Genomic DNA, 143151 nt, shown 5'->3' with positions numbered 1-143151 from the left:
TATTAGGTTTAATCACACATGATGTATTATTGTTAAAGTGAGGCTAAAGTGTGGCAAAAAAAAGATAAGAATGAAAGAAAAAGGAGGTTACTTTTAATTAATTGTCTATATTTTCCTTGTTGTTAATACTCAACAGTGTCTGTGTTTTACATTTACAATGGGATTTCGTAAGTTTTGTCCTCTTTTTCTTAATGTGTATGTATTTTGTATGTTTGTTCCCTATCAGCTCTTGCTGAGGCTCAGTAATTTATTTATTATTATAGCGCTAAAAATCCACGACACTAGAACGTTTTGAGCATTGCGCGCTCCCGCCCGGTTTCCATCAGCTGTCCGTTTATTCATCTCTCTCTCTCTCTTTCTCCCGCCCCCACACGTGCACACCTCTGTGTTCTGATTGGACGAGCGGAAAGGCGATGAACTCATATTGGTTAAAAATAGCTGCACGCGCTGGGGCTAAAAATAGGCGCATATATAAACCTCGACTCTTCAGTGAGCTTCGCCGCACTTACGCAGCAGCAGTAGCGAGTGAAGACTGAAGCGATCTCTGAGAGCTCGATAGATAGACGGGGAGGGGACAGAAAGGGCGGCGGCCGTTCACTCTCGGTCCCGCGTCACGGATCAGTCTTTCACAAGAAAGACAGAAAAATGGCAAGGCGTTAAGCTTTTCAGCCAGCCGGGTCTGGGTGTAGCCCGCTTGGGGGTGGGGGCTGCATGACCGTTTCCTTCCTTCCTCAGCAAGTCATGTTTTCTGCTTCAGTCAAATAAAAGCAGCCTGTGTTTCATCCAGAATGAGTGCATTGCATAATATCCGAGAATTGAAGATGGTTGGAGGAAATTAATCATAAGCGAATCCCGAACCCTGTATTTTGGAGTACCCACAGGCAAAGTTTTTTAAACTGTGGATTACTTCAGCAGAGTTTAGCTTTGAATCAATACATCATCTGTTATTTTAGTCTTAGGCACTGAGGACAAGTGGATAAGGTAACAAACTGTTCACTAACTAAAAATACCAACTTGGGCTCTTCACCTCTCTTACTCCTATTGTCCATTATTTTACTGTGTATTAATAGTCCAAACAATTACATTTATTCATTTTGGAGACGCTTATAGGGGTGGTTTCCCGGACAGGGATTAGTTTAAGCCAGGACTAGGTTTTACTATATAACTAGTTTTAACAAACATGCCTTATCAAAAACATTACTTTTGTGCATTTTGAGGCGAAACAAAGGGCACTGATGTATTTTATGTTTTGTCAGTGCAGGTGGTTTTCAGTTTGAACAGCTCTTACATTATTTTAGTTTAGGACTAGTCTAATCCCTATCCGGGAAACCCCCAATTAGTGACTTACAAATGAAATACTTCTTTATTATTTTGATGTAAGGAATAATTGACCTCAGGCCTTTGAATTTTTAGAAAATAATACACACCCAAGTTACACCACGGGTGTGCATTATTTTCAAATAATTCAACAGACCGGAGTCAATTATTCTGCTTATACCATGGTTACCACAGACATTGCTCTGATCAGTCGTGCACTTATCATAAAAATAATGCCTACCCTTAGGACATTTCCCCAACCAATCACAATAAAGCATTCAACAGCCCCATGGCATAAGAAAATTATATTTTTATCCATTATTCATATCAAAACAAGCTTGGAAACTTATGTCTTAAGTACATTAGTCCTCAAGCACTTTTGCGGAGTCTCCTTTACAAGTAAATGCCTTGAAATCTAATGTTACCAGTTTACTTGTGTAAGCTAGTTGTGAAATATGAAAAGGTACAACACCCACACTAGTAAAATCACTTTTTATAACTATGCTGTGAATGGCATTCTAGTATAGTGCTCATTGTAGTGCACACATTTGAATAAAAAGTGTTTCTTTACAATGCAGTTCTGAACATAGCCATATCAACCTTTACATCTATAACCAACAAGATTAAGATAATGCAGGAAGGACATGAGTTTATGTTGTGGTCAAAAAATGTCATCATTCTCTGCATCAGATAACCACACACAAACACAAAGAGTTGCTCTGTATAGAACATATTTTATTACACAAGTTAACCAAGTCTAGTTTACAAATACAATTTCCAGTCCTGATTGTGTGTACATATAAATACACACATTCATATGTACAGTTATGTTTACATGTCAACCCCCCACCCCGTGCCCTTTTTTTGCTTTAAAGCAACCATTTTGCACTTTTGTTCTGAATTCCCAATCTAAAGAAAACCTTAAAATGATTTATACATACAGAAACAACAAGTCAGCCCTGTTTCATGTTGCAAAAAAAGCCCAGCATATGAGGGACGGGCTCAGATATTGATTGGCAGCTCACAGGTCACTCCTTTCCAATCAGCCGCAGGGTCACATGACAGCATTTGGCAGATGGGCAAGCTTGAAGGATACCACATATTCAGGTAAAGCATTAAAAAAAGTCCCACGTCTCAATGTTTTTTTTAAATACTGATAAACATCTCTGTGGCTAAAAATATAAGAACAAAAGGAAAAACAGACAAGAACAAAGCTTTTTTTCCTGGGATGTCTTTCCCGAAGCATTTGGCGAATGTGAGGGGGATGTGTGACTGAGTAAACAGGAGTGCGCCCCTCACACACACTCATTTGGAGGCCCAGTACATATAAAGTCCAATGCAGAGTCTTCACAGCAGAAGACATTTGTTGCTCTTTTTGCCTTTGCGTGCTTGGAGCGCCGCTCTAGTGGCCATTTCAAACACTTCCCGGACTCCATCTTTTGTTTTGGCTGAGCACTCCATGTAGCCAAATGCTCCAATCCGATTGGCCATGTCTCTCCCTTCTTCTGCCTTAACAGGCTCCTGTTTGACAATTAAAACATGAAAAAATGAGTGGACCGGACATAGACACTTCAGTGTTTATTTCTGCCATTGTATGCTGGATCGCACTTCAAATGCAGGGTGAGTATAAATAACAAAAAAGGGGAAAGAAACAATGATCTCTATGTATGCATGTGCGATACTATTAAAAAAAACATTTTAAATAAAATACCCATGTGAATATTTATACTATGATTTGAAATATTTATGTCTATGCTAAAGGGAAATCATTAATTAAATATTATAGAAGTAAAAAAACAAACACCTGTAAACATCTATGCTAGCTTTGATTTTTTATTTCGAAACATCATTTTACAACATTTACACCAACCGCGGTAGAGGCGTGAATCGCGAGTGATTTCAATGTTAAGTCAATATGAAGACACGTTGACGTGCGTCTGGAGGTCCCGCGGCGCGGATGAGCCGTTTGGTGCGGCGTGGAAGATGCATTTCCACCTCGTTCACGCGAAAGGCGCGAATTGAGTGTTTTTTGTGCATTTTGCAGTTCACGCGAATTTGCGGCTGATGCCCGAGTTGAAAAGTTTGAACTTTGGCGGAATTTCGCGCCGCGGTAACCAATCAGGAGCCTGCTTGCTGCTGTGGTGGCAGCCCCGCCCGGAGTCACTAATTCAACCAACGCTTGATATTGTCTGTAAGCAGTCACCCAGAGCTATATAACACAAGTTCTTATTTCTATAGAGGAGACAGGAATAAAAAGGACCTCGCTTGGAAGAGTGTCAGTGAGGACATTGGGCAACCTGGTAAGTTGTAATACACATTTCACTTTGAGGCACGTGACGTTTATCGACCCGCGCCGTTTATTTTCCCCCTATAGTAAGGTTACCAAATACAAACCGGTAACTCTCTTGATAAATGCACAATCAACATCAGTCATCTTGCAAAGAGACAATTGCATAGCACTTGCCCCTCCCACAAGAAGCGGATTTGCATATGACGCGCGTCAAATCCTTGCTTTTTCCGCACATCTACTTCGCTCTACACACGCGAATGCATTCAAACGGTTCAAGTGGCAAACTAGGCACGGTAGACACGATTTTGACGCCTGAAATGCGGTTGGTGTAAACGCAGCATTATACAACGTTGTATACCTGCTTCATCTTCATCAGCTCCCTGCGTGTGTGTTCATCATTCCGCAGGTCCTTTTTGTTGCCCACAAGTATGATGGGAACATTCGGGCAAAAGTGTTTAACCTCCGGTGTCCACTTCTCTGGAATATTCTCTATACAAAGATTAGAGATTAGAGAAAGTTTTAACACAATGAAAAATGTAAAGAAAAAATACTAAAGACAAAAAAAAATGTCTTACCTAAACTGTCAGGACTGTCAATAGAGAAGCACATAAGGATTACGTCAGTGTCTGGGTACGAAAGTGGACGGAGCCTATCATAGTCCTCCTGTCCTGCAGTATCCCACAGAGCAAGTTCCACCTATCACATAAACACTGAGCTTAAAAGCACATTCACAATGACACAAACCCAAATTCTACCACAGGTCAATACCAAACCCCTTAATTGCGTTAAACCTGTGACCTGGAGGCCGGGGTATAAATACAGAAAGTGAACCAGGTCAATACATTAAGTCATATCAATGACCTCTAGGGGTGGCACGGTCCATGAAAAAAATCCGAACCGTTCGGTTCGCTTGTCTCGGTTCGGAGCGCGTGTGTACCGCACGGTTCAACGGTTCATGGCATGCGCAATGTAGTCTCATGCCCTGTATGTGACCTCAGATTGCGTGTTTCCCTTTCGCGCGAAAGAAGAGGTGACTGGTTTCGAGTATAAGTACTGCAGGTTATGTTACGTGTAGAAATGGCAAGTGGGAGAGAAAAGGAAGTCTGCCCGCAGTTGGAGGATGCGCCAGCGTCGTATAAGTTTGGTGTGTGGAAACATATTTTTATTTCATGTTACTTATGATGACAGCGGAAATAAAACAATAGATTGAACTGCAGTCTATGGGTTGAATGTGCTCGAACCGCCACAGGAGATCGCCTTCTCTCCGACCATTTAACTAATCTGAGGTACTGACAACAATGTTTTACGTCTTTTCGTATTCAGCGCTATTTTTAGCCTTTCATTGATAAAATTAAAGCGGCTGATTTCCGCGTAGTTTCATTTTGCTAGCGTGTGAAAGTTGCGCGATCTTATTTCAGAAATTGCCCCTCAAAGTAATCAGGACAGAAGTGGTCAAAAGTGGACAAAAGAGACTTAAAGAGATTTAAATATTACAGGTGCAAAGGTTATGTTTCTCTCTAGTCCACATAAACTCTCAGTATTAAAGCAGCCTCTCAGTGATAAATCTAAGAGCTACACTGAAGTTGGCATTTTAATAAATGCAAGTTATCTTTGTGTGCTAAAAATGCACATAAAGTTTATGTAGATGGCAATACACATTCTCTTTTACCAAATAAATGAAAATCATCAATGTCTTCCCTCTTGCTCTATCAAAATCTCATCTGGCTTTCCTCAGAGATGGTCCCAATAATGTGCTTAAAGTCAAATTCAGTTTGTGCATGATTACATGATATAACTTTTTTTAATACTGTATCCTACATTATGGATAATTAATACATTAATAAGATAATACATTTCTGGAGTGTTAAAAATGTAAAGAAAAAATAACAACAAGAACCGTACTGAACCGTGAACCGTGACCATAGAACCGTGATACGAACCGAACCGAGGGTTTTGTGAACCGTGCCACCCCTAATGACCTCCCAGTGACATCAAAAGACATTATCAACCATCAAATTAGGGTTCAAATATGCACATACTGTGGTCTCATACGGCTCAAACTTTAATACAGCTTAATTTTCCATCTTTATGCATCAACTTAAAATTATTTAAGAAATTATATCTCACAAAAAGGCCTTGCTGAAAAAAGGAACAAAGATATTTCACCATGTATTGTTTAGTGGGCAGCTGTGAGTGCTTTACTGTGGTTTGCGTACCGTTTTGCTGTCAACCTCGATGTCTGCAACATAGTTCTCAAACACGGTGGGAACGTAGACTTCTGGAAACTGGTCTTTACTGAACACGATAAGCAAACAGGTTTTACCACAAGCTCCATCTCCTACAATCACCAGCTTCTTGCGAATTGCTGCCATTCCTACAAAGAAACACACAAATATACATGTTTAAACACTTTTTTACACTCCTGTTCATCTCACTATCAGTAACTAGGTTAGTCAGACATAGTGATAAAGCATATTCTATTTTCAATGTCTTCTGATGCAAGTCATGACCTCTGACATGAAAAGTGACTCGTCCACAACTACAATCCAAGCAAGTGATTCCTATCTGGCAGTCCTCTACCATAACACCATCATCTGAACACACACCCTAACCCACCCTTCAGGCCCAGTACTCAAAGGCACCCACAGTTTAGAGTCTTTAGTTGACTCATCACAACCAAGAGTGACATCCGGCAAACCTTTATCAACAAAATGTGTCGATTTTTTCAATTCAAAACAGCCGTTTGAATTAACGTAGAAGTACCTGCAAACTGGGCCAGATGTCTTTTGAAGTGGAAGCTGCACCCCAGTGGCTAAATAAAAATGGCAACTACGGACTGCACATTATTGATGAAGAGGCCCGTGGCGATAAGAGCTATTCGGATGGACAGTGGATTAAACACTGACACACACACCGCCGCAAAAGTGAAGATCAAAGTGCAAAAAAGAAGAAAAGCCTCCTCAGCTATTGATTCAAATACCCCACTACTAGCCATTGAAACGAACATCTGTGGGGGATTTATTGCCACAACTGCAACACATTTGAACTTTAATTTAAACAGATATGGGTGTGATGCTTGTGCATGCTTTTGGAGGGAATGACAGGCAATGAAGAGATGCTTTTGATGTTTATCATAACCTTTGCAAACTAACTCAATCCTATGCATGTCTAACCACATTGCAGCACTACTGGGTTATCTGCAGCCTCATGACCTTACACCTTAATGTAATATGAAGGGGTTGCAAAAATCACTCTATTGGTCTTGAAGGCATAAACAATAGCTCATCTCCTGGTTACTGTATTCTGCAAGGTAATACTAATGTTCGTAATGTACATTAAGTGATACAGATTAGTTACCCATGTTTTATAACACTACGGGATTATAAACTTGTATTCAATAGAATAGCTTGTATATAATAAAACAGTCAACTCTAATGTTGATCGAGACTCGTGGGAAAATGTCATGCATGTAAAGTGTTGGAATTCTGTCTGACCACCCTATACTTTAGTGCCACGTTAAAAACTGTTCATAGCCAACAACATGTAGGCTATATATTACGTATATAGGAAGCAAATCGCTTTAATACACCTGAATTATCACTCTAGATTACACAATATGAACACACAACCGTTTTCAAAACTAAACTAAAGCACTTCATGTGAAACATCTCGAATCAAGAGATTTAGCTCTTTAAAAAAAATTAAACACGCTTAGAGATTACCAAGACCAAAAGATTACAACATAATATGGTCAACTCAATTGCCGGGATCATTTCATGTTATAAGACATAATACGGTTAACGTGAACGTTAAAGAATATATAAGACATACACAATTCAGATTATTAATCACCATTTGCATTACTCACTGTTTACACATCTTAAATGTGTAGATGTAAAACTATAATTATACAACATATCATGGTCACGTGGAAATATTACGACAGATTACAGCAAATAAATCATTAATCTCACAGTTATGTCTGAATCTGAGATTATGCGCGTGTCTGGGTCGAGCTTTAGCTCTCCGCTTCAAATCAACACAAAGACAAATCGCTTCTGTCACATATACGACTACCGGCAAACCCGATTAAATTCACAACTAAACACTTTCGCGTAAAGTTTGTCGCTTTCTTCACACATTTACATGTGTCTTCCACGTCTGAACGCCCGGTTAAACGTTTAAACGGGTTAAATAATCTATAGGCAGAGGTTGAGGAGCAGCTCCCGGCCGGCGGCTGCTTGCGGAAGCGGAGAATGGTCAATCGGTGAGCTCTTCACTACACCGCCATAACAAAAAGTAGTTTAAAAACAACCACTTCCCGATAAATTCGTCTCATAAAGTTTATGGTAGATCTATAAACAAGGTTACGTATAAATAAAGTAGACTTACTTGGTGTTTGGGTGGCAAGCCGTAGTTTTTTGTTTTCCAACGGAGCTCCGTCGCCTCTTCTATCCGATACAATAAACCGTTGTCGGGTGCGCGCGGCGCGCGGGCATTCAGTAGGGGGAAGGGACGGCGGGAACGAGCTTGAGCCACGCCTGCGCGATCACGTTGAACAGAGCTTCTTTGGCGGCGGATGAATGAATCATTATGAGACAGACAAGGCAGTTTGTGTGAAGTATAAAACATATGCAAATATATAATGTGTGCTAGTCATGGAGTAAAAGTGCCCGAGTTATGCAAAGAAAAGTTCACAGCACTAAGTTACAACATTTTGGGGGGAGGAAATTGTGAGAGTCAAAACTTATTCTGTGTAATTAGCACCAAACGTTAAGTTTTGAATTTGTGTTTAAGGGAACGAATCACAGACAAACATGAAAGGAAGTTGCTACTACTGGATTTTTTGGAGGTGCCAGTTCATGTGGACCACAATAATGTTGCGTGTTTGTTGCGCCATCTATTGGCGACAGGGTCGCATTACACTTCCATCCACATAGGCATGAATAAAACAACGTGAACACCAAAGAAATAATAGCAGGATCCTTATTTTAATATTAACTTGTTCTGGCACTTTTTTTTTTTGCCATGCAACCTAGACGAGTTATAGTTACAAAAGATAACCACAATGTTTTTCACAGTAGCCTACACAAATTATATTAAGAATGGGAGTTCATATGCCTGTGCCCCCCATAAATCCTTTTGTTAATAAACTATTTAACTGCAGACCTATTAAAGTTATGTGCCCTGACATTTGTTGTTAGTTTACTTTAAAGACTTTTCGTATGTAGTTCAGCAGCAGATTAAAATAATTTTATATAGAAGTTTATTCAACTATCACTTTTTTCAGCTTCCATTGCACAGATGCCAATTGGACATTAAAGCTTAAAAATATTAAATATATTTTTAAATACTATTTCTTCTACTGCACAAACCATCAAAACTATTCGCCACACAGTAACATTATCACTCCTGACTACTCCCCCCTCACTCAAACCTCTGTTAATATTACTGTGCCCAAGGTCGAAGTGCTGCAAACTAAGTGCTCTTCTGCCATACAATATAGTTCTCTGTTTTATACACTTAAAAAAATCGTCACATTTTATTTTGTGCCACCATACTAACTTGTGTAACTACTCATGTAACAGTCTTTAAATAGAGAAAACATGGAAATGTTTGGTGGCTTCTACATTCATCCCTGTTTGGATCCTAAGGAATGAATGGGGCTAGGCTAAATGCTAACACATTCACAACGCACTGTACAAAGATTAAATGCATGCATTGAATAAAGATAAGTATCTATTATTCATCTAAGTTGAGGTAAGAACATAGTAAAATATTGAAAAACTATGGTGTTTTCCTTTAAAGTTGTACAAAACGTATATCCGCCTGTGCGCACCTCCTTTTAAAAAAATAAATGCTAATTAAAAATAATAACAAATAAAACACCAATCATTTGCTTAGAATCAATAAGGCCCTCAGGGACAGGTGTGCTCTTCATTCAGTTTTTATTACAGATGAAAAGACATCAGAAAGTTAGGCTGGAACCTGAATCAGAAAATCAGAGGGAGAGAGAAACATCAAGGCTGACACCTACAGTAGGAACCATAGGAAAACAGATAAACGATTGATAAAAACCCCAAAGAAGAAAAAGTATTAGTGAAAACTTCAGTAACCCTACTCCAAAGCCAAATCAAATCTGTCCAAAAGAAAAGCTGATCAGTATCTGCATTCAATGAAACTCAAAGCAACACAGTGAAGACAATACGTGTTTTATAAAAACAGGTCCATTATGCAAGCTCATAATTTAGAGTGCAATACTCTTATTAAAGCCAACACTTACAGACAAGTCATTAAAGTACATCTGAGGAAAAGAACAGGAAACAGAATCACATTCTGTATTGCTATTTTCATTTCAAACTATTCTGAACAAAAATATCTATGACATGAAATGACTGTATTCGACTCTCTCCTCTCTATGACCCCACATATAAATTCATATTTTACTAAAAACAGGAATCACTGGGCTATATTCTGATCGGTTACAAGACATTTGATTGAGTGTTCTTTAAAAGGTCCCAAATTTGCATAAACATTCTTCACCTTTGGCAATCCAACCCTTGATTTTCCAAATGTTCTTATAAAGCCATTATATCAGCAATCAGCAAAAGGGTGCTGTTAATTCCACCTTCAACATCCTGATGCAAGGCAAAAAAATAAAATAATAATACCAAAACAAAAATCAAGGAGGCAACAGTGTAGCCACAAACATTTTGTAGATTTTTAATCCCATCAACCACTTATTCAGAAAAGACACATCCCGGAAACCTTACACAAGAGGTCATAGGGAAATATGTTGTTTTACAAAGCAATTGTACTGGAGCTCTGCAGATGCTATTTATCAGCTGTAAAACTGTGGAGTGAAGGTCTTTGTAAAATATATTAAAGTTTATTACGGTGTTACTACTCCTCTTGTTTGTGTATGCAATACAACAACGGGACAATGTGCATCTCCAGTACCATTTGTGATTGTAAATTTAACTCTGCAGGACAAAGGTGCATCGTGTGTACGTGTTAGGAATGAGTCGGAGCATCTTCAAAACTTATAATGCTGGATTCCTGCTGTCCTGTTGGATTTTGAGTGGTGCTCGGTGCTGGTGGCAAAGTCTCGCGGCTTGAAAGGAGAGGAAAGGTGTCTGTCCGCACTTCCTCGTCTTCGTCATCCTCTTCGTCTTCCATGCTTGGCCAAGCCGACTGGTCTTCCACCCGCTTCAGACGCTCATTAAGCGCTTTCAATGCCAACTGCCTGTGGGCAAACAGGAGTAAATTTGTTGAAATTACCTACTTTAAAAGAATTTATAACTCTATTAACTTTACATCTTTACACTTACCTTCTCCTTTCTGCGTCTTGTGGGTCTGTACCAGGCAGGCTGATGGTAATAGAGGATGGAGCCCCAACATCATAACGCTTCACCATCTTCCGACAAACTTTTATCTTCACCAAAGCAGCATGGACCAGCCCAGCTACAAACCCTACAGCTGGCTGAAGAGCCTCGGGGAAGAAGGAAGCAAAGGCAAAGTGGTCGGACATGTCCCCGCGCCCCCTTGAATGCCTCTGGTAGAAGCGCAGGTAAACCCACCCAGACAGAGCGCCGTAGCCGCATGCTGCTAGGGGTGCTGTAGTGTCCAGCAGACCTGCCAGCCGCAGGATGGCTATTGCCAGCAGAGCTAGCGCTGGTGCAGCTTTTAAGCGTATCTGTGGCACTCTGAGCACTGTGGTATCACCTGCTGTCTGCTTTAGTGCTACAAGAACACCTCCGAGAAACGAACATGCACCGTGTACTCGCACGGCAAACAGGAAGTCCAGGTCAAAGGTTGCCGCATAAGTGAAAAGGTAAGAGAGTCCAGAAAGGAGACCGGCTGCTATGTTTACTACAGCGAAGAAGATAAGCAGCTCCAGGGCTCCCCACAGCGGCTCCAACAGACGTCCGGCAACCATAACAGTAGCAATGTTCACGGCCATGCCAAAAATGTTCTGCTCCACCACTGCATGGGTCAGAAGTGTCCAAATCCAGAAATTTGGTGGGAAAAGGTAGCCAGGTGTGATGCCAAGAACATAAGAGGTGTCAACAGCCCAGGAGAGTAGGTATAGGAGAATCACTGTGGCACAGATGGACTTCACCACCACGCTTGTGCTGGCAAGCGCACTCAGGAAGTGCTGCCGTGCCACGGGCAGGTACCGGTTCATTGTGATGGTTTTGCGAATGCTTTAGAAGTGGCGAGCCTAAGAAACTGTCAGGTCCACAACAATGGGATAAAATCCTGGCATGAATGAGCAACAGTTGAATAACTTCTTCAATGCAGTCTGTATGACATGATGAGCAAACTCAGCAAAATTGTATGGTATCTTTGATCAAGATTGTGAATTACACAACGTTACCTCAAGGCGATTTCAACACTTGTGAAATAACTAGACTTCTTTCAAAAAACAATGAATTTATAGTATTTTTCTAGTAAACAGATACCCCAGATGTATCAAATACATACAATTAGATCTTACATAGTCAATACTTTAAATTATTTTTATTAATGATTTTAACTGGTTGTTTAACAAGTAGTTGTCTTCTGAACGTTACTGACGAAACATTATTATGCTGAACTGCCTGGTCAAGTTGTCCTGTGTTGTTTAGTTTTGAAGATACAAATCATAACTTACGTGTTACTTTTAACTTGAACTGCTCTATTAACTGTTACCTGCTTATGAGCACCTACTGCCGACTGCTAATACTCCATAAACCTCATCCGCTCGATCTCTTTAAACACATTTTTCCATGTTTGTTTGACAGTCCCATATGTTGTAAAACTCTTTTGATTTTTGTTCAGGCACTTGCTGGTTGTTTGACGGGTAAAACAAGCGAAGAAAGGAGAAACATAAGCAGCTTTCTCTCCCGTGGCATGTCCTCTCACACCGGCCTGGAGTCACAGTTCAGTCCGGGGATTTCCTCTCAAAACAGGCCTTCAGAAAGCATGTTTGAAGCCAGTCAGCGTAAATCCAAAACACAACTTGTCCTTTTAATATCCTTACATCGACAATTCATCGGAATTTGCTTTATATTTTGTTGTTTTAGAGAATGACGCCCCCACCTAATAGCCACAAAGCACAAACATAAGATTTGCAAACGTCACCGTCCAACGCTACGACTGGGCGTGTCGTTTACGACAGCGCGGCGCTGAGAATGATGGGAAATGTAGTCCTAGGCAGACGGACTTCCTTTTACAATGAATGTCGTTAAATGCGTTATGTAACCAGATCCACTAGATGGCGTATCAATTTTATCTCACTCTGAAAAAGTGTGTTGTTGTCAAAGATTGTATTATTTCAAAATATTAAGGATGGTTATATAACAAAACGGTTATCTAGCCACTGCGTATGAACGGAAATATACTGATGTTTTTAAACAAATAAATAAATGAATATTATTGACAAGCATGAGTTTCCAGGGGCGTCCAGTTTTTTTTTTTTGAGAAATATAGACAAAATCGGTTGAGAAATATAGACAATAGTGTGCCTTTAATCTTAAGCCTATATATATATATATATATATATATATATATATATATATATATATATATATATATATATATATATATATATTGTCCAGACTCCAGTCCTCCAGTCATGCCGCATTGTACCTTGGGTGTGCATTATTTTCTTATAATTCAATGGCCCGTCGTCAATTATTCCTTATATATATATAAAGTGTTGTGTCTCAAGATGCACACCAGTAATGTTTATTTATAAATTATGATTTTAAAAATGACTTAAATATCCTATTTTAACTAAGGCCTAGTCCTGGGTTAAGCTAATCCCTGTCCAGGAAACCACCCCTATACGTTTATATCTATAGTGCGGTTTCACTTTTGGCAAACTTTCTGTATTGCAACTTTTTGCTGTACTCCATAGGAAGTTGGCATGCTTTGTTTTTACCAGCAGCCAGAGCAAACAGTGATGTTTACTCCAGTGGCGCCAATTAAAACACAGGCTAGAAAACATAAAAATAGATATTCTTGAATCTTTACTTTTCTGGATATTTCAGTTTATGCACATGGTGGGCTGTCACAATGGTACAATGTTTAGCACATATATAGAGGATCATTAGGAGGCCAGGAAAGGTACAAGCTGACATTTACTGTATAGAGTCTACACTACATCAATATACTGGGGCTATAAGAACCCAAACAGACCACAGGTCAAGTAGCCCCTGCTGACCTAACTAACACCTCTTCCACCAGCTTCCGTATTTTCTGCAAGAGGTTGTCAATCTAGGTACTGACCAGACTCACCCATGCTTAAATTCAGCAGGAATCCAATTGAACATTGTAGGGTGCATTGGTTAGAGGATGCTAAAAGAGAGAAAGAATGGAGGGCAGTAAGATCAATGTCACTATAAATTGTTTTCAGAATTTACACCTTCATGCACACTCAAGCACATTAACAGTCATTATCTATTATTTCTGTTCCAATTCTCTCACTTTATAATTCTGCTTCCCACTAAAAAATTTTATCTTTCATTCTTTGTTCATCACATTATTAATCTGTTCTGTTGTTATCACACTTGCTGTCAGTCTGGCCCTCTTTGCTAATTCCTCCCACATTTTATACAAAAATCACTGATGCCTTTGTTGGTTTCATTTTAGTTTGTAATTAAATCAGTGTCACTGACCAGTTTTTATTCATGTTTGTTTAGGCTAATTTTATTGCATACGCATTCTAGATGGAAATACAAAATTCAAGTAAAGCAGTCTAGGGCACACTCATATATACCTAACCCAACCGAACCGTGCTTGAGTGCGATTGTCCCTCCTTTCTACTCCCCTTCATGCACTCACACTGTACTTTGAGCAATCTGGGCCTGGGCATGCTTTAGTCATTAGGATGCAATTGTTTGGAAGTAAGTGCTCTCTTAACACTGGAGCCCTTTGTAATGTTAAGGTTGTGTTTTTATTCTGAGTGGTTTAGGGCACAATGACACACAGCCCTCTCACATGCCAAATTGCTTAGTTGATCTGTTGCTTGTGCAGCTTAGACATTCACGTAACCCTACTGCGCACATCAGAAGGTTTTTACGAAGGCAGATGAAGGTAAGGGATCGCGTAATTAACCACTTTTGCCACGATTTGCGATCACACTGCACGTTCCGCACCTGAGCCCAAGAGAACCGCAGCCGGGCCCAGCTCTGCAAGCCGGCTAGGGCGTGATTAACCCATAGACTGTAAAAAAGATGGACATAGTGTCCGTGACGTCACCCATTTGTTTCTGAAGATCGTTTTTGAAGCTTAAAGTAGGCATTGCCTGCCGTCACCATCTTGGCCATGCATCATCGCGCATCACTCGCGGATATCCGAAAATGGGTAAAGAGGCCGGACGTGGGTGAAGCTTAGGTGTCTGTCAGAGCCATGGTTGCTGAAACCACACCCGCCTAGCTCAATTCTAGTTACCGCAGTGGCAGTTCACCCCTCACTCAAGTGGCCACGCCGTTAATTATGCAAAACTTTAAAGCTTAATATAATTTAAATGGAGGAGTTACAAAAAAATTCACCCCCTCACAGTTGTCATGAAGGGCAAACTTAGTTTTACAGACCAAAAACTATTTTTGTACCAGGCTGTAAACATATTATTTTCTACTGTAAAGTTGGCCATTTTAACATGGGGGTATATGGGAATTGACTCCCTTTTGGAGCCTGCCTCTAGCAGCCAGTCGATGAATTGCAGTTTAAGGTCTCGTACACACTGCAAACTTTCGGGAGTGACAACCGCATTAAAATGCGGGAGTGAATCCCCTAAATGTTCGTTTCATGTCTGTACGGAACAAGACTCACTCCCGAAAATGTGATGATTGACACAGAGATAACCATAGCAACGTTCTGCCGTCTCGTGTGCTTATCACAGATTTGACCAAAATAATAACAGCATTGTGTTTTGCAATAAACCTCCATCTTGGCGTTGTGTATTTTATTCCTTTGTAAGGCTGCTTCTAGCACGGAGCGCGCGGTCTTGCAGTGTTGCCAGGTCCTCGTCTTTTTTGTACGTAAACACCGTTTTGGTGTTTAACCGTTAATAGCTTTTGGCTCATGAAGCGATCAAGTTTTTGGTGTTAATAAAGCGTGAAGGGGACGGTCCCAATATTTTGATCTTTGAGGTAAAGCATTTAGATTTATTTCGGTTTATTATTGGATTCTTCTTGTTTGCTGTTTTTTAAGTGCAAGATCTGGCAACACTAGTCAGCAAACGCTTGTGCCTCTGTCATTTTCTGAACCGCGCATACAGAAGACTTTTTCCCCTTCTAAGCATTTATTTTTTCAGAAGAGAGACCTGTCCTGTTTATGATGAACGTTTAAACACTTGATTAACTACTAGTTGTTCAGTTCGGTTATGTACACACTGTGCAGAGTTTCTGTAAATGCGGATGTCACTACCTGCATTTTGCGGGAGTTAATTCGGTTGTGGAATTCGGTTGTCAGTACCGTAAATTACTGAACTGTGTGTGTACAGAACAGGATTAAGCATTAAAAGGTGAAGTGACAACCGAATTAATATGCAGTGTGTACGGGACCATTGTCACTTCCGTATTGGCTTCATTATACGTGCCCAAGGTTCCTACCACTCCCTTTCAAGATCAGGAAGTAGACTTCCAGGCCCTACCTAATGATGACCCAACTCTGTCTCTATTATGTTTGTTACATGTACTCTGTACTCAGGGCTTTAGATCTTCTTATCAACTCTTCGTCTGTTTTGGAGGTCAGCAAAAAGGGAAGGCTGTCTCCAAACAGGTGCTTGCCCATTGGATCATTGATGCCATTTCTCTGGCATATCGTTTTCAGAATTTGCCCTGTCTGCTGGGGGTACAGGCTCATTCTACCCGGGGCATAGCTTCCTCTTGGGCACTGGCTAAAGGACAGGGTATACCTTTTGTCCACGCAGCTTTCCAAGTATACTCCCCGCGGCTACACGCGCATGGCCGCATTCGGCACTATACGCAATACAAATGATTTCTTATTCAAATTATTACTCTACCAGGCCGTCAGGGCTGCATTGATTTGGAGACATTTACAGTACATTAAAACATTAGGATAGATGAAGAAAAGTAGCCGATCCACCATAGCAAACACAGTTTAGAACAAACAACAAGTCAACAAAAAACAGGAATCAAACATTATGGTAACGAACATGCTCAACAGCTTTCTGTTCTTTGAAGAAGTAAAAATGAAAGAAGAAAAATGATAGTATGTGTGCAAATGCTGTCTACGCGTACTGTGCGCGCGGTCTCAAATTTTGTGCTGCACGCAGACGTGCAATCTCAGGATGCAAATAGTATCTTTCCGGATGGTGGACCTGGATTGTGCACTTGCTCAGTTGCACAAAGCTCTTCCCCATGAATTCACTCTTTGCACTTTTTCCCCATTTGGTTTCCTTTTGTAAACCTTTCGTCCTCCCTGGGTGAGTCTACTATCAAAGCCATGGTAGCTCCATTGTGTGGAGCTCCGGCCTCGAGTCAAGTTTCCATTTTTTGGGAAATGTTTACACATGTACCTCCCAGAGGTAGGTTGATGTTCTCTACAAGTCTCTCAAAAACCTTACACAACAAACCGCGTCATCGGACAAAACCCATTAATCCAGAACACTGTCAGCTTCTTTATATTTGTTATTTTGGGACAGTGCTCGTGAAAACAGCAGGCAATCAAAGCCAGAAGATTGTTAAAAACAACTTTTCATTTAAACAACCTCAGACAGCACTACTTCCATTCAACAGAGAAAGTCTTGTCAATAAAAATCCTCTTTACACCTTTAGAACAAATATAAGGTCAGAGGCATAAAACATATATTACAAAATATTTGGTCAAAAGATTATTTAGATATTTTAGCTGTAAGAACATTGCACATGTTTCTGTAGCTGTTGCAATGAATGAATTAATGAACAATAAAATAAATGTATGCAATACAACGCACAGAGTTTCTATGGATTTGGCTGATAAACAGGCACGGAAGGAACCTCTGGTTTAGGCAGAAGGCTTGAAACAGTTCTCGAGAAATAACATTTCATCAACGTAACAAGCACTTTATATCTTTAATCTATAATAAATACAACCTTTATTATATAAGGTTGACCAATCTTACATTTTTATATTTTCTTGATATGTTTCTCAGACAGGGTTTAAATTAAACCAGGACTAGGCCTTAGTTATATTAGCATATTAAATAGTTTTTACAAACATACCTTACAAAAACACCTTACTGGTGTGCTTCTTGAGGCAAAACAATGGCACTTATATGATAAGATGTGCAGTACAAGATGTTTTTAAATTAAGGCACCTCAAACATCCATTAGGATAAGCCCTGTCTGGGAGACTGCTACTTTATGTTGAGTTTATGAACTTTGCAAATGACAGACGCTCATTCTGTGGTAAATTGGGTTTGTTTATCTTTTACCCAACCATGGACATCTCAGCATTTTTGATGGTACTTGTGATTCATGTGGTAAACATTTTTATTCGCTGCTTCTTAGCCTAATCGCAAAAGTTTTCTTAATCTGTGTGCACGTTTATAAACAATGATGTACATTATGCAACATTTCCCTCGACATGATCTTCTCATCTAAAGTAGTTTATCATAGGTGACTGTTTCATGCTGTAATCCCTCTTCGGATTTTAACATTCTATTAAAGATTCATGCGATACATGGATTGCTTTGAAGCATGTCTTGGATGTCAGATCAAAAGAATTCCAGAACACTTTTCAGATTGTCTTTTGATGAACAATGCTTTTTCAGGAAGCTAATCGCTTCATGCAAGACCTCTGCTTAGTGGTTTAAATGCTGTGTTAAATAGCCTACGATAAAATACATACTGAAAAAGCAGTTGAAATGGTTCACTCAGCAGGTTTTATTCTGATTCAAAAACCTGACAAGAAAAGTGATAAAAAATCTGTTTGCTTTTTTGTTTTGTGTCAATAGTATGGCATTATCATACACAAAAAAGCTTGGTTGGTTAAACCTGAAATATATATGTCCTTGCACCCTCCGCCCAGAATGTTTTAGATGTCTCCTTATACAAACCACCCGATTCCACTCATCAGCTTGTTAGTTTGTTAATAGAGAGACATTTCAACATTGGGCATTTTCCAAACAGAAGTTTTGATCCCTCTGCCCAACTCCCTTCAAATGCAGAGGCCTGGAAGTGAGCTCTTTGAAGGATGTAGGAGATTTATGGTCTCATGTATGCGTTTGGATCTCCACTGGCAGAGTGGCTGACAGACAAATGTTACCTTGACAACACTGTGAGTGTGCATGGAATCTAGGATTCAGTTGTTGCATAAATATTATTTCATACTCATTTGTTTTGCTCTGCTTGGTGTTATATAGCGTGTTAATAAAGTAAATGATACATTTTCTGGCTGCTTAGGCAAAAAAGAAAGCTTAGGCACTTGACGTTTGGCCTTGCTGCCTCATGAGGCAAACACTTCGGAGGCATGAAGGCAGCTCCGAGAAACACATTCGAAAAGCCTTCATAGTCAGCGTAATGTAATAATAATAAAAAACAGAGAGCACCTTTGTGATAACTAAAACTACAATATAATTTTTTGCTAGAAATGCACTCAAAAGGTGCAACAGGTGAAAATATAACTTATTTTAAAACTAAAGTTGTGTCCAGCTGCTTTCTTGGCCACCATTTTATTTGTTCAAACTCGACCAGTGTGAGACAGAATGTGAGACATCTAAAACATTTTGGAGGGGGGCCTGACTGGAGTTAAGAAACACTGGTTTAAATTAACATAGAAAATGTCCATATTTGACCCAACCATGGATTAAAACAACTTAATATTTTTTAACGTCTACAATACCATTTTATAGTAATTCATTAAAAACCTTTCCAGTATACCCCTCCTACAATGTTTTAGATGTCTCCTTATATGAAACACCCGATTCCACTTATCAACTTATTAGTTTGTTAAAAGAAAGACATTTCAACATTGGGTATTGTTTAAATTAACATAGAAAATGTCCATATTTGACCCAACCATGGGTATTTTAGCGTCTACAATACAATTTTATGTGGTAACTCATTTTTGAGTGATGTTGCATTTTACAATTCATTAAAAACCTTTCCAGTACATCTGAAACTAAATGTTTTCTTATTGAAAGATGCCTTAAACAGAGACAGAAAAAGTGCCTGGCTATAAAAAAATGTGGAAAGGAGAGGGGACAAAGACAAGTGAACAGGGACAGAAGAAATAGAGAGAGAATCAGAATAGAAAGGCTAACTAACTCTGCTAGGATTATGACACTTCTTCACATACAGGATAAATTCTGATGCTGCATTTGTGTTTATGTTAGTGTATGTTAATTCTCATTCCCTGAGCAATTTACTCTTAAAGTGGTCTGACAGCCACTTATTTCTCTATGCTGATGTGTGGGAGAGAGAGAGAGAGAGAGAGAGAGAGAGAGAGAGAGAGAGAGAGCAGCGAGCCGGAAAGACGTCTGCAGATTTTGTAGCAGCGAGCACTAAAGCTCAAACTCTCTCAATTTGAAGACACACCTCTGTTATGTATTTTATTCTCTCTATTATGGTCTTTCTCCTTTTAATGTGTGCGTTTTGCTGTTTTTGGGATTATACCAGGGCTTCATGAAGGTAATGGAGCACACTCTCCCCTGGAAGGTAAGTCAGACCTGGGGTGTGTTGTGACGATAAACAAGGGATGTAGATCACTAAAACTAGACATTAATGAACCTCAATATTTTTTACTTTGTGCAATTATCAAGGACTGATGTGGTATGGTGATGTCATCCTGGAACAACACTGTGAACTTTTTAATGTTCTTCTAATAACTACTTTTATAAGAAATCTTTGATCTTTCCTGATAAATGTGTTGACGGATGTGAATAACTTTGTTTTTGTAGTTGGTTAATGATGGCTATGCCGTTTTGTTGAATTATTCTGATTTGATTGCAGATTACATCAATGACAGAGACACACAAGCACGCCTACACTGTAAAAAAAATTGCTGTAATTATGCAGCTGGTTGCCAGTAACTTACTGTAGAAGATAAAGACTGAAAATGTTTCATGTTTAACTTAAAACAAACTGTTGCCAGTAAATAACATAAATGTCAAATCTACAGTAAGTTACTGCAGCTAGTTGCCAGTATTACCGAGTAATACTATAATTTCTACAGATATTTTTTACAGTGGCCATTTAAGCAAGTAATCTATATGCATATGCTACGACTGTCAAATTATCAAATATTTAATATTATTGTGATTCTCTTTTACTGCAGTAATGGGCAACTATTAAGTGCTTACAAAAATATGTGTTTTAACTTGGAGCATTATGTGCATGTTTTGTTCTTTTATAACCATAAAATAATTTACATGGGAGCTTTTAAGTCTATTTGTTTAGTTATGTTATCCTTATCCAAGACAAATACTGTTAAAATTGGTATCACTTTACAATAAGGTTGTATTAGTAAACATTAGTAAATACATGAACTACCACAAACAAACAATGAACAATATAGATTTTCAGCATTTATTAATTCTTGTTCATTTTAGTTGTCAATAAAGTTACTCATGTTAGTGCATTAACATGATGCTAATGGTATTCACTAATGTTACACTGCTTGATTTATAAATGTATTAGTGAATGCTGAAATTAAAATTAATTAGGATAAATAATCAATGCTGTAGAAGTACTGTTCGTTGATAGTTCATGCATTAACAACTACAACCTTATTTTAAAGTGTTACGAAAAAAGTTTATTGATTTAAAAACCAGACACATCTGATTTTAATTAACCAGAGTGGTACACTTTACAAATGCACAAGAGGACTCCAGCTTAAGAGCAATGCTCAAGGGCAGAATGGAGATTTTTATGTTTAGCATTTTTAACGTTTTATGCACATTGCTAAATTATACAATACACATTCATTTGTTTTATAGCTTGAGATGATACAGCACTGTTCAGCAGAATCCCATATTAAACTTAATGTAATTAAGTAACTCTTTTAAAACCCCTGTACAATCAAAACAAAGCACACTCTCTATTATATAAAAAACACTTTTCATTATCAAATAAATGCATTAAACAACAATACATTTGCATTGTTCTGCACTTTATTAGTTTTAAACTATTCTTCTTCTGAAATTGTGGCACTACTAATTTTGTCTCATTTGTAAGCAGTTCTGGATAAAACATCTGCTAAATGTATGAAAGCAATGTGAATATAGACCAACCAGCAAAAATCTTTTGATGGCAGATCATTTAAGAGAGGCAGGGTTGATGTTTTTCTATCAAGAGAGAAAACTTGTATTGCTGTTTGTGCTCCACTTCACTACACCGTCTTCTTTGTGGAGGAGCTCATCAAAGGCATTTTGTGTTGTTTGATGTAGTGTTTGTTGTAGTAAGGCAGCTTGTCAGTTTCACAAAGCTATAAGCTTTGAAAGTGAGAGGATAACTAGAAATGTTATTAAGAAAAGAATGGGGAGGGGGGTAAATTGATCAGGAAGCCTGGAGGAGAGAGACCCTGCAGAAGACTAGCTTAGAATTCATTTCCACATTGCTTTGTTTTATCAGGTTAGTGATGGTTTGGTATTAAACAAGCTAGTTCATAATCATGCTATTAAACATGGTCTTTCTAGTAATAGCTGACCAACATAGTATTGATGCCTAAAGCTGCTGTGTGTTGTTAATGTACCAAACTAAATAACTATTAAAAAAGGTTGAAATATTTGTGCTAATTATGGGCCAGCATCCAAGTAATGCAGCAGGAGATAAATAATATAATCAAACAGAAAGGAGGAGAGAAAAAGAGGCAAAGGATGGGTTTGAGTTAATAAATAACATGGCAACAGAAGAAAAAGTGATTTTTTTATAGAAAAGAATGAAGAACTGCGTTGAACCTCCTAAGACCCGAGCTTTGGTTTGTCTTTATTTCATATTTCTTCCAGCTATGTTGGGGTTAGGAAGAACCAATAAATACAATAACCAAATATTTTTCTTTGAACATGAAGAAGTGTAATTGTCCATGTTTGTGTAAAACAGGTTCCAGTTACACAGAATTAAGTATTATGGTGTAAACAACAAAAAAATTTGATGTCCACGTATGTGGACATTCAGGTCTTAGAAGGTTAAGGGTTTAAACGCAGCCTGCAGGTGAATTCAAAAAGATGTCAGCTTTGATGTATCAAGGATCCTCTCAATGATAAAAAGAAATTTAGCACTGTGAAAAAGAGAAACAAATAATGGATGAATGCAAAAGCCAGCTGGGCTTATATTCTTTTTTCTTTCTTCTGAAATGGACCCAAAACAGTTCATGATAAGAGACTATCACAGATAATGGGAAGGAAGATTGACTTTTTTTAATACAACACTGAAAGGCTTAAACTAAACCTTTCACTACACTCTTAAATATGAGGATGCCATAGAAGAACCATTTTCCATAAAGAATCTTTAGCATCCAAAGAACCTTTCTGTTTTCAAAAGGTTCTTCATGGTGGAAAAAAGGTTCTTCAGATTATAAAATGGTCCAAAAGAAATTGTTCTTTACACTTTCTTTGAATAAATGGCTCTTTATGGAACCAAAAAAGGTTCTAACCAGCTGTAAAGAACCTTAAGTACTTATAAAAATGTGTACTTGGTTTTCCTCTAAAAATGCCAAATCAACAAAGTTTGACCATAGCTCAACCAGAAGCAGTGACAATGAATTCTATGTGGTGAATAATGTTTCCAATGTCCTGGTACAAGGAATTTCTGCCAAATTAAAAAAAATCAAGTGTGAAAACACCACTGACAAACAAACACACTATCAGAAATTTAAAGAATCCATCAGGAAAAGAGAGAGAGAAAGAGATGAGACAGGAGGGTGAGAAAATATATATGAATTGCAACTATCTCATTAGAACATTAACCCATGTTTTGGTCTAGGTCCAGCATACTTAAAGATTAAACCCTTAAACCCAGCCAAAGTTCAAGATGAATGAAAATTAACATAAAAATGCATCAATGATATCATCTTACTTAAATTTAGATTTTTTTGCGTCCACCAGACTGAACAAAACAAATAACCACCAACATTTTTCTGTACATTTTTCTTGATCTTAAACAACAAATGCTTTATTTCCTACAAATACTACACACAAATGTTCTTTCTTCAAGGTTCTTGAGGCATCTGAGAGGTTTTTATTTTGTAACAGTCACTCTGCCAATTCTTCAAGAGGTTTATAAGTCTTGGTTTATGAGACCTATTCATAGCCGGATTAGACAAATGAAAACATTTTGCCTGGAGGTGTCAAAAGTTTAATTGTGTAATCTGTTTAAGCTCAGACAGCCTAATCAAACTCTTGCTCAGTCATACCCAAGTCATACTTATTCATCTGGATTTATGAGAAAGGAAATTTCCATAAAACACCTGCATGCACAAAACTGTTAAAATAAAATAGTGTGGGAAACACCAAGCATGTATTGAGCACACAACCCTAAGTCAAGAGCCTCTGAGAAAACCATTTCAAGATCTGTTTTTTAGCTTTATCTGACATATTGCTCTCTCTCTCTTTCCTGCAGATGGGCAATGTGTCAAAGACAGCCTTGTTTGTGTCCACTATCTCCCGACAGCACGATGTCTTTATGGGGTCACTTTATTCTGTGTTCTGTAAGTTGAAGTTTAGTTTAAGTTCAAAAGCTTTGGTATCCTTTGGCTTAATATATGATTCAATCGATGCAGCAAAACAGACGTTGCACCACTTCTTATTCTTATGATGAATAATTGAGAGGTGAAATAGTTCAACTGTTGTCAACCTTTACCTCTGTCCAATATGGCCAGACAATGGTCTGAATCTGTCAGACAATAATCAAATATGTATTATAAGATCAGTTTATATAGCTCTGGATATAAGTTTAAGATAGTATTGATGGATATTGTAGTAGATTAACTGAGACTGCTTAGCAATTCTAAGCTCAGAGGTCAAACGCTTTGTAAAAAGTATCCTGATGTGAAAGGTTGATCAGCAGTGAGGTAATTATGTTACGATGCTGGGGTACATTTTAAATATGGCTTTACAAATTAAATGCTTAGAATTTTTAAAGCATGAGATGGCAGATTTGATGCAAGTTGATGGAAAGATATTTCTGTATTTCACAGGTGTGCTGTCACTCGTGGGAAATGGGATGCTTTTGTTTGTTGCGTACCGTAAGAGATTGTGCCTGAAGCCAGCAGAGTTTTTTATTGTGAACCTGTCTGTGAGTGATCTGGGGATGACCCTGTCTCTGTTTCCTCTGGCTATTCCATCTGCTCTCGCACACAGGTAGGATCCTGTTCAAAATGCAAAAAAAAAATTACAAAGAGAGGAAATTTTCGAAGAGAAATTTCTAAAAATTCAAGTTATTATTGCATAATAGGGCAAATAAACAGAAATGAGTGATTCTCACGAAACCATTGAAACACCACGGCACTAATGATTTTAGCTATAAAATGTGTAATATAGTAATATTAAAAAGCATCAGAATTAACACAATACTGTGTTCTACCTTGCACAATGTGTGATTTCAACATAAGAATTTATAATTTGTCAATTTGATCTCATTTTCTGCTGAAATTCTCATTACAGCAATGTGTCCGGCTGTGTTTGAACATGCGTTATGTTGTAATTTAATCAAATTAACACAAAAATATTTAGAAAAAAAATTAATGGATATTTTGCTAGACTACTTTAGATGACAGAAAAAATATTTACTGAATATTCATTTATAATAATAATGAAGAAAAATTAGGAAAATGATTTGTCCATGCCTGATGTTCTCATCCTCCGCAACACTTTTTGAGAACAGTTTAAGCACACATACAGAATTTTAATAAAGTTTGATTTTGAGTGACCAAGCACATGGACCAGTTACTTCAAGATGGCTACCAGGTAAGATCATTTTTTTACAGTTAATTTGAAATATTGTCTTGTCAGAATGCTTACACAACATTTTGATTATCATTACCGCAACAGATGCTTATTAAATGTTAATTTAATTAATAGAAGCATAATACTTTGATTTTAAATGCAGGTGCAGAATCTCCAAATTATGTTCTTTCAGGTTTGTCATGTCATTTTGAAAATATGTCAGTGTTGAGGTTTTCTGATTGTTGCGGTAATGAGATTTTTTAGAACTAATTTTTTAAATTATGTTACAAAAAGTGTTAAATGATAAGTAAAAGTGTTTAAATTAATGTTCCCATTTACTCCAGACTTTGTTTTTCAATGTCTGGTGGGAAAAAAAGTAAATTTAAGCAATTTTTACATTTTCATGCTTGACATTTTTAAAACCAAGTTTTCGTGAGAATCACCCAAATAGACATGATAATTGATTCAAAATTATTTAATTAAATGAAAAGAGAGAAACTACAAGAAACATGAAACTACAGTGTAGGAAATTGGCAAAGTTAGATGGTCAAATTTTAGTTTAGTGATCATTATACAAAATGTGATTCCAATGCTGTCTAATATACCCATCAAAATGAAGATTTCCTAACATGTTCTTGATGCTGATTGGTCAACAGCAATTTTTAATTAGAGGAGCTGTATGTAACATTGACTTCCAGTGGTTGAATTTGTACCTCACTTTAAATAAAAAATATTAGAGAAGTTTTTTCACTACCCGGGTTGCTATAAACATACAAAGCGCAACAGATAATGAAAAGAATAAGTTTATTTGCTCATTTTTATGTGTGCAATGTCTGCAAATTACAAACACGCTTGTGTGGATTTATATAACTCAATCTGCGGCTCATTTCGGAGGTTGAGTCGATCCGAGGTCACATTTATGGGCAATTGTGGTCTCATTTAAGGAAACGTGATAACTGGAAAACGAGCTGTCGAAATACACTATTAGATAAATTGGTAGTGGGCAGGATCATTAAGATCAAAGCAAAAACAGAAATTCCTGACCGGAAGGCGCGTTTCAAAAAGAGAATAACATACAGCATAGTTTTTCAGAGAAACAGATGTGAAGCATGTTTCCTAAATATCTACGAATATATTATATATATTTTTCTATTTAGTGCACTTAAAAACCTTCATACAGCTCCTTTGAAAGTACTGCCTTGTTTTAAAAATTTTTTTTTGCAAATGCCTGCTGAAAGGTGTCAATGAAGTCTTGGTCTAATTTTTTTGAAAATTAACAATAATTGATCTCTTTCTCTTCTCTCTAGGTGGTTGTTTGGAGAGATAGTTTGCCTATGCTATGCTATGTGTGGGGTTTTATTTGGTTTGTGTAGTCTAACAAACCTGACTGTTTTGTCATCAGTATGCTGTCTCAAAGTCTGCTTCCCAAATTACGGTACAATGCTGTTTTGATTACTATATTAGTATTCACACACTGATATGCTGCATGATTTCTATTTTTTGCACTGTGTTTGTAAAATGCAATTATAGATTACATTATACATATAAACCATCAATCATAAAGTGCAGTTGTTTACCCAGACAATGTTTTAGTGGTTCTTCTGAGGTTAGAAATCAATCCTGAAGCTGAATCAAAAAAAGTGCTATCTGTCACATTCAGTTCGCCATGGGACCTTCTGGGCTCTGTTAAAACACAAGAAAAAGAATATAAATGTCAGAAATGAGACACAGAAACAATAAAAGACAGAAAAAGATAAGAAAGCACATGCGGAAGAAATCCAAATGTAATATTTTGTTATATTTAAGGAATGTGTTAGCTTTTAGCCTAAACACATTTTGTAATATACTGTACATCTGCATATACTTTACTCATTTGACACACAATTTACCTCAATGTTTATTTATCTTCTGTTGTACATGTGTATAGCATTTTACACTCACCTAAAGGATTATTAGGAACACCTGTTCAATTTCTCATTAATGCAATTATCTAATCAACCAATCACATGGCAGTTGCTTCAATGCATTTAGGGGTGTGGTCCTGGTCAAGACAATCTCCTGAACTCCAAACTGAATGTCAGAATAGGAAATAAAAGTGATTTAAGCAATTTTGAGCGTGGAACCATTGTTGGTGCAAGACGGGCCGGTCTGAGTATTTCACAATCTGCTCAGTTACTGGGATTTTCAGACACAACTATTTCTAGGGTTTACAAAAAATGGTGTGAAAAGGGAAAAACATCCAGTGTGCGGCAGTCCTGTGGGCGAAAATGCCTTGTTGATGCTAGAGGTCAGAGGACAATGGGCCGACTGATTCAAGCTGATGGAAGAGCAACTTTGACTGAAATAACCACTCGTTACAACCGATGTATGCAGCAAAGTATTTGTGAAGCCACAACACGCACAACCTTGAGGCGGATAGGCTACAACAGCAGAAGACCCCACCGGGTACCACTCATCTCCACTACAAATAGGAAAAAGAGGCTACAATTTGCATGAGCTCATCAAAATTAGACAGTTGAAGACTGGAAAAATTTTGCCTGGTCTGATGAGTCTCGATTTCTGTTGAGACATTCAGATAGTAAAGTCAGAATTTGGCGTAAACAGAATGAGAACCTGGATCTATCATGCCTTGTTACCACTGTGAAGGCTGCTGGTGGTGGTATAATGGTGTGGGGGATGTTTTCTTGGCAAACTTTAGACCCCTTTGTGCCAATTGGGCATTGTTTAAATGCCACGGCCTACCTGAGCATTGTTTCTGACCATGTCTATCCCTTTATGACCACCATGTACCCATCCTCTGAAGGCTACTTCCAGCAGGATAATGCACCATGTCACAAAGCTCGAATCATTTCAAATTGGTTTCTTGAACATGACAAAGAGTTCACATACTAAAATGGCCCACACAGTCACCAGATCTAAACCCAATAGAGCATATTTGGGATGTGGTGGAACGGGAGCTTCGTGCCCTGGATGTGCATCCCACAAATCTCCATCAACTGCAAGATGCTATCCTATCAACATGGGCCAACATTTCTAAAGAATGCATTCAGCACTTGTTAAATCAATGGCACATAGAATTAAGGCAGTTCTGAAGGGGAAAGGGGGTCAAATACAGTATTAGTATGGTGTTCCTAATAATCCTTTAGTTGAGTGTATAAACCTCTGTATATGCTCTACAACCGTGTGTATCTAAGATAAGTGGCAAAACAAGGCAGAATATTTTCACTGTACCTTTCCAAATGGCAATAAAGCATTTGACACAATAAGAACACAAAATAGCAGAAAGCAACAATAATAAAACTAGCAAACAAAAGAGATAAGGAAGAGCAAATAATGAGTATTTGTTTTCTTTTGAAAAATAATAATTCTAGTAGAAGTTACTTTATACAGTACAGTAATAAATCTCACTATTGTCAAACATTAAAAAACTCCCACTGTGTCAAGAGAACCAGCTTGACAAATCACAACACATACAGACGGTTGTGTTATTGCTACCAAAAATGTTTATTCATGCACTATTACTTTTCTCTTCAGGCAACAAATTCTCATCCAACCATGCTTGTGTGATGGTGGTTGGGGTGTGGTGTTATGCATCTGTGTTTGCTATCGGACCTCTAGCTCGGTGGGGAAGTTTTGGACCAGAACCGTACGGAACCGCCTGCTGCATAAACTGGTATGAGCCCAATAATTTTAGTGACAAAACTCTTGGTGCTCATTTAACACGTGAAACTGTTTCTGTATTAATGTTGTTCCCTTTTATCCTTAGGTACAATCTATCCTATGATCCCCTTGCCATGTCTTATATCATCAGTCTCTTTATCTTCTGTTATGTTCTCCCATGTACCATCATCATCCTCTCCTACACCTTCATCCTGATCACAGTGCGGGGGTCTCGCCAAGCCGTTCGACAACACGTTTCACCACAAACTAAAGTTACAAATGCGCATGCTTTGATAGTCAAGGTAAGAAGGACTTCATTGATTTTGTATTCTGAATATATAGAAACTAAAATAGAAATGGCCTTCAAATGATCTCATTTCGCCAATACACTGTGTTTTATTACTCAATGGTTCTGACAGCTAAAACGTGATTCTGTTGTTGAGTATGTACTTAATGTCTGTCAAAACCCTAAAGTTGATTACTTGTCCTCTGTGAACAAGGGCTGGCTGTGTCTTTGGCTGTCCTCTCCACATTTTTAAAACATCGTCATTTAGTTTCTTTGAATGCCAGACTTTTATAAGCTTTTGGTGCTGGGATTGAAGGCTGCACTGCTTTTTCATATGTTGGTACTACATGTTTTTTAAATGTATTTTTAAATATCCCCTTTTACTGAGTATATGACATAGTGGGTATGGCTGATGTGTTTTCTTTCAGCTCTCAGTGGCTGTATGTATTGGCTTCCTTACGGCCTGGAGTCCGTATGCTGTGGTAGCCATGTGGGCAGCGTTCAGTGCCAATGAGCAAGTCCCACCCGCAGCATTTGCCTTGGCAGCTATTCTGGCCAAATCTTCCACCATTTATAACCCTATGGTTTATCTGCTCTTCAAACCTAACTTTCGCAATTTACTGAGTCAGGACACTCAAACCATTCGCCACAGGATTTGTTTGAGCCACAGTAAGGCCAGTCCTGTACCTCGAATTAAAGGCCATCAACTGCAGAGCTCTCAACCATGTCATAGTAAGGATGCCAGCAACTCCACACCTTTTTCCAGCAGCCAACCAGAGAGTTACGGTGCGTGTGTTCAGTCCGCAGACGCACTTCCAGCAAATCAGCACCCAGAGAACTGCTTGTGTCATGGAGGGAACCATCAAAACTGAAATTACAGCGAGACAGCTGGCTAAAAGGATTCACAATGACCTCCTGTGAAAAGAAAGAAAAAAAAAATGGGTTATCATTGGTCCCACACAGTAATCATAGGTGCTGACCAAAATACACTTCTCTCTGAACATAAGTTTTAATGCATGCTGTAAGTTTTAGTTTTCATACAAGCTTATGTTAATATAATTTTGTTAATAAAGTTAAACGTGAAAAAACTTAAATAAGAACACACTGACATTGATTTCAAAAACAATTTAAGTTTACTTTACATACTGCACTGTTAATTTTATTAGCTTATTTAAATTTTTTATCACAGTTTAATATTTAATATATATATATTAACCGAATTCAACAGAAAAACCTTACACTGAGTGCATTCAAACAGTTACACAATTGCACGTTGGTTCACGTGGCAATAAACGTGTTAAATGTCGGACTGACTTTTCATCTAATCTTCTTTTAGAAAGTACAGATCCATCAGTTGGATGACTACTGTGTTTTTTCAAACAGCATACTTCACATAAAGGTAAACATTTTCTTATTACTTACTCGGCCTTATGCTGTCACGTCAAATCCCCAAATCGTTTAATTTTCGCCTACATGCGGCGCTGGGCAGACTGATCAGCTTATGACATCAAAGTACCGCGAGAGCGCACACCTCTACTTGCTCTCCATCAAAGAGTATAGAAGCCCAAGAGGCGAAGCTCAATAGAACGCTCCATAGCAACAGTTGCCCCCATGACGTGACGGCGCTGCCGCCATTATGGACTGAAAACTGAAGGAAAACGCCGAAAAATAATGAGAGTCAATGGCACTGAACCAACTTAACATAACAAAAACTTGGCATAACTTTTTTTTTCTGGTCGTCATATCTAAATACGAAAACAACGTGTTTATGCATGGCCCAATTATCCTTAGGAAAATAGTATTTTGGGACAAAATATTACTATAAAAGTATGATAAGACTACTATAGAAATAATATAGCGGCTCTAGGATATTGTAGAGGTATTACAGAACATAACATACTTCTGTGATGTTCTAATACCTCTATAATATTTTAAAGCTGCTATAGTATTTCTATAGTAGTCTTATCGTACTTCTATAGTATGTCCCAAATTACTATAGTATTCATATAAGATTACTATACTATTTTGTCCCAAAATACTATAAGATTCCTATAGTACTTTTTCGTAAGGGTATGTCCCCCACCGAATCGGCTTCATTAGCCCAGTGGTTTTCAAACTGGGGTCCGGGGCCCCCAGGGGGGCCGCGAGATGGTGCCAGGAGGGCCCCAGTTTTATGACATTTTATAAAATACATTCATTTATCATGAATTCTGTGTAATTAAACCTAAAAAAATAATAAGCCAACCAACCAACAGCACTACTAGGTATAATTTTATATGTTTTGTTTAAATAAAATATTACATTTTAAAACTGCACTGTACACAAGGGGGGCCGCACGCTGAAAAAGTTTGGGAACCACTGCATTAGCCTACCACTTAGGGTTTGCAAAGATACAATTATAAAATTACTGCAAACCTTTAATCTATCAATATTTATGTTCTATTATGCATTTTCCTTGTTATATGAATAACAGAAATTCATGAAATAATAGGCAGACACACAGTAATAAGATATTTATTCAAATGTTGATTTTGAAATGAGTGAACATCACCATATATATGATTTGGAAAAATAAATAAATACAATTATAAATGAACATTTCTTAAGAGTTAATCTTTTACATAGAATATCACAAAAATATTAACAAGTTTTTTCAACATCTTCAGTGAAAGTGCACACAGTGAACGTTTCAATGGCAAGAACAAAAACAATCTGTGAATGTCCTATTACAGGCGGAAAGGTACAAAAAAGATGTGCAATCTAGCAAGTGCACACATGAACTATAAACAGTACTAAAATGGAGCCATAAGATCTCAGTAATTAATCAGACACCACCATCTATTGTGTGAGCATTTGTGTATGAGAATTTTTGTTGTATTTTTTTCTTTTTGTGAGAGAAGAGGCACTGACATAGAATGGAAGAGTGTGGAACAGTTGTGAGGCGCGCTAACGATTTCAGCAGCTTACAGTCCATAATGGCGGCCGTGGCTCCGCAGCGCTATCTACAGACTGTTACCCATAACACAACAGAGTTTCGCCTCTTGGGCTTCTATACTCTTTGTCTCCATTACGACCATCGCATGAACAGACTGCCACCTGCTGATAAATAACAGCATTACAAATCTTTTCCTCTCAATTTTATAGCGTATGATATAGTATAGTGTATGATAAACATGGCTTTACACGGAAAACAACTGATACAAATCACACGTATATACAGGTAAATCTATTGGGTAAATCAATGTCACATCACAGACTAGCTGTTATTTGCATTTTATTTACCACCAACTGGTCATTTATAGAACTACACCAAATCTTGATGAATAGTTCATCTTCGATATATTAAATAATTAGTTAACTGTCAAATGTTGTACAAACGTGTTGAAAAACTGGCACGCAAACGGTCCAATAATACTGCCTTGATGTGAAGGTGTAATGACTATGTTTCACCTATAGGGAGCACTACATACAAAAGATATCTATAGAGAGATGCAGTACTATACTTGGATGAAAGAGGATCAGGAAACTACCCTCAAGGCACCCAGCATCATTCAAAGAAAGCTCTCAAAGATCAAAGTAGCAATACAGATACAAACACAGATCTGTTAGTGTGAATTACACAAGCACTCAAAATTTTGACAGAAAAAATAGGACCAGAACAAATCAACATTACATTGGTGCATTTATTTGTGTTAGTTAATGGTTGACAAAATATTTTTTTTTACATATTTGACAGACCCTTTTTTCCAAAAAGAACGGTGCAATCAAGGAATACATTTTTATTAATATATTGCTTTCTGGGTATTAGTTTCATGGCCTTCAGTGATGCTAACACAGTGCTCTGCCAACTGATCTACTGTTATAAAACAGTTTTTCAGGCCAACATAACGGTTTAAAATGCATTGTCATCAGATTAACCTTTGTAAAAGGTTTCATTTTTGTAAGGAGAAGTTTCATAAGAATCGCTCAGTCTCCAGAAACATGAATTAGGGTTAAATGACACTAACCTGGCACGTGTTAACGCTGGTGCTAAATTAGGACTCTCACCAGTCCTTTATCAAATCCAGTAGATCAAATTAGAGCTTTATAGAAGTGTATTGTGCTCATTGTGTCTGAAGGGATGTAAGAATCAGTTTCTGAAGTCAATGCTTTAAAGTAAGAAGTGAGGGCATTTCTCTCATTGTGTTAATGGCTTTAATACAATGGTGTTGTCTGCTTCAGTTAAGAGAATGCATTTTTTCTATCTATAATATTTTGAAATAACATGGTCTGCCATTTTGTTATTTACTGATAGATGGCTTGTGACATATTGTAACCAGGATGAGTGCAAGCAGATTTCTACAACAAAGCTTTTCACGAAACAAAAAGAGGAAAAGAAAGTACGTTGTTGAAACTGTCCAGAAAGGACATTTTCTCTTATTCTGGTTCCTTATATGTCTTTTTGGCCTTCTTCAACCCTTTACTGAAAGCTCTATGGTTTTAGGAAGTAAAACCCAAAATGAAATTCATCCTCGGTTTTTCAAAAATATGTTTACTCTTGCTTTCTGTGTTTACATCATTCTGAACAAATGCAGTCATGGTCCACCCAGCATCTGTCCTTGACTCTTCTTATAGCCAGTTTAGTGTTATTCAGTTTTGGTGATGTATTGATTCCAGATGTGGAAGAAGGTGGCCAAGACATGGCCAAGACAGTAAATTTTCCTTAACTTAGGCTATGCAGTATTGTTCCAACATCTGCAATTTCTCACAATCAAATAAACAAGAATGTGTGCTGAAGATGTCAAGATATAAAGATGCTTTCTTGCCACTTGCAATTAAAAGGTTAACCCTAGGTTTTTCCTTTGTTGATATTTTCTTTGTTGTTTGAACACTTTGAAACAGATGGATAAATATCACACCAGATCATATTGGGTCCGACAGACGCTTCTATTGTTCTTCTATTGTTTCGACAGTAAAGCTGCCCATTTACTCAGTTTTCAGGAAACAGTCAATAGCCTCACTGGGCTTATGTTCATTAATAATTCATTAAACAGCTGATCCTCATTGTACTGTACACTGTACCCGCAGATCTATCAATGACAGATTGGGAGAGACACTATTACCCTTTTTAGCAAAACTTTAAATGCTAAATAAATGCAAGCTGTTTTCTGACAAATTTATTATCCCATTCCGAATCTGAATTTCGAATTGCTCTTTGTGTAGGCGTGTCTGTATGTGTGCATTTTAACTCAGTGGTTCAGACAAAGACCTCACAGAGGAGACTATAAACTGGAGGCACTGATAATAATCATCAGTTTCAGCTTTATTCACCAAGTCCGCACGCACACGCACGCACACACACACACACACACACACACACACACACACACACACACACACACACACACAAAGAATAAATTGTGGTTTCAGGAGCTCAGAGGACATACAGTATAGACATAAACACAAGAAATTACCACTCTGTTTCAATTTCTGCATATTTTCGTGTTTCTATTCACATAGAAAAACAATAGACTGTCATGTGTTCCATTCAAATATCTGATTCAAGTAGATAGCATTACTAGTTTGATGGTCATACATATCTGAGGGCTGTGCAATCGGTCTTATACACACTAGACATACATACCCACATTCACACAATGCCTCAGCAGCTTGGGCAAGCTACAATGACTTGTCCTTCTGGGTCATCATCAGAAAATGATGCCACTTTTAAATACTGCAAGTCAACAAACCAGACAAAAAAAATGCCAGGACCTCAACCTACACTGTCAAAAAAGATTACTTAGCTGTCACCAGCACAGTACCCTTTAAAAAGGTCCTAAAATGTACCAATTCACCCGTTCGCCTGCGCATTCATTTACGTATTTGTTTACCATAACTTGCCTTGCTTTCCTCGAAGGGAGCTCTGAACGTAAGCCTTAAACCTTCAGAGAGAGCGAACCTAAGGCCAGGGAAGAAAGAGAGCAGTGAAGGAGGAGATGGGGAGGAAGAGGGATGCTGGAAGAATTGCAGCTGGACCCAGAGGCCTGGAGGCTGCCATTATGCCTCATAATGATACTGACAGGCCTGTTTAAGCTCCTCTCGAACCTACATTTAAAACTACATTTAGTTACAGACATATACCTTTGAGGTACCAATATGTGCCTTTGAGGTACTAATAATACCTTTTGAAAGGGTACTGCAGTATTGACAGCTTTTGTACTTTTATTTTAAAGTGTTGGACTTGCATTGTCAGAAATAAGAATAGGGATATAAATACTGACCTCATTTGATTAATTTGGCCAATGCAAAAGTTAAAGTGTATAATTGGGAATCCATTCTATGACCTTGACATTTTATGTCAAAAATCAGTAAATAAAAAAGATGAAAGAGAGAGAGAGAAAGACAGAAGGATATTCCTATTTGTTTGTGTTACTCTATTCAGTTTGCTTATTTTGTCTGACCCAGATATATTCAGCAAGTCAGAAAAAAACAACAATTACAATCCACATTTCCTTGAGGCAAAAGCGTTTCCCAGTGAAGAGAGCAGTAAAGAATCCCCAGTGAATTACTGGCTCTCATCACCGCATCTGAATCCTCTCTAAAAAAATGTGTCTGTTTTAAAGCAGACATCTGGAAACATAACCCCTGGTGCTTGTAATACAAGAGTCTCTTTAAAATGTTTGTTTGTTTATTCACTATCCATCCAACATACAAAGGCAAGATATTTTTCAGTAGTATTACATGGTAAATCACAGCTTCTGCCGTGGCGGATCTAGACCATTTCAACTGAGGGGGCCAATCTGGGGCCAGTTGTACTGTTAGAGGGGCCAGTTGCATGAAGACCTTATTCTTGTCATATTATTTTCTGCATTGCACTGCAAAAAATGATTTTCAAGAAAAAAAACTTAGTATTTTTGTCTTGTTTTCAGTAAGAATATCTAAAAATTAAGTCTAGTAATATGTCTAGTTTTTAGACTAAATGTATCAAATGTAAGTTATTTTGTGCATAAAACAAGCAAAAAATCTGCCAATGGGGTAAGAGAAAAATCTTAAAAATTTTTCTTAAACCCTAAAAACATGTTTTATGCATAAAATCATTTAAATTTGATATTTTTGGTCTAAAAACTAGACTTATTTTCTTGGGTCGTTTTGCTCATCAAGAAAAAGGTACTTATTTTAAGAATTTTTTGATATTTTTACTGAAAACAAGACAAAAATACTAAGATTTTTTTTCTTGAAAATCATTTTTTGCAGTGTGCACTAAAGACATTAACAGGCCAAATACCATGTTTATGCTACTGTCTACTTGTGGATGTTAAAAACAACGATCGCAAAAAATTTGTAAAAATAATTTCACACCCCACATTTAGGGGGGCCACAAGGGGGTCCAAGCTTGTTGTCACAGGGGCACTGGCCCCCGCTGGCCCCTCCCTAGAACTGCCACTGAGCTTCTGTGAGAGTGTGATGTATTAAACACTTCATTCTCTTGATGATGCAATTTCAATCTGTCTTTCTCCATAAAAGGAGAGAACGCAGGTAGTGAGTGCAGCCCCTCCTTTATGACAGGGTGATGTCTCACAGTGTCTCTGTGTGTAGCTTCCTATTTTATGAATCAAATTACTCAGCTGATCTAATATTGATATCTCACACCTACTAACAACTAGCAATCATGCATATACATAGGCTAAACTTCACACTTATTCTAGAATTAGTAGACAAAGTTGGCTCATCAAACGTTTGATGTCATGAAAAGTACAGCTAATAAATTACGTCATTTAACCAAATAGTAATAAACAACATACATTTAGTTTTAAACTATACATACATAGATTCTTGCTGTGATATGATTCTTTTGTATGTGTAATAATCAAAGACTAACATAACTAAGGTATTTAGAAAAATAGGCTTGTGTTGACCCTTTGGTGTCTCTTTAAAAGGCGTGGCTTAGCAAGCGATTGTGTGTGGGTATCTTCAATACGCACGAGCTTATTTATTTTACCGTTAGTGATCACGGAGGCGTCATCACGCGCACGAGCGTTGTCTGCTTGAATCACCGGGCTTATATACGCGTATCCACTCACGTAGCCTCATGATCTACGTTTTAACACACATTTAACCACATGCTCGCCTGAATCTGGATTTTACGCATTCAACCTTATATGGACTGTGGTTTTGCAGCAATCTGCGTGTTTTCCCTAACGTAATTGTTCAGTAGATAGTAGTTAGATTTTTGTTCTAGGAGGAAATGGCAACGGACGAGCTGTCATCGAAGCTGACCCGTCGGCTGCAGATCGAGGAAGGCGAGCAAGAACCGGTGGCCGTTCACGTGGATCACGAGAATGGAGCGCACGATAAATCGGCCACAGCCAGCGCGGACTCGGAGCTCGGGGCAAAATTGCAACGGCGCGGGGAGCTGAACGAGGGTGTCGGTGAACATCATCAGCCCAGCATGAAGGTGTTCAACCCTTACACCGAGTTTAAGGAGTTTTCGAGGAAACAGATCAAAGACATGGAGAAGATGTTCAAGGAGTAAGTAACCTGAACTGATGGGAGGTGCAGGTCAACCATACACCTCTCTCTTTCTGTCTATCTATTTTATGTCTATCTATCTTATCATTTACTATATATTATTTATTATCTCTCTTTTTATATCTTCTTAATATGCTTTGTCAGTGAGACTAAACTAAATGTTCAACTTTTGTAAAAACAAGCTGTTCATTATACAGAAGTCTCACTGTTTACTCTTTCACACTTCTAATATGAGCCACAGCCCCACCCAACCCCATATCTTCAATTCAACATGCATACACAAACACATGTGTTGTACTTTGAACCATTGGCCAAGACATCTTAACTGCCCATATGTACTAGTCTTAACTGCCCATATGAGACAGTTCTGTTGACACATTGGCTGCCTATACTACAACCCCACACCGAGGGAGACTCCCATCTTCTGATCAATGAAAGACAGTTTACGCATTTAGTCCACGTTCGTTTCCTTTGACATGCATCCAAAACCATCCTTTTGTAAACGTTGTTTAATGCACACAGGGTTGGCAGCACCTCTTTTTCAGGGTAATTTCCTTCACATAAACAAAAACTGTGCTTTGGGTTCCAGCCGAATGATGGGAACTGGGGGTGCACGACACAGAAACTACGGGGGGCTGAATATTCGTGAGAGCAATCACAGGAATGTGTCCCTCGTGTGGACGGGCCAGTGCTACGACCGGGTCGGTTTCAGTGTGGGAAAGTGGGCTGATTTAGAAACTTTTGTACTGAGGAAGTGATGGGTTCCACTCCCCATTTCTGCTATTAGCCAAACAAAGCTGCCATTGTTGTGAATTAACCAAATCGGCCCGGCCAAATCTGTGCGAAGAGATGTTTATACTAGATTTATGCTTTGATGTAGATAAGTTGGCAAGTGTATAATTTTTGAAAGTGCTTTCATTTGCAAGAATGTGATATTTTTATCCACCACTTCTAAAATTTAAATGCAGGAACATTGAAAATAGCCTGTGTTATCTTGGTGAGAACAGTTGGTTCATTATTTGCAAATGGCAGGTTTAATCTGGTTTGGCAGCAAAATAGTTGTGATACTAGTCTGACGCAATTGCATATTTTATATCTTCTTCTTTGGTAAAGTCAAGACTACTCTTTCATATGCAAACATGTTGTCAATTGTTTTGGAGGGTCACCGTTACCATATCTGTGTTGCAGCCATGAGTTGAGTTTTATCAAGGTGTGTGCCGTCAGTTTCAGTCGAGAAGCTCTTTGATGTTGTAGCCCTTGGCATGTGGGGTCAAGAAGAAAGTGTGAGGTGTGCACGGGTTTCTTTGTTGCAGAGGAACCGAAGATCTATTGCATTTGTTATATTGCTGGGGTTGCTTCACAAGTTAATAATTATCCAAAAAAGCAAAGTTGTTTTTGTGCTGACATTTTTTGTAATTGAAAATTTATGTTATGTTTACTTTGCTGTGTAGCTTCCACGTTCAACTCTGAAACAAAGGATTGCTATTTAGTTGATTTATTACTTTTCTGCATGATAATGGTTGCCTAAATGCCTAAAGCTTTGAATATAGATAAGGAAGACATGGGTGGCGAGGAGGTAGGTTGGGAAAGCTATCAATGCCGGTATGAAGTTGCATGATTGATTATCTCATAATTGTGACCCCGCCCACAATGAAGTGTGGGTGCATGCAGTGAGAAACAAACATACGTACTTGTAACACTATTGCAAACGCTCTCGTGCACAAAATGAAGCAGATAAACAGAAGTGAGTAACAGCCACAAGCTGGTCAGAGTCCATGATAAGAGAAATGCAGGTTTTGCTTAACCCTCAGGCCACTCCTTTAAAGACATAAAACCAGGAGAGTTTAAATACATGTTGCATGATTTATGTTCACAGTGTTAAACTGTAATGTGCCGTGCCTTTGCATAGGTTATTTGTCTTTTAAAGTACAGTAATAGTTGTGATTTGCATATTTTCTATCTTTGTAAGAATTAAAGCACTTAGCCTAGAAAGTTAACATATCTATTTAAATTCTTAAGTATTTATTTAATTTATGCTATTGTTCACGTTAGCTATTTGCAATTTAGCTGAAACTTTCCAAGGCAAAGTACAGTACGTTTATTCCAGGAACAGTTCCCCTGAGGCACCTGCTTTGTTTAATGGGACAATGGCTGAGGTAACAGGATTGGATATCTACAGTTTGACACCTTTATTTGGGCTTGAACCTGAAACCACTTTGCATTGGTGCTGTAGCTCAGTCAGTAACTTTTAGGCTATGCATAAAACCCATAAAGTTTGAAAATAACCACGCCTTAGCCTTCAGTTATAAACAGACTGAAAGTGTTTAAAGCACTCATTCATGTGAAGAATTTCTTCCTGTCAGAACTTGTTTTTTGGGGATTCCATGGAATTGTGCCTCAACAAGAATTTTTTTTCTTTTACATTAGATTACATACAGTGATGTGGCATAAAATTTTCATTGTCTTAGTCACCCACTGTCTTGCCTTTAAATGGCATTGCACAAGTGAGAGTACAGTGTGGTCCTTTTCTAATCATTTGGTTATGGTTTTGACAAAGTCTTTTTAAGGAAGTTGAGTTACTGCGCTGCCATATTTGCAACGCCTCCAGGTCTTGCTGAAGCAAGACTTGTTAGATATGCCAATGCGCAGTGTCCCTTTCCCAGAGTATGTCATTCTTTAACAGTTGACGATTGGCTCTTTTTACTTAAAGGAACAGTATGTAAGAAATTTATATCAATTAATCATAAAACGGCCCTGATATGTCACTAGACATTAAGAATTTATATTTTAATTTCAAATACTTATATCAATGGCAACAGTGGTCAAGCCAGGATATTGTCATTTAAGAAGTTGCATCCCTCAACTGATGTTTATGTTGTCATGTTGTGTATTGGCCACCAGTTGTTTGATTGCAGTACCAGTTTTGGCCACAATCCTACATACTGTTCCTTTAAAGATGGGACTAGAGCGGAAATCTTGACCGATACGATCTCACACATTCATATCATATCATTACCCGTGACGCATCTTGTTTAAGATGACATTTCATAAGACTTTTTTAAGATGCCAAATAAAACTTTGGTGTCCCCAGAGTAAGTATTTGAAGTTTTTGCTCAAAATATAAAATGGATAATTTATTATAGCATGTTAAAATTGCCACTTTGTAGGTGTGAGGAAAAATGTGCCGTTTTGGGTGTGTCCTTTAAATCCAAATGAGCTGATCTCTGCACTAAATGGCAGTGCTGTGGTTGGATAGTGCAAATTAAGGGCCGGTATTATCCCCTTCTGACATCACAAGAGGAGCCAAATTTCAATTACCTATTTTTTCACATGCTTGCAGAAAATGGATTACCAAAACTAAGTTACTGGGTTGTTCTTTTTCACATTTTCCAGGTTTATAGAAGCACTAAAGACCCAATTATTTAAACATGAAAACAAGTCAGATTTTCATGATATGTCCTCTTTAATGTTAAATATCTTTGTTTTTGATCAGTATGAAGTCGAAACACCCAAATTCAGTGCTTTAGACCCAAGTCAGACAATGTCAGATCTGTTAAGGAGGAGCTTAAATTAGGGCACATTTAGACTAAAATGGAAAAGATTGCCTTTGCTTTTCTGAAAAGTTTCTTGTTCATTACATTGCGTTTTTGTAGTTTACACAGACGATAATGGTATTGTTTTCAGAAACTTTTTTTATGTTGTATAAATAAACTGCTAGGATGCATAACACAAAATGTATTTTTGTTGTGTAAACATGCTCTTACCCTCTCCCTTCTTGCCAGCTGCTCATTATTGCTCTGATACTGTAATGTGAAAAGCAAGTCAACCTAATTGGCTATGTGCTTCTGCGAGTTGCCCCATACTGTGCCTACATATAAGCGAAGGGTTTTAAGTCCTGTAAGTAGCCTTCCTGCTGAGTCCAAGCCAGTAATGAAGGCAACAGAAGATAAACTATGCTCTTCCTCTTTTTGCTTCCTATGTATCCTAACACAACTTTTCTTCAGGCGATATTTCCAACCAAAGATAACATCAGAAAACATGTTTAGGAATGTTTAGACAAGGTGTAACATATCTGCAGGACACAGATGTTAAACATGCATGCTACCCTCTCACTGATGGCCATCATAAACTTGCAGATATTGTATAAAATGTGTTTTATTGCAGTATGTAATGAGCACTGCTTTCTCCAACTCTTGTATTTGCCGTGTCCTTAAATGGTTATGTCTTCACCCTGCACACAGATAGCAGAATGATGTGATTATTCTCTAAATCACCCGTTTCCTCATCTCTGAGTTTCCTGTGAGTTGAAAGAGCCCTCTGTGCGGTTTTATTAAGTTCATTTTGAATAACTGCACTTAGCTGTGCTTTTATTACGTGCTATTTGTTACAGCAGCTCTCCACCTCAAGGAATTCATCCACAGAAGCTCACAAGACTGCATGCTGCCAAATCCAACTGACATACTGACCCAGTACGATACTTCACAAAGGAGAAAAAACATAAAGCAAATTTTTACTATGTCAGACTATGATAAGAGATAATAGATATGTGTTCTCTTTTGTCCTAAAAGTCACTTAGACTTTGCATTATGTTAATAATAATAATATAAACTTAATCTCGATTTCATGGTAAAGCAATATACATATAGAAAAAAAATATTACTGACAAATTATTTAATTTGTCAGTATTTTGTCCCAGTCATCAATAAGATTAAAGGGACACTCCACTTTTTTATGAAAAAATGCTTTTCCAGCTCCCCTAGAGTTAAACATTTGATTCTTACCGTTTTGGAATCCATTCAGCCGATCTCCGGGTCTGGTGCTAGCACTTTTAGCAAAGCTTAGCACAATCCATTCAATCTGATTAGACCATTAGCATTGCACCATTGAAAGTAAACAAGGGGACTACTTTCGGGCAGTGCGTAATATCAGTGCGCTTGCTGCAGCCATGTTACATCACCAAAGTCTTTGATTATTACACCAGTTTGAGAGTATAGTTCCTAACCATATCTGCCTAGAAAATCACAACTTTACATTTTCCTTCGGTCTTAGTACACAATGTAACTACAGAAGAGTCGAGTTTTAAATAGGAAAAATATCAAAACTCTTTGTTTATTTTTTTGCGCAATGCTAATGGTCTATTCAGATTTAATGGATTATGCTAAGATATGCTAAAAGTGGTAGCGCCAGACCCAGAGATCGGCTGAATGGATTCCAAAACGGTAAGAATCAAATGTTTAACTCTAGGGGAGCTGGAAAATGAGCCTATTTTTAAAAAAAGTGGAATGTCCCTTTTAACTGAGCTGAAATTAAGACACTAGGTTTCCTCAAATTTTTCTTCTTTGAAACCGAGCCCAGTCATCTCATCTCACATGCGTCTCGCCTAGAGTATCAGGGTACTTTACATGACAATGATGTAGTAAAAAATAAAGACAACAAAGTTGTTGGAATTATTCCTGTGAAAATTACTAAAACATTTTATCCTGCATGCCAGGTCAGGCCAGTAGTTGTCTGACTATATCTTAAGATACATCAAATGCACAGGCAGTTTCTAAAACGGAAGGCTGCATCCTCCGGAGGTCGCATTTGCAGGCTGCATACTTTATCAAGCCTGTTTTTTTAGATAACTGAGCATTACATTCACAAATCATTCAAGCATATTCAACAATTTACACTTAACTACGAATAATAGTCAAATTCATAATTGTTAATATTCTGAAATGAGACTTTTTGATGTATGCAGCCTACAAATGCGACCTGTGGTGGATGCAACCTTCCGTTGAAAAACAGTAACAGTCACCGTTTTTGTAGTTTACATGGATTTATATTATACATTTGAGAACGGTAAAGAAAACTTGAGATTTGGGTATAAACTCAAAATAAATTCTTCCAAAAAATAATTATCTTTATTTATTTTATTGGTCTGTTCTCTTTCTGTATGTTACCTAAAAATTCTTATTAATTTCCTGAGTTATAAAAGAGCAACTTAAGAGTTATAAAACAGACAAAAGGCAGATGAGTTGTCTTGTGTTTAGTTTAGTTGGCTGCCAAACTTTGTGTAGGTGTTCAGTTCACTTGTAGTCACACAGTCATCGCATGCTCATAATGACTCATATAGGCAGTAGGATGCCCATACTGTAAGCTTGGGTGTTGGATCCAGAAATGCCATATGTAACCTCAACACTCTTTTAAGAGGTTCTCCTGTTTAACCAGCACCTCCTCCTGTTCCTTCTGTTACATTGTACAGTCACGTCGTGCTCTACGCTAACTAAAAATATCCCTAGTGGGATTCTGTGGCCGTTGGCTGATCCGTGAAGGATTCTGCTTAAGCGCTGATAGTCAGTCACCTGCTCCATAATCCTAGCAGGTCGCTTTAACTGTATTTAAAATGTATGATTCATAACTGCAGATAAGTTTTCTTTTTGTGATTTAGTAAATTCATGGATTCAAGAAAGTCTGTTTTCCCATAAATTATCAATTTACTCAATTAGAACAACTACTTGAAGTTATATGATGTTTCACATTTGTCAATACTGAAATTGAATCAAACTTTCACAGTGAAATGTTTTGCACAGGATGTTTTGCACCATAAAAACCGACTGACAGTCTCTCTTCATGTATTGCAAAATACAGTCTCACTGCAGAAGTTGTATTAAACATAACATACAGTATAATTTAATTTCGAGAATCAGGTTTCAGTAAAGAAGCTATAAGTGGTTTCGGGGTAAACGCTTCTTAAAGTGACGCTTAAAACAACCAGTAGTGCAGTAACCTTAAGTGTGTAAAGTATCACAGAGTATCAAATGCTTTTCATTGGAGCTTTGTTCATTTCTTTAAAAAAAAATAGGTTGTGGGTCATAGTGGCGATTGGAAATATATTTAATTGAAAATGCAGCCTTTACAAGTGTAGTATCTGTTGAAATGAACCATTTATCCTCTTAACAGTGATCTTTGTTTTTCCCAATATCATATTAGGTTAATTGTTGTGAATCAGGAAACGATTCCTGGCCTGGTTTCTACCATTCTTGGCAAAAGAGGTCTTGGCTAAGATTAAGAACTAGCTAACCACATAAAATGAAGTTTAATTTGACTGGATCTGGCCTCTCATGCGCCTATGAATCATGAAGCCTGGCGGTCTGAGAATAGCAGTTGCATCATATTTTGACCTTATTTTCCTTCTTATTCTCATATCTTACTAGCATGTACAAATATTTTGTTTGGTAAAGGCCATTGAAGATTTGGCTTAACATCTCATATTTTGTGATTGTTCAATGCTCAAATGTCAAAATTTTATTGTTTTTCTTATGTGAAAGCTTTCTACTGTGTATCTAGTACAAATTGAGCAGGATTGATGACATCACACACACTGTGTTCACAATTGTTCATGTGTGTTGCGTTGTGTGTGTGTGTGTGTGGGACACAGAGGGTTTTCCCGGGACTTCTCCAGTCGGCTGTTGCTTGGCAACCTGAGATTAAAGAGATTGGCAGGGAGAGAGAAAGGGAGGAACCAAGCAAGATGAGAAGTAGGTTCCGGGTGTCTGGTTGGTCAATCCTTTTGTGTCTGAGTACAGCACAAAGTCTCATTATTTTTGTGCATAAAGAACACACAGCTTTCCTTAAAACCAACTTGAGCATCAGAATAACACTTTTCAGCAAGATTATTAGTCAGGTCTATTTAAATTCAGATTTTTCATAAATAAATCAGCAATATGCATTACACAAGCGTGCCTTTTTAGACAATCAAGTGCATTTAGGCTGGCAGCAACCCATTTTTACAGTCAATTAAGGCAGTTGGTTTATCCCAAATCTTGTAAAATGACTCACATTCTGATAAATGATTGCTTTTAATGTCCACAGTTTATAATCCTTTTAACTCTAATGGTTGGTTTAAGTAACAGCTTACATGCATTTACTCCATGGTGATTTAGCACACAGGCGTTAGCATTGACACATTTGCAAAGTGTTTTCCTTCCTACATTCATTTTATGCTTCCTTAAATAAAATTTCTGTTGAGCCTGTTTTAACCTCAGCTGCATTTAGCAATACCACTTGCTTTTAGAAACTTGATATACATAATTAAGTAGTAAAATCATTACATCACAAAAGCAAAACTTTATAATCATGCACAAACGTGTGACTGAAAATACAATTGTTGGACTTTATGCAAAGTTCTTTAACAACAAATCAAGCTATGACTGAAATCAGGTCACTTTGACTATGTATTCACAGAAAAGAGTCTGAAATGTGCAACAATTTTCACAAAATCTACACTTAAAATGACTTTAAAGCCAGTTTCAGTGTTTGTGCTTTTTGCCTTTTATAGGGAAGAATTTGAGCTTTGACAAAATGATAAATGCTCATCTGCAAGTCTTCTAAATGAATAAGTGTAATACAAATGTAATAATAGTTCAGCAGTGTAGTAGAGTCATTGCGTTGGAGCGTTTAAGGCTAGGATTGGCCCACAGAGTCTGATGGGTAATTTCATTATTTATTGGCCAGCCTAATTCAATAAGATTGTCTTTAATGTTCAATATTAAATGGTCTTTAAATGAATGAGTAACATTAATGCAAGTTAATACAACCAGTGAACTATCAGTATCAGCATCGGTAGATATCATTGCATCTCTAATATATATCCAATCCATACAATGGTCATGGTATGTCACATGTGATATCAGGAAGCAAAGTAACGTGCGCAATGACAACAGGGAGGTGATGGCTGTGCGTAATCGAGTAACCCCTCATACTTCTGATAGTTTTACTGAGATTTCTAATTCTGTGCGAATTGGACATTAATATTACAGACACCCTGGTGGAAGTTGCATTACTCCATCTACCCCTGTAAAACTAATCAGGTGCCGTACATGAAACTCCAATAAAAAAAAATGTTTCCTTCTAAACCCAAATTCAATGTTTGCCCTTCAAGCGAAACACCTCCCGCAGATGATTAAGGAAACAGAGGTAATCAGCGCTTCCTTATAACCAAGGTTATTGTTAAAACCTAGTATTTAGAAACCCTGTGCTGATTCACATTTCCTTCTGCCATAGCAAAGAAGTCTGACTCATCTGATCTGCTGATAGCTGCTGAATTCACTTGCTGTTGTTGGAAAGAAATCAAGTCATAGAAAAAGAATGCAGGGTGGTTGGTGTAGAAAACCAGAATATTCTTCCCTAGACTCGCACCCTTTTCAACTGTGGAATGTGGTTAATGGTTTTCTCACTAGTTAGCATCTAGATTGTTTAGTATCTGTGATGTGCCTATTCTAAGTCTTCCTGGAGGTCTTGAAATACAACATTCAAGTTTGAACATAAATATGTCAATTATAATGAAATCTGGTTGTAGCACACACATAAGGAGAATATTGACAGATTTTCTTCTCTTAAAGTCGCGATGGAACGGAAGTATCGATTGCCTAATTTTCCCTGTGGTGACGTATATCCGAGTGAAACCGGCTTCTGAAATGAAATAAGGCAGGGATGGATTTGAATTTGTCCATCGAGATCTGATTGGATCATTTAAAGGTAGTCTGTGTTGCTAATTGCTAATCGTAGCGATCTTTCACCATATGACCGGAAGTAAAGAGAGATTGTTTTGAGGAGGTGCGGAGATTATGAGGGCACATGAATTGAAAAATACCACAATATTACAAAACAATTGACAGTTTTTCATTTTTTTTCCTGGCGACTTTAAACATGCTCACACTAAAAGAATTAAAAATCATGGCACATCACACATTACAGGATATTATTAAGATTACTGTGCCAGAACGAGTGATGAGACAGACATCAAATGTGCTGAATATTTCCTGTATAGGACATTAAAAATAACCTTGAGTAATTGTGCAAGAAGAAAAAACAACGAGAGAAAACGTGCAACAGGAAGTGAACAAACGGCCTTGTTATGAGTGGTTAAATTTGTTACCTCAGCACTGCCATGTCCGCTTGGGACTCCCTTTAAAGGGGACAGAGAATAAAAAAAACATTTTTACCTTGTCTTTGTTGAATAATGGTAGTCTACCCACATTCACAAACATACAAAAAGTGGTAAACATGCTAAACATCTCAGTCTCATAGAAATTCCTCTTTTAGAAATGTCAGCCAGAAAACGGCCCAATCTGAAAAACTGATGCTTATGACATCACAGGCATCTAACTGCCCCTCCACTTTAAAATAATTGGCTACATTTTTTGAGTGGCAGCAAAGTCAGCCAATCAGTAATGAGATTGCAAGTTAAGCCAGTAGGGGGAGCCAAATAGGTGCAAAACCACTTGTTTAAAATCCCCCACCCTAATAGAGCTATCTGAGAGAGGTTTTTAGGAAGCTTCTAAGGCATTACAGACCCAAACAAAACATTTTTTGTCTACATGTCACTTCACAGAACAAGGATAAATACCTCGTTCAATCATTCTATGTCACCTTTAAATTCCTTTCCAAAATTAATTTATAAAATCTCAATGCAGGTCATTGCTTTAAATAGCTCACTGCTGCTTAAACTAGTGACGTTTCTTTAAATTCTTCAAATTCATTGCATTTTCCTGTTCTCTTTTGATTGACAGGATATATCGGCCATTACTATCTAATTAATATAATTTTAATATGCACATCATTTATACATACATAAACCCAAATAAAGGCAGGAAATGACACAATATTTACGTATTTATTTACAGCTGGTCTATTTACACAGGGTTAGTAGTAGGCTATTACCTGAGGTAATTTCTCTGAACCTTTTCTAAGAAGGTAAAAGTCTTTTCCGTAATAATTATGGAGACTGACCACAGTAGGGTTAAAATACTGCTGAAAATTTCCCAGATTGGTACAACCCTGCTGAAGTATTTCTAGTTTCTAGTTGCGGTCTTGGTGCTTCTTTTTGATGTCCTCATACCTTAAATATCACAGATGGTTTAGACGGAGCCAGATAGTAAGAAGTTGTAACTGCCTTACAACATTTCACAAGTGCTGCACAGGGCAAAATTCTGCCATTGCGATATATTTTTCCTGCTGTGTATATTGCAATAGAAGAAATAATGGATGACTTCACCATATTCCTTGAAAAGCTTTGAGAAAAATAACTTCTACCTTGCTTTTCTTGTATAGCTAACAGATAAAGGCATCCGCAATCCCCTGCACTTCTCAAAATATTTAATCATGGGTATTACTCTTGGTATCGTCGCTTCACATAGAGGTACATCTAGAGTCTTCAGAGGCCTGCCGTTCACTGTATTTAAGCTTAAATGTCTGTAAACATAATAAAGGACAGTAAATATTATAGCTTGATTATAATTCAGGCCTAGGATGTTGTAAAGCCTGTGCAAGTTTGCATATGTGATCGCAATCGCAAACCAAATAAAGCATTTGTGTCGTGAAACATGGTGAAATTAAATTACAGTTGACCTTTTATCACATTGGACATGCTTGACCTTTTCTTAAACAGAGCTAACTATATGCAAATGTGATTTATTGATTTTACTGGTTATTAAAATTTCAGCAGCACACACAAACCTTTCTTCCCTAAAAATCACAGTGTGAGATATTAGTGTGAGATACCTCTCCAGTACTGTAATCCACAACCAAACCCTCAATATTAGCGTAAGCCACAGAGAGACACAACACTCTGTGGTTTAAATCCTGAGATCAAACGGCATGTTTCAGAACACTGCAGACAAGGTTTCTATGATGTGTCAAGTGGCATACAACGAAGGGTTAATTATGGGTGCTTCAGAACCCTTTTAGGGTTTAAATTAGTAATGAGATGTCAAGAATTCTGTGGTACAGGGTTAATGGGAAGAGTTGAAACTTTAGGTCTGTGTCTGTGAGGCATGGCATCAGCAGGGTGTCTTAGTCGGTAGACAGTGTTGCCGTGACAGATGGACATATGCTCCATATAAATTAACAGAGTGCATGCTGGGATTACCTCAAAGAAGTTAATGAGGGGGATAAAGCCTTTACTAGAATCCAGTAGGGATGGATAGTGACGGTCGCATGGGCTTCAACTTCCTCGTTAAATAGCAAGGTTGACTAGGATATGTCGATTTTTTTTTTTTTTGTGTGTGCTTTAATAGGCACCAGTAGCCTGGTTAAATCCCCTAGTAACTGAGTTATGGTCTGGCAAAGCTTCATAAACACGTCATTACCAAAGGGGCGTCAACAACGGATGTCGCTCAAATGCGTCTGGCCGCAAGTGGATAGACCTAAAACCAATCAGAGCGATAACATCTTTTTTTTAGATATATGAAGGCTCCGAGTGTTGGTCTTTGCTCGGGTTTTAATGAAAAGATAAAGTTTAAATCGCATAAAACAGACGCAAAAGCTGATTCGAACGAGTGATGTTCCACGGCGGCATCCATCTTTATAATGTACAAAATCTGCTTCACTGTCGCTGTGCTGTGTCATCGTGTAAAGCCAGCCCCAACGTTGTTGATTGGTGCCGCAAGTTATTGTAGTCTACATGTCTCGCATCACATCTTCTGTCTGTGTTTCTATGGATAAAATGACCTGGTTACCATGGTGACATACATTCAAAAAATATATTTGGTGTGTGTGTGGAGGAAGTGGTATTGATGATTGCTGAATGATTGTGAGAATAGGAAGTGAGTGGTCCTTCATTTCTCACCAAATACTTCACACTCACATCTCACACCCACACACAGTTCTCTTACAGTATATATACACCTTGACAAACACGTACAACAAACTTTCCTATAACCTAGTGAATGAGGTCTTGTCTAAATCCGACGTCTATTACTTTTCAGTCGTCCTTCATATAAGGACCCCTTTCAGTTAAGTTGACCAGGCTGCTTTTGCAAGACGCTGCACACCCTGCCTTACTGTTTACTTATTTCCATGTGTGTCTGTGGACTTTCTGTGTCTCATGGTACAGAATGCCTCACTATTGCAGATGAAGCAGAAGAGAGAAAGACAGATATAATCAGTCTGATCTGCCTGTATTTTATTTCGAACCATTACATGGCCATTTCTCAGTTGCACCACAGGAAGTGTGTAGATCTCTATGTGAAAGATGGAGATCTTGCTTGTTTTTGAGCAAAATGGCTGTAATGTTTTAGCATTTATATACACACTCAGACTGATATTTAGTCTTTTGAATTTGTGTTTAATATTTATTCATTTTAATGCTGCCAGCCCTGATGCCTGGGGCCGATATTAACTAAAACATTTAGTGGCAGGACATATGCTCTTTATAAATAATGCAAGTATAGGGCGTTTGGATGATATCAATAGCTGTTTTTATTAAAAATATATAAACTTGGTTCCTGCTTCCACTTGTGATGTGTAGATTTGAGATCACCATATCTCCTGTATAAACTTTGCAGTGCCATGAACCTCTATTTGAAGACATGAGCCTTTTAATAAAAATTTATTAAGAATAAAAATTTAATTTAATAAGAATTTTAGTATGTACTTATAATGTGCTTTGTTCTCCTGAACACTTCTCTGGAATTTTAACAACTGGAGTATACACATGATACAACCACAATATCGAGATATACAGCCACCCAATTTTCTCTGTTTTTTGTATGAGTCTCCATAAGGTATTCATCTTGTCAAGGCCAGGTCATGGTGACCCTTCAGTACTGCCCTCTGTTGGTCATGGGAGACATTGACACAGTATCACATTTATATTTATGCATTTGGCAGAAGCTATCTATCTATCTATCTATCTATCTATCTATCTATCTCGCTCTATCTATCTATCTCGCTCTATCTATCTATCTATCTATCTATCTCGCTCTATCTATCTATCTATCTCGCTCTATCTATTAGGGGTGCAACGGGTCACAAAACTCACGGTTCGGATCATATTACGGATTTTGAGGCACGGATCGGATCATTTTTCGGATCAGCAAAAAAAAAGTATGGGAAAATTCTAATAACAAATCAAGAAATTACAAACATTTATAAAAAGAACAAGGTTGCACATTAAGTAAGGTCTAAAATCATTAGTTACAGAAATCAAATGAATAATAACACTGCATTTATTGTATTAATTAAATGTAATTATTATTTTTTTAAAGCTTCAGAAGTGATTTTCTCTTTGTCTTGGGTTGTTTGATTAACATTAATGACACAGACTTAAGTAGGTCAATTGAGGTTACTGTCTCTTTAAGACCAAATGTGCACAGACTGCATCTCTCTGTTTGTGCACTACCGAGTCCCCTTAAACGAGCGCACAGACACAGACAAAGGGTGAATTACAGACGGCGCAGCATTACAGTCGTCCCACATAAAAACGTTACGTTGTTTTTCATTGCTCTATTAGCCAAATGTATTTTAATACACTACAGTATGAGAGAGAGTAGCGCAACTCTCTGAAATTTAAAGATCAAGAGTTCTGATCTTTGAAGGATGATTACGTCTGTGCATTCAGACCGCCACCGGCGAGAGCGTCAAAGTGTCCGGAAGTCATTCATTTTCAATGAGAGCCGGCAGCGAGCTCCGGCGAGCAGCGGCGCGGCGCGTCATGTACAGCGTGAGCGTCGAGGAGAGTTGAAATCAGCTCAACTTTATGGTAATGAGATATGACGCGGTTCGGCGGCAACCAATCGGAAGGCGGAAATGTTCACCGGCAACCAATCGGAAGGCGGAAACCTCCGCCTGAGAGGAGTTCAGAGAATGCATTCGAGCGTCAGAGCGTCCACTACAACTTTTCTAAGCGTCGTTGTATGGGCAGCCAGAGCTTTTACTCGAGCTGGACCGGACGCATTCAACCGCACGCGTGCGTTTGTGCGCAAAGTAAACTGATCACTTTAGCGCCGTTTTGCAGTTAAACTGTTTAAAATCAATTGAATGTTAACATTTGCAAACCTTTATAACACTTACAAATTATAAACTTTCCCTATTTAAATTTGCGTATTAATCCGCGAATCACATGCGAGCCGAACCGTGGGTCGTGATCCGTACGGATCACGGATCAACTGCGATCCGTTGCACCACTACTATCTATCTATCTATCTATCTCGCTCTATCTATCTATCTATCTATCTATCTATCTATCTATCTATCTATCTATCTATCTCGCTCTATCTATCTATCTCGCTCTATCTATCTATCTATCTCACTCTATCTATCTATCTATCTCACTCTATCTATCTATCTATCTATCTATCTATCTATCTATCTATCTATCTATCTATCTATCTATCTATCTATCTATCTATCTATCTATCTATCTCGCTCTATCTATCTATCTGTCTATCTGTCTGTCTGTCTGTCTGTCTGTCTGTCTGTCTGTCTGTCTGTCTGTCTGTCTCTCGCTCTGTCTGTCTGTCTGTCTATCTCTCGCTCTGTCTGTCTGTCTGTCTATCTCTCGCTCTGTCTGTCTATCTATCTATCTCTCGCTCTGTCTGTCTATCTATCTATCTCTCGCTCTGTCTGTCTGTCTGTCTATCTCTCGCTCTGTCTGTCGCTCTGTCTGTCGCTCTGTCTGTCGCTCTGTCTGTCGCTCTGTCTGTCGCTCTGTCTGTTTCTCGCTCTGTCTGTTTCTCGCTCTGTCTGTCGCTCTGTCTGTCTGTCGCTCTGTCTGTCTGTCTATCTATCTGTCACTCTGTCTATCTATCTGTCGCTCTGTCTGTCTGTCTATATATCTGTTGCTCTGTCTGTCTGTCTGTCTGTCTATCTATCTGTCTATCGCTAAGCTATACAGGAGACAATGGTGAAAAAGCCTAAACATCCTTTCTTTTTATTTTGTTTTCTTGCAGGTATGATTCACAGAAAGATAACTATATTGATCTGATGGAGCTGAAGCTGATGATGGAGAAACTTGGAGCACCTCAGACTCACTTGGGGCTGAAGAACATGATCAAAGAAGTGGATGAGGACTTGGATGGCAGACTTTGCTTTAGAGAGGTAAAGACTGTGCATCACAAGACTGTTAATATTTTAATCGAGCCATTCTTTTGTTGAAAGAGTCAAGATGATCCATTTGTATATATGTTGTTGCAGATTTGACTGTCCTGATTCTTTATCAGTGTAATATAAGCCATAAAAAGCTAACCAGTTCATCTTTTTTTCTAGTTTCTTCTTATCTTCAGAAAAGCAGCTGCAGGAGAACTGGCTGAAGACAGTGGGCTTCATGTCTTGGCACGTCTGTCAGAGATTGATGTGTCAACTGAGGGCGTGAAGGGAGCCAAATCATTCTTTGAGGCAAAAGTAAGAAATTCCAGTCCTCTTATTTTTACTGATTTTTTTCCTTTTCTACCAATTTAACCAAATAGCCTTTTTTTTAACTTATCTCCAGTTAGTCTCAGGACAGCTGAGACATTTTTTGATTTGACAATGATTTTAGTTTCCCATTCAGACAAATGCTCACAGGGCACATTTTAAATGTTTTCATTGGGGTTCTGGTCTGCACTGACTGCCACTGATCACACATTTAGCATTATACAGAAATAAACATTTTGTTCTTCCTAAAGGTACATGCCATTAATGAATCCAGCCGGTTTGAGTCAGAAATTCGTCAGGAACAGGAGGAGAAGAAGCGCCAGGCTGAGGAGCGGAAACAACGACAAGCTGCTTTTAAAGAGTTGAAGTCAGCCTTCAAATAACCAAGTCCACCTCGCCCCCCCAACATACTCATTCTCATCTATCTGTCTGTTTAAGCTTCGTCTGAGAACGCCATAATAAGAGATACTATGCAAGGCTGTGAAACCCTCAGAGATCCATGCAGATTCATCTTTCTGAGAGAGTCACCAGTGTAGTTTGTGTTCATGCCTGGATCTCACACAATCAGCATTGTTAAAATCATTTAATATTATTATGGATTCTGCACTCTCTCTCTCTCTTTTTCAATCTCTCTCTTTCAATCTCTCTCTCAGGCTGCTTTTGAATGTGAAGCCAGGCACTGATCTCAAATCACTGGATTGAATTTGTTCACGTCTGTTTCAATCGCATGTGTAATGTTGTCCTGTACACGTACTGTAGTTTCTACATCATTGTTCAGTGTCAGTGTCATTTTTAGCTTTGATGGCTTGTTTCACCTCACGTGTCTTGTTCTCATCTATGTTATAACACGGTGATTTCATTATAAGAGTGTAAAAGACAGTTTTAAAAGGTTTTTAAGTAGTTGAGCTTTAATTCTTAGTGTGCCATATCCAGTATGTTGTATTGACATCAGTGGCAATTGCACTAGACTAGAACATCATTTCCTGTGTAAGGAGGAAATGCTTGTCAATGTACCGTTACTAATTCAAGTGACATCACTGGCACACGTCAGCAGCTGTTTAAACATTCAGACCTTGGCTCTATTCAACATATTTTGAGCATAAAGTGGTTTATATTTTTACAGAGTTGAGAGATGGGTGTATTAGCATGTGGGGTGATGATTTTAATGGTGTTTGTAAGGAATGCTTTTTTTTGCATGATCACTGTGATGTTCCCCAAACTCAAAGTCACCTTTAGCCTGTATGGCTTGCCAAGCTTACAATCTTTAAAATTTACAAGAATGCAACACTGTTTTACCATTAAATCCAGTCGTAATTCAATTCAGTCTCAATATTATGTGTAAAATCAAGCTGCTTTGCTTTGCTGTTTTTAAAGCTCAGTATTGGTAGCTTGTTGACAGTGTCTGACACCGGTTTTATGAACTTACGGTTTGTCAGATACCTGAAGGCTGAGTTCAGCTTTATTAGGTGTAAACTGTTAGCATATGCAGCATGGCCGGCTTTTGCTGTTTACTGCTGAGGTCTGGCTGAACTAAATTAGGCAAATATTTATCATCTCATGAGCAACATTATAAGCCTTGCACACACCCCTCAGTGTGACATGCATTGATGTATAAAGAAAGAGGCAGGCTGTTGTATAAACCCAGTGCATGTGATTCGATATTAAAATGTGTTTTATGTAACTTTTCTCATCATTAGAGATTTCACCAAAAAACATCTGAAAGAAAAGGGAATATTTTAATGGATACCTACAAAGGAATTGCAATGTTGAAGTTATACATTGATAGACTTTAATGGTCATGCAGTGAACGTAACAGGCAGTACACTGTGGCAAAGGAAACTGAGATGCTGTGTATAAAGACAAATCTATATTTTCATGTGATGAATATTATAAATAATTTTAGTTTTGTATGGAATGGGGTCTTGTGAAAAGAAACATTTTTATTTTCTCAATATGGAATTTGGTTGTTTATGCTCTCCCTTATTTCTACATGTATCAGATATTCCGTACAATATTCCATAATCAAACAATTTCAGGTAACGTATAGTTCCTTTATGTATTGGAGGTAATATTGTTGTATACTTTTTATGTAAATGTTCTTGTTTGCTCATTAGTTATGTGGGAACAATCAATGTGTAATAATTTGTCTCCTTCCAACATCTGCATTTACCTTTTTGTTTGTTTGCTGCCGTTCAGTTTTAAAATGTAAGGGTAAATGTCATAATCTACATGTTAGTGTTTGATGAATTTTAACATCCTGTTAAAAGCCATAAACCATTATGTCATTCCTTTTGAGAGATTTTGGCAGTTTCATTAAGTTGTGCCAAATGTCTGAAGTACTGTGTTAGGCATATTTGTTATTTTACAACATTCCACTGAAAGTTTTCTTGAAATCTTTAGTAAAATGTATCATATAAACCCAAAAAGAAGGTAATGTGAATTAGTATTAACACAATTCTATAAAGCTTGGTCTAAACATTGCTGATCTACTGTGTTAATTAAGATTTGTAGATTTGAATCATTCACACACATCTCTTGCAGTATTATCTTAAAGGAAGTTATTTCTACTACGAGTTTCAAAAGAAATTGCCCCCTTTCAAGTTAGGAAAGTAAAAAATCTCAAACAGAATGAGAAACAGTATCAAATATCACATTGTATCCTTTGTTATTAGACTTATCATTTTGTTCCTCATTACAGCTATATGAGAATGGTTAAAGAGGACAAAGTCACTCTCTATGTCTGTTAAAACTGTTGGTTATGGTATTAAACTTTAGTTGGCTTGTATGTGTTGATATACATGGCTTCGATAATATGCACATTTATATTTGATTTTCTTACTAAAATGTATAATTATTCTTGTGACAATAAAAATACTTTTAATTTGGAAGCTTTGTCTTTATTGGTCACCACTGTGATGTTATGATTCACTTCCACTTATCTAAAATAAAAGAAATTCATAAAAAAAAACATCTGCCTGCAAAGTATTTCCTAAATGAAGAAAGAGTAAATAATTAAAATTCAAAAAGATATTTTAATAAATTATTGTAAGCACACAATTGACAGACTTCCACAGTATTTGTTTTTCATGGTGTGCTTACCATCATTTATCAAATATCTTATTTTGTATTCATCACAAAAATGAAACTATCAGATGTTAAGAACAACAACATGAGGATGAGTAAATGATGACAACATTTTTATGTTTTGGAGGAACTATCCTTTTAATTAACATTATACCAACAAATATCAACACTAGGTGGAGCCAATAATCTGATGAAAGACAACTAGTAGCAATTGTCAGACACTTTGTAATTTCCTCTAAAAAATTTTAACTAAATGTAATTATTTAATGCAATTTTACTGTAGTTTTCAAATTATAATTATTACCAAAGTTCTGATTGATCAACATTTACACATCTACGTGTGATAAGACGTAATCCACTCCGGAACTATTAGTTAAAGCACTTCGGACTGTATTACATGTTGCACGCGGAAGTGAACATCACGTGACGCACTTTCCTTCGTAAATATTTTGTCCTGTGATTGAATTATTGCTAAGTCTCTACTTTAAAAGCTTAAAAGATAGCGCCACTCAACATTGACTTACTTTAAACGGCACAGAATTTGATCCTTAAACCCGCTGTATTGAAACACTGCAGCTAATCTAAAAAAAATGAACGTGGATCTTCCGCAAACAGGACAGACAGCAGCAGCAGCCACATCCATCTCCAGCAGCAACTGTGTCGGGAACAGCACATCCACAAATGCCAGCAGCATCCCTGCCGTTGGAAGCACGAACGGTGTGTGAAATCATCTATTTGACTGTTTTAAATTTCAGAAAGCTGCATGTAACGTTAGCCAGACGGCTGCATAGTCAAATTTACTTTACATAATAAAGCATTAAACTTGGTACCGTATGAATTCACGGAGTTGGTGTATGTTTTGAAATTTAAGTAACTTTAGTGCTTTTTTGGACTCTTGTAAATTTATTGATAGCATTAATGGCTCTCTTGTTTTTTATGTTTCTCTGCGAATGTAGTTGCTACTATTTCATTATGTCTTTAAATAATAATAATAAATACTCAGCCTGTTTGCGAACATCTGTCGTATTTCTGTCTCACAGTTCCCACCTCGGCTGCTATGGCAACCCCAGCATCAGACTCCGCTGTGTCTAACGGGGTGTATGTGCCCACAGGGATCGCCAATGGCGATGTAAAACCCGTTATCTCAACTACACCCCTGGCTGACTTCCTGATGCAGTTGGAAGACTACACCCCTACAGTGAGTTCTGACATGATCCCATATTTTTAGAATATTAGGGAACACGCATACTGATAAAAATGTATACATTGAATGCGCTGTAAGTAACTTTGGAGAGAAATAAATAACTGTAAGTAGTTCATTGGAGTTAACAGACTGTTTTTGTTTCAGATCCCAGATGCAGTCACAGGATACTACCTCAACCGAGCTGGTTTTGAAGCATCAGATCCAAGAATGTGAGTTAAACAATGTTCTCTCCAGCCGCTTATGTGTGTAGATGGTAAAGACCATTTCAAGGGTGCCAGGTTTTGCAGGAATAGTTTCAATGAAATACCAATTTAATAATAATAATAATAAAGTTGTTGTTAATGCGTAGTTTGAAGAATAATTATGTACACAGATATTTGAAGAGTTTGGTTCCAAAACGCAACAAATCCATTTTGACTAATTTTGGTAAAAATTTGTTGTTTTTATATCAAAAAAGTGACAAGATGAAAACCACTATTTTCTGTTACAAACTTTCACATAGCATCTTTAGGTTATAAAAACATAAAAAATTCAAATCCATAATTTGATTTTCAAAGATTTATAATAAAAACTGACACTGTCATTGCTGCTGTCATACTTGGGACGATGTTGCTGAACTTTTTTGTCAGCAATCAGCTGTAAAATGTTTTGGTCCTGCTCGATTTTTGTTGACTTCAAGTAAAATAACAGAAAGTTTTTCATAAGATCCGCTGGGGTCAATGTGTTAGCATGACAGAAGCTTGATGCTGTCGGGAGAACAAGCAACAGCCGGCTTTTTTCCTTCGCCCGAGTGCCTCTCACATAAATTATTCGATTTTGATATCTTACGTTTCTTTCACATCACAGAATACCACCACAGGTTTATTAATGCCATTAAAATTACTTTTTTGTTTTTGTTTGTATGTTGATCACGAAGTACAAAGTAGATGAGGAAAACTAGGATTGTATGTGTATTCAAAGGGCCGCCATTATTGTTTACAATGCCTGAATGGTGCGCTGTGATTGGTTGAGTGGATTTATTGCATTCTGCAGAGGAGGAGGACTGGCTTTTGTCGCGGTTTGAAATAAAAAAGGGAGAAAAGATGACAGAATAACACTGCGGATATCGTATTTTGCATAAAATATATATACTGATTATGGCGGTAACTAATAAAAAAAATGGGTGTTTTTTCCCGTTTTGGAACCAAACTCTTCATTTGCTTCTAGTTCTTGTGACATTATAAAAATATTTTATCTTATTTATAAAATGACGACATCTTCGACAGAATCCGCCTCATCTCCCTGGCATCCCAGAAGTTCATCTCAGACATTGCGAATGACGCACTGCAGCATTGCAAAATGAAGGGAACAGCCTCTGGCAGTTCTAGGAACAAAGCTAAGGTTTGATTGGTTTGATGTACTTTTGTATATTTTGTATATAACTGTAACAAAATTGCAAGATTAATCGAATCTCATCTAATTCCAGGACAAAAAGTACACACTGACAATGGAAGATTTGACTCCGGCCTTGACAGAATATGGCATAAATGTTAAGAAACCTCACTACTTCATATGAGGAGGATGCGTCACTAAAATGGACTGTTTGAAATGTACTGTTTGTCACATCAGAGCTCTGAAGATGTCATTTTTCACCATTGGCCAACAGGAGCCTTCAGGCATTTTTTCTATTTTCTAAGTTTGAAAATACGCCAGCTTGAGTTGTTTCGTTACACATCATATGTGAATTTTTTTCAAATCGGCAAACAATTCCCTACGAAATAAATAGCTTATAATTAATTACCATATTTTATCATTGTACAATGCTTGGAAATACTGTTTATCTTATTCTGTTGACACCTTGATTGATTATAAAAAGAATTGCTATGTATTTGTTTTAGTTTTACAGTTAATAAAGAAGTTTTCTTGTAAATTTATGATGTCAATATAACAATATTTAAATTTGTAAAACACACCTTAAACTTATCTTCCTTTTGTGTATTTGATTAACACCATAAGAGGCCTGAGCAATAGCATGTTGGAAGTATTAATAGAATCCTGAGCTGTTCTCATGTTACCCTATCCAGAGTACAGTATGAAGTTCAGCTGCAGTAGCCATGAAAAGCTCATCACTTCATTTGATCTAGAGCAAAGATTAGAAATACAAGCGTTCGCTCTGTGCTATTTACAGCTGCTTTTCAGCTGTCATATACTCACAGGCAAACATAATGTCAAGTTTAATATTAATGGAGGGCAACTGTACCCCTAATAGGTAATACTGATGACCTGTACCAAATTTAATATTATGATCTAGTCCAGTTACATACATGCCAAACAATAGTAGATGTTTGTTTTTTTAATAGTTGTCTCATTTAATTAGCATATATTCCTGTTAATGATATTTTGAGTAAAGAGATGATCAAACAACTTAACAGTATATTGTCTCCGTTTATTTAAATCTTAACCTCAGTTAAAACACACAATGACTTAAATGTAAATTGTGTGTATGCAATGAAAATCAAACGGGTATTGAAAATCAGATTTAACACAGAAAAACATTCAGCTTTAAGACTTCAGTCCATGGTATTACAATTAATAATCAAGTTTTTTATTAAAATATATTTTAAAATGTGCACGATGCAGTTAATGAAGTTCAAATCTGAAGTGAGAGGACTTCAGTTAATAAAAAAGCACCTGTACTAACTGTATTTAGGATCTGCCTATACAATATGCATCACTGCAATGTGCATTACAATAACAGGTCAAAGCAAGCATCACATATTTCCTACAACAAATGTGCCAAAAAAATCCTTTAGGCCTTTAAAATTAAAAATAAAATAAAGTCAGCACAGTGGGTAGCGCTAGTGTGCCAAAAAGTAAAAAGCAGCTTAACAGGGACACAGATTCGAATCCGGCCTGCGTCACGGTCCTAATCCCATTCCCATCATCTCAGCATATAATAAAGAAATACTTTAATATAAACAAACTTTAACCTTTTGCATATTCCAGACAAAAACTGAACTTTTACCGTATGCTACCCAGTGTGCATTTCTTTAGGAATTCAGTGAACATTAAGGCTTCTTTTCAAGAATGTAAAATCTCCTAAAACAAAAACATGTAAATGAGCTCAATTAACAAATAAAATGCATCAAGCCTTTATCATACTGTACCTTCTTTCCTTATGGCTTTCAATAAAATGAGGATGAAAACTGCTAAATTAGTAAATGTAAAGTAAAAAAATAAAAAACGAAGTGCTTTGCATGTGCTTGCTTTGACTCTTTCCCCGTGTACAATTTTTTCAATAGCATACATCATTAAAAAACTATTTTATTATGTGTAGCGATCGATTTATGTTATATGTATATACGTTTTTTAAAATTCCTCCATAAAACTTTTCTTGTAAACAAGTCAGAATCATTCATAATGCTTCATTTCAAAACAAATAATGTGTCCAGTGAACATAGAATAACAGCTGTCAGCCATTTCACTTTTACATGTGCAGTTTAAACCAGGTACATGTAAAAACGCTTTCCTTTGCTGGCTCCAGATGACAAAATAAGACATCTGTCTGTATTATATCCATCTCACTCAGCTGTGTGTTTACTCTATATGTTTACAGAACTGAAGTGTGGTCACTTTTATGCAGGATGTCTATTATCTTCAAAATCACTTCATGAATCAAACTGCCCATCCGAAAAATACAAAAAGTTCAGCACTATTGTGACAGTTATTCATTTGTATGCATTTTACCACTCAGTGGAACAGAAATAGCATAGCAAAGATCAGACTTTATAGAAATAAACTTTGTTATTTCTCAATGTGATCACTTTCTTTGAAAAAACATATCTTTCAAAACAACCAACACTACCTGTTTTTAGACTGTCAAGCAAGTGAACTTGAACAAGGGCAGAACATTCAAAGAAAATTCATGATGTCACATAAATGATAATTACTTCTAAGTTAAGTGTTTACACCGCACTAGTGTCCTCTCGGGGCTTGGCGCTGGGTGGAACTGGGATGGGACGACGTTTACGTTTCGGGGGATTGGGGCACTTCTCCTTTAGAATATCCTTAGCCAAACCTTCCATATCATCTAGGCCAATATTAATGGCTTCTGATAATTCCTTTCTAGCCACAGACACAAACTTCGGGTCCTCAGCCAAGGAATCTAATCCACCACCTCTCAGTGCCTGTGGGATGATGGGAAACACGATTAAATATTTTTTTCTAAGATGTCTTTTCATTTAGCTTGAGAACATCTGTGTATTTTGGAAAGTTTAGATGTAGCCTGGTGAACAGTGGCAGCTCGTGACTGCTCATCCGAGGGGCGCAAATTCAAAATAAGTGTTCGGAGTGTCATGTGTGTTGCTTGCGTTTTCAAAATATGTGTTTGTTGCGTCATGTGAACCATGTGCATCATGTGTTTTGTCAAAATTAGTGCCTGCCGCACACGCATCAAAAACATTTATGATACGCTCACGTTCACAAAATACACAGAAGACACTCCCTTAACAGTAAACTCTGGTTAGGCATGAGATTATGCAAGTATCTGGTAACGTGAGCGTCTCTTTTATCGTAAACCCTTTGGACGCATCTGCAGCAGGCACTTATTTTGACAAGACACGTGATGCAAACAGGATCTCTTGATGCGCAGAACACATATTTTGAAATAAGGAACCACACACATGACGGGCTACATACATGTTGTGACGAACTTCGTATTGAGGGCCCACGAAAAAGAAGTCACCGGCCGCCACTGCTGGTGAATAAAGCTTACCTGCTGAATAAGTTTGTTGGTGGCTGGCGAATCATCTGGACGATTCTCTGAAGTACCATAAGAGGGATTATAGGGTAACTGATATAATGAAAAAAAGAGAAAAGTGATAGAGGTTTAAAAATATTTTTCTTTTGTAGTTTCTGTAGTATCTGTTAATGTCAAAATATTCTGAATCACATTGTATATCTGGTATATTTTTGAAAGGCTCAGATACAAAAGCTTTACAAAATTGCATGCACTTAGAGGGTTTTGCAGTGAAAGACTAATGAGAGGACTAAAGTGACATGTGTGCAAATAAGGCATTTCAATTGCATAAGAAATAATTGACAATGGGCCGTTAAATTATTCGAAAATAATGAACACCCAAGGTGATAACACTGTGCATTATTTTGAAATAATTCAATTCTTTTACTCCGCTTATACCACAGTTACCACAAACATTGCTCTAGTGGTTATTTTAAAACATTTGACAAGTCAGGTGTGTGTGTGTTTTACAGAAAAATTATTGACACCCTTGGAATAATTCCTAACCAATCAGTATAAAGCATTTTAAGAGGCCCGTGGTATAATGACCTATAACCTTTTCATTGCCATTAAATGACTGAACCAAAGAGTCATGATAGAGTCCATACCTGTGTGATATCTGTCCTCACAGTATAATTCGACAGCCTTCCATCATCAAAACCTGACGCTCCGCCCCCATACGAACTAGAATCTCCTGTAGGTGAATGTTTGATTGGGTTAGACATCTTCAGCAATTCAATGTGACTGTCAATATAACAAATTGAATATAATATTACACTTACTTATGTCTTGAGACTCAGTCTCCAATGAAAACCTGGATGAAATGCTAAAAACACCAACAAATAAGCATTGTGAATATGCATAGCGTAGATTTCCCTTGTTATGAAATACTCACTCTTCAATGAAGTTGGCATTGTTATTGGTGTTGCTTGTCATTGGCATGTTATCAGGGAAGAACTCAGTGTTGTGGAGGAAGACAGATTGAGGGGGGGACTCGATATCCTCCGGATGGGTCTCTGCAAAATGAAGGGGTCTCTGACTAGTCATATGCGCGGATAGGGGGCTGTTGGGCTCAGAGCTGAAGGGGTCAACATGAATTCCAAATAGACCTCCTGTCCGCTGCATGAGTAAAAGAATTAATAAGTTAGATTCAATCACTCAGACTCAATATAACTGCATGAGCTTTCTAAACAAGCTTTACTGCCCACCCTATAAATTCCCTCCTCTCCAGCCTCCATTGCACGGTCCATCTCATCCTCCGCAATCAGGTCACCTGAGATGGCCCTGTGCAATTCAGTTGCTGCCTCCTCCTCGATGCTGCGCAGACCTGCCTGTAAAACACACATGAAAAAAAACATGATGATGAGAAAATGACAGAATTTTTTTTTTTTTTTGGGTGAACTATCCCTTTAAGAAAATGCTTTGGCATTTCTCATCAGGTTTACCTTAATCTCTGCAGCATTCTTTTTGGTTGGCCGGTAACCGTAATATTCCTCCTGTCGCTGCATAAACTTGCGGAAGTGTTCCTGAAGGAGGAACGTGGCGTAGAATTTTCCAACGGTGACCTCATCCTCTAAAGCACATAGTTCAACCAACATCATCAACACAAGAAAACAAAATGTACCAGTTTGACTTAGGAAGTTTATCTAAAGCATGTTACAGTGCATTCAAACTATACATTTTTATCAGTATGTGTGTTCCCTGAACCCATGACCTTTTGTGCTGCTAATGCACTGCTTTCCAATTGAGCTGCAGGAACACACTTTTATATCATGGCAGCCGTCTCACCTCCAATTGGAGGAATAACCTGGTCCAACAACTTCATACTGGTCCGTTTCCAGATCTTCTTGATAATGGCTCTCAATTCCTCATTAGCCTGCTCGAAGTTTCCTAACAATTTGATTGAACTCAAATTAACTTCTATAGCACTTTTTACAACTTTTTATTTTTGCAAAGCAGCTTTATTTTTTATACATTTTAGTATAAGCAGTTAAGACATTAAAGAATATAAAAATATGAACAAATACAAAATGCATGGTATTATAGCAATTTTTGTTTCATAAAATCTACAAAGCCAACACAAGTTTTGTCCAGGCAATTACAATCAGGTACATTAACCAATACCCACCTTCAGTTTTGATCTTCAGAGCAGTTCTGACCAGTGCGAAGAGAGTAGCATTGAAGGTCACTGTTCCATCACTGTTCAGCGGCATGTTCATAGAAATCAGTCTCTAAGGTGAAAGTGAACAAATAAACATTTGAAATACACATTGAAATGCAAGATTCAAGCAGATTATCCGTATGGAGAAGTCCTGTCATCTGCCTTACCTTACATGCAGAGCGATGAGGACAGAATTTCCCAAAACCCAACGGTGGCTGAAGCCTCCGCAAAAGAGTGACTACATCCAGATGTTTGATTCGTCCACTTTTGAAATATACAAAACAACATAACTTAATAATTTCTTACTGTAAAGCCTACAATGTTGCACAAAGCTTGAGATCCAAAGATCGGTTTTCCTGTACTCACGTCGCTTCAGGATCGTACTCCGCCCAGATCTTCTTGAATTCATCCAGGTGATGCGGGCCGAGGATCGACCAATCACGAGTGAGGTAGTCAAAGTTGTCCATAATGACGGCCACAAACAAATTGATAATCTACACAAAACAATGATAATGCTGATACACTAGTGTATTTGCCACTATACTTTTGCTGTAGTTATGCAGCTGTTTGCCAGTAACTTACTGTAGATTTATATTTATGTTATTTACTGGCAACAGTTTGTTCAAAGTTAAAAGAACATTAAACACGAACAAGTCTTTGTCTTTACAGAATAAAAATATAAAATAACAGCTTCATGCAAAGCAATGTTTGATGTTCATTTAACTTTGACAAAAACTGTTGCCAGTAAATAACACAAATTAAAATCTACAGTAGGTTACCGGCAAACAGCTGCCAGTAATACTGTAATTTCTACAGACATTTTTAACAGTTTAAGCATCTGCTTACCAAAAATGCATTCAGCATGTAAAAGCTGAGGAAGTAGAAGACAGAAATGCTGGAGCCACAGGTGTACTCTTCTCCAGGGCCAAAATCTGATTTGGGGTCACAAAGTTTTCCATACATAGAGGCCAGCATGATCTTATGCCATCGCTCTCCAGTGGCCACACTGTCAACCCAAACATTAATCAGATTTTTTATTTAATACAGGCTCCTACTTTCATTTTCCTGCTATTCTAAACAGTACAGTACATGTTTGGCTTACCGAAATAATAACAAAACCGCTTGCGGGAAGGTTTGAAAGTTGTTGTTGCGATTAATCTCAGTACCGTCGACCAGCGAAACTTTACCAAACATCTTCAGAGAGAGAGAGAAAGAGAGAAATACAGCCAATAAGAGAAGAAAACAGAAACTGGAAAAACTACATTAAATTTCAACAATTGAGTGGAACCAGTAAGGTTCAGCTCACCTGCATCCCAATGACAGCATAGATGAAGAACAGCATTATAATGAGCAGAGCCACATGAGGCAGTGCCTGCATAAATCAACACATAATAATAGACTGTAAAATACTTGTAATACTGTATAGATGCACTGAAGTGAAGTCTGAAAATTATATGCTGAAAATTATCTTCAGAAAATGAGAATTGAACCCCTGACCATGCCATTGCTATCGCAATGTGATATTGGGTGAATTACAATATTAATCCAATTTTGAGATTAGGAGCATCAAAGTTTGATTTCAATCTTTGACATGGCTTTCCTTAGTCCATATAAAGATATCATGTATATTTCACAGAATATTCTTTACTTTATGTAGGATTATTTTAGAGCAGTAAATCACAAAAAATGATTTTAGTTGGAATTGCACAGGCAAGGTCACATCATCTGACCTGAAAGGATTTTATAAAGGTCCACAGAAGGTTCCTGATCCCCTCTGAACGATTGAGCAGTTTAATAAGACGCAGTACACGGAACAGACGGAAGAAGGTGATGGTAATTTTGACATTTTCTTCATCCTATAATTAAATAAAGGATTTAATAACATCTTAAATATTAAACAAGATATAATTTATCAACAAGGCAGATGAAGAATTACTTACAGCTATAGCTTGCATTGGGTTCACCTCCTGAAACACAATTAGACTCATTATTTTCATCAATGATAAAAGTCACTTTTTTTGTATTTGCATTACATTATATATTAGTCACTATTTTTAACATTTGAAGTAGATCAAAATTGTCAAGAATGGATATTGTTCTAAATGTTCAACTTTTATAAAAGCTTTTGGTCCACTTCAAATGTTGAAAAAATATGCAGCAAGAAGTTAAAACTTGGTTTTGCAAGTCAATTCAACCTACTTTTTAAAGTTTTGGCTTAAAAAGTTGACATATGAAATCAAGTTGAAATTGTTTTACTTATTTTTTTAAAGGTGCATTGTGTAACTTTTAGAAGGATCTAAAGACAGGAATGCAATATAATATACATATTATCATATATTTTCAGTGGTGTATCTTTCATAATGAACTTTTATGGGTTTATTACCTCAGAATGAGGCGTATTTATCTACATACATCGGGGTCCCCTTACATTGAAGTCGCCTTTTTGTGCCGCCATTTTTCTACAGGAGCACAAAATGGACAAACAGCTCTACAGAGCGTGTTTTGTCACTACTGTAATTTGTCTTAAGGGGGTTGCACACTGGCCGCGCAGTTCAGCGTTGCGCTGCGTCGCGTCTAGGACAACTCAGAGGTATCGTAAACCGGAAGTGCACATTAAATAGCACAAGCTTCGTCAGATAGCGTCTACTTCAAAGTGCAAAATATACGTTAGCAGCCAATGTTAATCGTTAATGATTTGGGAAAAATATGATGTTATTTAATGTTAAACTATGTGAGTGGCGCTCTGTGGCACCACAGGGATTTGAGCAACTTCCTGAGTCGTAGCTGGGCACCTGGCACCTGTGGCACCTGCACCTGTGGCACCTGTCCACGCTGGTGTGCGTATACTCATAGAAAACAATGTGTTCGTGTTATTTAGAGCGGCGCTGCGCGGCGCTAAGCTCTGCGTCCTGTGTGCGACCCCCTTTAGAAGACAACATGTTTGTCCTGTGGTGGCTACTGTAGCTTCTCTATGCGTTTCGGTGAAGGGTGGACTAAAGCCCAATTTATAGTCGTGCGTTAGCTCTACGCCATAGGTTATCCTTAGCCTGTGCATAGCTCTGCGTAGCTTAACGTGCACCTCGCAAAATGTTTAACAGCGCGTCCGTTCTACGCAGACCGCAAGCACTGTGATTGGGCCACCAGAATCCTTCCCGTCAGGTAAAAAAAACTGCGTCATAGAGGTATTTTTGTTTGCGACCATGAGCCAAGTTGAGGATGTGATTTGACTGCAACGAAAGTCGTTGTTTATTTACTTCCATCATTGCTTGTCTTCTCAAATCATACACAAGTTGCTGTTTCTTCTTCGTTTGTGGGTTAACTTGCCAAGCTTCTTCTTCTTTGACGGTTGCGCTGCTACTGTGGTTACACGCGTGGATACTGCCTACCAGCGGTCTGCGCGTGTGTTTGCACGTTGACGACGCAAAAGTATAAATGAAAACCGACGCAGAACCTACGCCATCGCGGCTATGCCGTAGGACCTACGCACAACTATAATGAGCCCTAAAGCCGTTGGTTGCAATTCACAATCTCACTGCTGGATGCCACTAAAATCTACACATTGCACATTTAAGTTAAAGTAAAATAAAATATATGTTGATTTGACAAACACGCTGCAAAGTGTAGTGTATATAAACTATAAAGTTCTTCACATTCATGTTAAAGTGATATGCTTTTTAAACATTCATGCACAAAAATAAAGCAATACAGGGGTAAAGTAACTATTTAAATTTAACTAATTTGCACAAGAAAAATTTTTAAAAAAGAAAAAAATTTCCTCATGCAATAAATGTAAATGACTTCACACCGCAAATCACTTATACCCCTATACACTCTTTTACAAGTGCCCCTGAAACATCACAATGGACTATCAAACACTTCATTCATCCTCCTATCTATTCATCTTTCTATTCACAAATTTGAGTTGTAGTGTATGTGTGGACACAGCAGCCTCATGCACTGATATTTACAGCACAACCGTGAAGACACCACAGTCCTCCACTGGACTCCAATGCAGTCTGAGGAAAACAGAGGATGGTTACATAAAACCAGTGATATGACTGATGCAACAGTACATGAATAAATGTAGTGCATGAGAGAAATGGGATATAAAAAAAGACAAACATGAACACAACATCAAAAGTTATGCATAGCACATCAAGTGGTTATTAACAGCATACAGATGACAAAAAGTGCCTCAAATCATTCTTGGTGATGTGCAGCAGTGTATATTAAACAGCTATGTAAACATGTGAAGTGAATGATACTAATATCAAGATGTAAATTAAAGACGTGACACATTTATTAACATGGGTGAAATGAATCATGTACGGCCGCTGGTGTTGAGTGAAGTTGGTCGGATGAGATATACAGTCACTGGGCTCGAGCCGATGAAATAAGTACCTCCTGCGTACTAATGCTGTTATTGAATGCCTGCTGCCCTCTTTGCTTCATGTATTGCTAAATACAGGTTTAGAATACAAGCCATTGTTGGTCACCATTTGAAATGCTTGTGGTTTTGTAATGAGATTTACAAGCTTTGTGAAGAACCGCTTTGCCATCATACTCACATCCAACTCGCTGAGGACCACGTCAACGATACTGCCGATCACAATGATAAAATCAAACACGTTCCAAGGATCTCCGAAATAACCCTAAATAGACCAACATAAAGAAATGCATATTACAGTAACAGGTGAATTCGAGTTATGATTTACTGGAGTTTTAGAATAAGTGAAGAAGAAGTACCTTTGCTTTAAATGCAACGAGTTTGACCAACATCTCAGCGGTGAAGAGGACGGTAAAGATGAGATTGAGAGTGTCAGAGAGTTTGGTAATATACTCGGCCTGGTTGCAGTGCTATATGAGTGAGAGAAGACAAAGTCACAACAGTGAGTAATGGATGAACTACTGCATAAAAATTGCAACAAGTGTGGAAACATTGGACAGTTTGCTATCACATAAAAACAAAGTTTTATTTAACTTTTATCTTTTATTTTTACCCAAGACCATTACCATTACCAAAAAGACAACCATTTATTTTAATATTTTATTGGCTTATAAATAAACCTGACTTAACGGTAAACTTTACATGCTGTTTACCTGCATTCCAAGACACAGTGTGTTGAGCATGATGAGGAAGAACATGAGATACTCAAAGTAACAGGAGGTTACAAAGTACCAGACTCGGTACTGGTGTGTGTTTTTCGGGATGTAGCACTTGAGGGGTCGTGCCTTCAGCGCATACTGCACACATTGACGCTGGTAAGGGGCGAGAGGACACAAGACAAACATTAAGGTCAAGGTCAAGGTCAAGGTAAACTTTATTATCCACAGGTAGGAAATTCATATGGTCACCTTACACGCTCCAAACAATAAAAACATAAAAATATAAATACAGTAGACATTAAAAACATTTAAACATTGAGAACAAAACACACAAAAACACAATCCAAACAGAAAAATAAATAAGCATTGAAAACTAGCTTAGTGCTAACATACACAGTATGCTCATATTTTAAAATGCCTAAGAATTTTTAATTCTATTGTTGTACAGTCTAATTGCTGTAGGCACGAAAGACTTACTGTACCTTGTGGTCCTAATTTTCTTTTGCAGAAGTCTGCCACTTGACCTATAGCTTTTTAAAAAACTCTGATGAAGAGGGTGGGTTGGATCCTTTAAAATTTGTTCTGTCTTTTTTAAACTAAGGTCATTGTATAGTTGAGCCACAGATGTTTGATCAACTCCAATGATCTTACTAGCTGTTTTGATTATTCGTTGCAGTTTATTCTGGTCCTTAATGTACATATTACCAAATGCACAGATAAGGCCAAATGATAAAACACTCTGCAAGAGAGCTTTATAAAACATCTGTAGAATACAGCTGTCTATTCTAAAATGATTAAGTTTTCTTAGGAAAAACATCCTCTTCTGCAACATTTTAGACTTATTTTGTGCACATTCATTAAAAGTCAGTTTATTGTCTATCTCAACCCCCAAATATGTATATGTTGTGACCCGCTCTACTGCTACCCCATTTATATTTGATAGTGGAACTATAGTTCCCTTTTTAGTAAAATCTATAATCATCTCCTTTGTTTTCTTTGGGTTAACCACAAGGAAATTATCTGTACACCAATCAATAAAACCCTGCACCTCTCTCTCAAAACCTTCTAGGGATGCAGCATTAGGTTTTACAAAACCCACTAATGCTGTATCATCAGCGTATTTCAAAAAGGTGTGATTTGAGGAGGTTGCTTGGCAACTATTAGTATATAAGGTGTACAGAATGGGGGACAAAACGCACCCTTGTGGTGCCCCTGTATTAATGGCTTTTAACGATGAGACACATGAATTGAATTTAACCTGTTGACTGCGGTTCGTCAGAAAGTCAAAAATCCACAGAACTAATCTTGGGTTAACCTCCAGGTGTACCAATTTTTTTACCATCAGGTGGGGTTGGATTGTATTAAATAAATAATAAATAAAAATATGCATTATTTAGGTGCAAAAAAAAGATAAAAATCAGATGCACAGAGAAAATCTGTTTGTTTGCACAACAATTCTACACTGCGTAGATTCAATCTCACATAAATGAGAACATCAGCCGGTTGCATAAACATCTGGTAAGTTAAGACTGTCTCTTAAGAACAAGTCTGACCAACTAGCAATTAGTTAGGGTTAATCAGTCTTACTTTTCGAATCGAAATGAGATTCAGGTACATTTTCATGTCGACTCAAAACATTGATGACTAACTTGTAGGACTAGTCTAATCAGTTTATGCAACCAGCCACTGAGAACATCTTGATCTCGTGAGAATTCAAACATATTTTACAAGTTGGCTTATTTGTATGAATTCATACAAAGTTAATTGTGCAAAAACGTACCATTCTCTTGAAAAAACAACAACAACAAAACCAAACCCCTAAGCCCGCCCCTAACCACAACGGCAGAGGGGTCAATGCAAATCATACAAAAACGTACGAATGTGGTGGTAAAAATGAATACAAATTATCTAACTTGTAACATATGTACGAATTCTCATGAGATAGTGTTGGAACCTCCATCTTTTTGTTGGTTACCTGGTTTTTGTCAAGCTCACAGTCTTTGTACTCCTCTTCTCCTTGTTCTTGGAAAGTGACGATGACAAAGCCCACGAAGATGTTCATCATGAAGAAGGCGATGATGATTATGTAGATGACGAAGAATATGGAGATGCCCACTCGGTTATTGAACACAGGGCCTGAGTTCACTGAATCTGAGTCTATGGCCGTATACAGGAGTCTGTTAAAGAAGTGTGAGGGAAATTTGGGATTGGTATTTGTTACTAATCTTAGATTTTGTCATTTAAATCGTATTAACACTAAAAATTTTATGAGGCTATTGTGTGCATGTCTTGTATATGATGAATATTAATAATTTTTAAAAATTAGTTCATAAACATTATATAATATTTTTACAGTCAAAATTGTTTAGATTTTTTACTATAATATAAAGGTAACAGTTGGCTTATTACTGAGAATTAATATAAATACAAATTAATATAAATGTGATGAAGCTCTCTATTAGAATTATTGTATTAAAAACGTCTAAAAACGAAAGATGTTCACAGGCTTACTCTGGCCAGCCCTCAAATGTGGAGATGGTGAAGAGCGCCAACATGCCGTTCAGCACATTGTCAAAGTTGAAGTTGTTGTTGACCCACTTTCTCTCATGAATCTCCATGTCATGGAGAGAGCTCTGCACATGCTTAATAAATGTCCCTCTGAGAACAACCAAAAATAAGTCTTGCTTAGCTTTTCATCGATACAGACCAGCAAAAAGTAGCACAGAAATGTGGCTGAAAATACTTACTGACAGTCAATTTCTGTGTTTTGCAAGGGATCTGTGCATGAGTATAATTTGCCCTGCAGAGAAATAAAGTAATTAAAGGAATGCAATCATCAGTACCGCCTCCATTTAAAAATAAAATAGTAACATATATCGTAACATTTGGTGTTGTTTTACCTTAAAAAGCTGAACGCCTATGCAGGCAAACATGAAGTCTAAGAGCAAGGTGACCAGGACGATATTACCAATGGTCTTTACGGCCACGAACATACACTGGACAACATGCTGGAAAGTGGAATGTAAGTAAACAGTATTTAGTGCCTAAATGGGATTGTTATTTAAAGTCATGCCTATGTGCATAGAAAAGCTTTTTTTCAAATCAATTTAATTTTATTTATATAGCGCTTTTCACAATTGTTTAATTCTTTCAAAGCAGCTTTACATAAATAGATGCAGAAAAAAAAACAGAAAAATAGATGGGCAACATAAGCAGCAGAATACAGTGGCTACAATTAAACCGTATAGCGAGCATAATAATAATGTAACACATAGAAGAGGGTGCTAAGTTAAGCCAATGTCATCTTACTCCCCAGGGGTTGAAAAAAAACCCTAGGAGAAAAACCCTCCTGGCTTTTTTAGTCAGGAGGGAAAAAAATCTTGAGAGAAAGCCAGACATTGCTAATTCTATAGAGGATATACTATATAACATACTGTTTTATACAATATTAGGAATATTGTATAAAATTGTCTTATTAAAGAACTGAATTGGGGGAAATAAACTGATTCCAAATCTAAATTCAAATGCCTCAGGTCAAAGCATCTGTCGCTTTTCAATAAGTTAAGGTGCAGTAGACATACACACCTTTAATCCTTTGGCTCTGTTGATGGCCCTTAAAGGTCTGAGGACCCTCAACACCCTGAGAATCTTCACTACAGAAATGGTACTAGATCTGCACATACAAAAAACATGCTTTATCATTTCTAGTCAATTTAAAGTAAACATGTTAGAAATGCATGTAAGTTTTAATATTACGTGTTTGAACCTATTCCAAATATTGCCTATGCCAAAGCATGATTGTTTCTTTATTCAAAATATATTAAACTTACTCCATTCCCATAGATAAGAGTGATACGCCCACAACAATGAGGTCCAGAATATTGAAAGAGTTGCGGCAGAATGAGCCTTCATGCAGGAAAGCTCCATAAACTGTCATCTGAAAATACACAACAGGTCAGGGCTGCATGAAAGGTCAAGCAGACAAAACTGTATGTATATTTATAAAGTATTTAAAGGTGTAGCTCATTTTGTTAGTTAGTCACTTAAATATAAATGAATATAAAGTGTATCTACTGTATATGAAGATGACAAGTGTGTTACCTTCAGCACAATCTCAATGGTGAATACGGTCGTAAAGACGATATCAGCATAAGCCAAGACCTGTGAAATCAACGATTTTTATGATCTGATCATTTATGATCTGATAAAATTTAAATCTTTAATCTGTGATGATCAGAAGGTTTGGTACCTTATTTCTGAATGAACGGGGGTCGATGGGGTCTTCAGCTGCTAGAGAAATACTACTGAGGAGGATGAAGAGGAGAATGATGTTGGTGAAGGTGGTGTGGTTAACGATCCTGTGGCAGAATTTCCGGAACCTTGAAAAAAGGAAACACATTTTCAGTTACTAACTAATAGGAGTTAATCACTTACTGACATTTTGGGATGGTTTTAAAAATTCCCAGAAGAAAGATTATATTCCTCAGAGGTTTCCCTTTCATAGTTCAAGAGATTTTATGGATTTCTTAGTTATGTTTCATTCAGGTTTCAACTTGATCTTGCTTACAGAAACAAATGAAACAAAAGTTAAAATACATCAGGAGTATGCAGCTGTAAAATGAATGTAGATTATACAGGTAAAAGTATCTGGATTTGAATCAATTTAATGAGAATTTTCAACAGTATTGACTTTTCATTGCACTTTGTGAGCTTATTGTTACTTGTTGAGATCTCTTTTAAAACTCATGGAAACATTTGGGAGAAGTCTTTTTTTTCTTGCAGAGATGCAGGAGGTTGAAGCAAAAGTTTCCATTTGCTCTTTATTTAATATCATTGATGTCTAGCTGAGATATTAAATAGCTCTAATCTGTATTATTCAAAAGTGTGTTCTTGTCAAATCTTTATTATTACCAAACACATTCATTACTGGGACATTATTGTGCAAAAATGCTCAAGCAAGAATCCTTACTTATTCTGTGGGCCAAAAATGAAAAAGGAGCTGGCGTCAGGCATGGGCACCTCTGTCTCCTTGAGCTGCAGGTCAGCCATGGGTCTGGGTCTGGGGCTGTCGGGAATCTCTGGCTCCTCTTCCTCATCATCACCTGAGCAGGAGAAAAAGGTATGAGCAGAGTTACACAAGCACTGACACTTCAAACAAATCATGTGCATATAAAATCTTGTGTGAAATAAGCAGTTCACTGATTCAGAATAAATCACTGATGAGCATTGATGTGCGTTTATCAGCAAGAACAAATGATTTGTGAATAAAGCAGCATATAAAAACTAGTATTTATGTTGTAATCAATTTTACACGACTGGAGAACCAAATCAAAATAGCCAGCACAGTGGTTTGAAGTGGGCTCCATAAATGAGCTTGCAGACTGGAGCTAAGAATAAGTTTAACTTATAATAGATCTTCGTTCTCAGAACTTCAGCCTTTCCGTGTTTAGATCTGTACGGTACAGCCTGAGACAGCATTTTATGAATTGCTTTATATGAATGTATGAATAAGATCATATTTAAACCCATTTGTGTTAATTCTTTGAGCCTCACCTGGAAAGTCTGCGGGAGGGAAGGGATCCTTCACTTCATTCACATTTGATTCAAACTCGTCGATCTTGAGCTGAGGCACATAAATAAATCCTGTTTAATTTGCTGATATCGCTTAGTAAACAAAAAGTACTTAAGGGAATAGTTCATCCAAGTTTGAAAATTCTCTCATGATTTGCTTATGCCGTACCAGATAACTTTCTTCAGCTGAACACAAATAGCTTTATATTAAAATGTAGTCATGTTATATTATTGATTTTATATCTGTCTTTATCGATTGATGATTGGTCCTTTTAACTGGGAGGCAGGACTTCATATTGAGTGTTGCATTGTCCCCCATAGAGGTCCGGAAGTCACCTGACCCATTCTGTTTACGCCACCATATTGGCGCATTGGCAATGCGTGACGCCAGTTTCTTTTGCTAGTTTCAACCCAGCGCAATGATAATTTTCACGTTTAGTGCCACGTTGTTTAAATAACAAATGCATTTGCATCCAATTTTGCGCCCATGGGCGTTCTGGTCTGAAAACGAGGTGTGTTCAGGTGCATTGTTGGCGCGTTGCTATTTTGAGGCAACTAAAATAGACTACGCCATTGACCAACATCAAACTGGTCTAAAGGCTAAAGTTAATGTCGCAATAATGGTTTTGTTATTTAATGAGCGCGTTATAATATGCACCTATAAACGGGACGACAACACGGGTTTGCTTATCACACACATGGATGCGCAACAGCACAAAAACTCTTTAAAATATGAAAGATTAAAGGATTGAAATGTAAAAGATTATTATTGAGTCTTTTGGACATAAATGAGGACCGATCATGAGACGTTAAAAGGTGTAAAGAGCTGCTTCACCTGTAGCCTGGGAAGTAATTAAATGCTTTGCTTTAAACAAATGCATCTTTTTTAAAATGTTTTTAAATGCTACACTACGGATTTATTGTATATGATGACTCTGTACCTGTGGATATGATGAGATGAGAAACATTTAAAGTTTTTATTATGTTTTTTAAAAATCCCATGGCGCTGTCCGAGTGCTGAAATGCTTCGGCTCTCCGCACGTTTGTAAATTCTTTATCTCTTGTTTGTATTTTTAGACTACAAACCTTTTCTCGCATATTTGCAAATAATTTTATGATATTACAATGATTATGTAGGATATTAATACATTTACAGCAATTAAAAGCCTGCTATTTTATTTTTACTTTCATGACTGAAAGAAAAAGGCTTTTAAAGGTTTTAATCCAAAAACTTAAAATGAAAACAACACACTTTTTTAAACATTATTCTTAAACTGGGGGTCTTCTTTCTCTGCTTAGTTTTTCAGTTTACAAAGTCTGTTATCTAAATAGGCGCACAAACCATTTTTCCCGTCGTTAAATTAGCAAAAGTGGCATTGGACACGGCCATTAAGACTGTGAGCTTTAGGCAATGCGCTTAGATCGTTAAAATAGGGCCCACAGAGCTTAAAATTAATTCAATTACTTTTTGCTTCAGTTTGTTACAAATTGGGTAAGATCTAGTACCATCTAGTGGATAATAGCGGAATTACAGATTAGCATAAAAACTCGCCAGGAAAGCGTCATTGACAAGGAAATGTTTTCTCTTAAAGGGGACATATCATGAAAATCTGACTTTTTCCAAGTTTAAAGCAACACTATGTAGTTTTTTTACCTTTAAATAATGTCTCTAAAATTATTTCAGTGATAGAACAACTTTTAACTGGACAAATTGTACTGTTGCTGCAACCTGAGCAGCCTCCTAGCTGCTACAAGCACACTCTGAAAGTGGCGGTGGAGGGTAGGAAACACAGCCCCGCCCCTCCCCCTGCCTGCATACCAGGCACTGTTGCGCTTTTCAACCACATGGGGGAGCTGCAAGTCATTTTTACATGGAAACTACATAGTGTTGCTTTAAGTGCTATAATTGGGTCCCCAGTGCTTTTATCAACCTAGAAAATGTGAAAAAGATCAAACCAGTAACTTAGTTTTGATAAACCATTCTCTGCAAGCATGTGAAAAATTGGTCATTTAAATTTGGCTTCCCCTGTGATGTCAGAAGGGGATAATACCGCCCATTAATCTGCACTATCCAACCATGCCATTTAGTTCAGAGATCAGCTCATTTGTATGCACCTACAAAGTGGCAATATTAACATGCTATAATAAATTATCTAGACAGTATTTTGAGCTAAAACTTACATACTCAGGGGACCCCAAGAGTTTATTTGACATCTTACAAAATCTTGTGAAATGTCACCATTAATTGACCAGATAACTGGTCAATGGCGGGGAAAGAGTTAAACATACTTGTTAACAGACTTGTTTAAAATAAATTAACACTATTGATACCAATTCTACAGTGCTCAAGCCCTCTACAATTGCCTGCCAAGAGGGCGGAGTTTAGGCTGTGTGATGTCAAGAGCAGCATCTCTACAGCAGTGCTCAATCTTGTTATATATCCAATATCTTTGCTATTTGTTCGTGTTCAGATAAAGATATACATCTGGAATGGCATGAGGGTGCATACATTTTTTTTTATATTTCGATGAACTATTCAAGTTTATTAAAAATGTACAAACAAAACATATTACTCTCTAGGAGGGAAAGGTGTGTTTACTTTAGCTGTAGTGGGCATCCCCTCAGCTTTTGACCTGGACTCCATCAGTCTCTTGGCCATCAGGAGTTTCTCTTCCTCACTCTTCTCTGGCATTGATCTGATTTAATAAATGAGACAGTTGCAAAGTTTTACTATAACAAATGTTGGCAACACTTAAATGAAACAATACAGAGATGAATGTATCACCTCATAAGCTTTCTTCTGGCTTTCTCTTCTGCTTTCTCCTTCTGTGCTTCTGTCAGACTCTCGGCTTCAGCCAGATTGTCCACAGCGATGGCCAAGAACACATTCAAAAGAACGACTGACGACAGCAAGCTAAGGAAATAAACCACTATCACAACAACATATCATTACTGGACCTAAAAAAAACAATTGTAGTGAAATGCAAGCACTTCTATGCAAAGGATACAGTTTCCACAGAAATAGAGGATTATGAAATAAATGCTGACAAGAATTCCCGGGGACGCCGGTCCACCATGAGCCATGATTCCATTATACATGATTGTGTCCCACTCTTCTCCAGTTAAGACCTAAAAGACAAACTGGTGTAATTTTCATTTTAAACAAGCTGCAAAATCAGGTTTCACCACAAGAGTACCTGGAAAACACTAATAAGGGCCTGTGGAAAGTTGTCAAAGTTGCTGCGCTGAATCTCTCTGTCTGGGAAGTTGAATTTTCCACCGAAGACCTGCATGCCGAGGAGGGCGAAGATGACAATGAAGAGGAAGAGGAGCAGAAGGAGTGAGGCGATGGAACGGATTGAGTTGACCAAAGATGCAATCAGGTTATTAAGTGACGTCCAGTATCTGAAGACCAATGAGAGGAAATACACACTTGATAGAGGATACAGTTAGAAAACAATGGTAAACAAACAGTTCATCCATATTTGTGCACACTCTGAATTCTGACTATATTCATGATGATAAGAAACCATGTTCTTTACTAGACCAAATCATATTTATCTGGTTATTGATACTTGTCATAAATCTGTCATAAACATGTAGATAGTACTTTAGTCTTGCATGACTGAAATAACTGCCAGAGGCGTTGCAAACATGGCTGCCGAGTGATGTGACTTCCCTAAAGGGTAAGAAGCTTAATAGGATAGTTCACCCAAAAAAGGAAATTCTGTCATCATTAACTCACTCTAATGTTTTTACAAACCTGTAAAAATGTCTTTGAATATTTTAAATGTTTATGACCAAACCGATCAAAGCCCTGTTGACTTCCATAGTATTCCTTTTCCTACTATGGAAGTTAATGAGGCTTTTAATTGGCTGAACTATCCCTTTAAATAAGTCAACGTACCTCGTGAGCTTAAACAAGCGCAGAAGTCGTATGCATCTCATCACAGAGATCCCCAATGGTGTCATGATGCCTGATGCGACCAGCATTATCTCAAAAATGCCGATCGACACCACTAAGCAGTCGAATCGATTGAAGACCGACATGAAGTAAGATCTCGGGCCAAATGCATACAGCTTCAAAATCATCTCTATTGTGAAAAAGCTGAGCAGGACTGCATTGGAAACATCTGCAACCAAGAGACAACAAAGACTTTGTTTGCTCTGCATTTGGAAATGTATGGTAATCCACAAAACTCTTGAGTGATTCTAGACATGAACCAAACAACTTTAAACAAGGTATCTGATGCCTTATGAAACAGACCTTGAAAATGTGTTAGGGACTCCGTCTGGTGATGATGCTCGGTAGCAATAACCAGTGTGTTGAGTAACACAACGAAGATAACCCACCATCCGAAGTATTTAGATTTCACCAAAGCATGACACTTCCTCCGTAAAACAATGTTCCAGCGACGAGCGAGTCGGCTGTGGATTACAGAGCAAATGTTGGATTGGAGTTTTATGCATGAAGCATAGATTTTTTTATGGGTGATGGGGTGATGGCATTTCACTCATGAAAATAAAGGTGCTGCCACATAAAAGAACATTTTTGGTTCCCAAAAGAACCATTTAGTTCATCTATGGCATCTTTTAGCACCTCTATTTTTAATAGTGTAGGCAACTTACTAGAAATAGACCACCCGGTTGAGTCCTGCCATCTGGAATAGGCTATCTGTCTCTGAATCTTCCCTTCTAGGAAGAAGTGCTGGAAAGAAATTAAAAAAAAACTTTAAAATGCTGTTATGCTTTTCACATTGTAATAAAACTCAATGAAACAGACAGACAGAATGTCTGTTACCCGCTAAATCTTCATCTATAACTTCAGCTTGAGTGATCCATTCAATGTAGCCTTTCAGATCTTCATCCATTTGTTGACACTCTCGTAGTTTCTGGTATTCTCCTCGCGAGCGAGACTTCTCCCTCTCCTTAGTAAACTCTCTAAAACAGGACAAACAAATCTCTGTTAGGACACAAAGCATGCTTAAACAGACTACGTGAAAAAAATATGTCCCATAAACCATTTCAGTAATTATTCAATCAGCCTTTTTTCATTTTTAGTGCACTGTGTGTCTTTAAAATTTTGCAAGAAAACTATACTAGTACCCGCTCAGAACTCCAAGGACCAGATTGAGGATGAAAAAGGACCCCAGGAGGATTAGTGTCAAGAAGTAGATCCAAGGCCAGCTATTTCCCAGTGCATCATTGACCTGAAAAATCAAACTGTCATTATATAGCATTGACAAACATATGTCCATCATAAAGGTTAGGGTTAGAAAGGCTTTCCTTAAAGGGATAGTTCACCCAAAAATGAAAATTCTGTCATCATTTACTCACTCTCATGTTGTAACAAACCTGTATAAATTTCTTTGTTCTGATGAACACAAAGGAAAATATTTTGAGAAATGTTTGTAACCATACTGTTCGCGTGGACCCCATGTACTTTCATAGTATTCTTTTTCCTACTATGGAAGTCAATGGGGTCCACAAACGGTTTGGTAACAGACATTCCTTAAAATATCTTCTTTCGTGTTTATCAGAACAAAGAAATGTATACAGGTGAGTGAGTAAATGATGACAGAATTTAAATTTTTGGGTGAACTATCCCTTTAAGCTCAGCTGGAAGAGCAGGGCCCAAGTAAAGGTACTGGGTTTATTTCCACAAAATGTACAAAATTCCTGTAAATTGTTGTAAATCACCTGCATTGTTTTCATTCTAGTCACTATGGGATAGTTCATCCAAAAACACTGTCATTATTAACTCATCCTCATGTCGATTGAACCATGTCTTTCTTTGTTAGGACCCAAACATAGATTTTTTTTTAAATTGTTGTTTTGGGTTTTCTGGTTTCTCCGGGAGTGTATGGAGACCAAGGTGGTCATCATCCACTCCCATATAACCAGAACATTTATTTGTTTAAAACGTATGGGTCCTTAAAGCTTGAAGAGCCCAAGACAAAAAATTTTTAATGGTTTCTGAAGGTCAAAGAAAGACATCGGGGATCAAACTATATGAAGGTGAGTAAATAATAAAAGTTATTATTCATCCATTTAAGTAATGAGTTCCATTATTATTTCCTCATTATGTTAGGGGCATTATGTCTGACCCCTGACCTTTAAAAAAAATATAAAAAGAGGAGGACCATAATGTCCATAAATAATTACCCAGTAGAGCACCTCGGTCCAGCTCTCTGTTGTGATACACTGAAAGACTGTAAGCATAGCAAAGCCAAAGTTGTCAAAATGGGTGATTCCAAAGTTTGGACCAGGCCAACCTGCCCGACATTCAGTGCCATTGATGGTACAGCGACGTCCGTGTCCAGCCTGGGCACAGGGTGAGGGTTTTTCATTCTCTCTGATAGCGATGACATCTGGAACAGAGGAATTGTGGATCTTTAAAGGTTTATTTGCAGTGCTGTGTTACTATATTAACATGGAGACAAGGTATTTTGTCAGTTTTTATAAGATGAAGTTTCAAAACATATTGAACCCACCAGTGCCCTCGTAGTAACATGTCTTGTGCATTTTACACTTGAACAGCTCCAGGCCCATAATGGCATAAATGGTGACCATGAAGAAGACCAGCAGCGCAATGTGAAAGAGAGGCAACATGGATTTCAGAATAGAGCTCATCACCACCTGCAGGCCTGGAGGACAAAAGCAGTTTGATTAGACAATCTCATTGAGTCATAATTTTGATTTAATAATGGAAAACTTTTATCTTACTTAATAATATATTTTTTTTTTTATTACTTAATAATAAACTTTTATCATAGTTTATAAGGCATGATGTGAGCACATTATAAAATGGTATGATACATACAGGTATGATATTTGCAATAATATAATAATATTGATGCAATGTTAAAACAATGTATTTACAATGTTGCCCAAAGGGTTAGGTGAAAATGTTTATTTTTTTAGAGAAGGTTCTTACTGGGAACTCCTGAGACGAGGCGCAGTGGTCGCAACACTCTGAACGCTCTCAGCGCTTTCATGTCAAAACCTCCACCCTTCTCTTTAGGAACTCCTGCTATTGTGTTAATGGTGTCCACAACTAGTGTGAAGAGCCTGTGGAAGTCGATTAAAAGCTGATTTTAATGGACTGTGACTTGGGAACATAAGTTCCACTGTTCACATTTCTCACTGTATGGGTTCAAGGTATAGTTCACCCGAAAATTCTGTCATCATTTACTCGCCCCCATGCAGAGGTTTGTAACAACATGAGGGTGAGTAAATAATGACAGAATTTAAATTTTTGGGTGAACTATCCCTTTAAATACAGAGATCACATTTCAAGTATGGGTTACCATAATGGACAATCACATTACTTTTAACTTATGTTCAACCGACTATAGACAAAACATCATGTTAGTAACAACATGAGTGAGAGGAAATTCATGGACTGTTACTTTAAGAGATATTTAAAGACTGCTGGCCATCTCAAATGTCTTACCCCATAAACACAATGACAAAGTCTAGTATGTTCCAACAGTTTCGTAAATACGCCCCATCATGGAACAGAAATCCATAGGCTATTATCTTTAGAAAGCACTCCAGAGTGAAAATGATCAGAAAGATGTACTCCAGACTCTCCTGCAATAAAATAAACAAAGCAATGTTACAGATAGCCTATATGGAGATATAGCATATAAAATATCCAGTAGGCTAACAAAAAAGTATTTTTTGAAATTTCTAATCACTACAATTAACACCAACTGTGATTTCAAATGAATTTGACTACATTCATGAAGCAGTGAAGCTGTGTGTGTCCGCACATATCGTTGGCGTTAAACCAAACTGGGGTTCGCGAACCCCTGGTGGTTTGCGGGGGAATTGCAGAGGATGAAAGTTGATGAAAATAATACATTATTATTAAAAAACATTAAATGCAAATAAATAATTGTAAAACATAAATCAATACAAAACACTTACTAACAAAACTACATGTTTTATCTGATTAATCATGTCCATTACACAACACTGAGAAATTATGCAAAATGCACAGATATGTTTTATGTACCAATAAAAGAAGAGTAAGGTTCAATAACAGGTAATAATAACAATAACTATGTAAACTACCACTTTTTTAAACAGATGAAAAAAAATGTAAGCAAGTGCTATAAAATTATTGAAATATTTACTAATCCCAGAGGTAACTTTATTTAGGTCAAGGAGGCTGACAAAAAAGTTTGAAAACCCCTGGTGTAAACAGTGAAAAGCGCTATACAAATAAACTTTATTTAAACTTAAAGAGCTATTTCACTGCTAATAAACTATATTATTTTGTGTATTTGGTATAATACAGTGTTTGTGTGGTTTATTTTCGACATACCGTACATTTTTGTAACACCAGATTTCACTCTATTCCTGAAATGCACAAATTTGAAAAGCTCTCTGATTGGCCAGCTAATCTGTACGTTGTGATTGGCCTGAATCTGTACATTGTTCATTGACCTCTGACTTCAGATGGAAATGTGATGGTCTTTACCATGTTTGAAAGATTTGGTTGCTAACAGGAGTTAACTTGCAGGCTGTATGTCTGAAGCGGGAGGAATTATGATAATGTCGGTTATGTCTACGTCACCAATCCCAGGAAGTAAACTGTTGCCTACAATCCGTGTGTTTGTTGTAGTCCAAGAAAAGAGATTTATGTTGGGGATAACTCGCATCGTTTACTTTATTTAACTTTTAATATATCAATTCCAGAATGTCAAGATTTAATAATTCTGCATTGTACAAATGCATTGGATTTTTACGCCACATGTTGTCATGTGTTTTTTTTTTTTTTGCTTTAAAACTCAACTCTGATCTGAATATAGAAACAATTCAATTTACAGAATTTGCAACTACCGTAATCATTTTCAGTGATTTCCCAAAGAAAATAAATAAAACTCACTATGCCTTGACTGTTATTTCTCAGATAAGGTTTTAGCTCAGTAAAATTACATAAATCCATACAAATACAAACCAATTTTAGTGCCACAGAAATACTAAGCTAAATTGCAGGCCGAACAAAACAACGGCCCCCAGATCTATCTGTTATGAGGATCTAATGTGTGTGTTTACACAGCTTCCATACTTCTGTTGATTCATTTGTGCTTCTCGATCTACTGTAGAGATTTTCAACCTAATTCTGATCACGTCTACTGAGATCAACTCGCAGCTCTTGTTTCATGACTTAGTATCTGAGGAATGGTCGGCCCACCAGCACAAGTCACCGTAACCAGGGAGGAGCAATGGGGAGTAAATAAATGAGTGCGGCTCAGATTTGTGCCATTTGAAATGTATGAGTGCACACACTAGTGGAAATAGTGTGTGACCTAAATACCTCCAAAAAAGCTTGAGTCATGTTTGTGTAATACAGTAGACATTTCATCACCTTTAAGTGTTCATGCAGCCAAGAAAAAAATAAAAATTTTACAAATACAAAAAGTTTTACCACATGTGATCAGCAAGAGCAACTTGGCAAAGATCTGTGGTCACATAGGGTAAATGATCTCATCATTGTGAGCTGATCTTGGATAACACAGTCACTTCAACAGAATGTTTATTAGAAAAAAATATCCACATGCGTCACTAATAGTCTACTTGTAAATGTTGTGTATCTTTAAACCCAACACTCATACAATTGGATCTCAGATATGGATCTAGACCTGCCTGCACTGCACCTCTCCAACATAAATATACTAAGAAACAAAACAGAACACCTACTACAAAAACTGTAAATTGCAATCCAGGTATAAAATAGTTTTTATAAAATACAGGCCTATATTTAAACAAAACAAAATAAAACAATATGTGACCCTGTCAGTGAAATCCAGGATAAATTCTCATAATCTAAATGTTTCACTTTAAATTCAGTCTTTGACCTTATACTCAGTCAATAAAGATATCAAGGTAAGGTTATATATATATATATACAATGTTCTTTACATTATTTCATGTAAATCACAAAAAAATGACTTTAGATGGGTTTTCACATGCAGGGTCACAAATGAATCAGCAGCAGTCTTTGTCAAAGCTCTGTGAAAAAGCCAACCAGGCAAAAATGGAAACACACTCATACAGTATCAGTTACAAGTGACGTGCATCCCCTTCATAACCCAAGAGCCAAAGACCTGAGAAGGCAAAACGCTGAACAACACTTTATCTTGGATATGTTTAAGTTTCTCAGGTTCTCTGGAAACAAACCAGGTGGTACACTTCTAATCTAGTTTTATCTAGTACACAACTAACTGTTATGTTTTATCTTTCTGAGGTTGATTCTTGGAAATAATGCTGAGTTATTTTCAAATTTCGGTCCAAAAAGATAAACCCAACCTGTGGGGTTGTAATTCAATACTGAGTTGTTAAAATGCTGAGTATTTCTAACCCATTGTTGACTTAAATATAAACATTTTCCGGGATTAAGTCAAGTGCCGTTTTAACCCAACACTGAAAATAACTCTGCATTTTTGGATAGGCTTATTTTGTCTTTAAACTGACTAAACTGCCTTGTAGTATCTTGGGACTTTCTAGACATGGGATATACAGACATACTATGCATTTGATAGTCATTTAGAGGTCATTCCTTTGACAGCTGACACATTTTCTTCAGGGTTAGGGCCATACTGATCATTCTGATGCATCAGTCTATCAACAGTTTCTTTCAATAGAGCTTGAACTTGGATCTCACCAGTGTTAAGTTGGTGTTGTTGGTGTCCTCTTCGGGCATTGGAAGAAACACAGCCAGAGCTACACAGTTAGCAAAGATGGTTAGCAGGATAATGATTTCAAAAGGCCTGGTGGAAGCTGATCAGGAAAACATTGGGTAAACAAATGATGAGATAGGAGTCGAATGTTTTCCTATATGAGATAGGGCCTACTTAGCAACCAGGTACCAACATAAGCACTAGCAAAGGGCCAAAAACCAGTGAGAACTGGCTTTGGTGAGTTATTCAATAGTTGGCTGGTAACTTCATTTGGAACTTTTAGGTCAAATTTTAGGAATACAGATATGTTTAATTGATGTGACATTACTGAAATACAACTGCTTAATACAAAAAAAAAACACTTATTATTAGATACTTTACTACACTGAATGGAAAGATTGGTTTATCTAGGATGATTTTGAACTTCAGGCTATAACAAGTATTCATGGTTGTCCTCGCATTCCCTTATTTGACACATCCAAACTTATTTTACAACGTTTTTGTAACTTGGTGATTCACAGAATCTTTCTCGAATCGTACATTAGGTGAGTAAAACAATGATCTGCTCTGTTTGTCAAAGAGTTTTATAAATTATGATACCTTTGTCAACATATGAAGAACAATTTAGATTCTGCCAACAAACCAGTATTTCTGAATTGCCTTAGGGCAGTGGTTCTCAAACTTTTTCGGCATGTGGCCCCCTTTATATGATGCATCCCTTTATACCCCCCCAAAAGAAAATCTAGGACATAAAACATTCCAAAACGTAAAAATTGAATTAAACAAAACATTTTAAAGTATACAATGTAGTGCTGTTGGTTAGTAGCCTTATTTTGATGAGATTTAATTACACAGAATTTATGATAAATTAATGTATTTTATTAAATGTAGTTAAACTGGGGCCCCCCTGGCATCATCTCAGGGCCCCCCAATGAGCCACGGCACCCAGTTTGAGAACCACTGCCTTAGGGATTCAGCAAATTTGAAGAAAAAGTATTTGAAGAACGTATAATGTGTGCCGGGAGCATCTGATTAATATGGCATTTAGTGGCTTTTGCATCTAAGCTCATCATATATTTTGAATTAAAAATGCAAAATTCAATTTCATGGCAATATTTATAATGACCATTAAAACAGGCATAGGAAGTTTATTTTGGATTCTGCACTGAAGGAACAGTCTGATATTTCAAGAGGATTTTGATGTGTTTTCTCAGTTTGGTTTTAATATTATTCAAGCGCACTTGAATGAAATTGTCTGCTTAAAAGTTTAATAAGTGTTTTCAATAAGGCCAATAAGTGTACAATACATGCAGCCTGAAATTATTGTGAAATGCTGCGTGCATTTCTGCCACAAGGGGCCTGACTGAGAATTTCCCTGCCAACTCAGCATCATGTCCACTAGTGATCCAACACAACAGCTGTGCACACCCAGAATATTATTCAACTGTTTAAATACACTTATGCTAAACTCCAACATTACACCCCCTTTTCAACACAAAAACATGAAGTTTCTCATGAAGTTCTCTTCTAAACTCACTTCCACTTTTTCTTAACTATTTAGGAAATGAAAGTCTCATGGTCATATTATGTACAGCAAAAATGTACCCTTAATGTCAGTATTGTGTGAGAAAGCGATCATAAATAGGACGCTAACAAACTACCTGCCATTTCTGAAGCACTGCACTACCAAATCTTGCTAAAGTCTCCAACAAACCTTAGAAAGCAATGTTAAAATTCCAAAAGCTGTCTACCATCCACTTTTAAAAATTAGGACTGAGATAAAGTTTTATTAATAGTGTTTTGTTAGCTGGCTGTAAATAAAATTATGATAATCTCCTTAAGCATCCACATGAAGATCTGAGCCAACTGTTTGACTGTGGTGAGTTGTATACATAACAAAAGCTTAACGCCTTTATTCACACCTGGCAGCAGAAAGGTTTGTTGGGAAAACAATAAAACAAATGCGGCTTGATTTATCTTCATTCAATAGAGCTGAATATCTATGTATCATTGAGAAATATCTGACTTTTAACCCCAATAACCAATTTAACCAAAGATGATAGCTATTCAGACTGATTTCTTGCTAGACAAACTTACTAATGGATGGATGGCTTTGTGTAAGAATATGACTTAGCCCTGAACAGATTAAAATGAAACTACACTCCAACGCTATAAAGGATACTTCCATTCAACAATGTTGATGCAGGTCTTGCGGAAAGGGTTTTTGAGCGTGAAGAAGAAGAGAGAACGTGGAGGTCGAGGGTTTCCTCCGGTGGCCTGCATTTTCTTCAGTTTCTCCCTCTGCTTTCTTTTCAGCTCTTCCTCATTCATGATGAACGAGGCCAAAGCTGCTGCCCCACCACCACCACCGCCGCCGCCTGACTCCATGTTGAATCCTCTAAACAGAAAATCTTCTCAAATCTCCACAAAACGGAATGGAAGTTCACTTTTTCGATCTATGTAAGATTCCAGGTTTAGTAGCCCATTGGTCTCCTTAAGTCCAGGTCAGATCGTTAGTATGGTCCTAAGCCTCACTCCCTCTGTGAGGAAGGCACTTGTTGGCCCTGTCCCCTGCTGCAAACTTACACCAGACAAGGAGACATTAGAGGGGCAGGGAGCATTTAGACACAGCTGGTCTTTACTGAGGGATAAATATAGATGGGCAGTCAGTGTCCATTCTTGGGGTTGGGGGGCAGGTGGAGGATAGGGTGGGCGGCTTTAGGGGCAGCATGGGTGAAGAAATGATATACTGTAAGAGAGCTTTTAAAAAAACAGACAGAGAAATTCTGAAATAAAATTAAATATGGAAAAATGTAAAGAATGTAGAAGAAAATTTGGAGTATGGCTTTCAGAAGAGAAGCAACCCAAAATTAAATATTTCAGACTTTATATCCAATTTGTTGTATGAAACAGTGAAAGTGATTGTCAACATGATCCAATGCTGGTGTTGTACATAAACCTGGTAGTTAGCAAATGGTTTCCTAACTAAATAAATCGTAACATACAGTTTCATTTAATATTTGAGTTATAACTTATACAGCAAAACAACCAGAATTTAGAATAATCTATGAATAATCTGTACTGAATTTGACAATATTTTGTATATTTTTATTTCAGTGCATGTTTACATTTTTTTTCAGATACAAAATTTTAGATATTCACCGTAAAAGACATTGTTATAGCAGCAAAAATGATTTAAATAAAGTTCTAAAATGTCTTCACATTTTATGGTCAATCAATCTTTCTGGAAAGTATCCAACAAAAGTTTAAATCACATCAAATGGCAAGCCTGTGGTATGATAACAACTGCAAGGTAATAAACACTCTTACAGGATTATTGTCTGAATAAATACATTTTTAAATTAATACAATGTGACATTTGAAAGATAAGTTTTTGACATTCCATTATTCATACCCATTTATAAATAGGTAAACAATATAAAATAAAAAACAAACAAAAACATTTATCAGTAATGTATTAATATATACATTTTCCTTGGAAATGCAAAGTGAAACTTTAACAGTGCTATGACAGGACATTAAAAAGCGCAACTATTTCAGCTTATCAGCTTAACAGGTCAGTGTTATTAGTATACATTGCTTTTTAAAGCAAAATCAATATATGCAGAGTAATTAAAACAAACACATATCATATGATAACACATTTCTTTAAGTGTTTTGGTCAGAAAATGTGAAGAGGTGGCCAATCCCCCAACTTGTGTTCAAGTCAATGGTCGAGCAATTTAAGAGCTATTAACAACTTTTTAACATGTTGCCATGTTTGCACAAGCTTCAACGTGAGAGCCTTTGAAATATTATAATACTAATGCAGAGACAGCAGGCCCACTGGCAAAACTTATACCAAACAAAAACAAATGAGGAGCTCAGATACACAAAACTGTGTCAGATATGTTTTCTTCTAAAATTAGCATTTTTTTATCAGACTGTCAATGTATTCTGCCAAAAAAACAGTATCTCTGAATGGCCTGAGGCAGCGTTTAGTGTCTGTTGCAACTGAGCTTCTCAAATTCTAAGATCATCATGCAAGTTTCGTCAGTCAGTGGCCCCCTTCTCCCCAAACCCAGAGTGAGAGCTTAGCTGAGCAGCTTGTGGCGGTCAAACACAGTCTTGCGTTGCTCCTGGACTTGTTTTTTCCAGCGCTGCTGTGCTCCCTCTACCCTTTCCAGCACTGTATTCCCACGGCCCTGAGCGCCTTCCACACGAGGCCTCACATCCTGTAGGGGGCGACAAACTGCATAAATTATACATAAACCCAACCTAAAATTGTTCAATTTTCTCCTTAAAAACATTTATAAGTGTGATATAAAAATAGGAAATTCTTTGTAAGGTTGAGAAATTAAAGGTATAGTTTAACCAAACACAAATATTTATAATTTACTCACATTCATCTTTTACTAAACGTGTATGATTTTCTTTATTCTGTTGAACATAGAAGATATTTTGATAAATGATGGTAAGCACACAGTGGATGTTACCCATTGACTTCCATAGTATTTGTTTTTCCTATTATGGTAGTAAATAGGTACCGTCAATTGTGTAGTTACCATCATTCATTTAAATATATTTTTTTGTGTTCAACAAAATAAAGTCATACAGGTTCAGATCAACATGAGGGCGAGTATTTGGGTGAACTATCCCTTTCTAACAATACAATTTAGGCAAAACATGATGGTACGTGCCTCAGACTCTTCCTCATTATGCAATGGCATGGTATAGGGATCATGTTTGCGGATCAGTGGATCAACTAGAAGCAGGAACAGCATGTACAGCAGAAGTGCTCCAACAACTGACAAGTAAATTATAATGGTCACCTAAAAAAAAAAAATAGTAATTATCAAAATAAATTTTTGTATGTAATGTGTGAGTGGATCCAACTCATAGCTTCTAGTCGAGTCTGGTTTTCTCACAGTATTATATGCGGTTTGAACATAATTTTAATAATACTGATTCTAAATAATATTCAATATAATGAGTTAAAACTTATTTCTAGTTTTGAGCCTATGAAGGGTGTAGTGTACAATACACTAGCTTACAGCTGGGCGATATTCACCAAAAAAATCATATCTTTGTCATTTTGGGATGGATGGTTATATGCGATAAATGGCTCATGTGAGATGTCACAAATCACATTTATTCAAACAGTGTATAATGAAAATAAAATTCAAAGAAAAGATTTTCCTCCCCACATGCAAGCTGCTTACGTCTGACCTCAGTGTATATTTCTGGCAGAGCTTCTGTTGCAAAGAAAGAGGGTGATATCAGACCACACCTTTATAGATGGTATTGTTTCCCGTATCCCGCTGGAAAATACTGATATATTACCAAAACTCGATATACCGCCCAGCCATAAACTAGCTTAGAGTTTACCAGATTACAAGAGTAGACAGAGTGATTTAAACTGAGTTCATTTTTTTATTGGGAAGCAGTGAAGTCACTCAATACCTTGATGGTGTTGCTACTTCGTTCTTCATATTTGCACTCACAAAGCAGACAGTATGCTTCCACATCATGACCAGGAACTGGCATGGGCTCCACTACATGAAGACAGTTGCTACAAACCAAAACATTCACAAACAATTATCAGAAATGTATGAGGTAGTTCAGTACTGTCAGTACTTGCAATTTTCCCAGATCACATAGACTGGGTACACCCACACTCTCACCAGTCTTTCTGGGAAACGTTCTTATTGTAGATATGTCCCTTGATGTTTCTGTAGGGCGGACAGATGCACTTGCAACGCACATCTTCAAAACTCTGTGTGATAAAATCATAGTAGGTATTATTTGGGACACCTTAAGTAAATACATTTAATAGAGAGAATTCTGTCTAAGGCAAATCAAGTACCTTGTCTGCATGCGCGTGTGATGTCACCTCTAGGACAACCAGAAACAGCAGGACGATTGCTGGTGTCCGCAGAAATTGAGCAATGCTGTATAACATGATGTCTGGAAAATTATAATAAGAATAAAAATAATGGTGTCAAATAGTAACCATTACATGCAACTGAAATAGTAATCATTACATGCAACTCGCATTTACAGTACAATCAAATCAAATCAAAGCAAGCAAGATCGACAATTTGCTATCTATGTTCTCAAGCGTATCCTTATGTGACCTTAACAAAAGGTTTATTGTCAGCTTGCCTATTAAGCAGCTTATGCTGAATTTACATTAAGCTTACAGCAATAAAAAAAAAACTCTCTTTCTCATTTCTTTTGTTTGGGCCTTCTCACCTTTCTGTCTGTATTTAAAAGCAACTTACTAAATCATAAAACGTCAAAAATGTAAACGGACTGCCATCGTGTAGACGTTGACTTAAATGACATATATAAAATCGGTAAAAGCACTATAGTAAATATCTATAAAATATTTGTTTACATTACCCGTATAATGACGCTTGCTCCCTGTGTCCCGGAAGAACTATAAACCCCGCCTTCATATCCGGTAAAAGACACATTAAAAGTCTCCAAAAAATAATGTTTTAGGAACTTGTAGTTATGGATGATTTAAATATATATTTTACTGGAAGTGTTACCTATTTTTATGAGTTATAAATTGTCATGTCCCTTGGTTCACCAATCTAATGAAAACATGATGATAATGTCTGCTACTGTTTTGGACGAAATTTATTAATTTATTAATAATTGTATTATTATTTTTAATTATTATTTAATTATTATTTAATGCAACAAGAACAAGAGGTTTTACATAGCCACATTATTAAAATTAAGTTAGCTTCTAGGACATTTTATTGATTAAAAAATTACTCCCGGTTTGTCGAGTTAAATACTATCACGCCATTGGCTCTTTGACCCGTCACTCAGACCGTGCAGCATCCAATCATTGAGCAGTTCACTCATATAATTTTGGCGGCGGTCGGAAGATGGCGGAAAATTTGAAAGGTAAGAATATAAAGCGTTAATCGCTAAGAAACAACGGTTTACACAACATATGTTTTTCTTACTACTCGTGCAGTTTGTTAAACGATACATTTCATCTGTAAATTCCGGAAAGAAACATTTCTTTTTAGAAGAAGTTTAAGTTGATACAAATAAGGTCGATGTTATGGCTTCCGCGCGCCCATGCACGAACCCATTCAACAAGCGCGTTGAGCAGACCGTAGCTTATCAGGTTTTCTTCCTGATTTTCTGTAAATTTACGAAACGCACAAAATATTGCAAAGGGTTAGCACACTTAGTAGTTGACGAAATCATCGTGGTGTTTCAGCAAACTTTCCCGTCTAACGTTACTCAAATGAGTTTACCAAACTGCGCTTTATCACTCCATCTAAGAAGTAACGTTAACCAGTTGTGAATATGTCTGCCTAAGTTACTTCATAACAGTTAGATTTATATCTCTTACTAACTCTACAAGTGACGTTATTTAAATCGTCGACTTGTTATTGATGTAACTTTATGTGACTTTTCGTAATCGCTCCATTTATCTGTAACATTTATATATGAAATGTATATTGCATCTTTTACTGTGAGTTACCACATCCTGCTAAAGAACTGCTCGATGCATATCTATAAAACAGTGGAATATTAACATTTTGGGGTTCAAGCCCCCCATTGTCCACGTCAATATATTTAAAGCCCCCCCCCCCTTAAAGTTTTTACAAAAAACACCAAAAACGTAGAGCTTGGCATAGCTAGAAAAATCTATAAACACACACACACACACACACACAAAAACGTGTTGTTTCAGCTTGTTTTATTGCTTGCTCAGTCTTAAAATAACTAATTTGAAGTCATCTTGAGGCCCCCTAGTGTGGGCCCTGGACTCCTGAGGAACACTGCCATGAAGCCATTTGTGCCATGCATTTACCATGTGTTTATAATGCACTTAACATCTACAAATAACAAAAAATCATGTTTTATATTCCAAGGTTGTAGAGTAGCTTGCATTGCTACTCTAGACCAGCTGGAGGCGCTCTGTCGAGAGGAGGGTGTATTGTGCCCCGAGCTCGGCATCAACAGGCACAATCTCTCTGATTATGAGGTTGAATACCTTTGTGACTACAAAAGAAAAGTCATCACAGATGGGAAGACCCAAACGGTACAGGTGAGGATACAAACTGCACAGCCTCACGAACCAACAATGTATTTATGTGTGGCATATTTATAACTTAGTGCTACAGTTAAACATCTTTATCTGGCATTTGAGTCATATGAATTATTCTGTTGGGATGATTTAACCTAAAATTAAATGCAAGAGAGGTTAAAATGTTTTTTAAGTCAATGTTGCCACTTAATTTGCTTGCTAGATCTTTAATTATGCCAAATTGGTTGCATTAATGTGACCATCCTTGTTACTTTGTTTACAGGAGGTATTCCTGGTAAAATGGAAAGGCTATCCTGAATCTTCCAACACATGGGAACCACGAAGGAACCTGAAGTGCACAGATCTGCTCAATCATTTCTGGACGGATCTAAATGCTGAGATGCAGAAACAAAAGAAGCGTGGCATCCCACGACGGCTCGATCCCTCCACCGCATCCTACCTCACCCAGCGGGCAAAACTTCGCCAGACACTTAAACTGTGGGAGGTCCACCTTAACAGCCTAGGCACCCACCAGGGCCACATCTACGTCTCGAATCAAGTGGATCTGGAAGGCCCGCCTAAAAATTTCACCTACATTAATGACTATAAAGTTGGCGATGGGATTATGCTGAACGAGGTGTCTGTGGGCTGCGAATGCACAGACTGTCTAAATTGTCCCGTTGAGGGCTGCTGTGCTGGAGCATCTCAGCACAAGTTTGCTTACAATGAAATCGGCCAGGTGCGCATACGGCCAGGGATGCCCATTTATGAATGCAACAAGCGGTGCCGCTGCGGCCCAGACTGCCCCAACAGGGTGGTGCAGAGGGGCATTCGGTATTCCCTTTGCATTTTTAGGACTGACAATGGCAGGGGCTGGGGGGTAAAAACCATGGAACGCATACGAAAGAACACTTTCGTCATGGAATATGTTGGGGAGGTGAGAAGCATGGGTCGGTTTGAGACTTTTATTGATTTGCTGTCTGGATTAGAAATGTCACAGTTAAAATGTCACACATTTCTGCTACTTTGCATAAAGCATCAATCAGTTTTTTATTTATTTATCTTTTGCTTAAACATATAACTATTATAATTAATTAAATAATGTATGTTGTGTGACATTTATTTTTGATCATTTAAAAAAAAAATTATTGTTTTATAATTATTTATTGTCTTCAGTTAAGTGCTGCAGTTCTGTCAGTTTAGGGTTTTAGTGTTATCATATAGACATGTTTCCTATAGTACTAGATAAAGTTTATCAAGTAACTGACATTTTCAAGCTCATTGTGATAGGTGATTGGCTAATCAGTGTTTTCCAGAAGAGAGTCTGACTTTATGATTGTTTGACATGTTTTTTTTGTCATTTGCTTTAGATCATTACAACAGAGGAGGCAGAACGGAGAGGTACTGTGTATGATAAAGAAGGTGCCACCTACCTCTTTGACTTGGACTATGTGGACGATGAGTATACAGTGGATGCTGCTCACTATGGAAACATCTCTCACTTTGTCAATCACAGCGTAAGTGAACTTAAATACAACCTCAGAACTTAATCTATCTTATTTTTATTAGTTTTGTCTGTATGACTTGAGTTGAATTCAATTTTCGTTTAATAGCAAGAGTGTAGCCACAAAAAATAATGATGTAAAGGCTTTTGAAGTAACCATATGTTAAACATGGTAGCAGAATATAGAAAGTTCACGAAATTACAGGTAACCAATAACAACACTTATTACTTGATGTTAAAATGAAGAATGCCTTTCCCCCAGCGTATGTATAGATAAACCTGTGTGCAGATTAAGTTTTGTATAGATTAAAGGAATATTCCACTTTCTTAAAAAAATCCTGACAATTTACTCAACTCCATGTCATCCAAAATATTGATGTCTTTCTTTGTTCAGTCGAGGAGGAGTTTTTTGAAGGTCGCGCTGGCGCGTCACACTGCTAGTGCAAGTCAAGAAGTTGTGGTTTAAAAGCAGAGGCAGACACTACTTGAGTGTTTTAAGTAAATTTTCCAAGTATCTGTGCTTTGTCTTGGGAAAATTTACTTTACTTTCCTAAACAATGTTTACTACATTCTAAAGCATACAATCATATTGTGTATTTCTTTTATATTTTATATTAAAATGGATTAAATACCTAATTACATAAAAATTGTGTACTTTTACTTAAGTAAAAGTACAAAAGTACTTTTTACTTAAAAGTAAAAAAACTAGATGTTTAATGTACTTAAATATTACATATAAACCAAAAACTTGAAATTATGAAATGTAGTGGGGTAAAAATTATGATACTATGCTTTGGAATGTATTTTTTCCAAAGAAAAACACTGATAAAATATGAATACTTAAAAATTTACTTTTATATGGAAAGTAAAAATACTGAAGTAGTGTCCACCTCTGATTAAAAGTGCTTTTTTCTTGCCGAAAATGACAATGATTTTGCTAGATTAAAGGGACACTCCACTTTTTTGAAAATATGCTCATATTCCAGCTCCCCTAGAAAATCGCATCCTTTAATTTTCGGTCTGTCTTAGTACACGATGTAACTACAGAAGAGTGAAGTTTTAAATAGGAAAAATATCGAAACTCTTTGGTTATTTTTTAGTGTGATGCTAATGGTCTAATCAAATTCAATGGATTATGCTAAGCTATGCTAAAAGTGATACTGCCAGACCCAGAGATCGGCTGAATGGATTCCAAAATGGTAAAAATCAAATGTTTAACTCTAGGGGAGCTGGAAAATGAGCATATTTTTTAAAAAAAGTGGATTGTCCCTTTAAGACCCTTATGCCTTGTTTGGGATCGTTTAGAGCGGCCATTCCCAAACTGTGGTCCGTGAGGGTACTGCAGGTGGTCCGTGAAAAGGCAAAATAAGAATATGTATATTTTAATATACAAACTCGTTCATATTTTGGGCGAACGTGTACTGCTGCCTAATAAACGTTACTGTGAACTCATTCATTCTGGTGCCTGTGAACGGCACGCTCTCTCAGTTAAACGTGGTTCAATAGGGTGCCAGATTTGTATATTCTTCCAGGCGAAAACCCGAATAAAACACACTGTAAACAGGCCTTAATGTGTAGCGGAAAAAACACCCAATCTGGCAACACCGCCACCACTCGGTGTTCACCAGTCACGCTGCATACGTCATCAAAACAACACAGACGCTGTTGAAATTCCTGCCGCGCAACTCAAATAGTTTAACATTAAATAACATCATATTTATCCTAAATCATTAACGATTAACATAGGCTGCTAACGCATATTCCGGATCTTGAAATAGACTTTGACTAAGCTCACGCTATTTAACGTGCACGTGTGGTGTGCAATACCTGCGAGTTGTCATACACGCAATGCCTCGCAGCGCTCACCCGGGGTGCGACCCCCACCCGACTAGCCTTCTTAAGGTATGTGTAAGCAAATACTAAAATTAAAAGACAGTCAATGCTAATGTAAACCCTGGTTGGATAAGGATTTAAAGTTGGACATAAAGATGGAATCTGACGCATTTAGCTTCAGTGTTAAAACTGATCAAATAATTTCTGGGATAATATGGGAAAATAATATGGGAAAAAAATAACTATAAATTAGTTCATTTTTGGAACTGTGACCTAGTTTAACATTTTCAAATATGAACTATGGACTGAACTAGTTCATTTTAAAATTTGTGAACTGTGAACTAAACTAGTTCATGTAGAAAGTGAACTTTCCCAACACTAAGAATATGTATATAAATAATTATGATATAAGGTTAAGAAACCTGTTGTACTGATGTGATGACCAGTTATAGTTTTAGTGCTAGTAAGACTATTTAGATGTGCAGATTAATTCAGGACTTTGTGTGGACATATTTTATTATTATAAAATATTATTAGTAATATAAGGTGGTCCGCGAAAATTCTTGATTACAAATAGTGGTCCACACACACAAAAAGTTTGAAAACCCCTGGTTTAGAGCCCATTCAAATTGCATTGAATCTGCGATTTTAAAGAGCATTAAAACTGTAAACTGTTGATGTTTGCCTCAAAAAACTTAATTTCTTCTCGACTGAAAAAAGAAAGACACCAACATTTTGGATAACATGATTGTGAGTAAATTATCTGCATTTTTTTAAAAAAGTGGAATTTTTCTTTAACAGTTCTTTCATGAACATACCCATAGATAATGAACTGGTGTTAAGAATAAATAAACAAGAACATGGGATCTCTGATAAGTTTATATTTTCTGTAAGGGAAGTAAAGAATTGTTAGAAGCAAAGAAGGTCACTGAAGTATTTTCTCCTTTGTCTCCTCACAGTGTGACCCCAACCTTCAGGTCTACAATGTGTTTATTGATAACCTGGATGAACGGCTGCCACGCATAGCATTCTTTGCTACACGTGGCATAAAGGCAGGAGAGGAGCTCACCTTTGACTACAAAATGACGGGTAAGTGTTAACATAAAATACATTAAAACTTAATGAATATTTCACCCAAAAAAATTAAGTAAATTATTCATTAGCATGACATTCCTTTCTTTATTTCTTCCATAGAACGTAGAATAAGTTTAAAGAATATAAATGCTGTTCTTGTCTATACAAAGCAAACAAAAGTGACACTATAACAGAGTGACAATGTAAAATTGTGCTCTCCCTCTGTCATGTCTGCTCAGACCATGTTATCAAGTGCTTTGTGTTGGTAAAAGAAAAAACGAATATTCAAGATTTCCACCATAGTTCCTAAAGATTCTTCGTGATTTTGCAATTGCAGTTTTGTTAGGCCACAATCAGTTATCTTTCTTTTTTATTATTTTTAAAGAAAACTCATTCTTTGTTTTAATTGTCTACAGTTGATCCAGTAGATGCCGAAAGCACGAAGATGGATTCAAATTTCAGTCTGACAGGACTTCCAGGTTCGCCTAAGAAACGTACACGTATGGAGTGCAAATGCGGGGTGGAAACATGTCGAAAATACCTTTTTTAAGAGAAAGTTCATGCTAATGAGATCATGTGTGAATGTAAATATGATGGAAACATCTACAGAATTTAAACTGTTTTAGGATTTCAAAATGCCTTATCAAATTTTATGCCTTTTCGTTTTTATATTTCCCCAAGATCAAGCTTGACTTTTTACCCCGAATCGTCCACTGTATTGCTCATTGGCATTTCCATTCAAAAACGTTTTATGACGACCGACTTTTTATTCTATATTAATTGTTAATTTTAGTCATAAATAGCATGATGAGTAAATAAGAACAGAAAGGGAGCATTATTTCAATGTGTTAATTTTTTTAAATTATCAAAATGGTCATAAATGTTTTAACTGTTTGAGTAGGAGGTTCAGTTCTTTTTATGCTCTCAAAAAACTTGTGTAATTTTTCAGCCATGTTTTTACCAAATATTTTTATTAGGTGTCTGACCTCTAAAATATGAATAATTTAAAATGTCTTTTACTTGCAGCATCTTGTGTTGCTTGTCATGAAATCTCCACATGGGGGCAAAACTGTGCTGTTTTTTAGATAGGTGGACCTATGAAGTTGGTGCCCCTTAAGCATACACAATGTTGTTCTGTTTCCTGTATATATTGTAACTATCCATTTGTCAAAATATATTCATTTTACTGTCAAACTGGTGTAAATGCTTGACTGTAATCAATGAATTAATGTACACTCTCAGAAATAAAGGTACATGAAGGTACAAAAATTGTCACTGGGGGTTGGTACCTTTTTGTACCTAAAAGGTGCATATTGGCACCTCAAAGGTACATATCTGTACCAGAATGGTATACATATTAGGACCTTCCCAGTGACTCGAGTGTTATATTGCAGATCTCTTTGACTATCGAAGTGATTTTCAAAACTAAACAGTGAAACTATGGGATGTGTGCTGTGGATTTATGTGTGATGGCAAAAATATTCTGGATGAACCTATGCAGTCTCGAGAAATATTTTCACAATATAACTCTCATTCTCAGATGTAGCAGAAAAACATTAAATTTATATATGTATACATACAAAATTGACTTGGTTTTGTATTAAAAAAAAAAATTTATAAGCAGTGGCGGCTCGTGACTGCTCATCCGAGGGGCACAAATTCAAAATAAGTGTTCAGAGTGTCATGTGTGTTGCTTGTGTTTTCAAAATATGTGTTTGTTGCGTCATGTGAACCATGTGCATCACGTGTTTTGTCAAAATAAGGGTCTGCTGCACATGCGTCAAAACCGTAACAGTAAACTCTGATTATACATGAGATTATGCGATTATTTGGCAAACGTGAGCGTCTCTTTTATCATAAACCCTTTAGACGCGTCTGCAGCAGGCACTTATTTTGACAAAACACGTGATGCACACAGGATCTCTCGATGCGCAGAACACATTTTTTGAAATTACGAACCACACACATGATGGGCTACATAAATGTTGTGACAAACGTTGCATCAAGCGCCCTTGAAAAAAGAAGTCACCGGCCACCACGCATAAACTACAAAAAAAAAATCACATTTCATAATTTATATTAGAACAAACTTGTGAGTAAAAAAGTGTGAACATTTGTTATCATAAATTTTTCATTGCTTTGCAAATATTCATTATATAAAACTAAACAACTTAAGTTTGTTTTGGAACTTTCAAATTTTATTAACCTTAACACAAAACTGATATTATGTGAAAGGATATACACTCAAAAGATAAATAAATGGTCAACACTTTTAATTAGCCATATAATTTAATATCTACTTTGCATTTACAATGATAAAATATAGCTCTGTTTTCTTGAAATAAACATATTTTCACCAAATGAGCAAGTGAACACAAAATATGTCCACAATGTTGCTTATTTTGCTACTCATCCATACTTTAATATTCATTGAGTGAGAAGTGATTTAAACACTTATTCAAGAGTTCTATATCTCTGCTTACAATGGAGTTTAGTCAACCAGTAATTTGATGCTTTGACTTCAGAGCAATGCATGACCTTTTGGGGTGATATCAGAGGCCCGGGGCACCACAAAAGGCCACATACTCAAAGATAGAGGTACAGAAGATGCCGCTACTATTAAACACTGACTAATAGCAGGTTTTAATGTAGATGTAGACACATTTGGTACAGTTACGGTTAACATATTTAAAAATTGTGTGAGTTTTGCATTCTATGCAGGATATTTGTGCAAATCTAAGTACAAACAAAAACAACACCACACATTAATTTTCACAGTGCAGTTCAGTAAATCAACGTACAAACCCAGTGGGTCAAAACATTTCACACCAAGCTACATTTTGAAATACAAACATTCACAATTTACCACAAAGAAAAGTTGTGCTATAAGAACTCAACTTTAAAGTCTTGCGTGTTCCAACTTTCCTATATTCCTTACAGCACTCGGCTCTAAAATCCCTGTCACGTTGTCCAGTCTCCTTTAAGTCTTTATATCATACATACACGAACCATCATCAAACTCACAAGTCACCAAGTGTTTATATAAATACATATTTTGCATTTGTACTTGTATTGCTATTTAAATTCACAACCATTCTGGTACGTTTCAATTAGTTGAGCTGAACTGAGCCATATAAATGAATAGGTATAGTTAATCAACTTGCTTGTGTTTATAAATAAACTGTAAATTTCATATAGGCGGATATATAGTAAATCAATTTTCTAAACACGAAAACTCCTATTTACATTCACATAAGCACAGATACGACACCAATTGTGTTTGCTTTCAAATTATTTGGGGAATTTATCAAGGCACAATGGAGAAAAGAAGAGTATTATGCATTAAGGCTTTTGAAGTGCAAGCATGGAGAAAAGAAAACTTACATGAAAAAGACCAGAAATCAAATACAGAGGGACAATAAGAATAAACCCACAACCAGGAAAATGCTGGGTTCCTGAATCCCAACAGCCAAACATACGGCAGCACTGAAGAAGGTCATGGAGGCGATCATAGACTTCTGCAGAGTCTCATTCTTAGATATTTCACTGCTTTCTGTTGGCAGTGGAAGCTTGATTTCTGAGTCTTTGTGTGTCTGATATGCAACGGCAGAAATTTCATCACCCTGGCAAGACTTATGGCAAGTTAAATCCTCTTCTATGGCAGAGCTCAAAGTTGATGGCTGTAGATCACCAGCAAACTCGGGGGCTATAAATGGTGCTTCGGAAATGTGGGATGGCTCTGACTTTCCCTGTACGGTTGTTTGATGGTCTGAGGTAGACATGAGAATACTCGGTTTAATATAGTCTGGATCCTCACCTGTTTCCATGACGGGTACTTCTTCTTGCATGGTTGTCAGATCATGATCAGATGTTTCTGCAGGGGGATAGATGAGCGAGCTGTGGGTCTCTATGTCCTGTCTTGTGGTGACTCCAAGACAGGAAGCCACCAAACCATCAATTTCCTCACCACCCTTCCTGATACTATCAAGTGTCAACATTTCTTCAACCGTCTCAGCTGTGACCAAAGAGAGAAGATCTACTTCCTGTTCTTCAGTTTCTTTCTCCAGATGGTGCTGTAGGCCTTCGGGCAAGCTGTCTACAGCCATGTGGTGCTCAACATCTTCACTTGCATGATCATTGTTCTCAAGCTGTACAGATTTGTCCAACACGTGAAAGTAAGTCTCTGTCTCTTCTTTTATATCAGGACATTGGTCTTCAAGCTCATCCACCTCTGTCCCATCTATTTCCTCAACATCTTTCTTCTCGTTTAAATCCGGACATTGGTCTTCAAGCTCATCCACCTCTGTCCCATCTATTTCCTCAACATCTTTCTTCTCGTTTAAATCCGGACATTGGTCTTCAAGCTCATCCACCTCTGTCCCATCTATTTCCTCAACATCTTTCTTCTCGTTTAAATCCGGACATTGGTCTTCAAGCTCATCCACCTCTGTTCCATCTATTTCCTCAACATCTTTCTTCTCGTTTAAATCAGGACATTGGTCTTCAAGCTCATCCACCTCTGTCCCATCTATTTCCTCAACATTTTTTTTCTCGTTTAAATCAGGACATTGGTCTTCAAGCTCATCCACCTCTGTCCCATCTATTTCCTCAACATCTTTCTTCTCGTTTAAATCAGGACATTGGTCTTCAAGCTCATCCACCTCTGTCCCATCTATTTCCTCAACATCTTTCTTCTCGTTTAAATCCGGACATTGGTCTTCAAGCTCATCCACCTCTGTCCCATCTATTTCCTCAACATCTTTCTTCTCGTTTAAATCATCTACTTCTTGGAAGTACAGTTGATCTGAAAATCCACCGGGTGAGGGTTGGGCAAACTCGAAAGGCACTTGGGCTGCTATCTCAAGCTTGAAATCATCTTTTTGTGGGAAATTAGAATCCTCAAATTCATAATTATCATCAAATACACTATGGAGGGATGTGGAAGGGACAACATTAAAGACGTGAACCTGTGAGTCAGAGAACTCTGAAGTGGATTGGTGGGATTCAGGCTCGTGTAAAATTGACGTCTGAACGGTTTCATCTGCTGTTTCAGACTCTGCTTGTGGTGAATTATTAGATAAAGTTGAATCTGAAGTAAGTGGTTCTCCGGAGGGAGAATCTGTAGTGGAAAGATGACATTCCTCTGTGGACTCTGGAGAACTGGACAAGTTCTTGGCAGTCTGGAACAGAAAGGATAAGTGACAACAACTTGGAATTCAGAACTGTGCACTTCGTTCCCAGAGACAAAATGATGTCCAACATAACTGAAATGTGTCATGGCACACAACATTGATGAATTTGAATTCCTACAGACTAACAAATAAGATGCATGGCACAAACCCGATATGTATTATGCGCTTTCTATAGTAATTTCTTGCAGCTAGTTTAAGAATCAAGAGTAAAAGCATTTCTAATGCATATTATTGAGACCAGACCAGCACTGAATATGGGCACCAGTGATCCACGGATATTAGTATAAATAGTTTTTTATGCTGTTTAATCCATGCTGTTGTTTCTAACATTATGAATTTCATCTTTAATGATTCTCAGTAATCATTTAGATGGATAATTACAAAAATTACCCATAAGAGTTACAAAAAACACACTTCTTAAATGTGGAGTCCTCTGTCATCCATTTATCACAACTTCTTCAAGTGTTCCTGTATAGTTCAGTGGTAGAGCATTGCATTACCAGTGTAAAAGATCGTGGTTTCGAACCCAGGGAACACACATACTGATAAAAATATATCTATATATATCTTGTAATGCACTGTTAGTCGTTTTGGATAAAAGCGACTGCCAAATGTGTTAATGTAATGTTAAACTAATTTTTGTGTACAATCTCATTTGCTATTTTATAGGAAGCACTTAAGATCAACGTAAAATCTATGTGTGTATGATTTGTAGAAACAAGTCCTTAAAAGATTCGAAATGTCATTAAAATAAAGCACACGATGCTCTATGAGCTTTAAAACTGAATACAGCTTGAAGGGACATTCCACTTTTTTTGAAAATATGCTCATTTTTCAGCTTCCCTAAAGTTAAACATTTGATTTTAAACGTTTTGGAATCCATTCAGCTGATCTCTGTGTCTGGCTGTACCACTTTTAGCATAGCTTAGCATAATCCATTGAATCTGATTAGACCATTAGCATTGTGCAAAAAAATAACCAAGGATATTTTTCCCATTTAAAACTTGACTCTTCTGTTGTTCCATCGTGTACTACGACCGACGGAAAATTTCCCTCGGTAACTTTCAATAGCAGGCGACTATTTTCGGGCACTGCGTGCGTACTATCATTGCGCCTCCTGCAGCCATGTTACGGCAGCAAAGTCCCTGTTTATTACGCCAGAATGAGATTATAGTTTCTAGCCATATCTGCCTAGAAAATCACAACTTTTAATTTTCGGTCGGTCTTAGTACACAATGTAGCTACAGAAAAGTCAAGTTTTAAATAGGAAAAATATCAAAACTCTTTGGTTATTTTTGAGCGCGATGCTAATGGTCTAATCAGATTCAATGGATTATGCTAAGCTATGCTAAAAGTGGTAGCGCCAGACCCGGAGATCAGCTGAATGGATTCCAAAACGGTAAAAATCTAATGTTTAACTTGCTGGAAAATTAGCATATTTTCAAAAAAGTGGAGTGTCCCTTTAAGGTAAATCATGATACTAACAATGTTTACATATACCTGCATCAAAGATAACACTTACAGAGTGTGTTTGTTTAAAATAATTTATTACAAAAATCCTCTAAATGAGTCCTTGCCAAAACGGTCTATGTGGGGAAAAAACACAGGAACATAAAACAAGATCTTTACCACTTTCCCAGTCATTTTCTTATATAGTCCATAATATACAATGACTTTGAACAAGAAAAGATGTTTTCAAAACCCCCAAAAAGGAAAGTAAATCTACATGGTTGATCTAAATATCATGATACAGGACGCACATTACATGCAACACAATGAATGGATGATGTTAGCAAGCCGTAAGTTTAGCAAGCCGCATGCACATTACCTAAGTTGTTGCTGAAGCTTCAATGAGCTGTACAGATGAAAAGAATACAAATATCAACAGAAGTTCATTTATTTTTATCTGATATTAATACTGGGCACAGATTCAAGTTTTTTTGTACTAATACCAGTATATTTTAATACAAATATACTTAGTTTTTCAAAAGGGTCAAAATGATTCAAAGCGAAGGCCTCTGCATACTAAAGGGTTCATCCTTTTACCATAAAGAATTTACCATCGAGCAAGAAATGGAGTTGGTGATGCTACTCTGTAAATACCAGACACAGCTGCGAAACAACAAACTGTAAATAGACAAGCGTGTTCTAGTTATCCGGGGAGGGCAATGTTGGCAGGAACGAATGAATTCTTGTGTCAGTATGCAGGTGTAATGAAAAACATTATTATCAATGTTTAACATATGGGTAGTATTAAATACACAACAGGCATCTGAAGAGTTCAGGTGCAAAACCCTCTAAGTGCGTCTGACATGTTTTCTTATAGATAAGCATTTTTTATCATCCTCTAATGTGTAGTTCAGTAATTTCACTTTAAAGGGATAGTTCACGCAAAAATGAAAATTCTGTCATCATTTACTCACTCTCATGTTGTTACAAACCTGTATACATATTGTTCTGATAAAACCAAAGGAAGATATTTTGAGAAATGTTTGTAACCAAACCGTTTGTGGACCACTTCCATTCTAGGAAAAAAGAATACTATGGAAGTAAATGGGGTCCACGAAGGGTTTGGTTACGAACATTTCTCAAAATATTTTCCTTTGTGTTGATCAGAACAAAGAAATTTATACAGGCTTGTAACAACATGAGAGTGAGTAAATGATGACAAAATTTTCATTTTAGGGTGAACTATCCCTTTAATGGCGATGAAAAGGTTATTAGTCAGTAATTGAAATGCCTTATTTTCACAAATGTAACTTTAGACATTTAACTAGTCTTTCGCTGCACCCTCTAAGTGCATGCTATTTTTTGCCAAAAACATCCACTTCTAAAAAAAAACTTCTTTTAAACAAAATTTTCTCAAATTATTAAAGATGCAACTGGAAAAATTGCAAATAATTAAATTTAGAATTTAATAGGTATAAATAAAGAAACTAAAGCACATATTAGTGGGCGCTGTGATGCATGGCTGCCAAATTCGACTGTCTGTTTGAATGTGATCCATGGTCTTTTCACATTCGTCTTTTCCGTGTACATTGATGACTCTGCTGAAAAATCAATGTTGCATTATAGAATTTGCCAACAGAGCGGTATTTCTGAATGGCCTGAGACCATGATAAAGTTGTTTTTTGAAGCGAAAGTATTTTAGGAATGTATAATATGCGCCAAGAGCATTCGGTCGATATCATTATCTAATTTTTGACGAAGGTGTGTCTGAGCTTTGCATTTATTAAGTTTATCTTTATATCTCTTTAGCTTACTTTAGTTTGTGTGGCTCTGAAAAATACTGCAGCATATATTGCAATGGAGGTACTGCAGACACAATTACATGCTGGAATGTTTCCAACCATGGTTGGGTAAAATGGACAAACCCAACAGTTGGTTTAAAATAACTTAGAAATATTATGCCCATTTTTGACCCAGCCATGGGTTGAAATGACCCAGCATAGGTTAATTTAAACCCAACAGTTGAGTTTATCCCTATTTTACCCAACCGTGGGTTGAAACAACCCAGCATTTTTAACGTGCAGGAATCTTAAAGGAAAACACCACTGTTTTTCAATATTTTACTATAACTCAACTTACATGAATTAATACATACCTATCTTTTTTCAATGCGTACAATATTAATCTTTGTACAGCACTTCTTGAAGGTGTTAGCGTTTAGCCTAGCCCCATTCATTCCTATGGCTCCAAACAAAAGTTTAATTTTTGTGCACCATACTTACTTGTTTAACTACTCATGTAACAGTCTTTAAATAGGGAAAATATGGAAGTGTTTGGTGGCTTCTTAATTCATCCCTGTTTGGAGCCATAGGAATGAATGGGAGTAGGCTTAATGCTAACACATTCAAAAGGCACTGTAAAAAGATTTAAAGTGCACGCATTGAAAAAAGATAGGTATGTATTTATGTTTCTAAGTTGAGGTACATAGAAAATATTGAAAAACTGTGGTGTTTTCCTTTAAGCAAATCCAACGGTATCACTGAAGAGGAAGAACACATCTGGCATTAATTTTAAAACAAACTGCTATATTGCAACAGTAACAACATTTTATAAGAATTGCTTACAAATCAAAATAATGTAAAATTATGTAAAAAATGCATTTGTTGTTCATGTTTGACCTGCACATTAAATGTCCAAAAAAGCTAGAAGTACCAGCTTCACTGTTTGTACATCAGACCAGCTGCTACAACATCCAACACCTTTCCACAAAATACACTTATAGAGCAGGCAGTAAAAATGAGCAAAGAGCCATTTCCACAGGACATGCTCTCATCTTCAAAAACAGCTAGGCAAAGCGCAAAAAAATGTTTTCATAAACTCTAAATTTACTCATCCTCATGTTGTTTCAAACATCATTTATTTCCTGTCTTCCCTGCATTATAGAAGTATAGCACACAGCTCTTTCCCTTATTGGACTTTATGAAGCTATTAAAGGGGCTGCAAAACACCTGGAATGTGTTCATATTGACCCTGCCTGTAAAAACCCAGCTATTCATGGGATTTGTTGAGATCATCACACTAAAGATCATTCTGTAAAAATATAACTTTGATATCTTTAATATTGACTGAGAAAGGTCATGTCAAAGACCGTTATCAATGTAAAATCAATGAGAGAAATCAAACGTTGATTTTACAGGCAAGGTCACATATTTACAATGTACCGGCCCACCTAACATTATTTTCTGACTTTCGTTAAAAAGAAAGTCATGAGTTTGGAACAACACGTGACAATGATGGCAGAATTATACCTATATTGTTTGAGTAGTTGGAAGTGATTCCCAATGACATATAAACTGACATTTAAAGCCATTTTCTGCAATCTTAAATTTTCTTTTTTGGGGGGCTTTTCTCTATTGCATCTCCTTTAAAAAAGACCTGATAGACACCTATACCTATATATCTACAGTTTTCAAAACTACGTATATAAAACTATTAAAAGAATGGAAAAACGCTAAAGGTTGCCTTTACACCGCGTATGAAAAACTGCGTATGCGTATGAAAAGTTTAAAAAGTTTAAAAAGTATGAAAAGTTTCCCGTTTTAAGGTCATAGAAACCTAAAGGTAAAGGTTAGAGTCAGGAGTGGAAAATAAACATCGCTTTAAACCTCTGTCTTTGTTGCCTCTGTCTGCAATACAGAGTGACTTTTTCCACCTGCGATCCCAGCTGCATTTGGAACTCATGTGCACAAACAGAAATCTTACCTCAATGTCGATCTCCGGCTGGACTATAGTCGGTTGTGCATAACAGGTTTTATTCTTGGCTGATTCATAATTTTCACTGCTCAGATCTTCTAAAAAAGAACCACAAAGAACTTATTATTATGTCTGAGCACTTTTCAGTTGTTTGTGTTACTTAAGCTAAAGTAAAAACATTTGATAGGTAAATATAAGTGACCCTGTCTGCGATATCCAGGGTCAAATCTCAATCTAATTTTGAGATTACTTAGACAAACGATCATGCCAGTGTACAGCTGTTTTAAGTGTGGGTACTGGGTGAAGAGATGTAATACATACCATCATCTTCTTTATCATCATAGAATTCATCATCATCATCATTGTTTGTTCTAAAAGGAAGATACACCATTACACAACATGAATTAAAATATTAAAATTGTTTAATCATTCAGTTGTGATATACAAATTACATAAAACATTTAAAAATTGCACTAAATGTTGTCAAATATAAATAAGCATAATCCATTAGAGAGGGGTAAACATGATTGCTTTACAAAATGGAAAACAACCATGACCTCTGTGTTATTTGTTACCATAGTAACATCTGACCGCCTCCAGCTTCTTTCAAGTTGTTTATTGGAAGTCAGTTTTGTGGGTGTTGACTGACTAACCCACACTTCACCCCTACTCTAAAAATGATAGATCCTATGATGTTATAAGACCGATCCAAAAACTCCTGGAACCCCACCATAGAGTTTTGTCAAGCATGGCTGTCAGATGGTCACAATCATGTGAATACTATTAATTTAGTTCATATCTCAAAGTAATGGCCTTATTTTCTTAAAGATGCAGTGAATGTCTAGTGTTTTAATGGGGACACCAATAGACTACTAACATTCTGTATATTTCTTGTGCAAAAATATTTGAATGGCATCCGGTGTTATGACCTTCTACTTGTGATTGGGCAATGAAACAAAAATAAGATATGACATTTCAAAAAGAGTTGCAAGCAATGTTGTTTGTGAAGCTGATTGGATCAGTACAAGTTAAACTCATAATTATTGATGCCCGACTTGGTTAATAATACATTGATTGATTTATTTATAGCATATATAAAAATAGCACACACTTCACGTTCACTTCAAATTGTGTTATACTATGTTTACAGATTACCAGAAAACAATTTCTGCCTGTGTATAAAAGAGCAGATGTTTAAGAACCTTAAAGTTTTCCATAAAATGTTTAATATTCTATCTATGTACATGTCCCAGACGAAAAAAAACTAGGTGAAAGGTTGGTGACAACCACTCCAGATGCACAGGGTGGAAACAGCATGGATCTACTTTGGCTAGCTCGCAGTATCTCTACTAAGCAACCCCTGCAGAAAGGTCAGAGGTAAGGTCTCGATACGCCAGAGCTGAAAGTGACACCTGCCTTGTCCTATTTTCACCCTCCTCGTACACCACTGAATGACTGCTATTCTCAAAAAGGAGTGGGGAGGGTGAACTGCACAGCCCCAATCCCAACCTACAGATGCTAAAGTTGTATATGTATTTCCTTCAAACAGACCCTATATATATATATATATATAATTCACTGCAACTCTGTAATTTATCCAACCTTTGCAAGGCTTACATACACAATTGCATGCTTTCAATTTAGATTAGATTAAACAGCAACATGTTTCATGATTCATTGTCAAAGTCAATACAACCTAAACCTGCTTAAGGCTATACTGAATGCACAATAAAAAGCATGCACATTTTGTTATAAAAATGTAATTTAATTACAAAAACGTATCTGCCTGAATAAGACGAAAAGATAAACTCTATAGAAGAAAGAGAGTCTCATTCATGAACATTAGATAATGCTTTAGCTAACAACAAACACTATTTTTATAGCAGTTATTATTTGTTAAATTAGTTGATATAAATACAGTTGGTAATTTGTGTTAGTTCATTGTCTGTTAGTTAATATTATTTAACTTACAGACAAAATGTTTGACTTGAATACATTCTAGTAAAGGCTAAACATTAAGGTTACTGTAATTTCATGATAGCTTATGTCATTACCAAATAGTATTATAAGTTAGTGTTTACATCTGCACACAGTGACAACACTGATAGTTACCTCATCAGCACTGTCACTGCACTAAATGAACTGCGATGACGCCCACTTACCTGAACCTTGGTGGCTTTAATATACCTCTCAGTCCAGGATCCTCCGCATTGACGTATTGGGTCGTGTCCTCTTCAATTGATTGTGAAAGAGTCACTGCATAATTCTTGCCAGAGTTGTTCGCCCAAAACTCTCCATCCGACGTTTCGTAGCGCACAACAAAATCAATCCGCGCCCCGTTGAACAGATACGGCGAGGCGAATGACAGCTTCACGGTGAACTTGTCCGTTTCGCCGTCGTTGGAGCCCTGCACGTACTCGGCTGGATAATCGAAGTGAGTGATCCAACCGTCCATAGTGGACCGGACGTAGACCGATTTGTGAAAAGAAATGTTAAGCACCCGGACCACCACATCGAACGACAGCGGCTCATTCGGATCAGACGTTACGCTCTCCACTTCCAGCTTGTTTGTGTTGACGGAGAGCATGAGCTCCGTTCCCGTGAACGGTTGAAACTCTGGACACACGCGGTAAGTGGGCTCGCGGTACGCCTTTCGGTATCGTGCCTCCTCTTCTTCCCATCTCGATTCCTCGTCTTCTTCTGAATCAAACGCTACAAACATCCTGACATCAACTAGCTCGGCTCCCGTGGAATCGGCGAAGGACACTCTGCGGTTGGGTAACGAGAAGCGAATGCGCATGTACTCGGCTGTTTCATCGGCGATCGATGGTCCTCGCTTTCTGGGCACCGGGGAGCATCTCGGTATAAACCGGACGTCTTCCTCCGCTTCTTCCTCTTCTTCATCGTCACCGTTCTCTTCTCCGGAACGCTCGACCCTCACGGTTCTGAAAAGACCCTCTTCAGAGGGAATGGTTAAGAATTTATTATTATTATTATTCCCGTGCGCCATTGCGTCTGTTTGTGACCCCGAAGTCGCCTACAATTGTGCGCGTCAGCGCGCAATGCTCGGTCTGCTGATCAGATCGTGCTTCCCTGCATAGTGTCAATGGAGACCTGCGGAGCTACAGCGAGATCAGGGGTCGCTCGAGAGAAGATCAGGCTTAAACTACTACCATAATCAAGAGCTGGATATTATAGCGTACATACGCACATAAGTGACTAAATTTAGAAGGAAGCTGCAAGTCCATCGTTTCTCAGAGGTCAAGTGGAAGGTCCTGCTGGTTTATCCCTCCCCTTATGTCTTGTTGGTCGCTCCGAACAGCACACGCCCCCCACTTTTATTTTAAAGCTTCAAGTCACGCCGTTTTGTTTTGAATGTTGTTATGGCGAGAAGAAATAACCCTAATAAAAACAACACTTAAATAATAACAAAAAATGTTTAGTATAATAATGCTAATCATATTATTATAAACAATTCTGTAAAAACAAATGTTTTTAATCGTTTTGCAACTTAACAGCTTTGTTGATATCCTTGTCAATCATTTCAACTATAGATAGAAAAGCAAAATAAAAGTCCCGCATCCTACCTTGACTGCAACGTTTTTAATTCCAACCGTAATTATTTACCTGTACGTTAGAAATGCATTTCTCACACCGTAGATAAGTCAATGGTCATGCGTAGACGCAGGAATATTTTAATTAATATAAATAAGTAATATCAAGACATCAAAGGCTAATAAAGAAACGGTGCCATTTTGTTTCAAGGACGATTATACTGTTCAAATGTATTGATTGATAAGATCTCTTAACCCCTAGATGGAGCAATCAGTCTGGCTTGAGACCGGAGATTATCATAACATTTTGTGTAACCACGAACAGCTCCTGAGGGTTTTGGTCACAGCACTTTCAATTTTCACAAATTTAATAAAAAAAAGAAAGAAAGAAGCTACACCTGTCTACAACAAATATCAGTGAACTTAAAATCATACAGCAGACTTAAAGCAGATGCTAAATACAAGCACTTCCAGTGTTTCAACCAACCCTGCCAACCTTGTTAAACTAGTTGTTGTAATTATGTAAAAAAGCAGCAAAAGTTGCACACATGAAACATTTTTGCAGAATAAAAATATATATATTCTGCAAAATATATATATATATGGATACACCAATAGCCTATATCAACCTATAATCGGTATCGGCAGATAAAAGCATTTTTTGAGGGCATATCATATCCTGGCAATCAAAAGGGGCTGAAAAACGCACCAGAACCTATGCTGTGTGATTATTTTAAATTGGGTGACAAGTTAGAATTGCAGTTTGGTTGCTATGCACTTGTAGGATTTCATGGTATAATACTTTGAACCTCTCACCCCTGCCATTTTCTTGCGTAGAACTTTCAAGTTCTATGCTAATCAAAATATAAACATTCTCTACAGTGTGTTAAAAATTATTAATTTGTGCAGGTTGCCTAAAACTTTTGTTTGGTACTAAGTGTTTGCATTTAGTCAAAAATATGATTTAATGCAACTGAACCAACCTATATAAGATTACATCTAAGTAATGTTATAGGATAGATGCAATTAAAATAGATAAAAATGTTACCCCCCTTTACATCTTATTTTATAGTTGACCACTTGTTTCATACGACCTCATCGATTTTCTTTGCTGTCACAAAATTGTAAGACTAAGTATACGCATAAGAATATAGTTTGATATTAAAAATGTTATATAGCATGGAGACAAATATATTAAAATGTTAAAGGACAAAAGCATACTGTAGCAAAAAACCTTGTTTAAAGAAAACAAATATATATTTGTTAGTGTATTTTAAAAACATAATGGGGCAGTTTCCCATACGGGGCTTATTCTAGTACCAGACTAATATGCATATTTGAGCTGCCAAAACACCTTATCTTAACATATCAGTGCCATTGTTTTGTCTTAATATGCTTATCAGTAAAGTTTTTTAAGATTTGCTTGTAAAAACTACTTATAATTAAGGCCTAGTGCTGGTATAATCTTAACCCTGTCTAGGAAACTGCCTGAGTTTTTTTATCAACATTGATCTAACAATCGATGCATGTTGTTTCCACATTTTTTAACAAGCAATCTTTAAAGCTTTCTGCAGTAATCTGTTATTAGCTTTACAATACAATAGAATCAAGATTCTTTAGCAGAATATGAGTTGAAACTAATAATAATAATAATTAATGGCTCGATCTGTTACAACTAAAAACAAATGGTGCTAAATAGCACTTAAATTCTTTGCTCGTAATCGTTGAAGAACCATTTTTAGTGCTATATAGCACCGGTGAAGCACCTATGAAACCATACAGGGGCCATATAGCACCACTATAGGACCACATATGGTTCTACATAGCACAATATGGTTCTACACCAGTGCTACACAGGTGCTTCACTAGTGCTATATGGCACTTAAAATGGTTCTTCTATGATTACGAGCAAAGAACCACTTTAAGTGCTATTTAGCATCGTTTGTTTTTAGAGCGTAAACTAAGCTGATATACAGTTCTGTGCAAAAGTCTTAGGCCACTACCACCACAGTGTTGATTTAGCAAAGTTTTAATGTCCATCCATATTTATTTTTTCACTTTTTATTAAGACACAAACAGAAAATACAGGAAATATGTACATAAAATATAAAACAAAACAATATAGGAACTAAATGTCGTCTTCAGGCATCAATCGGTATTTATTGTGACCTCTCTTGGCATTAAACACATCTTGAGCTTTTTTAAAGACATTAAAGCCCTGAAGTCGATTAGAATTAGTTGATAAGAATTAGTTGATTAGAATTAGAAATTATGATTTAATTTCATTTAGGTTTAAGAGATCCTGCTATTGCTTAGGTGGAGGAGTTTACTCTAAATACTTAACACTTCAGCTTATACTTTTATACTGTTTTAAATACTACAAATGTTTTGTGTTTTTTTGGTTGAATTCTAATAAAGATACTACAAAAATTATATATGATCACTTTACTGTATGTTTATTTGTGATCTGCATTCTTTATGCATTTCAGTTTACATGATAATCAATTTAATCTGTCAAATTTAAATTACATTGTATTAAAAAACTGATTCTCTTATTTGTTAAGATGCGTGTTAAAATAATCTTCTGTAGTTTTTCATCTGCTTAGGGATTAAAAAATATTAATAATTTGTTTTTACTACAAAAGCTGCATGCACGTCTGCATACGTGAGCTTGGAGTGCCATTATTAAGATGCACCTTTAGAACAATTTGTTCAAAACTCACAATGACCTTTTTCGAACCACAGGAACCAATGTTTTTTCCTGCGTTAAACTAATCGACACACATGTTTTGTGCATGTACAATACGTTTAGTCTCCCCCCAGAACACGAATGTAACGTCACACCCTGAACACGGACTTTCCGAACACGTAACAGGTTATTTTCTGTGCATTCTCATTTTCCAGTGTTCCGGAATGGACTTTACCGGGTTTTTTTTTTATGATAAAATAGCCATTTTGTTTAAATAAATAGGTCGGAGTTGCTATAAAACAATAGATTTTGCATTTAATCCACGAGAAGAAATATCCACAAAACAATGTTTATATAGAACTGTTGGAGTTATTCATATTAAGTAAATAAATGAGAAAGAAAACAACAAATCTATTGAAAAACTATTTGCAGAAGCTATATTGTTTCCTATGATATTGCAACATTTATTAAGAAAATTTGTTTGGGCTTTGGCTTTTCCACATCAGAATCATCCATTTAGGACATACAATAAGGACCGTTGGTTTAAAAGATGGATTCTTTGACCTTATAATTATCAGTCAGTAAACAAGGCCAATCACCTAATAATAAAAGATTAAAAAGATTGTAAAAAAATCGATAAAATTTTAACCCGAAAAAGGAACACAGAGTGTAGAAAATGTGTAGAAGAAAAGCAATGATTGTGGAAACCTCTGTATATTCTGAGGAAAACTGCAAAAAAAGCTATAATGAAGAATTTCTGAAAATAGAAAACAGAAGTGCCACATAATTTCTGAAGAAGTCTGTCTAGTTGCATTCATAATGTATACATATCTGTGCGCGCACACACACACACACACTGGGGAAAATCTTCCTCCCTGATTTCCACTGTCACACAAAAATTATAAAAGGGGTGACCCAAGTATTTCTCTGTGCACTCACCCTTATAATTGTTCTAACAGTCACATCTCTCAGACACTTGCAGGTGAGATCTTTATACTCTACCTCTAAACTTGCCTGTTGTATTATTGTGGGGTATAGAATAAAAGGTTTTTCAACTTAAAATGCCAGATTCTAAAGCTTACGTCTTAAAAAGCTAAAAAAGGAATTAATGTCATTGCTTTATGTCAGTGATATGATGAAACAGGAAATTATGATGATGTGCTTTTAATTGGTAAACTGACTTATGGTCATGTAAATTTGCATACATTTTAGTGGAATATCACTCGACTGAAGGACAAGTAGGATTTTATTTACCTTTTACAAATTTAAGCTTCTTTTCACTGTAAAAAATTTGCTGTAATTATGCAGCTGGTTGCCAGTAACTTACTGTAAAAGATAAAGACTGAAAATGTTTAATGTTCATTTAACTTTAAACAAACTGTTGCCAGTAAATAACATCAATGTAAAATCTACAGGAAGTTACTGGCAGCTAGTTGCCAATAATACCCAGTAATACTGTAATTTCTACAGACTTTTTTTACAGTGTGGTTTAGATAATTTTGACACATGAAAACACATATATTATATACATTAAAAGCCACTGAGAAACCCACATCATGTTGTTTAATGTACATAAAACGCATCCACACTGCAAGCAACAAGCTCTAAAGAAACCCCACTATGTGCTTTCCTAAACTGCAGATGCAAAAGAGCTCTGTGCATCTTTACAGGCAAAATCAAACTCAGCATTTGTTTTTTTCTTTCCTGTCGAGAGGTACCACAACGAAAGGAAAATCTACAGCACAAAGAGCCCAAAAGACTAAGGAAAAGCATTTACAGACACAAAAGGAAGGTGTGGGAGGTATTGTAAGGCTTTTTCTTGTATGCAGAGCAACTATAATATGCAGCGCACTTATAATAGCAATTCCATCTTGTGTTAGTTGTCAACCACTGGCTATTTAGTCAATGTTTCATATCTTAAGAGGATCACTCAGATAAAAGGTGTAAAGGGTAAGTTTCAAAACTCTGACAATATAGTTTGTACCTGGTAAACCTTTTAAATAAGAGTAGTAATATATTTAAAAAAATAATTTGGTTGAATTATTGTGTTTTTGACTGCTGTCTTTCACAAAGTCGACTCTTCTTTGAAGTTTTTAATCACGAAACCAAATCTTTTTGACTGTAAAATGCATCATATGATAGCAAGAAAACAGTAATGAGTGACAGGATAACCTAATTTTACCTTTTACGTTATATTCAAATGTGTAATATACATAACAGAGGTATGTTTAACAAAACCCAAATGCTGTTTAAGTATCTTTACTTAAGCTTGAAAGTCTTTCAGACACTAACCATACTTGCAAATATAATATGGAAGTTTAACGTTGTTTCAAATTACACATCTTAACCTGCTAACACTTTAACATATGGTTGTATTAGTAAACATTGGTAAATGCATTCACTAACACGAACAAACAATGAACAATATAGTTTTTAAGCATGTATTCATTCTTCGTAATGTTAGTTAATGTCAGTACAGTTATTCATGTTAGTTCATGTTGCATTAAATAATGTTAACAGTTACAACGCTTGATTTTATAAATGTATTAGTAAATGTAAAAATTTACATGAACAAAGATTAATGAATGCTGTAGAAGTATTTTCATTGTTAGTTCATGTAAGCGAATGCATTAACTAATTGTTTACACAACCTTATTGTAAAGTGTTACACTTAACGTATTGCCACCTATAGATGCAACAGTTGACATTAACCCTTAAACAATTCCGAGATTCAACAATAGGTTAAACTATGACGGCAGCAATATAAAAAAATGGTGTCAACATGTCCAGCTACTTAGCGCTGTCATTCGTGTCAAAATTTACAGTACAGTACTCCAAATATTCCGGTCTTGATTCATATCAGGTTTAGTGTTCATATCAGGTTTAGTATTAAAGCAATTTTTTAAGTGTGGGCAGTCAACATAACCAAAAGGCTGGAAAAAGTGAGTCAAAAAGAAATCTTCAGTATGCTATAAACAGTTAACTAGTGGGAGAGCAATTAGGCCAAAAATATTCATTCTGTTTGTTTGTTTCTGTTCAAGCATCAAAGTTTGATTTCACCCATTAATTTCACTATGATTTCAATCTTCCGCATGGCATTGCTCAGTCAATATTTAAGATATTAAGGTTTTATTCTCACACATGAACACAATGTTCTTTACATTATCTATGAAGATTTTATGTAGAACACAAAAATTCAAATCACAAAAATTGGCTATAGGTGGGTTTTTCACAAATCTGTTTAAAATGGCATGTTTAAAATGTGAATTGAAAGTATATTTATGCATTCAATTTGATTAATATCAAAGCACTGAGCCTTCTTTCGTCTTCCCTTTTGGGCCTAAAAATCATAACACGAAAACTAAAACCAATTCGTGGAGTAATTGCAAAACGAAACTTTCTGCTTGTCCAGACAATACTCATACCGAAGGATTTCAGTTGAGTGAATGGAACTGAAAGGACGCTTTTATTCAGAGTGAGAGATGAATAATGAGTTTCAATGCCGTGAATAATCAAGTGTCATCAATATCATCTTTAGGTCAAAGTTTCAAGTCAACCATAAAGAGAATATTATTGAAAAATATATAAATCCTTGCACATATAATCAGTGTTTAATTTAATGTACATAACTAATAAAATAGATCCCTGCTCATTTTTACGAGAAGAGAAAATAAAATGATGTTGTTGTAGTCTAGTGTAATGTAATGTTGTTCATACACTACTCCATTACCGGCAGAGACTGCACATAGAAACACGCTGAAAACATAAAACCAAAAATTCTTTGTAAGATGTTACGTGAAAACATCTGTGATGCTATTCAGTACCCACAAAACAAGGCTCTCCACTAATTTCCTTTTGCTTTCTTATCTTGTTCTTATCATGGCAAGTTGCACACTTGAAAAACCCCCCAGGTGTGAAAAGTGACATTTTTGACATATGCTGGATGTGGTTAATGCTTAAATGTCACTTGACTTGTCAGAGAAATAAGCAACAAAAACTTTTTGCATAGCTTTACACTGAACACGACTTCTTAAACATGTTCAGAAAACCGCAGATGCAGTGGTGCTCCAAAGATGAAAACTAACTTTTTTCTTTCACAAATAATATGCTTTAGTAATTAAAGTTGTATTTTTGTTTCCAAATTATATGTTATGCTTTACACAGATTAATGTTTTTGTGTGTGTGTGTGTGTGTGTGTGTGTGTGTGTGTGTGTGTGTGTGTGTGTGTATGTCTGCCTAAACAAATTTAGGACAACGGTTTTAATGGATCCTAATTTGTAATTCGAGTGGCAAGTAAGGTGGTAGTTTAGCAGATTAAGTAAATTCCTAAAAAATCATAACTTATTTTTATCAAACTTAAATGTTTATTTTATTTTTTATTTCAAACTCATTATTTGAACTATATTTGAACTCATTATTTGAACTCATTATATGGTTACTGCTTATTAACACACAAAGTACACTGTAAAAAATACTTTGCTGCCTTAAAATTTTTTGTTGAATCAACTCGGGTTTACAAGTCATTTCAACTTGCTATTATTTATCTTGACTAGAGATGAGTTGTTATAACTACAGGTGAGTTGTTTTAACTTATAAAATTAAGTTGACTTTTCTCAACTATATTTTATAAGTTGTGACAACTCATCTCTGTTGACATGACTTGTAAATCTGAGTTGATTTAACAAAAATTGTTAAGGCAGCAAAGTATTTTTTACAGTGTACTAAAGTCAGGTAAATTATTGAGCCAAACTTCAAAAAGGGTTTGAGTGCCACAGCCCTTAAGGATTCAGTATAATTCACTATAAATATTGCAATAAATTAACTTAAAACTGTATTTGATAAGTTTTTCATAACAGAGCAAACTTCTTTACAAATTAATCTGCTGACATGCTTATTGATAATTTTCAAAGTTAAGTATTTGTAAGATGAAGAGGATACATATTGTAATTTATTTTTTGATGGTTACATTTTAGCAAGATAAAATCACTGTCTGAACTGACTTCTATCTTGATAGTGTTTATTTGAAACATCATTGAAATAAAAAGTATTATGTATACCTATAATAATTTACTAACAACAATGAGTATTCATGTATTAATCTGTCCTAGTTTTATATATTTAGGAATGAAGCAAAAACGAAACTGAACAAGCAGGGAATCAGTGTTTATTTACTTCTTTTTTTTATGATTTTATTTTTTTTCTATTTATTTCTTTCGCTACCATATTTATGCTTTATTTGTGAAATTAAATAAATGCCTTATTTCAGGTAAACTTGGCATAGTGATTTGAAACTGTAATGTGGTCGACAGATCTGGAAATACTTTGTAGGTGCACTGTGGTATAAAAATAAATAAATTAACATATTTGTTACAGTATGTTACCACAGCAACCACACAGATGCTAAGAGCGATAATTAATAATCCTGTTTCAGCCTTTGTATACTATATCTCTTATATATCTCAATTCCAGGTATGCTTCAAAATGGAGCTAAAACACACAGAGGCGAAGATAACAGGGGCAGACATAATCTACATCTACAACAACAACAAGAGGAAAACTGTCCCACCTTTTCCTATACACAGATAAAATCCAGAGGAAGCAGTTCATCTCTAAGCTCACCTAAGCCCATGGCTACCAAGGTAAAAAAAAGCCTTTTTGGTACATTTAAATAGCCTGTCAATAAATGCTTATTCTGGATTTTGGTTAAGCTTACATTACAACATTGTGAATTTAAAGGTATCTGTTGCCTTGGAGAATGATATTAGACGGTACGGCTCATTTCATATTCAGAATTCCACAGCACAACCACAGGTACAGAACAATCACAAAAGCGTTGAGTTCAATAAGAAAAAAAACAAAGAACATACACTTTAAATGTGAAAGTTTGATCTACTTAAACAAAGTATTTTAATTGTTAAAGTTTTCACGTAAAGTGAGAAAATTTAAAGGTGACATAGAATAAAAAACTGTATTTACCTAGGCATAGATGAATAATAGCATCCAACACGTTTGTTTCCTTATATGTAAACCTTGTGCATGCGAAAGACTGATGGAAAACAGGCCAATCACAACATAACACCGACTGTGATGTTACAGTTGAGATGTATGCCCCAACATGTTTACTAATGTGAGCTACTGGCATGAGCCTCAGAGCAGAGCAGAGCCAATCAGGGGAGAGTAGAGCCAATCAGAGCAGAGCTCAACATTATTATTAATGACCATTTCAATCAAAAGACAAATCCTAGGTTTGTATTTGGAAATGTTAATTGTTTCTGAATAATTTTTGCACTTAATAAAGTTACTTACCTTCTATGTAACTATCAAAGAACAATTTAACATATTATTTCAATGCATTCTCTGGCACCTTTAAGTAAAAAAAATCTATTTTTAGGTGTTACCAATTGAAGTAACAATTAAAGTTAATCCTTAAACTTAAACTTTCACTTTTTACAGTGTACAGCATTGGGTTACATGACAAAACTACAGTATTTTTTTCTAAAGCAGGAAGCATTATCTCAGTTTCTGTTTCCTGTTTCAGAGTACTAGTGAAAACACAAGCAAGCCGCAGCTTCATTCCCAACAGCCAAGACCATCAGTACTACGCATAGGCAACCAGCCTTTTCCACAAGGTACTTTCAAAGTTAAAACGCTTTTTAAATTAAATTCGAATTCGCAAAACTGCTACAAAAGCACAATTTCATGCTTCATATACCTTTTATAATGCTCCTTAGCTGTAGATATGTACGACTGGGTTGTGAATGCTGTGTGTAAGACAGAGCCTGAAAGTGACCTGTCAGACATTGAACCATTTTATACTGGCCAATCAGAAAGCAGAGACAAAGCCTCCAGGTCAAGTCCTCAGCCAAGCACCATGGAGCATAGCGGAAGGTCAGAGCCTAATGCATATAAACAAACAAACAAACAATATGTAAAATAGTTTCTATTGTGCTAAGTAAAGTTCTCACTTTATTCTCTAGGCATTCATATTCTGTTCAAGAGGGTTTGCTGTGTGTTAAAGGACAATGTAGATGGCCAGGATGCTCAAGGAACAAGGAGGTGTTCAAAGAATATGCACATTTCCTGAGGTGAGACCACATATTAACTAGATACTTAAAAAAATCCCATCATTTAACAACTGGCGGCTCAAGAGGTATTTGCTTTGTTCACAAAGCAAAGATCATGGGGTTCAATCCTATGAACACACAAAAGAAATGCATAACTTGAATGCACTGTAAGTGGCATTGGAATTAAATTGTAAATGTAAACAATTAACGTGTTTTTTCTATTCCACATTCTAGACATTTGTCTAATGAGCATGCTCCCGGAGACAGAAGCATAGCTCAGATAAGGATGCAAAAAGACAAAGTGCAAAACATGGAGGATCAGGTTCGTAACCCTAGTTCTCAAAAACACAACCAGTGCTCTGGTTAACAGTAACCAAACCAGTGTAATATATCAAACTCCATATATCAAACGTCAATGTTGGAAGGCAACTGTCCCATAAAGTTTACTTCCAACCCTATTCAAAGACACCTGATAAAAGTCTTTAGGAACATTACAGATAGGTGTGCTAAAGATGGTTTTGACCTAAAATCAGTTTGATGACCCTGCTGTAGATTTACACGTTTATACTCTAAAAAAAAACTTTTCAACCCAGCGTTGGGTCAGAAATGGACAAACCCGGCTTTGGGTTAAATTAACTCAGAAAATATTTATATTTGACCCAACAATGGGTTAAAACAACCCAGCATTTTGGGTTGAATCAACTAGTAAATTTCAACCCAATAGACCATTTTGGAGTAGACATCAGAGTTACGTCACTGCAAGCTGCGTGCGCAATGTGGTTGCAGAAAAACAGTGGAAATGAATAAGACACGAGTGAAATGAGCAAGATAACTCACTAGAAAATGTATTGTTGTGCTGTTAAGTGTCAGAATAGGAATGCCAAAAAAGATGGTCTTCATTTTTTATAGAATACTATCGTCGAAGACACCATTTGAAGATAAACGTAGGTGTTTATGTTTGCAATAAGCCCTCAACCGGACACACTGGAGTGATGAAATCATCTGGAAATTTATTAATAATAAGAATAGAAAATAATAAGATAAGATGTCTGGTGTTTTGTCGAAGTCTGTTCCCTCTGTGTGTTTCTTATAGCGTTTTTATCACGTTACATTTATAATTTATTTAGAATAAATGTTTTTTATACTGAAAAGCAATAATATCACTATTTTTTATATTTCATAATTTTTTTCGTTTTCTATTATTTCTTTTTATTTCCTTATATCTTAGCTTATGTCTTCTTCCTGTTTGTTGTAAAATTATTATGTTTACTTAATAAATATATAAATATAGCACACACACACACACGATGTAAAGTGTTATTAATATATAAACAGGCCTTTTTAATTTGTGTGTAAACATAATACTTTTATAATAGTTTTAGAAAAAACACATAGGCTATAAATATAAGGAAGAAATAACAGAAAACAGGAAAATTATGAAATATTTAATAAACATTATTATATAGAATGCATGATAGTATTGCTTTATATGTACTTTAGCGATTCAGACTGTAAAAATAATTGATTTAGCAAAAAAGAACAATACATATACATTACATACATGCATATCAGTAGCCAAGCCATTTAAACTTTTTATTTATCTAAAAAATAAACCTAAAGTGATTAAAACGCTATAAGAAACATTGCACTAAAGGGAAACATAGGGGAATCAGACTTCGACAGAACACTGGATCCATAACAATCACGGTTTAATGCTAAAACACTTCACACCACTACTGCAGAGCTATCACTCTCTGCAACCAGTTTGGCTCTGCCCACAAAAAACGTTATCTCTGTCTGCAAACACGAAAGTGGTCTATGGGCTGGGATCATCCCTTTTTGACCCAACACCAGGTTGAAAATAACCCAGCATTTTTTAGAGTTAGATTTAGATGTGTATTGCAACACACAGGGTAACAATATACAAACACTGAGAAAAATATAAAGCACAACTATCAAGAACAAGATATTAATAAATAAATAAATCAAAATAAACAGATTATTTCTTATGAGCTTGTGATATTTGGTGTGTTAATGTTACTTATAGTTAACTGCAGAAAGACAGAAACTTCGGGCAATGCAACTGCACCTGTTTCATGCCAAATCTACAACAGAGGTAAGCTCAAATTGTACTAAAAACACCATACCACATAAATGAAAAGTATATTTGTACAAAATAAACAAGATGGTTTGTTGTGTTTTTCTTGACTCTGACTGAAATCAGTTTTTCACAACTTCAGCTTTTAAATTTTACTTGTGTAAGTGGTTCTCTATTAATTCCTTGACTTTTATTGGTATATTCTATATTTAGCCGCTGATTCACAGAGATGTCTGTCAGTCTTGCTCCAACATGCCTGCTTGTAATTTTTTTTAATGATCCAGAAAACCTCGATGAGCTGGTTTAGGTGTGTTTAATTAGTGTTTGAGTTAAACTTTGCAGGAAAGTGATCCTTCAGGAGCATGGTTTGACGCCCTTGACTAGTTATGTGACTTTAAAAGTGCTTGACTATTCACCTTCTAACCTCTGTGTTAAATGTAATTATCTCTCGCTCTCTGAACTCAGGTTGGTAACAGTGAAGAGAATCTGGGCCATCTGTCAGGACTCCTGCAACCTGCAGTATGTCCGAACGCAGATGGCCAATGTGACAGTGATGCAGCTGATGCATTAACACAAGGGTACTGGCAGATCTCTACCTCGCAAGTTATACCAGGTCATTCAGCACCCACCTACATGTAAAAACACACAAATTCCAGCAGAGGAAACTGGGTTCTCTCTCTACATTGGGATAGCTACTTTTAAAATAGTGCTTTACTTCTTTACTTCTTAACTGCTTACAGGAATTATCCCCAGTTTTGAGTATTATAAATACACAAACATCAGGCCACCGTTCACCTATGCCTCCATGATAAGATGGGTAAGTGTTGCTAAATTACATTTCATTATGATTTCTTATCAGTCATGTAATAATCATATCTATTGTATCCCAGGCGATCCTGGAAGCTCCAGAGAAACAGCTGACTCTAAATGAAATCTATCATTGGTTCACCCGCATGTTCTTCTACTTTCGTCACAACACAGCCACGTGGAAGGTATGACACAGTGTTTGCACTGTACACTTAATATATGCAGGCCTACATTTTCATATCCATGACTCAAAGCTCACAAACAAACCAATCCTGAAAGCCACAGTACTGTTTTTAACATCAGATGACTTTCACATATATGTCACTGGCAGATTGATGACTTTGCAATGAAATTTGTGTTTTTAAGTCACTGAATAGTAAATGCAAATCATATCTAAATATAATTTGATGTAAATAAGCATTTTTCATTGTTATCGAAGCATTGTTTTATTACTTGTCTGCAGAATGCTGTTCGGCATAACCTGAGTCTACATAAGTGCTTCGTACGTGTGGAAGGAAGGAAAGGCTCTGTTTGGACCGTGGATGAAGAGGAATTTCTTAGAAGGAAAGGACAAAAGTTACACAGGTACTTCGTCTATGCATTCTAATCAATTGCAATATTGACTAGAGGAAATAAGCTAGCAAATCTTGATCAACAGGACTATCAAGGAATCGAAAGAGCTGGGCCCGTATGCTTAAAGTTTCTATAGCTACTGATCTGAGAGCAACTCTGAGTTAGGAAAAGACAAAAACTTTTATCTTAGTGAGGAGGTGGGGTTGACCCCGTTGCTACGTGTGACACAATCTTTTGAAAACTGTGATTGGTTGGTTGTCCAAGAAGGAAGATGAGTGCTTTTTAAATATATGATCTATATTAGCCATCATATATATATATATATATATATATATATATATATATATATATATATATATATATATATATATATGTAAGTTTATACTTAATTTTATATATATATATAAAATAAATTTTATATATTTATATATATATATATAAAATAAATATATTAATTATATATTAATTATATATTGTATATTTTTCTCAATTTTTATATATTATACAACAACACAATTTTCTGTAAGTTTGTGTTATTACTTTGCTTATAGACATCTGTAACAGACCTAAATCATATTTGCTGCATGCATTTTATTCTAGTTACCGAAACTGTAGTTAATGTAGTGATTACTTTTATTTCTGGCGCTATACTATATTATGTCTCTAATAAGATTGGTCACAAACATGATTCCTGTACAATCTAATGTGTTGCATGTTATTAACTTACTATCATGCATTGTGTGCAACATTTTTTGTCTCCCTCTTCATGTTTTGTCCACTTTCCCGGTTGCTAAAACAACTCTTAAGCCTCATAAAAGTCCTCGTCCGTGCTCCTAACAATTTTGACCTTAAGACCTCTTTTAAGGGTTAAGATGCTTTCTGAATTACTTTTTTCTTTACTAGGATTTTTTCTTTAATTATAAGAGTAAACGCCCAGATTTCTAAGAATTTTCTTAGAATTGCTTCACTAGGAGCTATTTTTTGCATTAAGATTCTTTATGAATACAGGCCCTGGTGGTTTATGTAAAAAGTGGCTTTATGTTAAGAAAGGGTGATTCATGTAGCAAAATAAAGACATATGCATGGCTATTAATCTCAGTTATACATCACATTTTCTCCAGGGAACATGATATAGCCTGGATGGCACCTTATCCTTTGAATGGCACCTTTTTTCCTTTGACTCCAAGAAGTGAACCTTACCAGATGTGAGGAACTGTGGTTAGGAGACTGCAAACAATATTCAACCACTAACAATATTATCTTTTAAAATGAATACAGCTTATGGGAGAAATTATCCAAGTGAAAACTGTTGTAAGTTTTGTAGATGGATAGCACTATATACGTTGATAATCAAATTTAAACATTTGTTTTACATGTTACTGCTGTACAATTTAATTTAATATCACGAACCATAAAACTTTACATCTTTATCTTTATGAATTGTTCTGAAATATATGCTAATAAAGATCTAAACTGTTAGACTTACTTTCTAGTGATTTAATTTATAAACTACAGAAAATCAGCTTTGGGCTTCTTCTTCAAATACAGAAAAGCAGCGCCATGCGGAAATGTTCCACACTGCGTAAATGCAACGCGACGTTGATCCCCTGAAATGCTTTTTCACAAACTGCAGTAGCAGGTCTGCGATTGGTCCAGATATTTTTGCGCGCTGCATTTCAGCCAATCAGCACATTGTTTTTCTCGCTCGTATGTAAAGCTTCAGATAAATGGCGAACGGAAGGGCAAACTGTAAACAAATGTAACACAACTGGATGTTATTTTAAAAAAGACCTTTGTGTTTGTTAAACAAAACACATCGGTTTTACGAACGCCGTGTCAAAATACGATCGGCAGCGTCTGATATGGAGTCATTGCGCAAATAACTAATTCCACGGTAGGCAGCTATCTAGGCCTGCTGAAATTTGCGCAGACGGGGAATATGGCAGGTCTGTAACGTGATTCGGACTGGAGAGAGAGCGCGCGCGAGAGAGATCCTTACAGTTCGTACTATTATTACTCGATTTGAATGATTTGTCTAAAATAGCTGCACCCAAAACGGTAACATGAGCACAGACTCGGACAGCAGCAGGCCGTCCGAAATTAACCAGAGGAAAAGAAGCGCAAGTCCCAGTGGAGCGTGCGAGCCCGCGCTGCCCAAGCACGCGAAAGTAACTGAAGAAGAGGAACCGAGTAACAAATCTCTTGAAGATGCTAAACTCGGCAAAGTTGGCAATGGCGAGCCAGAGCTTCCTAAAGGCGCTTCATCGAGCACCGATCTTATCGATAAGACAGACACAGGAAAACGCGCGGGACCACCTGGCGCGGATGCTGGAGATGCTGGGTACCAACAGCCGTCCGACTCCGCAGCTATCGCCGCGGCCGAAGCGCTTGCCAGTCTGACCCGTGGAGATGAAGATGGCAAAGAAATGCCTTGTTCATCCAAACAAGGGGGCCGTGAGAAATCCAAAGATAAGTCAAATCGTCCTGGGAGTTCCAAGGGAGCTGAGAGAGGGTCACGGATGACGGAGGCAGCCGCTGCGGACAGTTCTTCATCACTGCTGCTCTGCGAGGACGCAGAAGATCCAGAGCAGACGGCGTTTATGGATGATGAGGAGGAGGATGAAAATTCCCTTACTGGATCTTCATCCACAGCCAGTTCATCGATCGTCTCAGATAATGAGGATAACGAGGACGGAGAGTGTGCTATAGTTTCAGTGAAGATGGCTCCGGAGGTGCGGCAATCTGTTTCGTTGCTCGCACAGGTGCAGATGCGCCTGGATGCACTTGAAAAGAAAAACGCGCGCCTGCATCAGCGCCTGGAGATGAAAATGAGCCGCCAGCGACGCCCTCACCTGGACCAACGAAGCGCCATCACACAGGCTATCCCTGGTTTCTGGGTCACTGCTGTATCCTTAACTACTATCAGAAATGTCAGCGTAAACTCTAGGAGACTTTATGTAGTGAACAGTGTATGTTGATCATTGTAAAGAATGTGTGACTTGTTTTTTTCCATTTATCAAAAGTTTGGGCAGTCCAGATGTTTGTCTTGAATTATACTTTTACGTGGTTTACTTAACTAAGAGCCAACAAGCTTTTGAATCATCCACATCTGTCAGCGCACATTGATGAGACAGATGAAGATGCTCTTAGCTACATGACTAATTTAGAGGTAAAACTTTTTTGCATTGAATCAAATTTTTTGCTTTGTTTTTAATATCATCAACTAATTTATTTTATGGTTGTCATTAAACAGGTCGAGTGTTTCAAGAACAACAAACTTGGGTACCGGATTTGCTTCCATTTCAGACGGAATCCATTCTTTCAGAACAAAGTAATAGTGAAAGAACTGCATCTAGGAAGGGGAGGTGGGTCAATCATTATCATATGTGAGACTGCCAGTGATAACCCGGCTACAATAATTTTTTGTAACTTACTATTTTCTACATAAAACCAGTGGTGGCCGTGACCGTGACTTCTTTTTTCGAGGGCGGTCGATGCGTAGTTCGTCACAACATGTATGTATGTTGTTGTAATTTCAAAATATGTGTTGTGCGCGTCAAGTTATCCTATGTGCATCACGTGTCTTGTCAAAATAAGTGCCTGCTGCAGACGCGTCTTAGGGTTTTGTGAACGTGAGTGACTTTTATCATCAACCGTTTTGACACGTGTGCAGCAGGCACTTATTTTAGCAAAACACAATGCACATGGTTCACATGACGCAACAAACCCATATTTTGAAAACACAAGCAACACACGACACTCCAAACACATATTTTGAATTTGGGCCCCTCAGATGAGCACTCACAAGCCGCCATCGCATAAAATCTGTCTCCATAATATTAAGACTACTACCCTTGATATCTTTTATATTTACTGAGTAAGACCATGTCAAAGATTAAAATTAGACATTAGCCTGGATTTCACAAGCACGTATGTATTGTCTTATGCATCAGTATACCATGAGCTGCAATCAAACATGCTTTTTCCTTAGGATCTCCGGTGTCCTTCTCAAACCCGATTTTGTGGCACAGAGGCCAGAGTCTAGTGGGAAGTGGAGAACCACATAGGAAATCGCAGGGAGTCTACCAGAGTTTCTTCCATTGGTTCAATGACCACAGCAACCCAGGGAGGGATGACATAGCACAGGTACAAAACACCTAATGCATGCAGAATAAGAACAGGTGTATGCAGCGAGGTCAGATCCAAAAAGTGCATATAACTATGCATATCATTATGAAAAAATCCTTACAGTAGAGTATAACGGATGGTTCCAAAGCCGAGTTTGCTGCTTTTTTGACTGCATTTCTTTTTATGGATGTAGATACTGAAAGATGACCTCTACAAAAACCCTTTGAGGTATTATCTGACTCCGCTCTGGGAGCCACGACAGAATGGCAGGTAATACAGTCATCTGAAATTCATGTCTTTGTACAGAATTTCCATATGGTATTAAAATCTCTTCTTTTGTAGGTTTTTCTAAAATGTTACTTATTGCTCAACAGTGCTCCCAAACCTCAGAGCCGCAATAATGTTGATGAGTGCGTGATCATCTCCGACTCGGATGAAGAGCAGGAGCAGAATGATCAAAACCCGAACCAAGAGAAAGAAGAAGAAGAACGTGATGTTGATGATCAAGTTGGAGGTAAGACAGTGAATCTTTAAGATGAAGAATTTTGCTAATGAAGTATTTTTTTTGTGATAGAGCCTGATAATCGTGATCTTTTTATATTCAAGTTTATCTTTCTTTTTCAGGTTCAGAAGAGAATGACAGAGATGAGGAGGAATCCTCCTGTGAGGAGAGAGAGGAAGAGGAAATAGATGAGTCACATGATTCTGGTGGCTGTGAGGTCAGAGAGCAAGAAGAGGAGGAGGGAGATATTGATGTAGATGAAGGGGATGGTGAGGAAGAGAGTTAGGAGTTCTCTGTTTCTTTATATGCATCTGAAAAAAATACTACGTTTTTTATTTTATTGATTTTTTTTTTCTAGGTAAATTTAAACTATATCACTTAAAATAACTGGTTGGCTTTGCTTATTGATCAGGATTTAGTCGGTACCCAAGTTTACTATATAAAATGAATACACAGGTTTAATTTGTACACACCTCCACTCCAAAAAGCATCTTTTCAGTTTCTTCGAGATCTGACCCTTTTCATTGTGCATTTACATCTTTGCATTGTTTTATGGAATTTAAGTAATTTATAAAAATTAGTACTGTACCATCTTTGTGTCATGAGTAAAGAGTTGAGGGTTCTCACACCAGAAGACTGTCGCGGTACCATAACCAGTAACAAAAATGGCCTAGTATGTTATAGTCATTATTCCAATTGCTCCAGTACTAATTATGTTAACATATTCCTGAAACTACTTGTATTAAACTCCACCATCACTTGTTATTTCATGATAGTTGAGAACTGTAGAATGCAGTGTTAATGCCTTTTTAAAGTAATGAGGAGAAAAAAAAACGTTCTTGAATGCACTTCATTTTGAACCTAATCTAGACATCTCAGGGATATTTACTCTGTTATGCTCCACTTATAGATGTATTTCTCTTTACAAGTTTATTTCATTCAAGTTTGTTGATGATTACTTTTGGTTTTAATCATTAATTTGATAGTGTCTTATTACGTCATGAATGTCCATTGTGGATTAATGCTCACTGTCACATGATGATCGATTCTTTTGTCATGTATAGGAATTTAATTAAAGTTGTCTAAGCGGAGATATGTAGACTGTCAATACACGCACATGACCATTTATGAACTGTTAAGAATTATCATTGTATTTTGATTTAAAAAGCAAATTTGAAGATGCTACGTAGCTTTAAGGCCATGTTTTTTTGTTTGACTGCATGGGGCATACACTCAATATTCATTAGGATTTGTTGTGTAATGTTGTGAAAATGATGATTATGTTTATACATGTTTCTTTGACTTTCCATTTTCTGTATTGTTTTTTTTTTGTGCTTGTACTCATTTGCAATAATATTTCACTTTTAAAACTGGCCATGTCAATTACAACAAATTATTGTATTATAGTTATCATAGGATTTTTTTGGTAAGGAAATAATGATTTTAAAGCAGAATATTTAGTACATTGCTTTTAGAGCTTTGCTTTATTTAAAAATAAAGTTTGGTTTAATAGATGAGCTTTATTCATATATTGTAATGTATACTGAATTCAACTTTTTCCCTCGGCCAGTGGTTTGTACATAATCCTTGTCCCTTTTAAAAGGGGTTATAATTTGTAATCGAGTTACTGATGTAAACTTGACCTACAAAATCAAAAAAGAAAAGCTATATTTTGTGTGCAAAATTTTATAGATGACTAAATTTTTTTAATCTGCGTTTGTTTTTGTTTTCAACATTAAATAAAGTTGTGTTGCTGTTCATTCTGTATGCAGCATTTTGTCTGTTTATGGCATTCTCCAGATTTGTGTTGATTCACACGTTTAGTGTATATACCTAAAATATATAAAACAATAATTTGTCTTATAAAAATGGTAATAATTTTATTGGTTCTTAAAGAAAGGTGTTAAATTTTTACATTGGGGTCCCTGTGACTCGCTTCTCGTAAAATTGGAAATAAAAACTCATTGGACACGTCACTTCTCTATTGTTATCCACAAGGGGGCAGCATAGCAAAGGACATAATTGTCTTACATTTCGGCTTGTTCTGTGTTATAAAATTTGGTAGGCTACTATGTGGATTGTAAAAGTGGCCTTAATGTTGTATTGTTATCCTCACATACAACTCCATGCTAATAAAGTGAATGATTTTATTTCTTTATCGCGCTGGTTGATAAATATTGTGTTTGTATAATACTTTCCATAGTTTGTTTTGACTTGTGTTTTTAAAGCACTTGTAGACAACACAAACTCCTAGTTGTTATGGGGGTTTGCAATGAGATAAGCACTCACTGTGCAGAGTTATGTCACTGTCAAATGCTCTTATCTTCATTCAGACGCCTGTGCTTGATCACGTGAACCGATGCATTCCATTTATTCATGATGAATTCAACAATCCTTACAGGATGGCAGAGGCATTATGTTAGATCTGACCTTCACTGGTAAAGGACATGTAAGAATTACATCAAAATAGATGAAACTGTCTCTTCACAAGATACTATATGTTCACCATCATGCTCATGGCGGTCTTATCAAGATCAGCTTGTTTGTATAAAAATAAACACTTGCATTTTTCCTATTAAATATATGTAAACTAAAGCCATGGAATTCAGAATGCTTTGCACTTATTACGTTTGGACGCATGTTAACCAGTAGCTTAGATCTTGACAAAGTGCAAGAGAGGTCAGAGCGTTGAAGCTTAGCGTCGTATGAAGACAGCGCAGTTCTGCAAACAGCCGCAAGGCAGGCATTTTTAGGCAGGCCTCAACAGAGGGGTGCTGATGTTGCAATGGTAAACTTAAACCTTTGATTTTGTGCTTAATGTAGTGCTATAAATGCTCCACTAGCAAAGGCCTGCCCTGTTTGAAAACGCAAAGCAGCTGAGCATGCCGAGGGGAATCGAGTTGTACTATTGTTGTAGACTGTGTAGATACCATGGACTTACTAAATAAATACATGCATCTCCTGTGAGCACGAGCCACTGTCTCACCCACTGTGAAGTCAGGATACTGTGGGATCAGTATTTAAAACATAGCCCACTGTATTGGTATTGTATGATTAAATTGCTAAAGTGGTATTTACTTTATGTAATTTAAATTAATATAAGCAGGAAAAATATTTTACTGTTTTTTTTTAGGGTCTGCCCCACATTTATAATGTTCTCATATATTTGTTGTATGTGCAGTGAATCTTAAAACATTTTGCATTACGTAATTTCATGAATTAATCATTAAAGGGACACTTCACTTTTTTGGAAAATATGCTCATTTTCCAGCTCCTCTAGAGTTAAACATCTGATTCTTAAAGTTTTGGAATCTATTCAGCTGATCTCCGGGTCTGGCGTTACCACTTTTACCATAGCTTAGCATAATCCATTGAATCCGATTAGACCATTAGCATCGTGCTAAAAATAACCAAAGAATTTCAATATTTTTCCTATTTAAAACTTGACTCTTCTGTAGTTATACATTGTGTACTAAGACTGACGGAAAATTTAAAGTTGCGATTTTCTAAGCCGATATGGCTAGGGACTATACTCTCATTCTGGTGTAATAATCAAAGACGTTGCTGCCGTAACATGGCTGCAGGAGGCGTTATGATATTACACACTGCCCGAAATTAGTACCCTGCTATTGAAAGATAAAAAGGAGACTATTTTCGGCTGCTGTGTAATATCATTGCACCTGCAGCCATGTTACGGCAGCAAAGTCCTTGATTATTACGCCGGAATGAGAGTGTAGTTCCTAGCCATATCTGCTAAGGAAATCGCAACTTTAAATTTTCTGTCGGTCTTAGAACTCAACTTTAACTACAGAAAAGTCAAGTTTTAAATAGGAAAAATAATGCATCTCTCTGGATATTTTTGAGCGCAATGCTAATGGTCTAATCAGATTCAATGAATTATGCGAAGCTATGCTAAAAGTGGACAATGCACACCCGGAGATCAGCTGAATGGATTCCAAAATGGTAAAAATCAAATGTTTAACTCTAGGGCTGGAAAATGAGCATAATTTCAAATAAAGTGGAGTGTCTCTTTAACATTATTTCCATGTTGTTGATCATAGGAGCTTTGAGAATCAGGCATATTGTAAGTTATAATCTGCTGTTTGTATTATTTACAATGGGTGATAAACAGGGATCTTCAGGTAAAAATGCAAATGTAGCAGACAGAACAAAACAGCATTTAAAGGACGATTAGTGAGAGAAAGGACAGAATAAAAGAATGGAAGATGGAAAGAGTGAGAGACAGACTGAGAGAGAGAGAGAGAGTGTGAAACAGAGAGATGAATGGTAAACGTAATTAGCAGAACCTCCCGAGCGTCTGACAGCTCCACCAAGCAGATAAATGATTTTTATCTAAAAGATCACCAATAGCAGCAGGAACCCCAGGCTTTGGGCGTCCCCTGCACCCTCCACTTGTCCGCAGTCTGTTTTTGAACCTCTTTGTGGCTACATATGTCTACACATCATTACCAGAGCGTGGTATTCTATGATATCATCAGTGACACACAGTGTGTGAGCGTTTTGTGTGGAAATTGCCCTTTACCCCATTTTTAAGAACATCGTGCTCGTGCGATTGCATTTGTAATCAAGATGGAGTTGGCGCGTGCGGTGATAAAAGAAATAGGCACCTCGGTGGGACTTTTATCATCCCAAAATCTCATGGCACTGCATCCATCTTAGATGAGGCAGGGTGCTGATGTGCTCATCCATCCTGGGCATCCCGTGGGCTGTAGCTAAGGTGCTGACAGATTTATCTCCTAAGACAAATGTACTTTACATTCTTACACCCCTCCAGCTTTTAACTTTTCCACGGCTCGTGTATTACTTTCTTTTCACTACATTTTGCACTACCCCGGCTACTGTACTGAATCCATTGACGAAGAGTGCACAAAAGTGCGACTGTTGCTTTAATAAAGTGCAATGGTACTACTTCAAAAATGTTTTCTTTTCTCACACAAAATGTGCAGAAACACATGAAAGCACTGCACGGATTGATGGGAGCCACATAGTAACGACAGTTCTTTGTTTTCATAACTCCTGCTTTGAAGAACCTGCTAATCCGTGTTTATACACTCCAGTGAAAGAAAGACAATCCTTTTCCATCATGTCTTAAAAGCCCACTGACCTGCAGACCAGGTGCAGGATGACATCACGTGCTACTCTACCAATATGTGGAAAAAGCGAAGCTTTCCATTGAACCAACAATTTGAGCTTCCCAACATTCCAATATAGTCCTGTTTCAGATAATGCATGTTGAATGAAACATATAAAACTTTGAAGGACGGTGAATCATTGAGGCCTCCAACATAAAGAAGAAAATGCACAATGCACGCTTTCAGAAACATGAGCCGGTCACTCAATAGGCCTGCAACAATACGTGACAAATAGAAATATATTAGCTGGCATTTCAACAGCATGCCCAGACAAGATGCAAAGGTCATCCATGTATTTAAATAAAATAAAATAAATTGTACACGGATCTAAACCATAATCTATTTATTTCGGTCTCATTTCTTTATCTTTAATGTCACATTAGTTTTATTACATCGTTGTGGTATTACTCAGAGGTTTCACTGCACGTTTGCTCTTAAACCTTTAAATGATTCACTGGTGTTGCGTAAATTTGGTCATAAAACACACAGACTGAAGTGTCTCTGACGTGGGAGAATGTTTGGCTGAATGGAAGATGGTTCAGCTGGTGGGGCTTAGTGCATTGTGGGTGAAAATCACACGGAAACCTGAACTTAAACCTTTCTTGAGTCACTTCCTCTCAGAGGAGAATAAAGGATGCCTCCCACAAAGAGACAGAAAGACTAGAAAACCACCTCCACATCCGCAGCTGTACAAGCAAAGGGCACATTGTGTTATGTCATGAAACAGAGATAACCTTTTTAATCAAAGTTAAAAGAAATGGTAAAACCTATCAGACTGTGTTATGGTAATAAGTGGGCCTTAGAGAAAACATGCACAGTTAGGTTGGGAACTGGCATCCGAAAAAGTTGCGGAGGCTCTTGAAAGGACCATGGGCCCTTTGTGTGCGAGAGAACGTCCTTTCACCCCACACACCCTCTCTGTTACGTTTAGTTCCAGTGGTGGGTTGGACGCGAAAGAAAAAGGAACACTCTGTGGCGGTACAAACAGATCCGCCGCAAATGGTTCTCCTTAACAATAATAGCTTTCCTTGACAAAACTTTAACAGCTGGCCCTTACGTTGCAGTAGTTAGTGGAAATGGACAGATCATTTCGACATCAAACCACCTCATACCACCAGTAATCTATTATATTTAATGACTAAATGTCCTCTAGTCTCAGTAAAAAAAGTAGATTGCAATTTTTTTATGTGGCCAATAAATTAAGTGAAAAACTTTTCGATATTTTATTCTAAGCGTAATGGTTTTCCAGATTTCTATGTTTTCCTATTTTAATGTAAAGCTGCTTTGAAACAATGCAACATTGTTAAAAGTGCTATATAAATCATTTTGAATTAAAATTGCTATTTATTCTATACCGCATAAAACTTGCTATCATCAGTGTTATCATCACCAAAGCAAATCAAAGTTTATCTGTTCCACTTTATATTAACTTTCTTTTGCTACTGTGTACTTAAGAAAAGAGCATTTAGTAATTGTGTACTTATAGCAATGTGTACATAAGTTGTTAAGGGTAGGTTTAGGGTTAGGGGTGGTTTTAGGGGTATATAATTAGGTAAGTACAATGTAACAACATATATGTACACATATATAAAATATACACTATATATATAGTGTAGATACACGCACGCACGCAAGCACGCACGCACACACACACACACACACACACACACACACACACACACACACACACACACAAGGAAAATGGAAAATAAAAGACAAATGCCCTACAAATGCTGGGGGTTTTCAACCTCTGGTTGGAAAAAAATATTAACAAACCCAAACACTGGTTTAAATCAATTCAATTTGGACTCCATCATGGGTTGAAACAACCCAGAAGAGGTTATTTTAAACCAATGGTTGGATTTGTCCATAGTTTATGTAACTGTGGGTTGACAAGTCCTAGCATATTTTTAGGTGTATTTAAAACAACTTCATCATCAAATGCAACAGAAACTCATTGGTATTATGCAGTGTGCAGAATAACCGCATTCATGTTGATCATTTCCCGGCTTCCATATAGTTAAACTGGGACCAGTACCGGAGGGGGGCTGGACCAGCAGAATAACTAAACACCTGCCACGTCCAACACCGCGGTCAAGCCAGCCGTGGTTTGAAAAAACACGGTCAAGCCAGCCGCGATTCAGATTCTGATGCGCGCCTACTGTGTTGTTTACGGTAATTTCGTTTGAAGGTGTCGACACTGCTCCGGGCGTCTCGCTCGCTCTTTCTCTCCCTCTCTCTGTGCGCGCGTCCCTCGCTCCCCCCCCCCTCTCTCTCTCTCTCTCTCTCTCTCTCTCTCTCTCTCTCTCTCTGTGTGCGTGTGTCTGTGTGTGTGTGTGTGTGTGTGTGTAATGTATCTATGTGTTCACTTTCCTTACTGGGTTAAATGTCACAAAATCATGTTTCACTACTTAATTTGTTTGTTTTTTAATACTATTATTTAATAAAATATTTTTCCTGTAGATCACCTATGGTACGTCTCCTTTATATTACCCTACATTTAAACTTGTAAAATAACTATTTTTAATTTACTAAAATATAATGAAATACCAGCAAGTTTGTTTTTTAACATTCCTACTTTGTGCTTAAGTGTACATGTTGTATACTACAAATATACCAATTAAAAGTATTTAACAAATTGCACAGTTGAGTACATGTTAATAAGATTATTTTAAGATTTAAAGACAAATTTATCAACGAAAAGAGTACATTTACAAAGTGTAAATTCCCTCTGCTAAAACAAACATAAGTGACATATCTTACAGTCAAATCATGCACTCTTTTTGCAAAACTCTAAACACAAACTTTTCACTAAAACACACATTTTACACTGCAATGCACTTGTTTTATGAATGCTAAACACAGGTAGGCAAAAGTTGAACACTACTACAACAAAGTTAACATCGGGTAAACACAACAACTCAAAATTGTACACACTTTTTTCTAATGGTTTTTTTTACCAATTGTGTGGATTGGAAACAGTCTGAGAGGCAGATGAAGAGTATGATAAAGTGCAGGACATCAGAGATGATGCAAATTGGCAAAATTTGCAGTTGAATTGCTGACTTTTTACAAAATACAAGTGCTGCTTACAGTAATATTGAACACTTACTATTACTTGCAATAGTTACAGTAAAATATTCACCGAACTTAAATTATGATTACAGTAATGGAGATTTTTAACAGTATTTGTCAAGGGTGTTGTTATATATGCAGCATAACCAAGAAATAAGCATTTTTTTATTTTAATGCTTTAGAAATTGCTTTTTTACAAGTAGAATAAATTGACGGTCAGATCCTGTAGGGGGCATCCTATTATACATACACAGTTAAAATTGACATATATTACAGCATAGTTTTGGAGAAACAGTTGATTTTCTTCTTTAAATGACTATAGAAATGACATTTCTTACAAGTAGAAAAAACGGACGGTCATATCCTGTAGGGGATGTCCTATACTACATACACAGTTAAAATTGAACAACATTACTGCATAGGTTTGGAGAAACAGTTGATTTTCTTCTTTAAATGACTATAGAAATGACATTTCTTACAAGTAGAAAAAACGGACGGCCATATCCTGTAGGGGACGTCCTATACTACATACACAGTTAAAATTGACCAACATTACTGCATAGTTTTGGAGAAACAGTTGATTTTCTTCTTTAAATAGCTATAGAAATGACATTTCTTACAAGTAGAAAAAATGGATGGTCATATCCTTTAGGGGACGTCCTATACTACATACACAGTTAAAATTGACCAACATTACTGCATAGTTTTGGAGAAACAGTTGATTTTTTTTTAAATGACTATAGAAATGACATTTCTTACAAGTAGAAAAAACGGACGGTCATATCCTGTAGGGGACGTCCTATACTACATACACAGTTAAAATTGACCAAAATTACTGCATAGTTTTGGAGAAACAGTTAATTTTCTACATTAAATAGCTATAGAAATGACATTTCTTACAAGTAGAAAAAACGGACGATCATATCCTGTAGGGGACGTCCTATACTACATACACAGTTAAAATTGAACAACATTACTGCATAGGTTTGGAGAAACAGTTGATTTTCTTCTTTAAATAGCTATAGAAATGACATTTCTTACAAGTAGAAAAAACGGACGGTCATATCCTGTAGGGGGCATCCTATACTACATACACAGTTAAAATTGACCAACATTACAGCATAGTTTTGGAGAAACAGTTGATTTTCTTCTTTAAATAGCTATAGAAATGACATTTCTTACAAGTAGAAAAAATGGACGGTCATATCCTGTAGGGGACGTCCTATACTACATACACATTTAAAAATTGACCAAAATTACTGCATAGTTTTGGAGAAACAGTTGATTTTCTTCTTTAAATAGCTATAGAAATGACATTTCTTACAAGTAGAAAAAATGGACGGTCATATCCTGTAGCGGACGTCCTATACTACATACACAGTTAAAATTGACCAACATTACTGCATAGTTTTGGAGAAACAGTTGATTTTCTTCTTTAAATAGCTATAGAAATGACATTTCTTACAAGTAGAAAAAATGGACGGTCATATCCTGTAGCGGACGTCCTATACTACATACACAGTTAAAATTGACCAACATTACTGCATAGTTTTGGAGAAACAGTTGATTTTCTTCTTTAAATGACTATAGAAATGACATTTCTTACAAGTAGAAAAAACGGACGGTCATATCCTGTAGGGGACGTCTTATACTACATACACAGTTAAAATTGACATAAATTACAGCATAGTTTTGGAGAAACAGTTGATTATCTTTTTTAAATGACTATAGAAATGACATTTCTTACAAGTAGAAAAAATGGATGGTCATATCCTGTAGGGGGCGTCCTATACTACATACACATTTAAAATGGACGTATATTACTGCAGAATTATGACGAAATAAGTAATTTTCTTCTTTAAATGCCTATAGAAATGGCAGTTCTTAAAGTAGAAAAAACACCCCCATAGTAAATAATGTCAATTTTTCTACCTGTAAGAAATTTATTTCTATATCTATTAAAAGAAGAATATTGACTGTTTCTCCCTAATTATACAGTAATATTAGTTCTCATATAGCTGTTTATGTAGTGTGGGACGCCCCCTACAGGATATGACCGTCCATTTTTTCTACTTGTAAGAAAAGTCATTTCTATAGTCATTTAAAGAAGAAAATCAACTGTTTCTCCAAAACTATGCAGTAATGTTGGTCAATTTTAACTGTGTATGTAGTATAGGACGTCCCCTACAGGATATGACCATCCGTTTTTTCTACTTGTAAGAAAAGTCATTTCTATAGTCATTTAAAGAAGAAAATCAACTGTTTCTCCAAAACTATGCTGTAATTTTGGTCAATTTTAACTGTGTATGTAGTATAGGACGTTCCCTACAGGATATGACCGTCCATTTTTTCTACTTGTAAGAAAAGTCATTTCTATAGTCATTTAAAGAAGAAAATCAACTGTTTCTCCAAAACTATGCTGTAATTTTGGTCAATTTTAACTGTGTATGTAGTATAGGACGTCCCCTACAGGATATGACCATCCGTTTTTTCTACTTGTAAGAAAAGTCATTTCTATAGTCATTTAAAGAAGAAAATCAACTGTTTCTTCAAAACTATGCTGTAATATATGTCCATTTTAACTGTGTATGTAGTATAGGATGTCCCCTACAGGATATGACCGTCCGTTTTTTCTACTTGTAAGAAATGTCATTTCTATAGTCATTTAAAGTAGAAAATCAACTGTTTCTTCAAAACTATGCTGTAATATATGTCCATTTTAACTGTGTATGTAGTATAGGATGTCCCCTACAGGATATGACCGTCCGTTTTTTCTACTTGTAAGAAATGTCATTTCTATAGCTATTTAAAGAAGAAAATCAACTGTTTCTCCAAAACTATGCAGTAATTTTGGTCAATTTTAACTGTGTATGTAGTATAGGACGTCCCCTACAGGATATGACCGTCCGTTTTTTCTACTTGTAAGAAATGTCATTTCTATAGCTATTTAAAGAAGAAAATCAACTGTTTCTCCAAAACTATGCAGTAATTTTGGTCAATTTTAACTGTGTATGTAGTATAGGACGTCCCCTACAGGATATGACCATCCGTTTTTTCTACTTGTAAGAAAAGTCATTTCTATAGTCATTTAAAGAAGAAAATCAACTGTTTCTCCAAAACTATGCTGTAATTTTGGTCAATTTTAACTGTGTATGTAGTATAGGACGTCCCCTACAGGATATGGCCGTCCATTTTTTCTACTTGTAAGAAATGTCATTTCTATAGTCATTTAAAGTAGAAAATCAACTGTTTCTTCAAAACTATGCTGTAATATATGTCCATTTTAACTGTGTATGTAGTATAGGATGTCCCCTACAGGATATGACCGTCCGTTTTTTCTACTTGTAAGAAATGTCATTTCTATAGCTATTTAAAGAAGAAAATCAACTGTTTCTCCAAAACTATGCAGTAATTTTGGTCAATTTTAACTGTGTATGTAGTATAGGACGTCCCCTACAGGATATGACCATCCGTTTTTTCTACTTGTAAGAAAAGTCATTTCTATAGTCATTTAAAGAAGAAAATCAACTGTTTCTCCAAAACTATGCTGTAATTTTGGTCAATTTTAACTGTGTATGTAGTATAGGACGTCCCCTACAGGATATGACCGTCCGTTTTTTCTACTTGTAAGAAATGTCATTTCTATAGCTATTTAAAGAAGAAAATCAACTGTTTCTCCAAAACTATGCAGTAATTTTGGTCAATTTTAACTGTGTATGTAGTATAGGACGTCCCCTACAGGATATGACCATCCGTTTTTTCTACTTGTAAGAAAAGTCATTTCTATAGTCATTTAAAGAAGAAAATCAACTGTTTCTCCAAAACTATGCTGTAATATATGTCCATTTTAACTGTGTATGTAGTATAGGATGTCCCCTACAGGATATGGCCGTCCATTTTTTCTACTTGTAAGAAATGTCATTTCTA

The 143151-nt window shown here is 36.7% G+C and overlaps 11 protein-coding genes across 16 annotated transcripts; 6 read left to right on the top strand and 5 right to left on the bottom strand.

The window, feature by feature from the left end:
- Positions 1-2031: 2031 nt before the first annotated feature.
- Positions 2032-8146, bottom strand: rhoab (ras homolog gene family, member Ab). The gene is made up of 5 exons (XM_065247142.1): positions 8000-8146; positions 5824-5981; positions 4183-4303; positions 3966-4096; positions 2032-2838 (listed from the first exon to the last, which is right to left on the bottom strand). Exons 2-5 carry the CDS (start codon positions 5977-5979, stop codon positions 2665-2667), a joined length of 582 nt encoding a protein of 193 aa, XP_065103214.1. The 5' UTR covers positions 5980-5981; positions 8000-8146; the 3' UTR covers positions 2032-2664.
- Positions 8147-9803: 1657 nt separating this feature from the next.
- On the bottom strand, positions 9804-12759 carry tmem115 (transmembrane protein 115). The gene is made up of 2 exons (XM_065247077.2): positions 10939-12759; positions 9804-10853 (listed from the first exon to the last, which is right to left on the bottom strand). The coding sequence occupies exons 1-2, from the start codon at positions 11793-11795 to the stop codon at positions 10622-10624; spliced, it is 1089 nt and encodes a 362-aa protein (XP_065103149.1). The 5' UTR covers positions 11796-12759; the 3' UTR covers positions 9804-10621.
- A 7319-nt stretch (positions 12760-20078) lies between these two features.
- On the top strand, positions 20079-30601 carry opn7c (opsin 7, group member c). Its single transcript, XM_065247933.1, has 7 exons — positions 20079-20259; positions 24160-24247; positions 24737-24899; positions 26792-26919; positions 29019-29157; positions 29251-29446; positions 29859-30601. The coding sequence occupies exons 1-7, from the start codon at positions 20227-20229 to the stop codon at positions 30300-30302; spliced, it is 1191 nt and encodes a 396-aa protein (XP_065104005.1). The 5' UTR covers positions 20079-20226; the 3' UTR covers positions 30303-30601.
- Positions 30602-37390: 6789 nt separating this feature from the next.
- On the top strand, positions 37391-57002 carry efhd2 (EF-hand domain family, member D2). The gene is made up of 4 exons (XM_065247075.1): positions 37391-37938; positions 53652-53799; positions 53968-54102; positions 54366-57002. Exons 1-4 carry the CDS (start codon positions 37655-37657, stop codon positions 54495-54497), a joined length of 699 nt encoding a protein of 232 aa, XP_065103147.1. The 5' UTR covers positions 37391-37654; the 3' UTR covers positions 54498-57002.
- Positions 57003-57596: 594 nt separating this feature from the next.
- Positions 57597-60315, top strand: taf10 (TAF10 RNA polymerase II, TATA box binding protein (TBP)-associated factor). Its single transcript, XM_065247076.1, has 5 exons — positions 57597-57915; positions 58239-58396; positions 58547-58611; positions 59668-59782; positions 59868-60315. The coding sequence occupies exons 1-5, from the start codon at positions 57789-57791 to the stop codon at positions 59955-59957; spliced, it is 555 nt and encodes a 184-aa protein (XP_065103148.1). The 5' UTR covers positions 57597-57788; the 3' UTR covers positions 59958-60315.
- Positions 60316-60806: 491 nt separating this feature from the next.
- On the bottom strand, positions 60807-89319 carry cacna1sb (calcium channel, voltage-dependent, L type, alpha 1S subunit, b). The gene is made up of 45 exons (XM_065247074.2): positions 88894-89319; positions 86696-86801; positions 83474-83613; positions 82955-83088; positions 82512-82664; positions 82183-82388; positions 81124-81227; positions 80819-80958; positions 80647-80725; positions 80285-80445; positions 79925-80150; positions 79215-79422; positions 79026-79146; positions 78803-78917; positions 78617-78713; positions 76000-76069; positions 75416-75548; positions 74696-74825; positions 74548-74607; positions 74277-74383; positions 74032-74119; positions 73347-73454; positions 73194-73246; positions 72958-73104; positions 72422-72623; positions 70441-70599; positions 70087-70197; positions 69909-69992; positions 69309-69356; positions 67281-67307; positions 67071-67196; positions 66647-66712; positions 66443-66534; positions 66187-66346; positions 65707-65834; positions 65508-65604; positions 65308-65410; positions 64968-65069; positions 64625-64752; positions 64388-64510; positions 64075-64298; positions 63962-64005; positions 63788-63873; positions 63156-63233; positions 60807-62568 (listed from the first exon to the last, which is right to left on the bottom strand). Exons 1-45 carry the CDS (start codon positions 89097-89099, stop codon positions 62347-62349), a joined length of 5502 nt encoding a protein of 1833 aa, XP_065103146.1. The 5' UTR covers positions 89100-89319; the 3' UTR covers positions 60807-62346.
- A 736-nt stretch (positions 89320-90055) lies between these two features.
- On the bottom strand, positions 90056-93189 carry tmem9 (transmembrane protein 9). Of its 2 annotated transcripts, none has more exons than XM_065247072.2 (6): positions 93117-93189; positions 92578-92678; positions 92396-92487; positions 92175-92283; positions 91412-91543; positions 90056-90946 (listed from the first exon to the last, which is right to left on the bottom strand). In XM_065247072.2, the coding sequence occupies exons 2-6, from the start codon at positions 92671-92673 to the stop codon at positions 90806-90808; spliced, it is 570 nt and encodes a 189-aa protein (XP_065103144.1). In that variant the 5' UTR covers positions 92674-92678; positions 93117-93189; the 3' UTR covers positions 90056-90805. The 2 variants fall into 2 exon arrangements, with proteins under 2 accessions (XP_065103144.1, XP_065103145.1); XM_065247073.2 differs by lacking the exon at positions 93117-93189 and adding an exon at positions 92967-93105.
- A 258-nt stretch (positions 93190-93447) lies between these two features.
- suv39h1b (SUV39H1 histone lysine methyltransferase b) lies at positions 93448-102691 on the top strand. Its single transcript, XM_065247071.2, has 6 exons — positions 93448-93635; positions 94622-94797; positions 95060-95713; positions 96147-96293; positions 99073-99202; positions 99604-102691. The coding sequence occupies exons 1-6, from the start codon at positions 93617-93619 to the stop codon at positions 99735-99737; spliced, it is 1260 nt and encodes a 419-aa protein (XP_065103143.1). The 5' UTR covers positions 93448-93616; the 3' UTR covers positions 99738-102691.
- ppp1r3f (protein phosphatase 1, regulatory subunit 3F) lies at positions 101458-115467 on the bottom strand. 2 transcript variants are annotated; one of them, XM_065247068.2, is made up of 4 exons: positions 111744-115467; positions 109903-109952; positions 109591-109679; positions 101458-104367 (listed from the first exon to the last, which is right to left on the bottom strand). In XM_065247068.2, exons 1-4 carry the CDS (start codon positions 112589-112591, stop codon positions 102589-102591), a joined length of 2766 nt encoding a protein of 921 aa, XP_065103140.1. In that variant the 5' UTR covers positions 112592-115467; the 3' UTR covers positions 101458-102588. The 2 variants fall into 2 exon arrangements, with proteins under 2 accessions (XP_065103140.1, XP_065103141.1); XM_065247069.2 differs by having other exon boundaries at positions 109591-109676.
- A 1047-nt stretch (positions 115468-116514) lies between these two features.
- On the top strand, positions 116515-127853 carry foxp3a (forkhead box P3a). 4 transcript variants are annotated; one of them, XM_065247065.2, is made up of 14 exons: positions 116515-116806; positions 117539-117625; positions 121294-121463; positions 121561-121635; positions 122363-122453; positions 122556-122712; positions 122802-122909; positions 123123-123210; positions 124936-125004; positions 125452-125599; positions 125727-125803; positions 125877-125978; positions 126257-126378; positions 127488-127809. In XM_065247065.2, exons 3-14 carry the CDS (start codon positions 121296-121298, stop codon positions 127573-127575), a joined length of 1293 nt encoding a protein of 430 aa, XP_065103137.1. In that variant the 5' UTR covers positions 116515-116806; positions 117539-117625; positions 121294-121295; the 3' UTR covers positions 127576-127809. The 4 variants fall into 4 exon arrangements, with proteins under 4 accessions (XP_065103137.1, XP_065103139.2, XP_073672329.1 ...); XM_065247067.2 differs by lacking the exon at positions 116515-116806 and having other exon boundaries at positions 116854-117625; positions 122652-122712; positions 127488-127853; XM_073816228.1 differs by lacking the exon at positions 116515-116806 and having other exon boundaries at positions 116857-117625.
- Positions 127854-128072: 219 nt separating this feature from the next.
- tspy (testis specific protein Y-linked) lies at positions 128073-132761 on the top strand. The gene is made up of 7 exons (XM_065247064.2): positions 128073-129272; positions 129458-129535; positions 129620-129731; positions 130358-130512; positions 130688-130764; positions 130869-131008; positions 131119-132761. The coding sequence occupies exons 1-7, from the start codon at positions 128430-128432 to the stop codon at positions 131280-131282; spliced, it is 1569 nt and encodes a 522-aa protein (XP_065103136.1). The 5' UTR covers positions 128073-128429; the 3' UTR covers positions 131283-132761.
- Positions 132762-143151: the final 10390 nt, after the last annotated feature.

The sequence above is a fragment of the Paramisgurnus dabryanus genome, chromosome 11 (assembly GCF_030506205.2).
Source record: "Paramisgurnus dabryanus chromosome 11, PD_genome_1.1, whole genome shotgun sequence".
Classification (NCBI taxonomy): Eukaryota; Metazoa; Chordata; class Actinopteri; order Cypriniformes; family Cobitidae; genus Paramisgurnus; species Paramisgurnus dabryanus.
The sequence above is the reverse complement of the archived record's forward strand: the minus strand, read 5'-3'. Positions and strand labels throughout refer to the sequence as shown.

Excerpts from the sequence above, each read along its gene's own strand:
- cacna1sb (XM_065247074.2), bottom strand. The coding sequence starts at position 89,099 with ATGGAGTCAGGCGGCGGCGGTGGTGGTGGTGGGGCAGCAGCTTTGGCC. Across the intron at positions 83,089-83,473 it reads TTTGTCATTGTGTTTATGGG|GCTCTTCACACTAGTTGTGG; the intron begins GTAAGACATTTG and ends CGACTTCCACAG. Across the intron at positions 65,835-66,186 it reads ACATGCTGAATGCATTTTTG|ATTATCAATTTGTTTGTGGC; the intron begins GTAAGCAGATGC and ends TGTTTTGTGTAG.
- efhd2 (XM_065247075.1), top strand. The coding sequence starts at position 37,655 with ATGGCAACGGACGAGCTGTCATCGAAGCTGACCCGTCGGCTGCAGATC. Across the intron at positions 37,939-53,651 it reads ATGGAGAAGATGTTCAAGGA|GTATGATTCACAGAAAGATA; the intron begins GTAAGTAACCTG and ends GTTTTCTTGCAG. Across the intron at positions 53,800-53,967 it reads GCAGACTTTGCTTTAGAGAG|TTTCTTCTTATCTTCAGAAA; the intron begins GTAAAGACTGTG and ends CTTTTTTTCTAG.
- rhoab (XM_065247142.1), bottom strand. The coding sequence starts at position 5,979 with ATGGCAGCAATTCGCAAGAAGCTGGTGATTGTAGGAGATGGAGCTTGT. Across the intron at positions 4,304-5,823 it reads TCGAGGTTGACAGCAAAACG|GTGGAACTTGCTCTGTGGGA; the intron begins GTACGCAAACCA and ends TTTATGTGATAG. Across the intron at positions 4,097-4,182 it reads TGACAGTCCTGACAGTTTAG|AGAATATTCCAGAGAAGTGG; the intron begins GTAAGACATTTT and ends ATCTTTGTATAG.
- ppp1r3f (XM_065247068.2), bottom strand. The coding sequence starts at position 112,591 with ATGGCGCACGGGAATAATAATAATAATAAATTCTTAACCATTCCCTCT. Across the intron at positions 109,953-111,743 it reads TTAAAGCCACCAAGGTTCAG|AACAAACAATGATGATGATG; the intron begins GTAAGTGGGCGT and ends TCTTCCTTTTAG. Across the intron at positions 109,680-109,902 it reads TGATGATAAAGAAGATGATG|AAGATCTGAGCAGTGAAAAT; the intron begins GTATGTATTACA and ends GTTCTTTTTTAG.
- opn7c (XM_065247933.1), top strand. The coding sequence starts at position 20,227 with ATGAAGGTAATGGAGCACACTCTCCCCTGGAAG. Across the intron at positions 20,260-24,159 it reads AGCACACTCTCCCCTGGAAG|ATGGGCAATGTGTCAAAGAC; the intron begins GTAAGTCAGACC and ends TCTTTCCTGCAG. Across the intron at positions 29,158-29,250 it reads ACCGCCTGCTGCATAAACTG|GTACAATCTATCCTATGATC; the intron begins GTATGAGCCCAA and ends TTTTATCCTTAG.
- tmem9 (XM_065247072.2), bottom strand. The coding sequence starts at position 92,673 with ATGTTATACAGCATTGCTCAATTTCTGCGGACACCAGCAATCGTCCTG. Across the intron at positions 92,284-92,395 it reads AACGTTTCCCAGAAAGACTG|CAACTGTCTTCATGTAGTGG; the intron begins GTGAGAGTGTGG and ends TTTGGTTTGTAG. Across the intron at positions 90,947-91,411 it reads ATAATGAGGAAGAGTCTGAG|GATGTGAGGCCTCGTGTGGA; the intron begins GCACGTACCATC and ends CGCCCCCTACAG.
- foxp3a (XM_073816228.1), top strand. The coding sequence starts at position 117,445 with ATGTGCTTTCCTAAACTGCAGATGCAAAAGAGCTCTGTGCATCTTTAC. Across the intron at positions 125,979-126,256 it reads ACAACACAGCCACGTGGAAG|AATGCTGTTCGGCATAACCT; the intron begins GTATGACACAGT and ends ACTTGTCTGCAG. Across the intron at positions 126,379-127,487 it reads AAAGGACAAAAGTTACACAG|GGAACATGATATAGCCTGGA; the intron begins GTACTTCGTCTA and ends CATTTTCTCCAG.
- suv39h1b (XM_065247071.2), top strand. Across the intron at positions 94,798-95,059 it reads GGAAGACCCAAACGGTACAG|GAGGTATTCCTGGTAAAATG; the intron begins GTGAGGATACAA and ends CTTTGTTTACAG. Across the intron at positions 96,294-99,072 it reads CTCACTTTGTCAATCACAGC|TGTGACCCCAACCTTCAGGT; the intron begins GTAAGTGAACTT and ends GTCTCCTCACAG.
- tspy (XM_065247064.2), top strand. The coding sequence starts at position 128,430 with ATGAGCACAGACTCGGACAGCAGCAGGCCGTCCGAAATTAACCAGAGG. Across the intron at positions 129,536-129,619 it reads GCTACATGACTAATTTAGAG|GTCGAGTGTTTCAAGAACAA; the intron begins GTAAAACTTTTT and ends GTCATTAAACAG. Across the intron at positions 129,732-130,357 it reads ACTGCATCTAGGAAGGGGAG|GATCTCCGGTGTCCTTCTCA; the intron begins GTGGGTCAATCA and ends CTTTTTCCTTAG.
- tmem115 (XM_065247077.2), bottom strand. The coding sequence starts at position 11,795 with ATGAACCGGTACCTGCCCGTGGCACGGCAGCACTTCCTGAGTGCGCTT. Across the intron at positions 10,854-10,938 it reads CAAGACGCAGAAAGGAGAAG|GCAGTTGGCATTGAAAGCGC; the intron begins GTAAGTGTAAAG and ends GTTTGCCCACAG.
- taf10 (XM_065247076.1), top strand. The coding sequence starts at position 57,789 with ATGAACGTGGATCTTCCGCAAACAGGACAGACAGCAGCAGCAGCCACA. Across the intron at positions 58,397-58,546 it reads TGGAAGACTACACCCCTACA|ATCCCAGATGCAGTCACAGG; the intron begins GTGAGTTCTGAC and ends TTTTTGTTTCAG. Across the intron at positions 58,612-59,667 it reads GAAGCATCAGATCCAAGAAT|AATCCGCCTCATCTCCCTGG; the intron begins GTGAGTTAAACA and ends CATCTTCGACAG.